This window comes from Lissotriton vulgaris, unplaced genomic scaffold (assembly GCF_964263255.1).
Source record: "Lissotriton vulgaris unplaced genomic scaffold, aLisVul1.2 SCAFFOLD_1121, whole genome shotgun sequence".
Classification (NCBI taxonomy): Eukaryota; Metazoa; Chordata; class Amphibia; order Caudata; family Salamandridae; genus Lissotriton; species Lissotriton vulgaris.
The window spans coordinates 6,690-150,868 of NW_028252719.1; the positions used below are offsets into that span (position 1 = coordinate 6,690).

At 43.6% G+C, this 144,179-nt stretch overlaps 1 long non-coding RNA gene across 1 annotated transcript; it reads right to left on the reverse strand.

Moving 5' to 3' along the window:
• Window positions 1–3,798: 3,798 nt before the first annotated feature.
• On the reverse strand, window positions 3,799–111,000 carry LOC147662062 (uncharacterized). Its single transcript, XR_015305988.1, has 4 exons — window positions 110,908–111,000; window positions 26,333–26,389; window positions 10,327–10,383; window positions 3,799–3,828 (listed from the first exon to the last, which is right to left on the reverse strand). It is a non-coding gene; the product is annotated as an uncharacterized LOC147662062 (long non-coding RNA).
• Window positions 111,001–144,179: the final 33,179 nt, after the last annotated feature.

Here is a 144,179-nt window from a genome sequence, read left to right on the forward strand (position 1 = left end):
CAAACTAAGGAGAAGGCTGGCGCAGAGTGCTCTTTTGGTATGGGGAGTGAATAATTGCACTCTCCACTGCATGGGCTGGAGGTCACAGGAGCCTTAACCACTTCCATGCTTGAGGTTATGTGGATCCTCCAAAAAAACCTGCAAGGTTTATTGGAGGTATCGGTAGTAAATAATGAAATTTTAAAAACATAAGGGGAGCAGTTTAAAGCTATGTTTGGGAGAGTTGACACAAATTAAAGGATTAATGCCAGCATTAGTTAGACCGGTTGGTGAAGATCAAGACGGAGTAGGTGGCATAGAGGAAGAGGAAGTTGTATCTAGGGCTCCCATCCTACAGAAAGTGGAACCAAGTGTTTATATATCTCGACAACCTATGATTGTGAGAAAATGGGGCGAAAGAAGATATAATACAAGAAGCTTCCCGAGACCCAGGGGGGAGGTGGTCGCCCCTAGAAAGAGATGGAAGTTAAAACAACTAGGAAGGAAGGAGAGAAGAGGGAAAGTAGAAAGGAATAGAAAAGGAGATCAAGAGAGACAAGCGACGTAAAGAGCAAAGGAGAATAAGGCAAAGCCCCTAGGCAACCAAAAAGAATACTGGAATCCGCTAGAAAGAAAAAAGAATAGTAAAAGTAACTTGGTATCAACTTCGAATGGAAAGGAGGGGAAGGACATAGAAAACTGCCCAGTTGGGAGCTGGAGGCCCTAGGTGTAATAAGGCCCTTATGGAAAAAGATAAAGGAGACGTCCTATCAAGGAGAAGAGAAGCTGGATTATCGGGGGCACCAATGGTGCAAGGCAAGAATGTAAATGGAGTAGAGTGGGGTTGGGTAGAGTGATGTAGAGTAGAGTAGCCTAGAGAGGAGTGGCATAGAATAGAGTGGCATGAATTAGAGTAATGTATAGGGGTGTAGAGTGGAGTGAGTGGCGTAGAGTAGAGGAGGGGCGAGCCAATACATTTGCATTGTTAGCCAAACCCGAGCATAGGCAAGGTTCTGGCTCTGGTTTTAAAACCTGTGCACAAGCCAAGACCTGAAAATGTTTTCTATGTAAATCATACACAAACCAAGTAACATTTGATAAAGTCTTTTCAAAATTCCAAAAAGTTGTTTTCTTTAACATGTTGAAACTATGACATTAATATGTCACATCATAGCACTGAACAGAGAGGTACCTACTATAAGTGATAGTTTTTAAACATGGTCTAGAAATTAACTATGAGGCCAGATAGTTGTCAGGTAAGCCTTGTAAGTGGCCCAGATTATTATAGAGCAGCATTATAGTGTATTGAATCAATCCCATAGTTTTTTTTTACAACCAGTATACTGCACTCACATATTTGCAAGTGCTGTCATACGCAATGATGATTAGAACATTTGGGTGGAATTAAATATTTGCTTAACATCACACAATTTACATTACAGAAGCCCACAATTATGGCATATAGGCGTGTGAGGATATGGTGATTTGCTCAAAATCAAAGTATGTTGAGTCATCATAGAATTTCAAACCTGGTTCCCCAGTTCCAAAGTCGGCAGGTCTGACCGTAAAAAGCCACATTTTGGGTAGAAGGAGGGTGGCATGCTGTGGCCACATGACAGCTTGGTTTGTTTTGGACTAGATTTTCTAATGGTACCTCAAGCTGAGCCAGTCTTTAAGTTCGAGTCTGACTAGTGCTTTCAGTGGGAGACTCGTCCATCTCTAGCGCAGAGTAGAGGGGAGTGGCATAGAGTGGAGTTGCATGTGGTGGGGTAGAGTATAGTGTCAAGGAGTAGAGTGGCAGAGAGTAGACTGGAGTGACAGATTAGAGCAGCATAGAGTACAGTGGCACAGAGTGTAGTGGCATGGAGTAAAGTTTGGTTGGCAATAACCAAATGATCAATAGAGACGGCAGATAGGGTGAAAGCAGCATAAATTAAAGCTGTATGCCTGTGTTAAAAGTAGAAATGCACATTGCACGTCCAGGAATGATACTGAAATGCTTATAAAATAAAAAGAAATGGTGTGTTTTAAAAAGACAAGGAAGGACAAAGATGAGGAAGAACACATGAACTTGGTGCATTCTCTACCAAGGAGCTAACACAAGAAAGGAAGGAAAGCCTATGGTAGCTAAATAATCAAAAGATTCACTTCCGGAGATCTACACGCCAAAGACAGAGGAGCGCCATTACCAGTCAGAGAGGCCCAGAATGGAAAACATGGGACCAGTTCTTAATTAATAAAAGAACAGCATTTATCGCAATTTAACGCCCTTTTTTAACGCCTCCTGCTGCTTTTGAGGGCACCGGAAGTCATTATTACGTTGTTATCACAAACAAGTAAGTATAAGGAAATTTGGATAATAGCAAGGCAATTAAGGGACATTTTGTTCATCCCAGGAATAAAAGAATTTACCATATCGAGCTCTCATCTGTATTTTTAAGATATTGTGATAAAGAAACATTTTGGTCCCGAAGAAGGTGCAATTATCAACTGTACACCGAAACGCTGCATCAACTATTTTTAAATTGCTTCTTAATGACTGTTTTCAAAATTTGTCTCCTAAAAGGGAAATACGCTGAATAGGAATTAGATTGTAACCCTCAGGGAGGTGCATACATGCTCTTTTTATGTAAAGAATAAAATTGTTTTAATTTAATATCCTTACCTACATATCATTATTCTTGATAAATTTTGCAACATTTATGTGCTTTCTAGACTGCAACAGTGTGTGTCCCCCTAAACTTGAGACCTCTCATAACTAGTGTCTTTCCTTGGAACTGTTTAGCAACAGTAAATTTTGATGGATTTGTCATTAACTAATAAAGACAATATAACAGGGTTAGTCTTTTTCCTTGCCTATTGAACCCCTCCCTGCATAATAAATAGGGGTACCTTCCTACATTTTTTCTGCAAATGAGAGTGACCACAAAAACAGCTAATGGTGTTGTAAAAGTAGCACACCCACTAAATAGTAAACAATAGTCTTGCAGCACAGTGCATGCCTCTGTGTTGGCAAGACCTAAATATGAGCGGCAAATGAATCATTCCGATTCACAAACCAGTGCAGTTTGCATTCTGACAGATTTTCAAATGGTAATTGAACTTATGATGCGATCCATGTAATAATAGGTTGCATTGCAAATTGCCTATTTACTGGGAGCTGCAAATGCCATGCCTAATGAATATTATTGAGGGAAGTTACAATTTGGTACATCCTGCGATTGGATGCCAGTGCATCGATGAATTCCTGTGAGGCAATGCAGACATATGTCTTTATATGTGCCTTCTAAAATGTTTTTTTTTTTTAAGCAGACAGTGATCTCTAAAGTAACTAGTGTTGTTATGAAAAAGAAAAGGTTTTCCATTTTGGAAAATTCTGGGGAGAGCAGGCAGTGATCTACAGGGTTGTGCAGTTGGAATATCCCAGTGGATAACGACCCTGTGGAGTTGACCGCTTGGACTTTTGTGATGCGAATTTTTTTTTTTTTAAATGGATTTCACACATACCAATAGCTATTTTGTCATTGCAACCCTGCAAATTTGCTCAGCATAGAGTTTGCAAATCGCAAAATTTCTTTTTACCTCTAACCCTAGATTCTAAAGTGCTTTTGAAACCAGCACACATCCTTTTATGGAATAGCAATTTGTTAAGCAGATACAAAGACATGCACACAGATATTATCAAACTTTGTCAAAGAAACTAATATAATGTAACTAGGAAGATTGTTCTGTCCACCTACTCAAATTTACACTGCCACCCCCGCACACAGAATTACTAACTCATGCGATTAATCGAAAGTAACCCAAAAGAGCACTTACATTCAGTACTTTCGGGCAAGGTCTGAAAAACTACACAAAAAATAGAAATAAAACAGCATGTTAAAAGTAAGACTTTCAGAAATCCTTACGTTTGCTACAATTAACAGTTAAAGAGCAACAATTATTTCCACTCAGACATTAGCATTGAGGAGAACATGAAAACGAGTAGCATTAATCATTGAAAGACAATACAATTTACCCCCATTGGCAGGAGGCCTCACAACTCTCTTGCAGGAACCCCCTATCCATAGTCCTGCTAGCCCATCACAGTTGTCCTCTTAGCTCAGTGAGGCATTTAGATTGAAGCTGTGCCCCGTAGCTGCTTTTGACCTCCAATTCTCTGTTGTCTTCACAAATGAAAACCTCTTCTACTCTTTCAAGAGACTCTGGAACAATGAGGCCTTCAAACAGGATAGGGTTGGCCGGTAGTTTAGCTTAAACCATTATTGCAATCAATGCTTGACAACAACTCCTGAGAGTAGACAATCTAGCACCTAACTTTAACAGACACCACCGAAGCCCAGTCAAATGTTTTAGTTGTAAAGGAACGTTATGCAAGGAAATTATTGGAACCTTTTTTGAACTTTTCAGGAAAGCTCATGCTTCCAGAGCATAAAATAAGTGCATAAAATAAAAAAAAAATAGGGCCCACAAAACTCAAGGAGTAGAACACTGTACCTACTATTCCAGGCCCCCATATGTTAATCTAGAATATCATGCGCTCAAGGCCAGGCTTCGAATCTTGCTTTATGAGTTCACAAACACTAATCCTTCTCCGCAGCTTGGATTCTAGAGTGTTTATGGTTGCATATTATTCTTATTAGATAACACACATGCAAATGCAGCTCCACCGCATAGGCATTTTATACATATCATTTTAAAATATTCCCTGGCTTTAAAAAAGGAAATGTTCACATATATCTCTGTTTACTAAATCACTTACAAAATCTTTTGTGCGTCTTCCATGATGGGTCCTAAGTCCCAGTCCCCATTTATTTTAGATTGGTGAGTGGTTTGTAGGAAAGTGTTATAAAGATTTCAATGCTGGTGCTTTGTTACAGGTATGTGACAATTTCATCTCAAACTTTGGATCATTTAGAGGTCAAATTGTCCTAGAAAGCCGATTTTCAGTTTTATTGATGTATATACCTAAAACACATTAGTGTACATTCAATAGATCAAAAGGAAATGATACAATAAACAGTGGGGTGTAGTACTGGAGTGGCAGCACTTTATTAATAAAAGCCAGAAATCTAAAAAAATGTTGAGTGAAGAGACATAACTTGCTGAATTGTGATCCACTCATGTGCACATGGAACAGATGTGTTTTTAGCAGTTTCCTCAAGGAATGGTGGTTTTGTTGGGCTGTTGGGGAGAAAGACAGTCCAGAGCGTGGTTCTAGCAATCCTGAAGGATTTGTTTCAGTGCAGGAGATGTTTTCTAATTCGGTGTTTCCAGCCGGACAGTGTCTTCACTCCTGCATCCTCAGTGTCTACCATCGGCAGAGGGTTAACCAGGGAAGCTAGATCTCTCAGGATAGAGCAAGGGTAAAAGCCGTGGCAAGCTGTGTTTCACAGGATGTATGGCAGTGATGCTGTCTCTTCATCTGAATGGATTGTTTACAACTGCTTCTATAACGAGTGGTTCAGGTATATCAATATCTGTACGGCATGGTCTGCAAAAACAAACTTCCCGAGCCCCACTGTGGGACCACCTTCTCTCGATTCATGGTGCACCCTGTGCACTCTTAATACTACACATATTTGCACTATAACTTTCTCTGATTCAATCATTTAACTGTTGAAAGCTTAAAATATCACTTTCAATGAACTGCAATCCCCCCCCCATGAATTCAAAGTCCTCAGAAAACCCTGTTCAAGAACAACCAAAAGAATATATTCTTCACCCAACTCTGTTAGATCCAATTAACTTTACAATAACCAATCTGCTCCCGCATTTTACCATGGCAACGCCTTGAATCCAACCCTTGTATCTACTTCACCGACACCACATTCCCCTCGCAGCATTGATCGCTTGTTTTCTGATAGCAACTTCACCCACATCACTCTTGAGGTTTCTTCCACTGCAACAAAAACTACTATGTCTATATGTTAATATATGTTCGCAACTGACCTAATCCTTATCACCATAGTCAAATCCTCAAAAAGGATCTAATTTTTTACTTCTAAAACAACAGTTTTAATGTTCACTTTCTTCTCCACAGTTTCTCCTCTACAGCTTCTTGCCGTCTTTCCTATGAAGCTTCCATCAACCCCTTTCTGATGTTGAACCACATGGGAAGGAAAGTCCAAGACCCAAGGACCTCAATAACTACAAACAGTGCCTCACAAGAATCTTAATAGTATGTGACACAGCAAATCAAATTACTACCAAGACATCAACGCCTCTGCAGTTGCACGGCCATTAGTTATTCTAAACGATTAACACTGTTCTCTGCTCAATAAAAGTCTATCCTTTCCACTAGTTAACTTTCATGTTCAATTCTGTACCCCTCATTGGCAGCACTCTAAAATATGCCTCACAACCAAGTCACTTAAACACACCAAAATTCGTCCCCAGGCTGCATACACATGTTCCTATGCTCGGGTTTCCTATCTACTCCTGTGCTGTATCCAACCCTTCCAGACCCCAAGTCATCAGGCTGTAGCGTTCCATTATTTAGAATCCTGCCTTGCATCACCACACTTTTAATTCTTTTTGTTGTATCACTGCTCACAAAAGTCATGGCTGATACTCCCGCTCCAATTGCTACTTATTTCGCAGAAACTCTTCCTTTCCAAAATACAGCAACTCCTAATGTTCTGTAGACTCTCCCACTTTTTTGCCTCCCACAGTTCACAGAGTCCTTAATATCTTGTGTTGATGCATTGTGACTAATGCATCTACTTTCACACATGTATTGAAATGTATCATCTCTACCAACCACAATCAATTTTCAAGTACTCGTTGTCTCCTCAACCTTCCAACATTGTTCGACAATTGTCACCATCATCACTATGCTCGCAATCCCTTGCATTGGCATCACTAGTGCAGGATTGGTTTGTCTCCTGACATTGCTACGCAGAGGAATCCCCAAGGCTCACCCCTCAACCTTCTACTCTTTCCACAACACATCACCTCTGTCTAGGAGGTTGTCTCCATCCTTCAATCTTCTAACAGCGCTAAGCTGACAATACGCAAATACCCAATTTTCCTCTCTTTTCCATTATGTGCCACCGACCCGAATACAAATACATGGCAGACTGATGGCTAGTCCTCATTAGATTCCTCATCACTCATGTTAAATACCTACAAACAAGATCTCATCAAATTCCTTGTGCACTCTGTGACCTTTCTGTTTTGAAAACTAGGTAAGAGTCCACATTGGAAATGAAGGAGGGCAGGGAGTTCCAAAGCTTGGCAGCCGCTACAGAGAAAGAGCGACCACCACATCTAGTCCTGCGATATCTGGGAGTCACAATTTCTTTCTGTGAGGAAGATCTCATGAGCCTCCCAGGGGTGTGCCATTGAAAGAGAGTTTTCAGGTGTTGCGCACCCTTACTACGCATTGCCTTGAATACCATGCTCAAAGCATTATAGCAAATATGCTTCCTGATCTGGAGCCAATGCAAGGAGTGAATCCCATTCCTGATAGATTGACACCGGGGACTTTTAAGAATCATCAGCACTGATACGTTCTCTACCACCTGGAGCTTGTTAAGGGAGACGGCATTGATGTTCAGGTACAGAGCGTTGCAATAGTTCATCCGAGAGGAACTAGAGCGATGATGATAGACTGATGCAGTTTGGCTGGAAGGCAAGGTAAAACCTTTCTCAGAGTCCTCAGTATATAAAAACAATTGTTCACTGTGTGGCTGGCCTGTTCGTCAAAGCTCAGACCATCATAAAAAAGGCCCCCAGGTTTTATTGCTGTCTTGACCAGGACAGGAAGAGAACCACAGACCGCTAGCCACCAGGATCCCGCCAGATGGAGTTTTGCAAACTAACTACCAGCACTTCAGTCGTGTTTGCGTTGATCCTCAGTTAGTTGTCCTTTATCCAACAGATAATGCTGGACATACACTGATTGAACCTCTCCACTACCAAATGCAGGTCATTAGAGATGGAGATGACAATTTGTGTATCATCCGCATATGAGAGATCCTGAAAGCCAAAAATTCGCACCAGATTGGCCAATAGGGTTACATAGAGATTGAAAAGAGTGTGACTCAAAGAAGAAACATGAGGCACTCCCCGAGGAAGGCTGAAAACCTCGGTTCTAACGTCTCCATAGCTGACAATCTGGGCCCTGTTTGAAATGAAAGAGTTGAGAAGCTGAATGGCAGTCCCTGCGATTCACACTTGACGCAGGCGCTGAGTTATACGCACCTGGGAAATGGTGTCAAAAGCTGCCAATAGATCTAGCATTACAAGAACTGCCACATTACCCGATTCGACCTGTGCCCGGACACAGTCAGTAGCCACAATGAGGGCAGACTCAGTGCTGTAACTAGTGCGTAATTCGTTCTGAGAGGGATCCAAGATCTCCTGTGATTCAACGTAGTTCATAATTTTTTTATTGATGAATTTCTCCAGGATCTTGACAGGGGCGGGGAGAAGATAGATTGGACAAAAATACTTCAGATCTTGGGGGTCAGCATTGGGTTTTTTGAGAAGCAGTGAAACAATGGCTTCCTTTCAGATGGCCGGGTAAAAGCCAGATTGCAGTGTGGCAATAAACACTTTGTGTAGGAAATTGGCAACTGGGGCCAATTTAACTAAGGAAGGCATGCACGTGTCGAATGGAGCGCTCAATTTCAGTTCCAGCAAAAGTTCCTTCTTTTGTTGAAATGTAATCTGTAAAAAGTGGTAAAGAGATTCTTCCCAGAGTCCTGAGTAAGGTCCCTAGACAGGTCCTTAGACAGTTTGAAGTCAAACTCAGGGGAAGGGGAGGAACTGGCCAGAACGAAATTTGGGAGAAGGCCAGATAATCTCCCACACAAAGGCTGGCACAAGGTATAAATGTGGCATCTTCAGAACCTCTTGTCAAAACACTCCTGGACCTGTGGAAGATAGAAGATTCAGAAAAAGGGCTGCCCTGCCTTCAAACAAAGGAAAATTGGACTTGCTTTACTTGAAACTTGGCTCTAAAGAGTGATAATAATTACAGTTCTTGACCTCTCATTTGAGCTACAGGTACTCAACAAGCTTACAGAGGCCTTCCTGCAACTGCCCAACTGACAGCACCATCTGGTCTCACCTGGACCTGCCTAAGCCCTGCTGTTGGCCTCTACTGGAGAGAATCCTGATCCCCAAGAGGTGCCCTCCAGGTCCTTGATTCTTGGCTGGCATCAGAGTATGCTCCTTCTGAAGAAAAGCTGAAGTTGCAGAAGGTTTTGGCTCCTAGCAGCCGCAAAGTGACCTCTTTGCACCAAGAATCGTCAGTATGAGACTCTCGTCAAAGTGAAACTCCAGCAGGGCCTGCTATTTGCGGTGACTGTGACCATCTACAACTGCCACTGCAAAACCTGCCCTTCACGTTGACAATGACAGCTCGGGTTGACCACCACCGCAAACTCTAGCAACTACCAGATCTTTGTGCTACAACAGCGACCGTACGCTGCTCCAGACCGGGTCCTTGCACTGGCAAAGACCTCCTTGCAGCCCCTGCCAATGTGAATGGAACTCTTCGCATTGATTTGAGAAGGTAATTCTTAACAGGATGAACCCGATGCCTTTATCCGACCTCCAGTCCATTGCAGCCTGCTTTCAATTCTCACTTTTCCACGTCCTGCACGAGCAGATAACCCGAGTGGTGATTTGTGTTTTTTTAAGCTATTTTCACCTGAAATTTTACAAAACTCAATCTACTGTTTAGCATTTTGTCATTTTAGTGTCATTTTATTTATTAAAATGTACTCTATTTTTCAAAATTGGTTTGGGATGTTTCTTTTTGTTGTCTTTTCTCTTTTTTACTTTTTGAGTGCTACATAAATACTTTACACATTGCCTCTAAGTTACACCTCGCTGGTTTGGGTCAAGCTACCAGAGGGATAACCACAGGTTTATATATTGACTTTTATGGTTCACCCTGAACAGAAATTAGTTTATTATTTGAGTGTAGCTTCCACCCCTCTAAACAAATAACCCAATTTCTTACAGGAACTGATTCCTGTAACAGGAGCCCAACTGGACAACAGTATGACTTCCTCTTGAACAAAAAATGCATTTAAAAAATGTAATTAATTTATTTTTTGTTGAGTCAAAAGTAAGCATGTAAACAAGCAATGCTTTATATAGCAACACCACCTTGGTACATAATTTCATACAAGGGTTTGTGGGTAACATACTGATTATTGCATGCCAGATTCACAACCGCTTTTTATTGAGTGATATATACAGGCTTGATAAACATTTAGCAATTAACAAATTAGACGATAAGTATGAATTAATATATACATATTTCCATCATTCTTAAAAAATAATACATTTGTAAAAATAAAGGAAAACTGAAATTGTTTACAGTACCAGTGCCAGTTGTTTCAGCAGAGAAGACTATTGTTAGACTTGAGGTGGATTCTGTTTCTAGAAGCAAATCAGAAATGCACCAAATTAGCTTACCCTTATGGTTGTGTAACTTTACTTGCTACAAATAAGCAGCTAATGATTTTACTACCAAGTCTAACTTTTCAAACTGTAGCCCCCTTCCCATTCTTAACACTGCAGGATGTGTGTCCCACTCTTTTTCCACCACACCGCGTGCTTTGCTCTCACTACTTGCACCACCATGCACCATTTGTCCTCATAAAAGAGCACTGCTTAGACCTTTGAGTGACTTACAGCACTACATAAACAGCAAGAGGATTACAAGTGAATGGAAACTTTGGAGAGGAATGGACAATCCTTCATGGCTTTCCTCAAATATGGGAAATAGTTTTTGCTATGCTCGCTAGGGAAGAGGCATGTCATTCGAAGATTCACAATCATGAATGTGAAATTTCGGGGAGCAGATCAGACATAAATGAAAGGTGAAAAAGCTATGATGATTTCATCACTTTAGGCCCTGTGTCAATGCTGCACCCTTGTTGTCCCCACAATGTGCAGCGCTGAAGCCACTGCTGCATCTGCTGCCTTCTGCAGTTGCACAGCTGTATTGCTGTCAGTCTCCAATCCCTGTGCTTGCCTCACCAGACCCCTGCCTTTGAAGCACAGAAATTGTGACAAAATGAAAACAAAATGTAAAGGCATCTTTACTGCTTAGTCAACTTCTGAACTCCTGCATGGGTAGTTGGGGGTGCTACATCGCTTCCAGCCAGGGTTGTAGCTTCAGGGGGCTGTTTGGGGTGTTACACCCCCATAAAAAATGCATTTTCAGATGAATAGTTGGGTATAGGTGCTTTCAGTTGGGTATGGTAAGGTGTCTGTAGGATCTCACCAGGGATTTTTGGATGCATACACTTACAAAGACATACTCACTCTCTCACTAATCTATGTTTTGAAAGACCTAGTGTGTATTTTACAAAAGATTGTGTTTCTCTCAATTAGTTCTCCTATTAATACGTATTCCTCTCCCTTCCCACTGCCTCTTAACCCGCACTCATGCACCCTGCTGCTGCGATATGTATTTTAACATTATATGCCAGCATGATAGTCGGATAATCTGATGCTCACTCCCCCCAATGTTTCTGACAGAGCTTCGCACCTGCCCCCAGCCCCCCTACTTCCAGCACCTTTGCTTTCCATCCTTTTCCGTAAGGACTGAAAACAGGTCCTTTCGCTGTTAAAAGTACATTTTACTGCTTGAATCTGTGAGGGAGCAAGGAGCCGGGACTAACAGCGGCAATGTGATGTAAAGGGGCGCCTCTTTGTACCCGTTAACAAGTTCTTCTCCCAAACACTGGCTCATGGGGTAACAGAGTCACCTGGATCAGCACAGCAATGAAACACTAATGTCTGTACTGACCATCCTTCTTCTATAACTTGCCCGCTGTCCCCACCATTATTAACCTAATCTTATAACTTAAAACTACCTGATCTATGCATCCTTTTTCCATTCCTCACTTGAAATTGCAAATCTTGTCAGTTTATCTCATGTTCCTTTTTGGTTTTAAGTGCATTTTCTTCAATTATGTCCATTAATTAAAACATACATGAACAATTAAATAATTAAATACACAAATAAATAAATACTCAGACAAAAGAACAGAAAAAGGATCTTGGGATTCTACTGGAACACACACCCCATCTAAAACATTCATTTTTGAGCGTAGCTAAAAATGCTATTGAGGAGATTTCAACAGCTTTAATGGAAGAGGGTTTTCTAGTACTGCATGGCAGTCATGTCTGGCCTCTTACTAATCTGAATCAAATCCTAAAAATACGCCTGTGGCAACAAGTTAGCAACCTGATGGATCCTGGATGTATTCATGGAGGAGAAAGCTGGGCTTTGCTGCTTGCCAAAGTGTATTGTTTGAAACCACATTTAACAACGAGGTTGAGTCTCCGAGGTGGAATAAGAATGAGGTGTTGCCGAATTCCCAAATAGAGTGCTCACACGTTTGCAAGATAATGCAGGGAAATTAAAAACACTACACCCTGATGTGAGAGAAAGGCTGCAGCTTGGAATGGAAGAATGAGAGCACATTTTAGCCATTGTTGAGTTGGTGAAAAAGGTTATCAATCAGTGAAAGCCAACTATTTCAGGAGGGAATAGCTGCCACGTGTGAAGGCCCCAGCCCCTGGCGCTACAGAGACCTCAGCATCTTTTACAACCATATCTCATGGATACAGCAGCATTAGAGATTTAATGACCACCAATTACACTGCAGTACTCTAAGTCAAAGGAGTAGGTATACGGCCCAAGAGAAGGTCACAGCCCTCCTTCTAGTGATTCCAGCAACAACCATCACACCCCACCCGCAATCTCCCGTGTATCTCTCAGCTTTGCAGCCTCCACAAATGGAGACAAAACATCCTACATTATTCCTGCATCTGAGGGAGGATTCCACTAAGGGAGATATCATATGTCTCCACTTCAGGAAAGAAACAAGGAAGGAATGGAAAACGAAAATGGCTGAAGACGTTATTAAATTGGTCTGTCAGGAGAGGTAAAGGGGCCATGACAGCTATGAGTATAAGCCTATGTTAGGAATTTCTTGAAAGCCCTAGATACAGATTAGGGAATTCCAAAACTAAAGAATGGATTGGTAAATTCCCTTGCTATGAATTGCAATGGAAACCAGGCTAGTAATTCCTGGGGCACCAAAGCGCAAGGGGGCTAGGCACACACCAGTTAGATTCAGAGGGTCACATCATAATCAATATTAGCCGAATCAGCTTAAAGTCACATTGCCTAGCAACATCTTACTATAATGTTGCTGCTTTCCCTTGGGCAAAATTCAGCCTTTGGGGTCCTGCATGTTTCTTTTATTTTCCCTTCTTTGGTTTCTCTCGCAGAGTCTCCCTTTATTCTTTCTAGTTGTGTGTTTGCTCTTATCTCTGTTTGTACTTCTCCCATTAATTAGGGTATTTCCTTGTTACTCCAGTGCTCCTCAATGTCATTATGAAGAAGATGACAAGTATGCACATGTGTATACATCATGATTATTACCTTATAATTATGGGGGATAGGATTTACCTTGCATACCTGACAATGCCTCAGCTGGCTCTGTCACATCACGTTGGTCTTAACTACTTGCCATAGCCTTCCTTGCTGGTTTGGTCCATTGTACAGCCGGCCATGAGGCAATGAGGCCCTGATGTAGTGCCTATTCTATGCTCTATGTAGCTGATGTGCCTTATTTCAATTTCTCTTCATAAGGTATAACCCCAGTAATGTATGTCACTGGATTCTTGCGTGATATTGCTGTGGAGTTTTGGGATGCACATTTGAGTTCTACCACTATCCACTCAAAACCCAACAGTCTACGATATATAGAGAATAATGTTGATTACTCTTAAGAATAGAAGGGAAGAGAATGACTACACAAAGTAAGTTTCAAAGGAGAGGAAAATATTTAAAATGAATAAAAGGGCTATGAAGATTTCAGGAAGAGTTCAGAACCAGGAGAGGGACCTACATTAGCCAATACTGCCCTTCCCGCTATAGAGGTAAGAGAAAGTCCTATAAACCAAAGGCAGGATGTAAATACATCACAAGAAAGGGCTCAGAAAGCAAAAGACTAACAAGAAGGTGCTACCTGTTTTGCCCTCTCTACTTTTCGTAGTTCTGTTTGAGGAAGCTATTGTTGACAACACTGGTTGATTTGAGAAGTCCTGGAACAGCAAAATATGCACATCGACAGAGGCTCCCTACTGTTGTATTGACTGGAGTGGGAATAGTAAATATTACTCCTCTGCAAACCAACACTTTCCCTACTGTTGCGCTCATTTAAGTGGGAATATAAAAAATGTTCTCTCCGCAATCCAACACTTTCCCTATTGTAGTACTGAGTGGAGTGGGAATAATACATTTCACCCCTCCGACATCCAACACTTTCTGTACTGTTGCATTGACTGGAGTGGGATTTGTAGATTTTACCCCTCATGAGAGCGTCATTTGGGTCCCAATTACGATTTTTTGGTGGAGCGGTTGTGCAGAGGTGAAAACCGCCATTCTGCTGCTCTGCCGAAGATCACTGGTGCCAGCCTGCCAAATTATGACTTTTAAGTAGTCCGGCAGGTGGGTGCAGCAGTGCCTTTGAAAGATGCACTGCAACGGCGCCACACTACAAGGTTTCTGCACGCCATGGACTCAAAAGTCCATGCTGTGCAGGAACCTATATTCATGCACACAGGAGAGCACATGGTATGACCCTCTGTGTGCATCCATGTGTGGTTGAGGCAAAGGGGGGCCCTGTAGGGCCCACTTTGTTTTCTCTCTTCTAAGGTTTACATGGAGTAAGAACCTCCATGCAAACCCTGGAGGAGAGGAAATTCGTAATATGTTTGGCAGGACTGAGGTGGTCCAGCCAAGCATATTGCAGCCTCTGACCTTTGCTGCAATGCCAGGGAATGGCGGTTCCCTGGCAGAACCAGCGGTCTCAGGACGGTCCGACCGGCCAACTCCTAGTGGGGAGGTCGAACCACGGGTGCGGAAGTGGCTGGATCCACCACACCTCTGCCATCACAAGTCTGCCAGTTCTTGGACCTTCAGACTCGTAATCGGGTCATTTGTTTACTATTTATAAGTTGTGGTGGGAATAGTATATGTATTGATTGATTTTTTTTGTAGTTTACCTCATACTGTTTAAAGTTATATTAATATGTTTTAGGTTATTTAAAATTATAATATGCATAATTATTAATGGATTTAATATTTTATTTATTTTTTGTAAATTCTAAATTTATATTTTGTTTGAGTTTTTTATTTGTAATTACAATGGTATTTTTTTTAGTATTTTATGTTACTGGATATATGTATATATATCATATTATTACATAAAAAAGGTATTAAAAATAATATAAATTACAAATATTAAGTTAGTAATATTTTTAAATTATATATATATAAATAAAATATGTATATTAATATATATGTTTGTTTTAATTTTTGAAAATAATAATTGTTATATTAAAAATATATGTTATATTTTATTTTGATTATATTAGTATTATCATTTATTCTCATCAATGTTTATTATTTAAATGTATATATGTTTAAAAAATGATATGTTAGACAAATATGTATTCTACCTTTGTTGCTGGAAGAGAATTGGCCAATTGTTTCTATTGTGGATGTAAAGCTTTTGTGTTTGGAACGCTGGCGTTTGTGACAGCTTCTAAGGCTTGGACTGGAAGCACGACATTAATGTGTTTTTCTCTGAGCCAAAGATCTTTCTCTCACTACAGCAGTCTGTACCGTCCTCAGAATTGTTTCTGTCGGTGAAAAAATGCATCTCTGTATAGTTGTACAAATGTGATTTATATGCGATAAGTACCTTGTCTCCTTTATTGAATGTGACATAGGTGCACCCTGATGCAACTGCAATTATACGGATCACCAGGCTGATGGTGTTATCGCATGTGTGTAAGTGTTTAGAAGTTAGCATGTCAGCTTGTACTGAGCCTAGGATTTATGTGTGGTCAATTGTCCAATGTGCGCTTGAAAAGACTGGATGAATCAAGTCATAGAATGGTTTTACCCATTCTACATAGTCTGGAACTTATGTTCAACCAAAATGTAGGAAACCCAGTACTGATTACAGTTCCTTCAATATGTTTGGTGTTTGTAGAAGTGCACACTTCTTGAGGACATATGTTTTGAGGCTTCTGCCTTCACTTCACAACTCGCACCATAGGAACAGGACACTGAGGCAGGTTATTTTTGATTTTCTTGAAATTAAATTTGTAGCCCATGTGAGCAACTCCCAATATTATGTGATCCGCTCTAGTCAAGGGAGGTCATTATCCATTAAAGATATGTCATTGACATAGGACAATGCCTGGTCATCAAACTCTTGTAAAGGTTCTGTAACCTGGGCTGAAAACAACTCTGGGCTGTTCCTATACCCCTGGGCAATTGATAGAACTGCTTAAGAACCTAGAGCGCTGAATGCAGTCAAGTGCCTGTTTTTAGACTTTAGACAGAAAATCATTTGAAATGTCTAAGGTAGTTTTGTATATTTTCTGCACTATGTTGTTCATTTGTGCAGCGCTGTGAGGTTTTGTACAACAAAAACGCGAAGTGGTGTTCAAGTGCCTGCAGTCTAACACTGAACAGTATGAGTAGTCTGGTTTCATTACTGGAAACAAATGATTACCCATAAGGGAGATGCAACTCTCAAATATACCTTGGTAATCAATTTGAGGATTCCTCTAACTTGATTTTTAGCCTCATGTATAATGGGGTATTGTCATTGAAGATGTCCACTTGACCTCACTGGTATGATGGTATAAGGGGAACTTTCACCCCTCCCCACATGGTTGCATTATGCGACTAAGGTCCACTCCTTGCTGTATGAATGTTTAACTGTATCTGGGAATAGTTTGGAAAAAGCAGGTACAACTATAATTTCTCCTTTAGGCAGTCCCTAACAAACTCTTGTGGCCAATCCTTTTCAGCCAAGAGAATCTCATAGCCAAATCGCAAGTTCTCCCAAAAGAGAACATTAATGGTGTATTGCATATACCCCTACATTTGGAGTTGCATTTCATATAATTAATATAGGAAACTTGGTCTCCTATCTGGTGTTTCCACCTGGATATAGTCACTTGTTGCTACTGCCACCAGACACTCAACTAGATTCTGTCAAACTGGTGTGACTTCTGCTGCGCTGTTTAGCATGGTTAGAGCCCACTTTCCACTCGGAAACAGTGTCCTCAATATTTAGGGCAGGCTTGACTTTGATGCCAGCTATCTTCTTCTTTTTGAATTGAGGATTGGACTGTTTAGGTTTGTCTTCCTGATTTATTATGTACTCAGTAGAGGATTGTGAGTCCTGCTTCAGTTTCACTGACTCTTCTGATCTGCACTGTGACCGTCCTCATCTTTCCAAGCATTTTTCAAATGAATCCTGAAAGGTTTGAGAGGAACGTGCATCAGGACCCTGAAACCTATCAGGTGTTTCAATATTATCACGGGCACGTAGGTTGTAGCATTTTTTAGTGGACTACTGTTGAGGAGATCTGTCCCGTGATTTAAAGCCTGAATATGATTTTGGTGGTCCATCGGACTACCAAACTCGTGGTGGCATGCAGGAATTGATGCACTGGCAGTCTGACCACCACATTCCATGCACGGCGGTCCCATACCGCAGAACCACTGGGAATCCATGATCTCTGCTTTGGCATGGAGGTCTGGCCCAGCAATATGCTGGTGGCGCCTTTGCAGCACCACCAAGCATATTATCAGATTCCTAACAGCCACAGTTTTCATGGCAGTGAGCCCACCATGAAAAATGTGGCTGTGAGGAAACTAAGGGGGCCCCCTGTTGCCTCAGGACCAGGAGATGCATGCAGGGGGCACATGATGTCTCCCCTGTCTGTACTCACCCCCAGTTCCTGGATGGCTTGGACTTCATAGTCCATGTCCAGCAGGAATGTGCTTGGCGTTCCCATTGTGGTGCCTTTCTAACAGGCACTGCCGTATGACAACCAATGCACCGCCCGCCAGACCACGAATTAACTAGTAACCTGGCTGGCAGTATGTGGATGTGTTTGGCAGCCTGAGAGCAGGGCAATGGTGTGGTGTGGGAGTCTGCTCTCACACAGCCAAACTTAATCAGCCCTTAGTCTTTCCTTTATTTTTCTTATCATCCCACTTCTTCTTAGTAGAAGAGTCTGATGCCTGCTTCGAGGTACCCTTCCAGAAATACTCTTAATTTGTGGTTTACTAGGTCTAGCTCCCAAATTATCTATAATTATCTCTTTTTGAATAGGTTTCTTTCTAGGCTCCTGGAGCCAAATTTATGAGTTGTTGGTGTACTGCCAATTCTGCTGCTTCCCCTTTAATGTTACTTAACATTATGGCCGATAATGCGGCAAAGTTGTTCATCAATTTCATCAATTTCATCCCCAAATCCAAGCAAGGGCTGCCCGTACTCATTTTGGATCTGTTTAAGCACCTCTGTCAAAACAGCTAATGAGAGTGTACCATGTGTTGTGGTCAAAATGCAGCAAATACTGTGCCCCAAGTGGCACAGTCTTCCACCGGGAAAGCCATCCCCATTGGCAGGCATATTGTGAGTATTCTGTTTTCTGAGGTCCCATAAGGAGAAATGCTGGTTCAAGCTGATTTGTTTTTTTGTGCAGTCCAGAGCAGCATTTCCACCTGCCTGATGGGAAGTTCACCAATGACTGCATTGATAGTCAATACACTAATTCCAGGCGTACCCAATTGTAGTTGCACATCTTGAGCAGCCTTTGCAGGATTTTTATTGCCATTGTTCTTATGATAAATTGTGTCAAACATTTAAATTTTCTAACCAAAGGGGGTTGCAACTGAGAAATTTGGAAGGACCCATCAACAAGGTATAAATGTGGCATCTTCAGAACCTTTCGTCAAAACACTCCTGGGCCTGCGGAAGATACAAGATTCAGAAAAAGGGCTGCCCTGCCTTCAAACAAAGGAAAATTGGACTTGCTTTACTTGAACCTTGGCTCTAAAGAGTGATAATAATTACATTTTCCTGACCTTTCATTTGAGCTACAGGTACTCAACAAGCTTTCAGAGGCCTTTCTGCAACTGCCCAACTGACAGCACCATCTGGTCTCACCTGGACCTGCCCAAACCCTGCTGTTAGCCTCTACTCCTAGCAGCTGCAAAGTGACCTCTTTGCACCAAGAATCGTCAGTCTGAGACTCCCGCCAAAGTGAAACTCCAGCAGGACCTGTTGTTTGCGTTGACAGTGACCATCTACAACAACTGTCAATGCAAAACCTGCACTTCACGCTGACAATGACAGCTCGGGTTGACCACCAACGCAAACTCTAGCGACTACCAGATCTTTCTACTACAACAGTGACCATACGCTACTCCAGACCTGGTCCTTGCACTGGCAAAGACCTCCTTGCAGCCCCTGCCAATGTGAATGCAACTCTTCGCATTGACTTGAGAAGGTAACTCTTCAACAGGATGAACCTGATGCCTTTATCTGACCTCCCGTCCATTGCAGCCTGCTTCCAATTCTCACTTTTCCAAGTCCTGCGCGAGCAGATAACCCGAGTGGTGCTTTGTGGTTTTTTGCGCTATTTTCACCTGAAACTTTAAAAGCTCAATCTACTGTTTAGCATTTTGTCATTTTAGTGTCATTTTATTTATTAAAATGTACTCTATTTTTCAAAATTGGTTTGGGATGTTTCTTTTTGTTGTCTTTTCTCTTTTTTACTTTTTGAGTGCTACATAAATACTTTACACATTGCCTCTAAGTTACACCTCGCTGGTTTTGAGTCAAGCTACCAGAGGGATAACCACAGGTTTATTTCCATTTCCAATCTTTATTTCGACCATTCGGTCATAAAAGATGCACATAATACATAAAATCACATGAAACTTGTCATCACAAATAAAACATCAGTACATGAATTAAAAAAGCTCAGACATAGCAACAATTTTAAGAGAAATGGAGCATTTCTAGAACCTACCCAGCATTTTTTAAAAAGCGATTACGCGTGTACCACACATTTGTAAAGAATTTGGAAAGTGCAAAAACAGTTGGGCCGGAAACATCGGATTTTAAAATCCTATACATAGGTGCATATTCCCTGCCACCCAAATTCTTAATCAAAGGAAGGAGCCAGTATTTTCTGGCTGCCTTATAGGCTGGGCAGAAAAAGATCACGTGCAAATCATTTTCCTCTTTGTCATCACAAATAGGGCAGTGCTTAGTAGAGGGGACCGGTGACCAGGAGCTTGTGAAGGACCGAAAGGGCAATGAACCATATCTCCATTGGAGGAACAGCTTCCTAGCAAGTGTGGAATATATAGGGTCCAGTGCCCTCTCAAATCTATAGAGATCCTTGTTTTGGAGGAACACAGATGATAAGGACCCCTCTATCTGAGTAGCTTGGGCCCTTGCCCTTTTGTGTTCATAATACAAGTTCGCCAGGGATCTCTTGGAGATACTAGGTGCTACATTTGCCGGATCGGTCCACAGTTCAAGAAGTCCCAGATCAGTACAGATGGCTTGGATGTTTTTAACCCAGGGGATGCTAAGCGCCTTAGGATGATTTAGAAATTCGACCAGTTCTGCCCTATAGTCGGCCAGATCATTGCTGCTCCATAGCCTTCGCCAAAAGGCAATGGGTCTCAAGCTTATCTCTTCAGCAAGTGGTCTTAGCCCTAGATCAAGCCTCAGGGGGAAGAGTGGGGTGCTGGGGGGAAGTGCGGCTATCTGTCTTATAAACTTATTTTCTGTTATTGACAGGTTCCGGCATGGCGTGTGGCCCCACAGTTCTGCCCCATACATAGTTGCCCCCCTAGCCTGGGCCTTGTATATCTGGATTAGAGCTCCCAATGGGCGATAGGTCGAACCGGTCATCATCCGGGCAATACCTCCAGTGGTTTGTATTAGTTTGAGATTTGCCCTACTCTGATGGGACCCCCAGGTCATGGTTTCGTTGAGTGTCACTCCCAAATATTCGAAAGTGGCTACTCTCTCCAGCCGCACGGCTCCCAATTGTGGATTCGGGCGCTGTTTCGGGCTGGGGTTCAAAACCATGAATTTAGTTTTTGTGGCATTGATTTCCAGCCCTCTATCCTGACAGAAAGCCATAAAGGAATCAAGTATCCTTTGTATGCCCATGGGTGTTTTAGATAGCAACAGAGTGTCGTCCGCAAACATTATTGCGGGCACCCTGCTGCCATTTAGTTTGGGGGCGTCAGTGTAGTCGGTGGCGTTGAGGTGGGCGATTACCCCGTTGACGAAGAGGCAGAACAGGGTCGGCGCCAGCACACAGCCCTGTCTTACCCCTCTGCCAACGGGGAATCTCTCAGTCAATTCCCCCGCCCTCCCACACCTCACACGGGCATAGTTATTGTGGTGCAGCCTCTGCAGGATCAGTAGGATATCTGGGGGCACGCCCATCTCTGCTAGGACACTCCACAGTTTCCCCCTAGGCACCAGGTCGAAGGCGGCCCGAAGGTCCACAAAAATTGTGTACAGACTGCCGCCCTCGAACTTCGCTGTCTTCCAGTAGATCAAAGTTAGTCTAAAAACCTGGTCCAGTGTGGATACCCCCTTCCTAAATCCTGCCTGATAGGGACTGAGGGCACCCACCTCCTCCATCCAATCCTGTAGCCTGTTCAGCAGGACCCTGCCGAACAGCTTCTGTGCTACGTCTATCAGACTAATCGGTCTGTAATTGGCCGGGAGGAGGGGCGATCCCTTTTTGCATATAGGGACCACCTCAGCCCCCAGCCAAGTAATAGGGATTTCCATGCCACCGAGGACACTGTTGAAAAGAGCCGCAAGGTAAGGCGCCCAGACGGTGGGCTCCTGTTTAAACAAGTCCCCAGGAAGCCCATCCAGTCCCAGTGCCTTCCCCGAGGCTAGACCTGAAATGGCAGCAGTGACCTCACCCACTGTTATTGGAACCCCTCTAGGACCCGTCCTCTCCTTTTCAATGGGAGCAGAGAGTTCTCCCGGCTCGGAGCTATACAGAGACTGGAAATGGGCCTGCCACACTCCAGGAGCTAAAGAGTGATAATAATTACATTTTCCTGACCTTTCATTTGAGCTACAGGTACTCAACAAGCTTTCAGAGGCCTTTCTGCAACTGCCCAACTGACAGCACCATCTGGTCTCACCTGGACCTGCCCAAACCCTGCTGTTAGCCTCTACTCCTAGCAGCTGCAAAGTGACCTCTTTGCACCAAGAATCGTCAGTCTGAGACTCCCGCCAAAGTGAAACTCCAGCAGGACCTGTTGTTTGCGTTGACAGTGACCATCTACAACAACTGTCAATGCAAAACCTGCACTTCACGCTGACAATGACAGCTCGGGTTGACCACCAACGCAAACTCTAGCGACTACCAGATCTTTCTACTACAACAGTGACCGTACGCTACTCCAGACCTGGTCCTTGCACTGGCAAAGACCTCCTTGCAGCCCCTGCCAATGTGAATGCAACTCTTCGCATTGACTTGAGAAGGTAACTCTTCAACAGGATGAACCTGATGCCTTTATCTGACCTCCCGTCCATTGCAGCCTGCTTCCAATTCTCACTTTTCCAAGTCCTGCGCGAGCAGATAACCCGAGTGGTGCTTTGTGGTTTTTTGCGCTATTTTCACCTGAAACTTTAAAAACTCAATCTACTGTTTAGCATTTTGTCATTTTAGTGTCATTTTATTTATTAAAATGTACTCTATTTTTCAAAATTGGTTTGGGATGTTTCTTTTTGTTGTCTTTTCTCTTTTTTACTTTTTGAGTGCTACATAAATACTTTACACATTGCCTCTAAGTTACACCTCGCTGGTTTTGGGTCAAGCTACCAGAGGGATAACCACAGGTTTATTTCCATTTCCAATCTTTATTTCGACCATTCGGTCATAAAAGATGCACATAATACATAAAATCACATGAAACTTGTCATCACAAATAAAACATCAGTACATGAATTAAAAAAGCTCAGACATAGCAACAATTTTAAGAGAAATGGAGCATTTCTAGAACCTACCCAGCATTTTTTAAAAAGCGATTACGCGTGTACCACACATTTGTAAAGAATTTGGAAAGTGCAAAAACAGTTGGGCCGGAAACATCGGATTTTAAAATCCTATACATAGGTGCATATTCCCTGCCACCCAAATTCTTAATCAAAGGAAGGAGCCAGTATTTTCTGGCTGCCTTATAGGCTGGGCAGAAAAAGATCACGTGCAAATCATTTTCCTCTTTGTCATCACAAATAGGGCAGTGCTTAGTAGAGGGGACCGGTGACCAGGAGCTTGTGAAGGACCGAAAGGGCAATGAACCATATCTCCATTGGAGGAACAGCTTCCTAGCAAGTGTGGAATATATAGGGTCCAGTGCCCTCTCAAATCTATAGAGATCCTTGTTTTGGAGGAACACAGATGATAAGGACCCCTCTATCTGAGTAGCTTGGGCCCTTGCCCTTTTGTGTTCATAATACAAGTTCGCCAGGGATCTCTTGGAGATACTAGGTGCTACATTTGCCGGATCAGTCCACAGTTCAAGAAGTCCCAGATCAGTACAGATGGCTTGGATGTTTTTAACCCAGGGGATGCTAAGCGCCTTAGGATGATTTAGAAATTCGACCAGTTCTGCCCTATAGTCGGCCAGATCATTGCTGCTCCATAGCCTTCGCCTAAAGGCAATGGGTCTCAAGCTTATCTCTTCAGCAAGTGGTCTTAGCCCTAGATCAAGCCTCAGGGGGAAGAGTGGGGTGCTGGGGGGAAGTGCGGCTATCTGTCTTATAAACTTATTTTCTGTTATTGACAGGTCCCGGCATGGCGTGTGGCCCCACAGTTCTGCCCCATACATAGTTGCCCCCCTAGCCTGGGCCTTGTATATCTGGATTAGAGCTCCCAATGGGCGATAGGTCGAACCGGTCATCATCCGGGCAATACCTCCAGTGGTTTGTATTAGTTTGAGGTTTGCCCTACTCTGATGGGACCCCCAGGTCATGGTTTCGTTGAGTGTCACTCCCAAATATTCGAAAGTGGCTACTCTCTCCAGCCGCACGGCTCCCAATTGTGGATTCGGGCGCTGTTTCGGGCTGGGGTTCAAAACCATGAATTTAGTTTTTGTGGCATTGATTTCCAGCCCTCTATCCTGACAGAAAGCCATAAAGGAATCAAGTATCCTTTGTATGCCCATGGGTGTTTTAGATAGCAACAGAGTGTCGTCCGCAAACATTATTACGGGCACCCTGCTGCCATTTAGTTTGGGGGCATCAGTGTAGTCGGTGGCGTTGAGGTGGGCGATTACCCCGTTGACGAAGAGGCAGAACAGGGTCGGCGCCAGCACACAGCCCTGTCTTACCCCTCTGCCAACGGGGAATCTCTTAGTCAATTCCCCCGCCCTCCCACACCTCACACGGGCATAGTTATTGTGGTGCAGCCTCTGCAGGATCAGTAGGATATCTGGGGGCACGCCCATCTCTGCTAGGACACTCCACAGTTTCCCCCTAGGCACCAGGTCGAAGGCGGCCCGAAGGTCCACAAAAATTGTGTACAGACTGCCGCCCTCGAACTTCGCTGTCTTCCAGTAGATCAAAGTTAGTCTAAAAACCTGGTCCACTATGGATACCCCCTTCCTAAATCCTGCCTGATAGGGACTGAGGGCACCCACCTCCTCCATCCAATCCTGTAGCCTGTTCAGCAGGACCCTGCCGAACAGCTTCTGTGCCACGTCTATCAGACTAATCGGTCTGTAATTGGCCGGGAGGAGGGGCGATCCCTTTTTGAATATAGGGACCACCTCAGCCCCCAGCCAAGTAATAGGGATTTCCATGCCACCGAGGACACTGTTGAAAAGAGCCGCAAGGTAAGGCGCCCTGACGGTGGGCTCCTGTTTAAACAAGTCCCCAGGAAGCCCATCCAGTCCCGGTGCCTTCCCCGAGGCTAGACCTGAAATGGCAGCAGTGACCTCACCCACTGTTATTGGAACCCCTCTAGGACCCGTCCTCTCCTTTTCAATGGGAGCAGAGAGTTCTCCCGGCTCGGAGCTATACAGAGACTGGAAATGGGCCTGCCACACTCCAGGAGCTATATTAGGCTCCAATGCCGAGTGTAGACTCCCCGATCCCCCATTGACAGTCCTCCAGAACAGGCGTTGGTCTTGGATCGCCAGTGCCTTGGTGAGTTCTTCCCACTTAGACTCCTCCCATTCTACTTTAGCCTGGACAAGCAACTTCTTATAGGATTGCCTGCTATATTTAAGACGTTCCCCTCCTAAGCCTTCCTTAATTACTCGAAGGAGTTCTGTTTTAGCCCGCCTACAAGCTATGTTATACCACAGATTTTTGCCATGGCACCTCTCCCTGGGCTTCCGCGCACTGCAAGTGAAATGGGGGGGCGCAACTTTTATGAGTTCCTCATGTGCTTCAAACAGTCTGCTCTGTGAATCTCTATTGTTTTCCTCTATGCCAAGGCTCCCCGTGATTTCCAAGATGGGAATAATCTCTGCATAGAGCAGAGGGAGTTTGTCCTTATTTGTAACCATATGCTCCCACCTAATTCTTCTCCTGCTATTATCCAGGAGAAGCGTGGGGTTGCTCCCTTCCTCATAAGACACTGGCGCTTGAGGGCCTGGGTGAACAAGGTCAAGCTCCAGGGCATTATGGTCACTGTCGGTCCTGTCTTTCACCCTAAAGTCCTGTATTACCGACCACCTCACTATTTGGACCAAAACATAGTCCAAATGAGATTCTCTCCCCCGTCTATTGTAGGTGTTTTTGCTAGGTATGTCGGATTTCATTCGCCCATTACAGGCTCTGAGTCCGAACCTTAGCGTGAGGGCAGTAATTTGGAGTGCTAAAGGGGTCCAGGCTTTCGGGGGTGGAGCTTCCACCAGTGGTACTGCCCACCTGGCCTCTTCTTCCGATGAGAAACCCTCAAGAAGGCCGGGGAGTGGCTCAAAGTGAGAATTAAAATCCCCACAGGTTTATATAATGACTTTTATGGTTCACCCTGAACAGAAATTAGTTTATTTTTTGAGTGTAGCTTCCACCCCTCTAAACTAATAACCCAATTTCTTACAGGAACTGAAACAGAAGCCCAACTGGACAACAGTATTACTTCCTCTTGCACAAAACGTTCATTTAAAAACATTTTATTAAATTATTCTTTGTTGAGTCAAAAGTAAGCATGTAAACAAGCAATGCTGTATATAGCAACACCACCTTTGTACATAATTTCATACAAGGGTTTGTGGGTAACATACTGATTATTGCATGCCAGATTCACAACAGCTTTTTATTGAGGCTTGATATACATATATATATATACAGGCTTGATAAACATTTAGCAATTAACAAATTAGACGATAAGTATGAATTAATATCTACATATTTTCATCATTCTTAAACAATAATGGATTTGTAAAAATAAAGGACACTGAAATTGTTTACAGTACCAGGGCCAGTTGTTTCAGCAGTGAAGCTTATTGGTAGACTTGAGGTGGATTTTGTTTCTAGAAGCAAATCAGAAATGCACCAAATTAGCTTACCTTTATGGTTGTGTAACTTTACTTGCTACAAATAAGCAGCTAGTGATTTCACTACCAAGTCCAACTTTTCAAACTGTAGCCCCCTTCCCATTCTTAACACGGCAGGATGTGTGTCCCACTCTTTTTCCACCACACCGCATGCTTTGCTCTCACTACTTGCACCACCATGCACCATTTGTCCTCATAAAAGAGCACTGCTTAGACCTTTGAGTGACTTACAGCACTACAGAAACAGCTAGAGGATTACAAGTGAATGGAAACTTTGGGGAGGAACGGACAATCCTTCTTGGCTTCCCTCAAACATGGTAAATAGTTTGTGCTATGCTCGCTAGGGAAGAGGCATGTCATTCGAAGATTCACAATCATGAAAGTGAAATTTCAGGGAGCAGATCAGACATAAATGAAAGGTGAAAAAGCTATGATGATTTCATCACTTTAGGCCCTGTGTCCATGCTGCACCTTTGTTGTCCCCACAATGTGCAGCGCTGATGCCACTGCTGCATCTGCTGCCTTCTGCAGTTGCACAGCTGTATTACTGTCAGAGTCTCCAATCCCTGTGCTTGCCTCACCAGACCCCTGCCTTTGAAGCACAGAAATTGTGACAAAATGAAAACAAAATGTAGAGGCATCTTTATTGCTTAGTCAACTTCTGAACTCCTGCATGGGTATTTGGGGGTGCTACATCGCTTCCAGCCAGGGTTGTAGCTTCAGGGGGCTGTTTGGGGTGTTACACCCCCATAAAAAATGCATTTTCAGATGAATAGTTAGGTACAGGTGCTTTCAGTCGGGTTTGGTAAGGTGTCTGTAGGATCTCACCTGGGATTTTTGGATGCATACACTTACAAAGACACACTCACTCTCTCACTAATCTATGTTTTGAAAGACCTAATGTGTATTTTACAAAATATTGTGTTTCGCTCATTTAGTTCTCCTATTAATACGTATTCCTCTCCCTTCCCACTGCCTCTTAACCCGCACTCATGCACCCTGCTGCTGCGATATGTATTTTAACATTATATGCCAGCATGATAGTCGGATAGTCTGATGCTCACGCCCCCCAATGTTACTGACAGAGCTTCGCCCCTGCCCCCAGAACCCCTACTTCCAGCACCTTTGCTTTCCATCCTTTTCGTAAGGACTGAAAACAGGTCCTTTCGCTGTTAAAAGTACATTTTACTGCTTGAATCTGTGAGGGAGCAAGGAGCCGGGACTAACAGCGGCAATGTGATGTAAAGGGGCGCCTATTTGTACCCGTTAACAAGTTCTTCTCCCAAACACTGGCTCATGGGGTAACAGAGTCACCTGGATCAGCACAGCAATGAAACACTAATGTCTGTACTGACCATCCTTCTTCTATAACTTGCCCGCTGTCCCCACCATTATTAACCTAATCTTATAACTTAAAACTACCTGATCTATGCATCCTTTTTCCATTCCTCACTTGAAATTGCAAATCTTGTCAGTTTATCTCATGTTCCTTTTTGGTTTTAAGTGCATTTTCTTCAATTATGTCCATTAATTAAAACATACATGAACAATTAAATAATTAAATACACAAATAAATAAATACTCAGACAAAAGAACAGAAAAAGGATCTTGGGATTCTAGTGGAACACACACCCCATCTAAAACATACATTTTTGAGCGTAGCTAAAAATGCTATTGAGGAGATTTCAACAGCATTAATGGAAGAGGGGTTTCTAGTTCTGCATGGCAGTCATGCCTGACCTTTTATTAATCTGAATCAAATCCTAAAAATACGCCTGTGGCAACAAGTTAGCAACCTGATGGATCCTGGATGAATTCATGGAGGAGAAAGCTGGGCTTTGCTGCTTGCCAAAGTGTATTGTTTGAAACCACATTTGACAACGAGGTTGAGTCTCCGAGGTGGAATAAGTATGAGGTGTTGCCGGATTCCCAAATAGAGTACTCACACTTTTGCAAGATAATGCAGGAAAATTAAAAACACTACACCCTGATGTGAGAGAAAGGCTGCAGCTTGGAATGGAAGAATGAGAGCACATTTTAGCCATTGTTGAGTTGGTGAAAGAGCACTGGCGTAACGAAAAGTGAGGGGGCCTCCCTGCACGATACTTAGGGGGCCCCCTCTGGGCTCAATCAGGAGCTCTCCCAGCCACAGTTCAGTGCCGAGGGGGCCCCTTGGAGCAAGAGGCCCCCCCGCACTGCGTGGGCTGCGGGCGTTGTCAATCAGAGAAAGCCAACTATTTCAGGAGGGAATAGCTGCCACGTGTGAAGGCCCTAGCCCCTGGCGCTACAGAGACCTCAGCATCTTTTACAACCATATCTCATGGATACAGCAGCCTTAGAGATTTAATGACCACCACTTACACTGCAGTACTCTAAGTCAAAGGAGCAGGTATACTGCCCAAGAGAAGGCCACAGCCCTCCTTCTAGTGATTCCAGCAACAACCATCACACCTCACCCCGCAATCTCCCGTGTATCTCTCAGCTTTGCAGCCTCCGCAAATGGAGACAAAACATCCTACATTATTCCGGCATCTGAGGGAGGATTCCACTAAGGGAGATATCATATGTCTCCACTTCAGGAAAGAAACAAGGAAGGAATGGAAAACGAAAATGGCTGAAGACGTTATTAAATTGGTCAGTCAGGAGAGGTAAAGGGGCCATGACAGCTATGAGTATGAGCCTATGTTAGGAATTTATTGAAAGCCCTAGATACAGATTAGGGAATTCCAAAACCGAAGAATGGATTGGTAAATTCCCTTGCTATGAATTGCAATGGAAACCAGGATAGTAATTCCTGGGGCACCAAAGCGCAAGGGGGCTCGGCACACACCAGTTAGATTCAGAGGGTCACGTCATAATCAATATTAGTTGACTCAGCTTAAAGTCACATTGCCTAGCAACATCTTACTATAATGTTGCTGCTTTCACTTCAGCAACATTCAGCCTTTGGGGTCCTGCATGTTTCTTTTATTTTCCCTTCTTTGGTTTCTCTCGCAGAGTCTCCCTTTATTCTATCTAGCTGTGTGGTTGCTCTTATCTCTGTTTGTACTTCTCCCATGAATTAGGGTATTTCCTTGTTACTCCAGTGCTCCTCAATGTCATTATGAAGAAGATGACAAGTATGCACATGTGTATACATCATGATTATTACCTTATAATTATGGGGGATAGGATTTACCTTGCATACCTGACAATGCCTCAGCTGGCTCTGTCACATCACGTTGACATAGCCTTCCTTGCTGGTTTGGTCCATTGTACAGCCGGCCATGAGGCCATGATGCCCTGGTGTAGTGCCTATTCTATGCTCTATGTAGCTGATGTGCCTTATTTCAATTTCTCTTCATAAGGTATAACCCCAGTAATGTATGTCACTGGATTCTTGCGTGATATTGCTGTGGAGTTTAGGGATGCTCATTTGAGTTCTACCACTATCCACTCAAAACCAAACAGTCTACGATATATAGAGAATAATGTCGATTACTCTTAGGAACAGAAGGGAAGAGAATGACTACACAAAGTAAGTTTCAAAGGAGAGGAAAATATATAAAATGAATAAAAGGGCTATGAAGATTTCAGGAAGAGTTCAGAACCAGGAGAGGTACCTACATTAGCCAATACTGCCCTTCTCGCTATAAGAGGAAGTCCTATAAACCAAAGGCAGGATGTAAATACATCACAAGAAAGGGCTCAGAAAGCAAAAGACTAACAAGTTTTGCCCTCTCTACTTTTCGTAGTTCTGTTTGAGGAAGCTATTGTTGACAACACTGGTTGATTTGAGAAGTCCTGGAACAGCAAAATATGCACATTGACAGAGGCTCCCTACTGTTGTATTGACTGGAGTGGGAATAGTAAATGTTACTCCTCTGCAAACCAACACTTTTCCTACTGTTGCATTCATTTAAGTGGGAATATAAAAAATGTTCTCTCCGCAATCTAACACTTTCCCTATTGTAGCACTGAGTGGAGTGGGAATAATACATTTCACCCCTCGGACATACAAAACTCTTTCTGTACTGTTGCATTGACTGGAGTGGGATTTGTAGATTTTACACCTCATGAGATCATCATTTGGACCCCGATTACGACTTTTTGGTGGAGCGGTTGTGCAGAGGTGAAAACCGCCATTCTGCTGCTCTGCCGAAGATCACTGGTGCCAGCCCACCAAATTATGACTTTCTTTTTTTTTTTTGGAAAACCTTTATTGAAAAATCAAGGCACACAGCTATTTAGCCTTACATCCCGGAGGCTAGGCAGCATTATTAGGAGACGGATGATCAGTGCACACAGTACATATTATAAAATCGTATCAGGTTTAGTTTTATGTTATAATAACGACAAACCTATGAGTTAAAGAACCTAAAGAGACATCAAAACCAATGTGAAAAGGCAAGGAATAAGTACATAAATGCGACAATACCCAACGCAGGAGAAGGCAGGGCCTTATGCCCGCAGAGTGCAACTGAGCAGTACAAAGTGGACGATATTGGGAGGAAAGGAAGCCAGGATGGCAATGGAATGATGAGTAGGTTGGAAATGAAGGCTAGGGAGAAAGCCGTATGTCCAGTGGGGCAGTATCGGGAGGGAGACAGATATCACCCCTGTACTCGTTCCAGGCCCCCCAGATCATAATCCACTTCTTGGGCTTGCCCCGGGCCACGTACACCGTTTTCTCGCGAACCATACACCAATCCATGTTGGTCTTCCACAGTTCCACAGAGGGAGGTGACAGGGCGCCCCACTTCTGAGCGATGTCACGCTTCGCCACCATGTTTCCCAAGGTGACCCATTGGGTTTGCGCATTATTGTAGTCCGTGGGGCCCCACACATTCAGCAAGCAGCGCCGGGCCTCCGCCGGCAAATCAACACCAGTCACCTCACGCATCACCGCATGGACACGCCTCCAGTAAGAGGCGATGGCGTGGCACTCCCAGATAATGTGCATGAATGTGGCCAGTTCACCACAACCACGCCTACAAAGACCGTCCACCGAGTGGCCCATATGAATCAACCGGGGGCCGGTCACATACATTCTATGCAAAATTTTTAATTGGACCAAGCGTAATCTAGCCGGGATTGCCACTTCCTTGGGAGAAGACACCGCATACTGCCAATCCTCATCATCCAGTTCAACACCATCACGCACCCACTGGTCCCTCACACTCAAAAGGAGGTCCGTTCAGACGTTGATCAATTTTTTGTAGACCAATGAGATGGCACTGTCCGGCATATGACCATCCAACACCCTGTCTTCTAGCGGGGACGACTCAGGGACCTTCTCACCCTCCGGCAGTACCGCCACATGTCGCAGTTGGGCATATCTAAAGAATTCCGTCGCTCCCAGCTGAAACTCCGCTTGTAAAGCGGCAAAAGACTTTATCTCGCCTTTAGCCATCATGTCGTCGACCCTAGAGATACCAATAAGGTCCCACTGATCAAACCCCTTTGTGTGCCACAATTTACCCAATAGGTCTGAGTCGTAAAGCGGGGTGGCCAACGTAAGCCTCCCCTTCCATCCCTGTGCCTTTGTGATAGCCCTCCATATGTGCACAGCTGTCCTAGTGGGGCCCGTCATTCCTCCATCCAGAGATCTCAAATACAACTCCCTGTAGTACTTCCCACCATCAAGGAGCCACCGGTCCATGGCGTACCCCGGATTATCGGCCAGCCCGTAGAAACCATGGTTAAGGGCGGCCAATTGGGAGGCCCAATAGTACCGTCGGATATCAGGCAAAGCGATGCCGCCATCATACCACGGAAGCGTCAGTTTGGTTATAGCAATCCGTGGTCTACCATCCCAGAGAAGGGTCCGCTGCAAACCTTAGACCTCTCTAAAATACCCGGAGGGGACTGGGTCCTGAGTATTCTGGAGCGCTTACAAGAATCTGGGCAGAGACATCATTTTGAACAACGCCGCACGTCCAAGCAGGGAAAGCGGTAGCTTACGCCACCCCTCTACGTCGCGCCGAAGGCGTGCAAGAGGGGGAAGCAAGTTGTTCGCATAACGTGTCCGGGCATCGGTTGAAATATAGATGCCCAGGTATTTAAACCTCTGCCTCGCGATCTGTATGGCACAGCCCCTGGGAAGTCGCGGAGTCTCACCACTCAAAACATATAAGTGAGATTTTGACCAGTTAATAACCAGGCCTGAATATCTGCCAAAGGTATGCAGCACGTCACAAACCAAAATCAGGGATCTGCAAGAAGAGGTGAGGTAGAGCAGAATGTCGTCCGCGTAGAAAGACACGCGGTCCTCGAAGCCAGAAGACCACCGTATCCCATTGATATCAGGGTGAACCCTTAACCAAGCAGCCAGGGGTTCCAGCGCCAATGCAAATAGCAAGGGCGACAAGGGGCAACCTTGCCTGGTGCCCCTTCGAAGGGCAAAAGATGCAGACACTCGGCCATTGACCGTAACATTGGCAAGTGGATTAGCGTACAGAAGCTTGACCCATCTAATAAATTTAGGGCCAAACCCAAACTTCGCCAGCACCGCCCACAGGTAATTCCATTCAAGGGAATTAAAAGCCATCGTCGCATCCAGGGACGCCAAGACGGTCGGCTCCCGGAGCGTGCTGATCCTTGACATAACCGCGTGAAGCCTCCTAAGATTAAGGGCGGTATTGCGGTGAGGAATAAAGCCCGATTGGTCCGGATGGACCAAATCGCTAATCGGACCCACCAGCCGATTGGCCAATAGTTTAGCCAGGATCTTAGGCTCGGTGTTCAACAAAGAGATAGGGCGATACGACCGGCAGAGGACTCTGGGCTTCCCTTCCTTGTGAATGACCACTATGGTGGCCAGTCTTTGGTCCGGGGGGAGCTCACCCATCTCGCACGCCTCAAAGAAACATATCCGTAGGGGAGGAGCAATGGCGTCAGCCTTTATTTTATAAAGCTCCACCGGGAGGCCATTAGGGCCGGGTGCCTTGCCGGACCTTAAAGAGCGTATCGCAAGTGCGACCTCGTCCGCCGTTATACCCCTATCCATGTCGTCGCGTTCGGTGTCCGACAGACACAGAAGGTCCACCTCTTCAAGAAGGGTGGCAGAGTCCACCTCGGACATGACAGAGGCCGAGGTATACACGGACTCAAAGTAATTGGCGAAGACCGTGACTATAGCGCTGGGGTCGGTGACGGCCATGCCGTCCTCCCCCAGTCCTCAGGGACCACCCTGGAGGCCATCTCCTTCTTGTCAAGCCACGCAATAAGCTTGCCTGCCTTGTCCCCGACATCGTAAATCCTCCCTTGCTGTTCTCTGCCCATTGCCTTGGCAGCGTAAGTAGCAGTGGCCCGATACTCCGACTGCTTAAGTGAGAGAGCGTGGAGCAGGGCAGGCGTCGGATCAGTCTCCAATTGGGAGTCAAGGTCCTCAATCTCCGATTCCAACCGCACCACATCCTCATCTCTGCGTCTGCGAACCTCGGCCATTGAGGAGAAGGCTTCACCTCTCAAGACAGCTTTAAAGGCCTCCCATAGGGATATGGCCGACGCTACCGAGCCCGTATTTTCAGGAAAGTAGAGCTCAATGGCTTTAGCCAGGAGGTCACGAGTCTTAGGGTTACGGAAGTACCACGGATTGACTGGCACCACCCTCTTAGCCACCACGATGTCAAAGTCAAAGGACACCCAGACCGGGGAATGGTCCGAAATGCCCCTGGCCAACAAATGGGCCTCAGAGACGGCCTACGTGTGGGCAGCCAATGCCAGGACATAGTCAATCCTGGAGAGGCTACCATGCGCTCCGGAGTCAAAGGAGTACTGACGCTGAGCAGGATGAAGCAGTCTCCAGCAATCAATAAGTCCCATGGTATCCAAGAAGTCAGGAAGCCAGGACTGCGCGCTCCGAAGATCTCTGGATGGATGACGGTCTAAAGTCCCAGATCCAACTGCATTAAAGTGACCACCAACTATAAGCAACCCTTCCGGCAGACTCAAAATGGCGCCCCCAAGATCCTGAAACGTAGTCGTTTGCAAACCAGGGGGGACGTAAACAGAGACCAAGACCAGGGTACGCCCCTCCCACCTACCCGTGACGGCGACTTAGCGTCCCCTCTCATCGATCACGCTGGATTCCACCTCAAACGGGAGTGACATGCGCACCATAATCCCCGTCCCACGGGACCCCGAAGAGAACACCGATTGTGCCACCATTTTCAAACCTTTTCTATTGAGTGCGTGGCACGTATTCCCAATCAGATGAGTTTCTTGTAACAGGATGACATCAGGCATGCATCTCTTAAACATTTGCAGCACCATCCCTCGCTTAATACGATCACCCAGCCCATTAACATTCCAACTCAGAACATTTAACTTCTTACCCCCCATCGTCAATGTGGAGGCCCATGCCAGCCCTGCAGGGTGGCGTCGCTATAACAGAATCAACAGCAGAATAATTGCTTTGCCAAGAAATAGAAAAAAGAGAGAAAAAGAGAACACATAGAGAACAAACAACCCATCCACCCCCCACCCTGCACCCCTGCATTAGACTAAAGAGCCCCCCAACTAGCAGTGTGCCTGTCGCCCCAAAAACTACTCTACGAAAAGCCCCTAGAGGAGAAAGGAGGCTGACCTATCCCCCCCCGTTTCCCCCGTTCATAGATCAAGGATATCAGCAAAAAATACAATATTGTGTAACTAACTGCTGGGCAGACTCATTGTCCGAACATGGTCCAAAGGGACCTTCTACTCCTGAGGATCGGGGCCACCAGCTGCCCCCTCCGACTGTTCCTCGGGTTCCTCCCGGCGCTGAGGCAAAGTGTCCAGCCAGTCCCCGGCCACTTCAGGCATGTCGAAGAACAATGCACGGCCATCATGTTCAATGCGTAATTTCGCGGGGAACAGCATGGAGTACTTCATCCCCAGCTCGCGCAGTCTACTTTTCACGCCCGTGAAACTTTGCCTTCGCTTCTGCACCGCTTGGGTGAAGTCCGGGAAAAAGTTAACGTCAGCATTTTGAAACTTCAGCGGCCCACCTCTCCTCGATGCCTGCCGGATAGCGTCCCTGTCCCTAAAGTTGAACACCCGGGCGATGATAGGACGCGGAGGGGCCCCTAGCTTCGGGCGGCCTTTGGGCAGTCTATAAGCTCGCTCCACCGAGAAAAACCTACTGAGGCCACCGGGGGCCAGGTGGTTCTGGACCAAGTTCTCAACAAAGAGATCGGTGGCGTCCTCCTCGGCTCCCTCCGGGACACCTACAATTCGGACATTCTGGCGCCTGGCCCGTCCTTCAGAATCATCAAGCCTGCGGGCAAACAGCGAGTTCGAAGCTTTTAGGTCACGGATCTCCGATTGCAGGCCCGTTACGTCCGAGGTCAGGCTCGACGATTTTATATCGAGTGACTTGACCCGGTCATTAGTCTTGCCCAGATCGGCCCTGATCAAGTTGATCTCAATAGCCAGCGTGTCGACCTTGTGCGTCAGTACCTCATGTTGCTTGTGCATCTCTGCTTTGATGCCCGCAATAGCGCCCATGATGTCCCGGAGGGTTGGGGCCGAGTCGTCCGGCGACACATCCCGATGCATGTCCTTAGGCCTTGCGGTGACTCCGGGCAAACCCTTTGGGTGGGCATAGCGGTCTGTGTTGGTGGACTGGGAGAAAGATGATTTTCTGCTGACCCGGAGCTTCCCTCTGTCAGAATCACCTCTGCCAGCCATGTTAGGCAAGAAACCACTTCGGTCGGGAAGACCCCCTGGCCCTTGCCGGATCACCAAATCGGCAAGCGGTAGCAGTCGTGCGCACCGTTCGATCAGCTCCAACAGTCTCCAGAGTAACACGGGTGACACTTCGAGGTGGGACAGTCTCTCACTCCCCAGACCACCTCCGTGCAGCAGCTCCGCAGTCACCCATACAAGCTCGGGCACTGATGGCGTCGTCGTCCCCAAACTTCCACACGGTGTAACTCCACCTAGGGACCTCGGATCTTCAATTGGAAAACGAGTCCCGTGTCAGCAGCAGTCCAACAACATGTTCCCACTTCCGTGGGGCAGGATAGGCGACAGGATTAATTCGGAGGATCGGAGGGTCTTCGGAGCTCCGAGCTCACGCGGCCATCTTGGTTGCCCGCCCAAATTATGACTTTTAAGTAGTCCGGCAGGTGGGCGCAGCAGTGCCTTTGAAAGATGCACTGCAACGGCGCCACACTACAAGGTTCCTGCACGCCATGGACTTGAAAGTCCATGCTGTGCAGGAACCTATGTTCATGCACACAGGAGAGCACATGGTATGCCCCTCTGTGTGCATTCATGTGTGGTTGAGGCACAGGGGGGCCCTGTAGGGTCCACTTTGTTTTCTCTCTCCTAAGGTTTACATGGAGTAAGAACCTCCATGCAAACCCTGGAGGAGAGGAAATTCGTAATATGTTTGGCAGGACTGAGGTGGTCCAGCCAAGCATATTGCAGCCTCTGACCTTTGCTGTAATGCAAGGGAATGGCGGTTCCCTGGCAGAACCAGCTGTCTCAGGATGGTCCAACCGGCCAACTCCTAGTGGGGAGGTCGAACCACGGGTGTGGAAATGGCTGGATCCACCACACCTGTGCCATCACAAGTCTGGCAGTTCTTGGACCTTCAGACTCGTAATCGGGTCATTTGTTTACTATTTATAAGTTGTGGTGGGAAAAGTATATGTATTAATTTTTTTGTAGTTTACCTTATACTGTTGAAAGCTATATTAATATGTTTTAGGTTATTTAAAATTATAATATGCATAATTATTAATGAATTTAATATTTTATTTATTTTTTGTAAATTCTAAATTCTAAATTTATATTTTTTTTGAGTTTTTTATTTGTAATTACAATGGTATTTTTTTAGTATTTTATGTTATTGGATATATGTATATATATTATATTATTACATAAAAAGGTATTAAAAAAATATAGATTACAAATATTAAGTTAGTAATATTTTTAAATTAAATATATATGTAAATACAATATGTATATTAATATATATGTTTGTTTTAATTTTTGAAAATAATAATTGTTATATTAAAAAAAATGTTATATTTTATTTTGATTTTATTAGTATTATCATTTATTCTCATCAATGTTTATTATTTAAATGTATATATGTTTAAAAAATGATATTTTAGACAAATATGTATTCTACCTTTGTTGCTGGAAGAGAATTGGCCTATTGTTTCTGTTGTGGATGTAAAGCTTTTGTGTTTGGAACACTGGCGTTTGTGACAGCTTCTAAGGCTTGGACTGGAGGCACGACATTAATGTGTTTTTCTCTGAACCAAAGATCTTTCTCTCACTACAGCACTCTGTACCGTCGTCAGAATTGTTTCTGTCGGTGCAAAATGCATCTCTGTATAGGTGTACAAAAGTGATTTATATGCAATAAGTACCTTGTCTCCTTTATTGAATGTGACATAGGTGCACCCTGATGCACCTGCAATTATACGGATCACCAGGCTGATGATGTTATCTCATGTGTGTAAGTGTTTAGAAGTTAGCATGTCAGCTTGTACTGAGTCTAGGATTTATGTGTGGTCAATTGTCCAATGTGCGCTTGAAAAGACTGGATGAATCAAGTCATAAAATGGTTTTACCCACTCTACATAGTCTGGAACTTATGTTCAGCCAAAATGTCGGAAACCCAGTACTGATTAGAGTTCCTTCAATATGTTTGGTGGTTGTAGAAGTGCACACTTCTTGAGGACATATGTTTTGAGGCTTCTGCCTTCACTTCACAACTGGTATCATAGGAACAGGACACTGAGGCAGGTTATTTTTGATTTTCTTGAAATTAAAAGTGTAGCCCATGTGAGCAACTCCCAAAATTATGTGATCCACTCTAGTCAAGGGAGGTCATTATCCATTAAAGATATGTCATTGACATAGGACAATGCCTGGTCATCAAACTCTTGTAAAGGTTCTGCAACCTGGGCTGAAAACAACTCTGGGCTGTTCCTATACCCCTGGGCAATTGACAGAACTGCTTAAGAACCTAGAGCACTGAATGCAGTCAAGTGCCTGTTTTTAGACTTTAGGCAGAAAATCATTTGAAATGTCTAAGGTGGTTTTGTATATTTTCTGCACTATGTTGTTCATTTGTGCTGCGCTGTGAGGTTTTGTACAACAAAAACGTGAAGTGGTGTTCAAGTGCCTGCAGGCCCCCTGTTGCCTCAGGACCAGGAGATGCATGCAGGGGGCACATGATGTCTCCCCTGTCTGTACTCACCCCTAGTTCCTGGATGGCATGGACTTCATAGTCCATGTCGAGCAGGAATGTGCTTTGGCGTTCCCATTGTGGTGCCTTTCTAACAGGCACTGTGTGGGACAACCAATGCACAGCCCGCCAGACCACAAATCAACTGGTAACCTGGCTGGCAGTATGTGGATGTGTTTGGCAGCCTGAGAGCAGGGCAGTGGTTGGGAGTCTGCTCTCACACTGCCAAACTTAATCAGACCTTAGTCTTTCCTTTATTTTTCTTATCATCCCACTTCTTCTTAGTAGAAGAGTCTGATGCCTGCTTCGAGGTACCCTTCCAGAAATACTATTAATTTGTGGTTTACTAGGTCTAGCTCCCAAATTATCTATATCTCTTGTTCAATAGGTTTCTTTCTGGGCTCCTGGAGCCAAATTTATGAGTTGTTGGTGTACTGCCAATTCTGCTGCTTCCCCTTTAATGTTACTTAACATTATGGCCGATAATGCAGCAAAGTTGTTCATCAATTTCATCCCCAAATCCAAGCAAGGGCAGCCCGTACTCATTTTAGATCTGTTTAAGCACCTCTGTCAAAACAGCTAATGAGAGTGTACCATGTGTTGTGGTCGAAATGCAGCATACACTGTGCCCCAAGTGGCACAGTCTTCCACAGGGAAAGCCACCCCCATTGGCAGGCATATTGTGAGTATTCTGTCTTCTGTGGTCCCATAAGGAGAAATGCTGGTTCAAGCTGATTTGGTTTTTTGTGCAGTCCAGAGCAGCATTTCCACCTGCCTGATGGGAAGTTCACCAATGACTGCATTGATAGTCTCTACACTAATTCCAGGAGTACCCAATTGTAGTTGCACATCTTGAGCAGCCTTTGCAGGATTTTTATTGCCATTGTTCTTATGATAAATTGTGTCAAACATTTAAATGTTCTAACCAGATCTGTATTTATTATTCATAGGTCTGGAGCTGTCAGATTTTCTATATCTGGGTAGAGTGAGTAAACAGCTAGGACAAGCCATGTTGCTCCTTCATTGCTAAAGGGACATAGTCTAACATTGTTGTGCGTATATGGTAGGGTGCCTTCAAACCAATTTTGATTTTCTTGGTTTGGTAATGGTATTTCTAGTGCTTCATAAACCGTGCAGTCGGTAGGAATTGCAGCCTCAGTGCATGTCTGAAACTTCAACCTTCTGCTGCTGGGAATGTAACCCATGAGTAGAATACCTCTGTCCTATATGCTCCGTGAGACTCAACCACAAAAGTAATATCTTCATCTACAAGTGTCAGTCCACGTTCTTGCAGCATATGTGTAAACCCATGTCTGCAGTTTACTGGTAAGTTATCAGCTGCGTCTTCATCAACCATATGAATATGCAGAATTCAGAAAGGGTACCTCCACAGGGGTGATCCTTTGAAAGGTTCAAGCTTGAATAACCTATAGCCAATAAATAGGATTTACCTACTCAGCAGATGAGGACTCTTTTTTAACACCACAGACATCCCTGGTTGGTAGGTGAGTAGGGGTCTTTGGGTACACAAATGAAACCTATTCAGGTAATCCATTAAATAAGAACCCAAATGAGAACATTGTCAGCGACATGTCGTAGGGCTTACACTTTCCCAAGTATAACTGTGCGTTTTTTGGACAACATAAACATCAGAACAGTTAGAGACTGATTCTGAGCCCATATCAGGATATATGATGACCTTAGTCCCCCTAGCTCATAGTGCGCCATCTGTACCCCAAACCTGACAAGGTAATATGTGGATTGTGCAACGTCATAACATGACAGCCCTGACTCTCCAAGGAAATCATGGTAATAAATCTGGAAATATTTTGATTGGTTACTCATGTATACCCAAAGATACACCAACAATACACAACATGCAGTTTCAATATTTATTGAAGCATTATGATTCTAGAGTGCTATGCACTGCCCCAGTGTTAAACGAAACAGCTGTTAGATGTAAAGCACATTTCTATAGCGCTCCTATCACTCCAGGGAGTATCTTGGCGCTTAACCAACCCAGGTGGACGGGTAGGGGGCAAGATGATGAGTGACCTATTACATCACACTACTAGATCAAGGCTCTGCAGGCGACATCAGTTAAAGAAAAGACCCAAGTTTTTAATGCTTTCCTGAAGTGGGTCTCCTGGGATAATGCTCTTAGGGAGGGTGGTAACTGATTCCAGGCCTTAGCGCCCAGAAAGAAGAGGGATCTGCCACCTCTTGTAGTCAGCTTAAAGCGAGGGATAGTAAGCAAGTTCTGGCTAGCAGATCTCAGACAGCGGGTGGGGTGATATTTCTTAAACCCGTTGCAGAGGTATTTAGGTCCTTGCTGTTGGAACGCCCTGAATGTGATGACAAGTATCTTAAATAAGATCCTTTTACTAATAGGCAGCCAATGTAGCGCCTTCAGGGCCGCTGAGGCTGAGGATCTACGTGGCCAGCGTAGTACTAGGCGCGCAGCGGCATGTTGGACCATCTGCAATCGGTGCAGGACTGATTTGTTAGCTCCAGCATACAGGCCGTTGCAGTAGTCCAACCTGGAGTTAATTAAAGCCACAGCCACCGTTTTTCTGGCTGGCAGCGGGAGGAGATCGAAGAATTTCCTCAGTGCCTTTATAATCTGAAAGCAGGTCCCAGCTATAGTTACTGCTTGATTTTTAAAAGACAGTTGGTCGTCGAACTTGATACCCAAGTTCCGAGCCGATGTGATGGTGTTGGGAGGTGCTTCTGCTTCAGCAGGCCAACACCTCTTTGGGGAGAACAGATTGTGTTTCCCAAACGGCATGATCTCTGTCTTCCCGGCATTACATTTCAAATGGTTGTTGGTCATCCAGTTGAATGTTGCTGTTAGGCATTCCTTTAGATTTTCTTCAGCGCCTGGCCTGTCCCTGTCCAGCACCAGGATTAGCTGGGTGTCGTCAGCATAAGAAATTGTACTGATCTTAAAAGATGCGATCAGTTCCATAAGTGGGACCATGTACAGATTAAAAAGTACAGGGCTTAAACTAGAGCCCTGTGGTACCCCAGAGCTGACGACCTTTGCTTCCGACTGGAAAGGGCCCAGCACAGTGACCTGACGTCTGTTGCTGAGGAAATTCCTAAGCCATACCAGGGCTTGTCCCCCTACCCCTGCGGCAGCCAGCCGGTTCACTAAGATATGGTGTGAAACCGTATCGAAGGCTGCCGACAGGTCAAGTAGGATTAGGACGGCCTCTTTTCCCTGGTCCATGGCTGCTCTTAGGGTCTCTGCTGTGAACAGTAGGGCTGACTCAGTAGAGTGATATGATCGAAACCCTGACTGGTTGGGGTGTAGAATGTTATTCCCCTCCAGGAAGTTCGTTAGTTGAATGTTGGCGAATTTTTCCGCCAGTTTGAACAGCACTGGGAGCAGGGAGATAGGACGCAGATTGGAGAGGGTGGTAGGGTCAGCCAGTGCCTTCTTCTGTAAAGGCTTAACCGCTGCCAGCTTCCAATCGCTAGGTATATCTCCTGTGGCCAAGGAGGTGTTGATAATCCTGTTAATGATGGGATTGACCACTTCTACTAAGGTGTGCATACTAAAAAAGTGCATACTAGAAGCCAAATAACTAAAGATCCACAAGGGGGCAGCCTCTTACCTCAGCCAAGAAACGGAAATGGCCGGGTCCTGGCAAACAAACATACCCATTATCTAAAAGAGGGCGTAGAGGCATAGTGAGAGAGGCTGTCCAGGATGTTGAGGACATATCTGACAACATAATGGTTAATACTGCCTCGGCTTCACCATTTTTATCTTCTTTGTCACCTATTGATAGCGAAGAGTTTTGGTCCAAATTGGGTAATGCTGTATCTGTCTTATTGAACCCACTGATGCAAAAGTTGTCTAAACTGGAAAAGGCTATCGATAAACTTGTAAGCGCTGCTTCTTTAGACCCACAGAAGCAGCTATGCCCTAAAAATGCTCACTCCTCTCAGCGTCCCCTGGTCAGAGCCTCCAGCGCTATATTTGCTCAGCTTTCTGGGACCAACTGTAGTTGTAACGGGGAATCAATTAACTCTGGTATGGGCTCTTTACCAGTTCTTAATCCCATTCCTTCTAATAGCCAAGACACTAATTGCATGGGGACAACCCTATCGAGAGCCATGGACCCACCCGATATCCCAAGTACACAAGAACTGTGCCTTAATACTCAAATAACAACCCCCTATAATAAGTTTAAACACACAGGCACTGAGGAAACACAGACCCAAAGGATTAACGGTCCTTATAACAAACCAGGGAGTGACTCGAAAGCTAATGACGTGCTCCATTTGCCTCCTTAGGCAACGCCCTACACAATAGTGCTAGCCAATGTTCCTAAACTGCCTCCGGTAGCGCTGGAACACGGTCCAGTTTGAAAAATACATCCTTATTTGAGCTAAATAGGAGGACAAGGATAGGTAGCCCGCTTTATTCAAATTTCAAAATGGAGAGACGGGTTGGCTGGGTAGGGAATTCGAACAAGCCTGGAGAAGGTGACTGTATAGTAATCTCTTTCGGATCACCCGACCTAGTTCACACAATCTTAGAAAGGGCGGGTAATTGGTCGATAGCACGTACAGGGATTAGTATTTTACCTCTTAGTCACTTTTATAAACATCACCGTATGATACATGTACCATTTGGGGAGCTTTTAACGAAGGGGCAGAGGCAGGCCAGATATGCGATCCCAGTTAATAACCAGTTTGATGTTTTTAACCCCTAAGATGAGAATGATTGACTGCCCTCATTGAATTTACCGGGCAGAGGAAATTCTGAATATATAGCCCTGGCTAGAGGTAGCTCCCCCAAAGTTCATCCTTATACCTGTGAGGAAGATCTGTGGACTTTTGATTTGAGAAAGGTGGACGGGGTCTCTCTTGTGAAATTTACTATTGGTAGTCAGCATAAAGAGAATGGGCATACTCCTAACTTACACACAAATGTGTTGCCCATGGCTACTTTGAAATCGAACCAATAGATGGAGATTTTCCAAGTATAGCTAATGAAGAGATTATCGTAAATACAACCGAGGGAGTAGCCGGTGTACGTAGGAGTGCCACTGACAGCAGACTCAGGGTAAACAATAGCTTAAGTATATTATCCTGGAACCCAGAAGGAATACAGTCTAAACTCCAAGTTCCCGAATGGTTTACAGTTATGAGTAACATTGATATCTGTGCATTTCAAGAAACCTGGGCCGTAGATAAGGTGTATATCAATGGCTATACCTCATATTGTGTGGATGCTCTCCCTCCAAAAATGACTGGTAGGCGGATTGCTAATATTGGTTAAAAACGCCATAGCTTGTAGTTACAAGCAACTCTCAATAAACTCACCTGATATATTGGATATTCGGCTCACTTTCTCGTCTGGTCTAATCCTGACCTTGCTAAATGTGTACGCCAGGTCAGAATCTTTTAATAGCGAATCTGCAGTAGTTTCAATATTAGATGATTAAGTGGGAGGATATCAGGTGAATTCAAAAATCATAGTTACAGGGGACTTTAATGCAGCGTCTGAACCCTCCGCTTTATTAAGTGCTTCCCTTGAAGAGGAGGACGAGATTTGGGGTATCCCCAATTTGGTAGCTGGTAAACCTGGCCAGCGTCAGCCTAATGTCTCTTTACAGATTGCTTCCCTAACTGCTGGCAGGGGCTTGAGGGCATGTAATGGGAGAACCCCTTCAGATTTAGGAAGGAAGGTTACCTTCAAGAGGGGTATCTATACAAGTATTATAGACTATATCTTCGTTGATGTTAGAATATGGTCTTTAGTGGAAGATATGCCAATTGAACCAAGGACAGATAGTGATCATAACTCTTTGCTTTTAAAATTAAAGGGCAAGGACCTGTATAGGTGTGCTCATTGTTATATTTCTCAACTAATAGAGCCAAGTCCAATTAATAATCGTAGGAGAGTTAGATGGCCAAAAATTCAAGCTGATCAAGATCTCTATGCTAAAATATACAAGTCTGTAGCGGCCACCTTAACCAATATGTTCAGCTACAAGGATAGCACTGTTTTGTCCAATGCTTTATATGTCACTTCCGCACACAAAAGAACTTTTTGAAGTTTTGCAGCTAGTCTTCTTAAAATCTAGTCGAGCTGGAAAAATTGTCAATGTAAGAGCTCACAACTGGTTTAATGATGACTGCAAGAGAGCAAAGAAGGCACTACAAATAGAGTTAGAGGGCGATCTAGATCAGACTTAATTTCTGCTCGCAATACTTATAGAGCTGCACTTAGCAAAGCCAAACGTGAATACGCTGACACCAATTGAAATTACCTAGTTTTAGCAGCCAAAGCAAGAGATTGCTGTAAGTTTTGGTTGATTGTGTCTAAGGGTACTGCAGAGGATTCCACTTCAAATTGCCATCACATCCAGCCGGAGGTTTGGGTGGATCATTTTTCTGGTTTATATTCTGATGACAGGGTTACCACAGATCCCCACACCGACAATGCAGTTCTGTTCCCAGATATTTTTGCTTCTGATGGGCCCATACATAAGTCTTTGCTAGTTTTTTGCCTAGAGGATACTTTGTCAGCAATCCGTAAATTAAAAACAGGTAAAGCCCCTGGACCCGATTTTATTCCAGGGGACTTGCACAAGTCTGAACCCGCGATATGACACCATATATAAACCTTCTGTCTAACTGTATATTAGCGGGTGGTGATGTTCCGGAAACATGGAGGGGGCCAGAGGTAATAACCATCTTCAGAAAGGGCAATCCTGCTATCCCCTCTAGTTATAGACCCATCAGTCTAATAGACAACCTACAGAAGGTTTTTGCTAGGCAAGTTGTAGATAAACTCCAAGAATAGATGGCTTTCAATATGGTATTGTCTCCAGGTTAGGCGGGAACTCGTGCAAAAATTTGCATGTGCGACAAAGCTTTTAGATTTTCCCTGCTAGAATGGAAATACGTGCTACTTAGGAACCAGCAGCTTTATGTGGTTTTGTGGACCTGCGAGTTGCATTTGATTTGGTACCGCGTAACCTGCTGTGGAAGTCTATGCATGACCAAGGTGCCCCGGTAGACTTGGTGACTGTGATTGCCATATTGCATAAGGATAATTATGCCCAGGTCAGGTGGGGGGTAAATGGGGAACTGACAGAGATGATTCTGATTGAATGTGGGGTGCGCCAAGGGTGTGTTCTCGCCCCACATTGTTCTCTCTGTATATTAATGATGTGGTAAGTTGTTTAATGGGTTGCAAAAATTACGCCCCTTCGTTGAACAATGCAAAAATACCCATCTTGCTCTTTGCCGACCATTCTTTACTAATATTTACTACCCATATGGGCTTTCAAGTTTTATTGAACAAATTCCTGAGCTTTTGTAAGGAGAGGAAATTGGAACTGAACACCCTGAAAACAAAATTTATGGTGCTTGGTAAAATAAGGGGTAGTATACGAGAGTTCAAGATCATACATGAACCATTGGAACGAGTAAAACATTTCAAATACTTGTGCATAGGCTTAAATGAGACGCTTAGTTGGGAATATCACCTGAGGAAGAGCTTCCTAACTTTATGCCAAAGATCTAAATCAGTAACAAGATTTTTTAAACAACCCTATACCCAACCTCTCTCCGGCACTTGACATTTACAGTGCAAAAGCCCAAAATGGAGCTTTGTATGGAGCAGAGAACTGGGGATTTACTCATGTAAATCAACTAACGATTTGTAAGAATAACTTTGCAAGGGCTCTGATCTCGCTACCTGTCACAACACCACTCACCCCACTTTTTTGTGACCTAGGGCTAAACCGAATTAGTGATCTGGCCACCCTGAAATCCGTAACCTATTGGTTGCGTCTGTGGACTACTCCCCAATTAACTGAATATCGTAACTCTTTACGGGAGGTCCTGGCGCTGAACGGGGCAAAACAACTTCCTTGGTTCAAGCATATGGATAAATGGTGCAAGCTATTGAACCTAATGGGCTTATGGCAGTACCCAGAAAGGGCCACTAGACGTGACATTTTGTCCCTTAAAGCTATTTACTGGAAGGTAGTGGGGGAGCACTACATCAATAATCAAACAAGCGGCCAGCTAACAACAAATTTTTTAATCATAAAGTCATGTCCCCTATTTGAACCTTTCCTTGACCTGATTTCGCCTCCTTTTGCCAAAAGTCTGTATATTAGGTTTAGGTATGGTAATCTGTTAATGAAATTTCCGGGGATAGAGGAGAGGGCCTACTTATGGACATCTGTCTGGCATGCTGCGAAGTTGATGAAACCGAAGAACATATATTGTTTGTTTACCCCAAGTACAGGCAGTTACGTAGGAGATGGATTAGACCTATTTGCCTTAACATGGGTGTTAGGCAGTACCAGATTGCATTCAGAATCTTAAAAACAGATACTTCCGGGCCAATTGTCTTTTCCCTCAGTCATTTTCTGTTATCCTTCTGGTTGATTTGCAAAAAAAATATTTTTTAGTTGTGATACCATTTTAATTCCTCTGATTTTTTTTCATGATATATATGTATTTTATATTTTTAGTTTGATTTATATGGTTTACTTCTCATATGTTTGGTGGTCGTAATGCTCCCCTTTTAAGCATGATTAGAGTGATGGTATATGTATTCATGTTCTTAAACTGATTCGAGATGTCATTGGTATTTGTGATTGCAATGGTTTAATCCTATTTTAATTGTAGCTATATTTATGTTTGATACCTTGTATACTTTGATGGTTTGTCTACAAATGACCGAATAAAGTTATATATGATGATGATGATGATTCTAGAGTGAAATACGTGTGCTGCAATGATCAATAGAAGGAAACAGAATAACAAGAAGTTTGAAAAAAATAAACAGTTCAACCATTTTGCCATTTGCAGAAAATATATGCTTGCATATAAGTATTATCTGGAGTTCCTGGACTGACGGGACTACCAGCTGCCCAGATGTAAACTTATGGGCTGATGACCTCTTGGGTTCCCCCCCGCCCTCCTCTGGTGGCGACCCGTGGACTGCCTAAGCAAGGGTCAGCCTCATAAGGTCAGCCTTGTTGTTTACACACAGGGCTGTTCACTGACTGACCCCTGCCCCTCCTCATGATCTACCAGCACCATGAATGGGATATCCCCCATGGTACTGGGGCTCAGATTCTAAAGTATGTACTCCCTCTTCCTGACGTCCTGCAACTCTCGGCGATCCCTGACTGTGCCCCAGAGTAGCAATTTATCCGTATTAATGCTTGAACCTCTCCTACAGCCTATCAAAGTTCTCCCTCCTGGCCTCACCGATCCCTTTCTCTCTCCAGTATGGCAGGCTTTTGCCTGAATGCAACAGGGGGCAACTCCTACATCATAGTATACCCTCCTAACCTCACCAGGACCGCTGCTAAAACCTTCAATCATACTCTACCGAGAAGACATCCTGAGACTCTGATCTCCAACCTTTACTTTAATGCCGACAATGGCACAATTATCAATGGCCGTATTTGCTACTCAAGAAAAACAGCACTATTGAGCACAGCCACATCTAACCTAGTAAACGTAAATGAGCCCAGGGACATTCTGTATAGCTCCAAAATCACAATTGTTCCCTCCATAATCTAAGAGCTGCCCTTACCATTACTCTATACAAAAATGGCACTGTTCTGATCCAACCATCTAACACCTTCCTTAAAAAACATGTGCATGGCTCCAATCCCTCTACGCTCCCCAAATGCCTGCTGTTGCCATCTGAATCTTCTCATAGCTCCGGTCAATGCAGTTCTAAGGACAAGGCTAAGGGCTTCCTGATAATTCCCACCAAAGCTACAGCCACTCCCCCTTGCACCTCCTCCCCTAAGATTCAGACTGCCCCAACACTACCCATGGTATTCCCCACGCTTAACAACATGCTGGGCAGCATCTCCCTTATATGTACTAGTTAATCTCCCTTGAGTTCCTTATGTCCTACTTCAGCTATAAGACTAGAAATCCTGTGGTCTATACCTACTACAGATCTAATTATAATATATGTGACATGCAAACATTCAGTTAATTCAGACTTCCATGGAACCACAAAAAGCACTTACAGTCTAAGATCATATATACTACGTAGCCGGTAGGTTATGTGTTATGACAACAGATTTTTATTATTTATAAAAACAATACCATGTATAAAAAAATTTCAGTTAAAAACATACACATATATGTATTCCTTTTGGCAAGTATTTCATGTATATATCCACAAATTCTTATTTTTATCCATGCATATTGTATTCAAAGCACTTTGACAAACCAAAAGTTCTATTCTTTAAAAAAGGAATTACAATGAACAGTACATTCAAAATTCAAAATTCAAGTCGACGCGTTTCGGTGGATCTTTGCTGTGCGCACCACCTTCCTCAGGACAATATTAAAACAGTTCTGTGAAAGCAATTATTAAAAAATAAAGTCAAATTTTGTACTCGGCATACGTTTACAGAAATACTAAGACCATACGTGTTATCAATTTATGCACTGGTTGTCTGCATACTATTAAATATTATTATCCTATCGCATACAGAAATTGATTGTAAATACAACACCACTCATTTTCTATCTTGTACATTTGTATAGTTTTATTCCCAGGTTACATTATCTTCTGTAGGTCTTACATTCGAACCTTTCCCTGTGCTAATTTTGTGTTCCCATTGTCTTGCATGCATTCCCTCATTCATACATATTGTTGCCTATTTCAGGCAACTATTAATCTATCATAGTTGTCACTCGAGTCAACATCATTCATCCATAGGTTAAGCACTTACCTTCTAGGTTGTCTTTCATCAGCGTAAGTCATGAACCTCGTAATAAATTAAGGCGCTGATTCCAGATGGTTGTTATGCTCCTGTATTGATTACAGACAGATGCATTATAATTATGAAGACTTATTCCCTTCAAGTTCACTGTGTTTCTATTCTCAATACTTACTAGTAGAGATAAGATGAATCTCGGATAAACGATAATTCTTATGTATACTAGAAGTCTCAAATCCGCATGTTCGGTGTATTTATTCTTAAAAATACAAGTGGGCACCTATTTGTGAAAAACATAAGATCTTTTTAAGGTACTATTCTTATATTATAATATTCATACTATACTCCTGCTTGATTGTAGCAGTGTTTTTCCTTACCAGAATTAAAAATGATTTTCAATATGGCATCTCCTGATGAGTTTAAGGTTATTGCATTCCTTTCACGTGTGTTCTTGCCGGGGACTACTTCAATCTTCCCACTTTCAGTGTGCAACTACATCAAATAAGATATTGAATTAGGAACATGCTACTTTCTCCTCTTTAACCAACTTAGTTCTGTTTTATCTCTAAGTGGCTAGGCGGTATTAATACTACTGTTTTACAGAAATCCTATGATTACACACCAGAATCAGGAGTGTTAATAATCAACCTGACATATTGACTGAATTGCCTCTATTGTTACTCCGTCTTGCTAATAATTTTATTAAGGTTATTATTTATACTAAGCCTATTCCTTATTGCTGTTGTGTTCAAATACACTGACTTAACGTAAACATTGTGGTAGATTTGTTTATCGTGGGCTTGCGTTTCTTATTTCATACTCCCACCTCATTCCGTAAATAAAAACGATTTGTTTACGGAATGACGTGGGAGTATGAAATAAGAAACGCAAGCCCACGATAAACAAATCTACCACAATGTTTACGTTAAGTCAGTGTATTTGAACACAACAGCAATAAGGAATAGGCTTAGTATAAATAATAACCTTAACAAAATTATTAGCAAGACGGAGTAACAATAGAGGCAATTCAGTCAATATGTCAGGTTGATTAATAACACTCCTGATTCTGGTGTGTAATCATAGGATTTCTGTAAAACAGTAGTATTAATACTGCCTAGCCACTTAGAGATAAAACAGAACTAAGTTGGTTAAAGAGGAGAAAGTAGCATGTTCCTAATTCAATATCTTATTTGATGTAGTTGCACACTGAAAGTGGGAAGATTGAAGTAGTCCCCGGCAAGAACACACGTGAAAGGAATGCAATAACCTTAAACTCATCAGGAGATGCTATATTGAAAATCATTTTTAATTCTGGTAAGGAAAAACACTGCTACAATCAAGCAGGAGTATAGTATGAATATTATAATATAAGAATAGTACCTTAAAAAGATCTTATGTTTTTCACAAATCGGTGCCCACTTGTATTTTTAAGAATAAATACACCGAACATGCGGATTTGAGACTTCTAGTATACATAAGAATTATCGTTTATCCGAGATTCATCATATCTGTACTAGTAAGTATTGAGAATAGAAACACAGTGAACTTGAAGGGAATAAGTCTTCATAATTATAATGCATCTGTCTGTAATCAATACAGGAGCATAACAACCATCTGGAATCAGCGCCTTAATTTATTACGAGGTTCATGACTTACGCTGATGAAAGACAACCTAGAAGGTAAGTGCTTAACCTATGGATGAATGATGTTGACTCGAGTGACAACTATGATAGATTAATAGTTGCCTGAAATAGGCAACAATATGTATGAATGAGGGAATGCATGCAAGACAATGGGAAAACAAAATTAGCACAGGGAAAGGTTCTAATGTAAGACCTACAGAAGATAATGTAACCTGGGAATAAAAGTATACAAATGTACAAGACAGAAAATGAGTGGTTTTGTATTTACAATCAATTTCTGTATGCGATAGGATAATAATATTTAATAGTATGCAGACAACCAGTGCATAAATTGATAACACGTATGGTCTTATTATTTCTGTAAACGTATGCCGAGCACAAAATATGACTTTATTTTTTAATAATTGCTTTCACAGAACTGTTTTAATATTGTCCTGAGGAAGGTGGTGCGCACAGCAAAGATCCACCGAAACGCGTCGACTTGAATTTTGAATTTTGAATGTACTGTTCGTTGTAATTCCTTTTTTAAAGAATAGAACTTTTGGTTTGTCAAAGTGCTTTGAATACAATAATGCACGGATACAAATAAGAATATGTGGATATATACATGAAATACTTGCCAAAAGGAATACATGTATGTGTATGTTTTTAACTGAAATTTTTTTATACATGGTATTGTTTTTATAAATAATAAAAATCTGTTGTCATAACACATAACTTACCGGCTACGTAGTATATATGATCTTAGACTGTAAGTGCTTTTTGTGGTTCCATGGAAGTCTGAATTAACTGAATGTTTGCATGTCACATATATTATAATTAGATCTGTAGTAGGTATAGACCACAGGATTTCTAGGTAGGACATAAGGAACTCAAGGGAACTTTCTTTATTTGTTTGTCTCTACATACCCTGTTCCCTTGACACGTAAGGGTTACTCTCTTTTTGATTTACACTAGTTAATCTCCCTCCACTCCCCTCAACCTCCATCATCTCACAATAAGACAACGGTGCTGCCCTCTTCCAACCCTCACTCCTCTCCTACACTCATAGTGACTGACACACTAGTCACTCACAGCGCAGTGGACACCTACCCCAATATCCCTCTGACCACCCTGCTGAGCACGCCTAGATCTTTGCACACCCCTTCTCTCAGAAACCTGGACGCAGGGTGGTCGAGCTCCACTCCCAGGTTACCTGGCCATGCGACCAGAACAAGTCCTGACCCACTGGTCGCCTTCCCGCAAGTTCAACCTTCACTTATGGACCTTGAAACTCTGAACCTCAGAGCCGCCATCATAGCTCAGAGCATCCATAACACCAGTCTTGAACTGAAAAGCATCCTTGACCTCATGGAACAATCTATATCAAATATCAAGCTCTCCCAGAACTCAGTTCTTCCCCCACTCACCAAAAACTTCCTTTAACCCTTGCCCAGAGCCTTTAGACACCTTCACCCTTCCAAGCATCCCAACTACTTATCCGAGGACCAAGTTCAAGCCCTCCTCTTATCCTATAAGTCCTCTCCTGTGGTCCCCAGTCCTCCATACAAGAAAGATGAATTCTTCATTTACACGATTTGCAATCAACTCTAATAGACCACCAACTCTACTTAACTGAGGTGTAAACATGAAAAACTTAGTGCAAGTACCCTTATCCTCCCTAACTCACAAGACATGCACCGACCCTCCTCTCTCCGGCCTCCTAATTTACTGCCAATCAGCACTAAGCATGCCTCCAACATCGCTGCTGTTATCCTTAGCCACAAATCTGACGTAGCAATCCTTACTGAATCATGGCTCACCTTACCTAGATTTATTGGTCCCTTCATATTATGGCATTGTAAGGCTTGACAGGCAAATAAAAAATGGGGGATGCATTGCTTGCATTTGCCACTCAGATCTCTCCTTCACTGAACTTCACGCTGACCCCTCCGAATTCCTGCGAATATCTCGCACTCTCCATATGTAACGACACTAACCAGTTATGCAAACTGCACATCTTCTACCACCCCCCCAGGCACAACGACACCTTCATCGACCACCTAATGAAAATCATTACAGCTAAGGTTTTCCCCCACTCCAATGACATTTTGTCTGAGACTTTAATCAGCACTGGAATGACCTCAATGACCCTCAGATTAATGCCCTCTAAGACCTCCTTGTTGACCAATCACATACTCAAGCCTGCACATTACCAACTCACACAAAATGCGCCACGCTAGATTGGAGAATTGCTAAGGCAACGGCAGTCAGGCTTAACTCAATAGATCTATGCAACTGGTCTGACCACCATGCTATTACCTTCCTATTGCTTGGCACCCACAAGGCCAGCATAACCTGTGAAAAAGAAACTTGGGCTCAGGGAAAGAAAGAGCTTAGATCTTGAGACGCTGTCTGCACATTGCGAGAATGACCTCTTGCCACGCAAATCTCTCAAAGGTCAACGACCTTACAGAACACTACAACTCGACTATCTCTAACATAATTGATGATCTTGCCCTGCTTAAGCTAAAAAGATCCTGCATCCAAGAAAAAAACACCTGGTTCAATGGATCCCTCAACAATGAAAGTAGAACCCTCCAGCTAACAGAAAGAATCAGGAGTCATCACCCCTCAGCCTACCAACTAAAACTTCTCCAACAGACCAGAAATGCTTACAACAGGAACATCCTCAAATCTAAAAAAGAGTTCTTTTGATCTGAACTCGAAAACACTAAGAACAGACCTCGCAAGCTCTTTCAAATGGTGGAACACCAATCTAACAAACTGGCTAAAACTTCCAAAGAAACCTCAAAATCCCTAATAACCTATGAGGAGTTTTCCTCTTTCTTTACAGCCAAAATTACTTCCCAAGGAAACAAACTTAATTCTGCCACCAACATCCGACCTCTTCCTGCCGGGTCCCATCTCTCCTTTCTTTCCCCCCAGACAACACCCAAGAACAGAGTGCACTGGTCCAACTTGACGACCATTCCATCTCGAAAATTCTATCCTCCTTAAACCTGAATAACCACTTTAATGACCTACTCCTCTCCAGGTGCTTGGCGGCGACGTCCCAATTTATCATTACCATTTGGACTACAATAATCAATGTTTCCCTCTTGCAAGGGTCCATACCTGACTCTCTAAAAGCTGGTCAAGTTGTCCCCATCTTAAAAAAACCCACCTTGAATCCTGCTACTCCTAACAATTTCAGACCAATATCCAATATCCTACTTCTAGCTAAAGCTCTGGAGAAACGTGCACAACTTCAACTGAGCCAACATATCACCAACTTCAATCTGCTAGATGAATTCCAATCTGTGGTCAGGCTTGAGCACAGCATGGATACTACTATTCTCAATATTGTGGATGATGCTCTTCAAGCCCTTAACCAAGGCAAAACATGTGTCCTAATTCTATTGGATTTATCCTCGGCATTTGACACAGTAAACCACGAGAAACTACTTGAACACCTCCAATTCAGGATGGGACTAAGGGGAACCGTTCTCGAATGGTTTAGATCCTTCCTCCAGAACCGCTCCCATAGCATCTCAGTCAACAGTAATAAATCTGCTTCTTCCCCTATAGCGATCAGAGTCCCCCAATGATCAACTCTTTCGCCAACCCTCTTAAATCTCTTCCTTGAACCGTTAGCTGAATTACTACGTACTGCCAATATCTCTTTCCACACGTGCCGATGATACTCAGATCTACATCAAAATCTCATCTCTAGAGGAGATCTTCTCTTTGTGAATGCTGTCATCTTTCATCAGAGGAATTCCCTCTCTGTCAATATTTGGGCAAGTTTCTCCCACCGCCACTCAGGGGCTTTGCCTATTTTTGTTGCCCCTGCATTATGATCTGAAGATTGTATACACCCTGTTATTCCCCAAATGTTTCACTTCCTTCTACCCCTACTTATGTTTTTTTTTGACTATTTCATACCTGTATACAACATGTTATCCCTGTAAAGCGCTCTGATACCCAGAGGGCAGAGTGTGGGTTTGTATCAAATCAACCCCATGAGGATAGAAAGTCCACTAGATGTCATGCCCCAAACTTACCCCTAATGCCTCAATAGTCCTCCTGTTCCCCGGTCTACCAAACCATCACAATGGCAAGCAAAAGGACATTTTACTCTTTTGGGTTTTGTTTTTACATAGGGACCAGGAGAGTGGGACTAAATCTCAATATCGTCCCACTTGCCATGCGGAATACCTACACTTTTAAAGCTTGGCTAGGCTCCCACCTAAGGTAGCCTGCCAGTCACATACATATCGGAAAACTAGAGATCAAGGGGAGTCCATGGTACTATGCCTTGCATGGATGCCATGACGTTTTCTTACTCACAATGCTTTGCATACCTCAAACTCTGCTGAGAATCATGCACTTTCCTTGCATTTCTGTGATGTATTCTTACACAGGGATCCACAAAATGTCTTCTGTTCAGCTTCCACAACTTCTTCCAATAAAAATACTTCCCTTCTTGTATGGATGGCCTTGGCGCCTGTCACAGGAAAACTCTTTTTGCAGGAGCTAGGCCGTGTGGGACTCACTTTGACCCTGGTTTGATCTATTCCTGTTATGGGCACACGGCCCAGACACACAAGGGTGATGCCACTTGTTATATTTGAAAACCCTCATTCTTATTATATACTTATACCATGCCATAGTAGGTTAGCAGTGTGTGGCTAAATGACGTTCCATTTGCATTCATATTATGTAACCCACTGAGTTATCCTAGTAATGCACAAGCCTCAATTAGCAAGTGTGACCTCATTTTGTATTTCGCAATCCTATTAGGCTGTGTCTGAACTAGGCCTCATTATTCGTATTGCTTGCCTCAGCAGAATTCTGTATTCAGCTATTATTTCCTTCCCTGCTCAAGGTTGGATTCTGACTTACTAATGAATAGGCCATTCAGCCCTCGCATTCTTATCCTTGTGTGTAACTTTGCTCCCACATTAGGAGAAGCTGAGAATCAGCGCAGTAAACTTGAGTTGCAGATAGCATGTACCCATCTGGCAGGTGGTAGCCCATCCTTCGGTGCCTCGTTTGTTCATGTTCATCCCAGCCTGATAACATTCCACTGTGGGTGTGGTTGGAGGCTTCTGGGAGGAATGATTATGTGTTGTGGGCTTTTGGGAGGCCAGTCCCTCTGCAGACATCTTAAAGTGCAGGTCAGATTGGACTCCTCTGCAGAGTATTGCTAATAAAACATGTTTGTATTCTCTACTGTCTGACTGACTCTTCATTCTTGGAAGGCATAGCAGGTGATTGTAAGTAATCCGGGTGGCCCCTAAGGACCACTTCCTTCACATTTTAATCAGGTCAAGTGTGGGAATGCTGGGTGGTAGGAATTTTCTGAATCCCTTGTGGATTCCTGAAGTTTAGGTCACATAAATACAAGGCAAGGTTTGAGGTTCTCAAGGCATTGTAGGTAGGACTACACCCTGGGATCCATGTAAGACACACTACCCTGGACTCCCCCCCGAGTGTTTGGTTGTCAGAAATATCTGGGTTTGCTATGTTTCCCTCGATGGCGACGAGCCTGGACCCAGTTAATGCAGCTTCTCCTTTGCCAAATTAGGTAATTTGTTTGACAGGAAAGTTGAGATCTCCAAATTGTGCTTTGAGCATTTTCCTGTCAGAGGCACTTGGCCCACCTGCACAAGTGAGGTACCATTTTTATTGGGACACTGCTGACTCGTAGGAAATCTGTGGATCCCCGTTTACAAGGGCTTCTGGGTAAGAATACCTGGTGGGATCCACACAGGTCACACCACCCTGTACTCTTTGGGGGAATAGTGTTCAGAAAAGTGCAGGTTTGGTAGGTTTCCCAGCGTGCTGTCTCGGTTAGGGCCTAAATACACTACTATCCAAATTGCAAAAAAAAGGTAGTTTTTAGTGGAAAAAAATTGATCTGTCCATGCTACGTCTAGGGCCCTTTACTATTGTGGGTGCTAGGTCAACGTAAGCAGCGCACCATTAATATTGGGAAATGTCTGGGACGCTGGTTGGTAGGAAATTTGTGGAACCCCACAGATTCAGAATTTTCCCTTACAGATATTTGAGGAAAATATGCATTTTTAGCCAAAGTTTGAGGTTTACAAGGGCTTCTGGGTAAGAAAGCCTGGTGAGAGCCACAAAAATCACACCACCCTGGACGACCCCAGGTGTCTAGTTTTGAAAAAATGTCCGGGTGTGGTAGATTTTCCATGCTGTCAGTTGAACAAAGGTACAAAATCTGCAGCTACTCACATTGTAGAAAAGTGTGGATTCTGATGGGTAAAATATGATGTCTCCAGGTCGGGTTCAGGGGCATATTGTGTCATAGATGCTAAACCCAAAAATACAAGTGAGGTATCAATTTTATCTGCAGACATTTGGGAACTGAGTTGAGCTTTCTTTCCTGTTTCTACAGCGCCGGGATGCCCCTGGGTGACTGAGCGCGGTATAAGTTTTATATAATAATAATAATAATAATATTAACACAGAATACTAGAAAATGTGTTATTACCAATCAGCTTCCTCTGCACTTGTGGCTTTCAAATGTAAGCCTGTATTTGCAAAATGCCCTCTGAATCACATGATAATATGGGTAATCTCACTTTCAGATGTGAACAAATAACCACTGTTCCATAATTCAGTATCTTGTGTACGTATCAGAAACACATATACTTCCTTCATACCCATTTTACATTCTTTATACTTTACCATAGAATTTCTGAATAGTCTGTAGACGATAAAAAAAATCATTGTAAGGTCCAGCCCAGTTTTTGGCTTTGGGTGGCATGTGTTCTTGGTAAACCTACTAACCCTATATATTGCAGAGACTACAAAGGTCTGTCAGACATAATGGTGTATTGCTTTTGTAAATTGGCCATTGACAAAAGAAATTACAGATGAAAACTATGTCACAAATGGCTGTTTTTTTAAACTAATTTTCAATATTTCTGTTTTATTTCAACATTTTCTTGAGGAAAAACTTGAGGGATCTGCACAAATTACCCCGTGCTGAAATCAAAATGTTGTCTACTTTTTAGAAATGTTTACCTTTCTGAGATCCCTCAAGAATTTCACAACTGTTTCCATCACAAACTTGAAGCAGGTTGATAGCAAAGAAATTAGGACCAATGGGCTACCTCTTAGAAAAATTCCAACACAGTTTTGGTTCAGCTCTGCTTGTTTTCTGAAATCGGGGGAAATGGTAATTTTACCATAGCAAACTTTTTTTGATGGAATTTATACGAGATACAGCAGCCACTTTTTCTCATTTCCCCTAAAAAGCACTTCATGGTAAATTACAAAGCTTGGGTATCTTTAGAATTCCCTTGATGTTGTGGAAGAAAGCCATAACTTACATTGAAAAAATGTTCTGGCGGCCTCATTGCAAAGTACCACAAACAACCAAACAAGGGTTGGAAAATTGTCAGCAGTTAAGGGGTTAAATCACTAAGACTTTTTAAATACACCCCTTAGAATGATAGACTTGTTAAAATAATCCAACAAACATTACGTAAAACCACCCAAGCAGATGCCAAAATTAGCATTCCCTTCTTTATAGTTTTGTTTGCATTAACGCTAAAAAACTGCAAGTATCAACTGGCTACTGCCCATTCTTGCTGATTTATGGGGGATCTCGTGAAGATCTGTTGAACATACTAAAGGATTAATAGGTATTTGTCAAAAAAGGGACATATAGAAGTAGCCTAGTTGAAACAGTGCATATTCTATTGAAAACCCCCATAATCTATCAAAAAGTGCCTCTGATACCTTCAAACACAACCTACTCAGAAAAAAGCCTAATACCCTTTTCCTGGATCCCTCGTTCAATGCCAAAAAAGGCATTATAATCACTACCCTTATATTTTTCACAAGAAAAATAGCCAAATGGCAATCGGCCTTTCACAAGCTACTAACCATACAGGCCCATAAAAATATTCCCTACAGAACCAGGATCCCAATGACACCAACGCAGAGCCTCAGAGCCTCACTGTATATTACGTCCTACAAAAATGGCACTATTCTTATTCAAGCAGCTTACAAGGACCTAGAACGATTCGACAAATACTTCAGCACCCTAAAACCCCACACCATCACTTCACGCAGTGCCTCATAGGACCTTACTACCCCCATCACCCCTTCTGCTCCTGAAGATCAGCACCCCCCTCCTTCACCCAGACCCAATTAAAGAAATTTCACCAACTCTCCCTCCTTTTCACGCATTACACTGACATCTTCATTCTCCTCACGCAGCGCCTCTCAGAAAACCCCTCCTTCTCCCAGATCCGATGAAAGAAGCATCACCAACCCTCCCTCCATAGCACGCTTCGCACTGACACCCTCATCTACCTCTCATTACGCATCTCGGAACCTTACTACTACCCCCAACACCCCACCTTCTCCTGAAGAACATTGACCCCTTCCCTCACCCATAACCGATGAAAGAAGGGTCAACAACTCTCCTTCTTTAGCACGCATTGCATTAACACCCACATCTAAAACTACCATCAGAACCACCAACAATATGACTCCCTCAACACACAATATCAGTACTCCCTCTCCACATCAGCAGATTGAACAAGACTCACTCAAACCCCAGTCTTTCCTCACCTCCAAGAACCTACAAAAAGTTATCTTAGAAATCAGAGCCATTCTTCAACTTGCTGAAAAATCGTTAGCATCTTCAAAACTCTCTAGAGACAGAGGACACCATGACTAAAACAATCCCCCTGCCAGTAACTAAGCGACACTTGCGTACACGCATACTTTCCAACCACATAACAGACCAGGAAATACAAACACTGCTACTGCCATACGAAACTCCTTCCAGCCCTATCATAGACAAAGAGGAACACGCTATTCTCCCAGTCCACATCAACCCTGGTCGAACTTCCCATCCAATCCATAGAGGAATAAACCATAATAACCTTCACTTTATAACCCCTAACCACGAGAATCAGGAGCCTACTGTAAAGCATTCCTCAAACCAGATCTCTTGCCTTCTACTAAACTGCTGTTCAGCCCCTAAACACACCTCTGACATTGCCGACCACGTTCTTAACATGAAAATGGATATAATCATCCTCACAGAAACTTGGCTCAAGGAATCATCCTCACCATGCCTTGACCTTCTAGTTCCCCCAGACTACAACATCATTAGATTAGACAGACCACACAAAACAGACGGAGGCTTAGCCTGCATACATCGTTCTTACATCACCACCTCAAAGTTTGACTCAGAACCCCCGGACTCATATGAATGTGGGATTTCTGTGAAATCATCAAACAACCACTCCCTCAAACTACATATACTCTTCCATCCTCCAGGATTGAACACAATTTTCACAGAATAACTTATGAAAATCATTACTGCAAACTCCTCCCCACATTCCTTGGAGATTTCAATCTCCACTGGGAGAACCCACAGGGCAAGCAGGTTAACGCCCTCAAAACCTTCCTTGTAGACCATTCCCTGATCCAAGATATCTCAAGCCTACACACACAAAGGGTGCTACTCTTGAATGGCTCATCTCTAAACAAAATACAATTAATTCAATCACGATTACCCCTTGTGACTGGTCAGACCATCACATTATCACCTTCCAAATCCCATTCGCTATCAAGAAAACTTTCTCGCAACAAATCAAGCTGAAACAATTGATAAGAGACCCAAAGGGTAACTAGTCAAAATATCGAGTTTTTAATTTCGACTAGACATAATATTGATTCAAAAATATAGAATGGACATAATATCGACTAGACAGAATATAGACAACAAAAATATCGAATTTAAGGTAAGTTAATATTAATATTTAATTCTTGTGTAATATAATTCTGTAGCGGGTTGTGGGTTTATTGGGGAATAGCGTGGGAAGTAATTTAATTATAATTAATTAAATATGTTATTTTATTTATTGGTATTTATTTACAATTAATTGTTAAATTATTATTAATTGGTAATTACTTAAAATATAATTGCTAATTAATTTTAATTGATTAAATGATAAATATTTTATTTTTAGTAATTTATTTTTGCAGCGGGTTGTGGGTTTATAGGGGAATAGGGTGGGAAGTAATTTAATTACATTTAATTAAATATGAAATTTAATTTGTGGGTATTTATTTAGACTTAATTGATAATTAATAATTGATTGGCAAATAATTAAAAAACAATCAGTAATTAAATTTAATTGAATAACTGATAAATATGTTAATTTAGTAATTTATTTTCTGTAGCGGGTTGTGGGTTTATAGGGGAATAGGGTGGGAAGTAATTTCATTATAATTAATCAAATATGTTATTTTGATTATTGGTATTTATTTAGAATTAACTGTAAATTAATTATTAATTTTTAATAATTAAAATGTATTTTGTAATTTATTGTAATTGTTTAATTGATAATTATGTTACTTGCAATAAATTAATTTCTGTAGTGGGTTGTGTGTTTTTAGGGGAATAGCTTCTGAAGTGATGTAATTGTAAGTAATTAAATGTTTTAATAAAAAATGTATTGAGTTAATTCTTCAAAATACTTTTAAATTGTTAATTATTTTATTATTAATAGGTAAATAATTAGTATTAGTAGGTACTTTTTGTTGTTAAATAATTTTTATTTTTATTTTAAATTAATTATTTAATATATTTAACACAATTGTAAAATATTTTAATTAGTTTGTAATTGGTGTTACTATTTATAATATTTATATTTAAATAAGAATTATTTACTTGCCCTACTATTGCACTCACTGTAGTTGGAATAGTATTTTTACCCCGACGCTATTCAACGGTTTCCCTACTGTTGCACTCACTTGAGTTGGAATAGTAATTTTTACCCCTACACTATCCAACGCTTTCCCTACTGTTGCACTCACTGGATTGGGAATAGTAATTGTTACACCTACGCTATCCAACGCTTTCCCTACTGTTGCACTCACTGGAGTTGGAATAGTAATTTAAACCCATACACTATCCAACGCTTTCCCTACTGTTGCACTCACTGGAGTGGGAATAGTAATTTTTACCCCTACACTATCCAACGCTTTCCCTACTGTTGCACTCACTGGAGTTGGAATAGTAATTTTTACCCCTACGCTATCAAACGCTTTCCCTACTGTTCCACTCTCTGGAGTGGGAATAGTAATTTTTACCCCTACGCTATCCAACCCTTACCCTGCGGTTAAACTCACTGGAGTTGGAATAGTAATTTAAACCCCTACGCTATCCAACGCTTTCCCTACTGTTGCACTCGCTGGAGTGGGAATAGTAATTTTTACCCCTACGCTATCCAACTCTTTCCCTACTGTTGCACTCTCTGGAGTGGTAATAGTAATTTTTATCCCTACGCTATCCAACGCTTACCCTAATGTTACACTCACTGGAGTTGGAATAGTAATTTAAACTCCTAAGCTATCCAACGCTTTCCCTACTGTTGCACTCACTGGAGTGGGAATAGTAATTTTTACCCCTACGCTATCCAACGTTTTTCCTACTGTTGCACTCTCTGGAGTTGGAATAGTAATTTTTACCCCTACGCTATCCAAAGCTTTCCCTACTGTTGCACTCACTGTAGTTGGAATAGTAATTTTTATCCCTACGCTAACAAACCCTTTCCCTACTGTTGCACTCTTTGGAGTAGGAATAGTAATTTTTACCCCAACGCTATCCAATGCTTTCCCTACTGTTGACTCTCTGGAGTGGGAATAGTCATTTTTACCCCTACGCTATCCAACGCTTTCCCTACTGTTGCACACACTGTAGTTGGAATAGTAATTTTTATCCCTACGCTATCCAACGCTTTTCCTACTTTTGCACTCTTGGGAGTAGGAATAGTAATTTTACCCTAACGCTATCCAATGCTTTCTCTACTGTTGCACTCTCTGGAGTAAGAATAGTAATTTTTACACCTACGCTATCCAACACTTTCCCTACTGTTGCACTCTCTGGAGTGGGAATAGTAATTTTTACCCCTACGCTATGCAACGCTTTCCCTACAGTTGCAGTCTCTGGAGTGGGAATAGTAATTTTTACCCCTACGCTATCCAACTCTTTCCCTACTGTTGCACTCGCTGGAGTGGGAATAGTACATTTTTACCCCTACGCTATCCAATGCTTTCCATACTGTTGCACTCACTGGCGTCGTTACAGTAAATTTAACGCTTTCGCTATCCTACGGTAAAAATATTGTATGTTTTGTAAATAATATGTATATATATATATATATATATATATATATATATATATATATATGTATTTAAAATATATATTTTTTTGTTATATTATTTCTCAAGTTTACGTTTATTTAAGTATTTTAAATATGTTTAAATTAATTTAATTTAATATTATATTACTTTTAATCTACTTTTAAGACATTTAAAAAAATCGATATTTTGACAGCCTATATTTTTTACACTCGATATTTTGAAGTCGATATTTTTGTTCTTACCTGTTTGAAGATAGGTAGTCGATATTTTTGCAGTCGATATTTTTACTTTGATATTTTGTCCTCTCGATATTTTGACTGCCGATGTGGTGTCAGTGATCCACATAAAGAATATCAACTGGGATAACCTTGCCTCCCATTGTGAAAAGGCTCTTACCCCCCCCCCCAATAACATGGTAGACGTCAATGCTATCACTGCTCACTATAACTCCACAATGACCGAAGTTTTCGACCAAGCCTCTCTGCCAAAACTCAAAAGAATTCCGGACAAAGATAAAAACCCATGGTTCAGCGGAGCTCTGAATGATGAGAGATGCAAACTCAAATCAACGGAACAGAATTGGAGGCAACGTCCCTTCCCCCCCATCCTATACTACTCCGGAAAGCCAGAAAATCATTCAATAGTATTCTACAATCAAAAAAAGACTTCTTCAATTCAGAACTTGAAAAGGCCAAAAATAGACCCAAAAAATTCTTCGAAATCCTAAAACAACAATCGAACAAATTGGCCAAATCCTCACTCCTAACAACAACTTTGCAGCTGAGTAGTGAAGAACTTTCCTCATTCTTCGCAGAAAAAACAAATTCCCTACAACTCAAACTTAGTACTGCGGCACTCAACTCAGCCACCTCAAAGGTTATTCAAGCCTCTAACCCAGTACAACATAAGCTAACTCTGCCCAAAAACAACTCTCACTAGTATACTATCAAACTCTATGATCTCAATGACATCACCAAAATTCTAGCGACTACCAACCTCAACAGCCACTTCAATGACCCCGTCCCATCTAATTGCCTACCCCACATCTACCATATCAACACCCCACTCTGGACCAAACTCATCAATGCCTCGCTAACAAAAGGTCACATCCAGGACTGCCTAAAACCTGGCCAAGTCACCCCTATCCTAAAAAAAACGACAGCTAACTCCTCTGACCCCAACAACTTCCGACCTATAACCAACATTCCCATGCTAGCAAAGGTCTTGGAAAAATATGTTCAGCAACAACTGAAACAACACATCACTAACTTCAATCTACTGAACACCCACCAATCTGGTTTCATACCTGGCCATAGCACAGAAACAGCCATCCTGCATATAGTTGACGATGCCCTCCTAGCTCTTGACTGCAATTAAACCTGCCTCCTAGTCCTGCTTGACCTCTCACCAGCCTTTGATACGGTCAATCACACAAACTTCTAAGAAGACTAGAAAACAGGATGGGTGTATCTGGCACAGTCCTTCTATGGTTCAAATCCTTTCTGGGGAACAGAACGCAATCGTTCATGACCGACAAGATTCTTTCTGTTTCCTCACCTAACCTACTACGAATACCACAAGGCTCTACCCTTTCCCCCACTCTATTCAACTTATATGTCGAACCACTTACCGATCTACTACAGAAGGTGAACATCTTCCACATGTACGCGGACGACACTCAACTTTACATCAAGATCACCTCCATAGAAGAGATAAAGACAATGAAAAAAATGTCCAATGGTTAGCAACCAACTTCCTCAAACTAAACTCACAAAAAACTGAATTTCTTTTAATCTACCTCCAATAACTCCCAGGAAACTAAGGAATGGACCTAAATGACCACTGCTCTGAACTGCATGCCATCGTTGGCGGACTCCACAATATCACTTGGAATCACACTGGATAATAGCCTTAACATCCAAGCTCACATCAACGGTATGGCTTAAAATTCCCACTTTCACCTCAGCTATCTCAGAAAAATGAAGCCATTCATCGAGAACCGGGACCCGAAAACTGCAGTTCAGTCCTTAGTCATATCGAGATTGGAGTACGGTTGTTCTACCCTCTCAGGGCTTCCCAAAATATCTACCGCCCCTCTAAAAGTCTGTCTTAATGCCGCAGCAAGACTCAATTCAATTAAATTAGTTAATTTTGGTTTGGAACTCCTACGGAGGTCCACAAAAACATATGAATACATATAAAAAAGAAACAAACTTTACATATAGTACAAAATTCTTTCCTATACATCGCTACATCCCAAAGGTAATTCTAATATCGGACGTACTGTATAATGTGCAAATAGTACAATAAATACATAAGACAATCAATAATCCGACCAGCTCACAAAATATACCATTGGAATTAACCATGGGCGTAGTGGGCATAGTGGGGCTACGCGAAGCACCACGAAGTGGAAGGAAACTACGCGCACCACCCCACTTCGCGTAGCCCCACTACGCGCCGCCTGCATCCCTCCCGCCCTCCTCTAATGCCCTTAAAATATTAAAAAGCATTGTAAAAGTAAAGAAATAAACTTACCAGCGATGCGGCGTCCCGGGGCTCTATCTTGCTGGTATCTCTGCCGACTTCTAATTCACAAATGCGCATGCGCTGGCTCCAGCGCATGCGCATTTCTTGCGAGAAATGCGCATGCACGAGCGTCCACGCATGCCCATTTGTAAAGAAGTTGGCAGAGATACCAGCAAGATGGAGCCACTGGACGCCGCATCGCTGGTAAGTTTATTTCTTTACTTTTACAATGCTTTTTAATATTTTAAGGGCATTAGAATAGGGCCGGAGGGAGGCGGGTGGCAGGCAAATTTGCTCCGACCACGGAGTGGGCGTAGTGTTGCCTACTACGCCTACTTCGTGTAGAGCGAAGTAGGCAACACTGCGCCCACTCCATGGGCGGAGCGAAGTGCTACCCCCACCGTTAATTGGAATAAAACTACTACAAAAAACTCTTTTTCCTAATAAATAGACAAACATGTTTTAAAAAATTGATATATCTTATGGCGAACCATTTCATTTGGGGAAGACGTGCTTCCTGGGCAGAGTGAATATTGAATTTGATAAAAAATGGCTTTAAGAACACTCGCCAGCTCTTTGCAATTTTGTACATTCAAATAAAACAAGATTTAGATCTTGAATTTTTGAATGGCACATTTCATAGATTCTTTTCTCTCTTGGTATTTTTTCCCAGATACCGATTACTTCTCTTAGAAGCATCAAATTAAGTCTCAGTATGAGTATCAGCCTTCGAGTCCCATGAGGCATATTCCAAGATCGATAGGGTTGTGGTTTATTCCCTAAGGCACTCCCACTGACCACCTCATTACTGGGCCTGGACAGACTTAAAGCAACATCTCTAGCCAAACTGATAAAGGGAATAGACTTCTTTAAAAGCTGTTTCAAAACAGACCTGAGCATAGGAGAAGCAGGGTTCAAACCAACCAAATGTTTCATTTGCAACAACAAAAGATCTAAAAAAACGTTGATTGATCTTTTAATGTGTCAAAAATCTCTGTTCTCAGTGCAGCCCTAAGTGTACCCTCCTCCCCCCAGAAGAGGGAATTTCCCCACTGCAGAGTCCCTGCCAAGGATAAAGCAAAAGACGAAACAAAACCAAATTCGAGACGTAGTACATGTGAAGCAGCCAAAGAATTTAAATTACAAATTTGATGCAAGATTCGTCCTTCTGCCTTATCAAAGAAGAGCCAGTAATTCATATCTAATACCTCAGCAGCATATATTAGTGAGGGGGGATTTTTACCTTAAAAACTGATAAAACATGGCCGAAATGGCGTCTCTCGCAAGTTTTGTAAAATCTATTTAATGCACTCGCCTGGGAGACAGCCTTACTAACACAGTGTTTAATGTGCTCCAAGTCTCTGCCTGTTTTTGAAAAAACTTTCCCCAAATATAAGTACGAGTCGACTAATTCCAATTTTTCTCTTTTTTTTTTTTTTAAACTTGCAAATCTTTTTTTTTTTTTAACAATTTTTATTCAGGTTTTTACAACATATTATTTATAACCCCTGACTCACCCACCCCCCACCCTCCATGAGGACAGGTACTTCTATTGTTACATACATAGGTATTGCAATACACGAATACGAATTCCTTAAGGAGGGAATAAAGGAGAAAAGAAAGAAAACATATTAGCATCAAAACTCAATGCACTCTTAATCATACATTTCCTTCTGTAAAGATTTAATGAGACACAATTTAGTATTATCAAAAAAGTTGGATTGCGTTATTTGATGATTAAAGAATTTAGCATTTATCAAAGGCTTTTCCAATTCCTGTATTCAGTGCGCCTGAATCCAATCTAGCAGAGGTGCCCATATTTTCATGCCTCTCTTCCGAATATTACGCCCCTTTTGTTTATAAATGGCGACCTCGAGACTGCATGTTGCGAGTAATCTAGCCTTCCATTGAGGAAAGGATGGTGGAGTGGGATCTAGCCAGGCTGATGCGACACACAGTCGAAAGATAGCCATTGCCACGAAAATCAGCCCTTGAACCTGTCTAGGATGTTCTTTACTAGAAATGCCCAGCATAACCTCTTCAGTTGTTATGTTAACCTTAGCATGGGTAATGTCCAAAAGAAACCCAGATATTTCATTTATAACATTTGTTAGGATATTACATGTGGCAAACATAAACACACTGTCTGCAGCGGGGAGCGCACATTGTGGGCAAGTAGTGCCTTTACCAGTCCCCCATTTAGCAATTTTATACGGTGTATAATATAATGAAAAATATGTTTTGTAAAACTGCGCCTGTAGTTTTATGGAAAGTTAGTAAGTGACAAATCATATGCAATAAGGGGGATACTGGGTGGAACTTCAAGTTTAATTTGCCATGCCGTCCCATGTTTGTCCATATCATCTGGGAGTAAGGCGTTAAAACTTTCATAGATCTCACCAATTCTTTGGGGCGTGTTGCTGCGTATATTTTCTATGATTTGGCATATTTGAAATTTAATACGACCACCCCCCTTTTTTAGTAGGAAAACTCTCACCTGAAGATATTAAAAAAAATCCCTGTTGGGGATGTTATAGTCTTTTTTTAATTCATCAAATGATTTAATTCCCTGAGTAGAAAAAAAGCAACCGAGTTGCCCTATCCCTAATGCACACCAGCTCCATACATAGGAGTCATGAAATATTTCTGGGAGATCTGTATTCTGAAACACCGGTGTGTAATGTGAAAATCGGCCAAGACCAAGTAGTTTTTAACCTTTCCCCAGACTTTGAAAACACTAGTGATGGTTTTGAATTTCACTTTTTTAAGGTGATCATCATTAACGTGTCGCCAGAGACAGCCTGTGCTCCCATTCCCCAGGATGAGTTCTTGAGGTGTGGGAATACTCAGATCGTCCCAGTAATAAAGCATGAAGTTAGGTAAAGCCCACCCCCACGCTCTCTAGGTAATGTAATCCATTTGAGTACTCTCCGTGGCTTACTATAACCCCATAAAAACCGTGAAAACATTGAATCTATATTCCTAAATACATGTGGTGGGAATTCTAAACATATCGCCCTAAAAAAATACAAAAACTTAGGGAAAAAAAACATCTTCACTAAATTAGTTCTACCTCCAATAGATAGGTGCAAGTTATCTAAACGTGACAATTCTCTCTTAGTGTGCAACATAAGTGGCTCCTGATTATTATTTACAATGTTCCCAACATCAGCACTAATGCTGACACCCAGGTATGTCGCCTTATCAGTTACTCTCGGATCTCTCATCACAATCTTAGTATTAAGCACGATCTTTGTCTTACTGGAGTTAAGCTTGTACCCCGAAACTCTACCGAAGTTCTGTGCTTCGGTTTCAATCCAATTCATAGCATTTGTAGGATCCCCTGTGACAATGGCGATATCGTCAGCGTACACTAAGCATTTTGTTTCTAGACCACGCACACATATAGGGGAAATTAACACTTTTTTTCGAGCCTGTGTATGAACCCGTCATTATAAATGGCAAAAAGGAGGGGCGAGCAGGGGCACCCCTGCCGTGTCCCCCTGTTGATGTTAAAATTGTCGGATAAATCCCCATTCATCAGTACCCTAGCACTGGGATTAACATATAGCTGTTGGATCGCTGTAATATATTTCTTACCTATGCCACAGTTTAGCATGGCGGCCCACAGGAACTTCCAGGAGACCCTATCAAACGCCTTCTCTGCGTCAAGCAGTATAAGCGCCATAGGGTCTCCTGTCGTCAAAAAGGGATGTAGCTCTTTGCAAATGGTCAGTCGTAGATCTACCTGGTATAAACCCGTGTTGTCTTTCAGAGACTATATTATGGATCCGAGGTGCTAGCCGTGCTGCTAATAATTTAGAATATACTTTGGAATCCCCATTAATCAATGTAATTGGTCGGTACGACCCCATTTCCTGGGGATCTTTGTTTTTCTTAGGGAAAACTATTATTTTGGCAAGTGACCAGGATTTCGGTGGATTCCCACCTTGAAAGATGTATTGAAAAAGTTCAGTCATGATAGACCTGAGCTGTGGTGCAAATTTGATATAGAATTCAGTTGGAATCCCATCCAGGCCTGCATCTTTTCCAATGGTTAAGGAGTTCATAGATAGTAGAATTTCCTCCCAACATAGTGCGCTATCTAAGATCTCCTGGTCTTCTAATCCCAAACCCTCTGTAACTGATGGATCTATATAACTCATGGGATCCTCGCATTCATTCTCATCCTCATGGTACAACTTCTGATAAAATACTTGGAAGGCTTTTCTAATATCTGCCGGATCCGCCTTCAAGCCAAGCGCAGGATCATTAATTGCTTTAATTAGAGTACTGGATGTCTCTTCCCACTTTCTCACTCAATTCATATATAGACTCCCTACGGGTAGTTGCTCTGACAACTGCTTTCTCAATTAAAATTTCTGACATATAGTTTTTAGCAATTGCCACCTTGGTCACCTCCCTGTCTGTCACCTCGCCATCCTGTACTGCCTTGATGAGACCTTCTTCCGCTCTCCGCAAATTTTGTTCCAAGGACATCATTTGTTGTCTTTCTATATTGTTACGTCGGAATGAAAATCGCATAGTTTCACCCCTGACACATGCCTTCATAGTATCCCAAACAGTTTCTATTGAGGTGGACCCCAGATTATCCTCCAGAAAGGCCTGAATCCAGTTCCTCATATGCATGCAATATTCTTCGTTATTCAATAACGCTCTTTCAAACATCCAACTAGTAACTGTGGGTCTATCAGCCCCCACTGTGATGGTAAGTTCAAGTGGGTTGTGATCCGAGAGAATTCTCGGGAAATATTTTATTTGGCAAATAGATTTTAGAGTACAGGACATGAGCATGTAGTCCAGTCTTAAATGCCTAGAGTGAGGGTGCGAATAATAAGTATATCCAGGATCTCCCGGGTATATCTCTGACCAATCAAGGTATATGACTCGCACCGCGATATATAGCAAACAAAGTGTTCTGTGTGTGAAGTTGTAGCGTGCAAGGCTGGGGCTTCGCTTTCTGGGCAATCCAGCGTCAACTAGTCATCAATAAGCAACCCTCATTAAGGGTTGTCCCCCTGCGCACCGCTTCAATGTTACCAGTTAGGTATTTCAATCAATAAACAAATGAGCTCAAATAAAGTTTGTTGAAGTTTTTCTTTATAGATTTGAACAAGTTCTGTATTTCTTCATGGAATTGCAAATTTTATTCCAATGAACATTATATTTTATTCCAATCCAAACATTTATCATTCCACATGATCAGTCCCAATGCATTTCGGACTGTGGTAGTCCTTCGTCAGGGGAATAATCTTTTGATAGTGCAATGGATTGTCAATGGCGTAGGACGTCGCGGCCTTTCCCCTCCCCGCTTCTTTCAGCGGGGAGGGGAAAGGCTGCGACATGGGCGCGCAACCTCCGGCGCCATTTTGTAGGCAAACAAGCAAAAAACCGAAAGAGTGAGCCTCGCGAGGGGACAGGGGAGCTGCCCGAGGTGCCATGTTTCTATACAGAAAACTACATTTGCGAAACTACGGATGTAATTGAATAACTAAATGATCAGCCTACATGATAACTTCAAAAAGAAAACCTTAACCTATCTCTGAAGTGACTAAAGGGGAATAATGGTGATTTTGCGCCGGGCCCGGCCGCCTGTTTCTGCCCCAATCAGCAATGAATCTTGACTCGCTTTCGCTGGCCTTGTCTCAAATCAGCTACCTAGTGGACAATTTAACAAAGAAAAACTATTGAGCAAGCCAACAAGAAATACAGCATATTGTGACACAGCACGGCCCTGAGGCAGACAGGCATTTACTACGCTGTCTATTCTCACATGTGGACTTCAGTGGCGATGGTAAAAGCAGTGGCAAAGATTTTCATCATACACAATTTCTAATTCAGGAGTGTACATCATTAATTACAAAGCCAAACTTTATTTCAACACTGTCCTACGCCATTGACAATCCATTGCACTATCAAAAGATTATTCCCCTAACGAAGGACTACCACAGTCCGAAATGCATTGGGACTGATCATGTGGAATGATAAATGTTTGGATTGGAATAAAATATAATGTTCATTGGAATGAAATTTGCAATTCCATGAAGAAATACGGAACTTGTTCAAATCTATAAAGAAAAACTTCAACAAACTTTTTTTGAGCTCATTTGTTTATTGATTGAAATACCTAACTGGTAACATTGAAGCGGTGCGCAGGGGGACAACCCTTAATGAGGGTTGCTTATTTATATCTCTGACCACCCATCTATTAATCCATGGAGCACACACAAATCTTTCAGAGATTGATATACTTTTCGTTTCCTACCATGATATCCAAAGCCTGGGTCAGATAGCCAATCGCCAGGTAAATGCATGTTAAGATTTCCACAGGCAATAACAGGGAGGGGCCAATGCACCAGTTCGTTGGATATCTTGTTCAACACTTCCAGATCATCACTAATATTGCCATAAACAGTGCATAATGTCAATTTGCTTTTCCCTTTATTATAACAGCACTCAGTTATCACATACCGCCCGAATTTATCCGCGATTGAACGCGAGAACTGGATCCCCCCTCCTTTTGCCAAAATGGCTACCCCTTTTGTACATGACCCCTGAGATGTAGCAGAGATAAGTCTATATCCAAGTGTTTTCAATAGGTATTGCTGTGACCCCTCAATGTGAGTCTCCTGGAGACATATAATATCTGCAGCAGATAGCTTAAACCCTTCTGCCACTTTCTGCCTTTTCTTAATATCGTTCAGGCCGCATATATTCAATGAAAGTATTTTTAATTTAGTCATCCATATCTTTCAGAGTTACCAGATAGATCAAATGCGAGCCCTGAACACAGCCTTTCCTCCTTAGCCTCCATTCCCATCTCCCCCTGTATACACCTTGTGCCCCTTGTGAAAGTTCCGGTCCCTGTCCCCCCCTCCCCTCTCCCCCTAAAACCCCTCTGGATCCCCCCCCCTGTCCCTGCACCCCCGCCCCTCCACCATCTAGTGAGACTACCTGGTTCCCTTGGAACCAGGTTGTGGGCATCGAGTGATTCGTTGGCAGCTGGTGTCTCCGCGTCCTAACCCCTGTTGCTATGGGAGTGGGGGGAAGTGTGTTCTTAAGTCGTTATATTTTCTTAGATTCATTGTACACAAACATAACATCTGTCTATGTAACATAAGATACCCCCCTCCCTCTCGCTTTCTCAAAGTGTCTTATTCCTTATGCCACGAGTGCCTTGTTGATAGGTATTTAGTTACGACCTATTTTTTGAGATTTTTCCCCTCCTTTTTTAGGTTTTTCTTTGCCATCTCTGTTTTTTGTAATCTCTTCGAGATAGGTTTGCGCTTGAAGTTCGCTGGTGAAACTTCTGATGACTCCGTTATAGATAATTTTCAGTCTGGCCGGATTCTGTAGAAATAGAGTGGCTCCCAGCTGTTCAAAAGGAGCAAAGAGTTGCCGCAGTCGCCATCTTCTTTCCACAGTCGCGTGGGCAAAATCGGGTCTACTAAAAAACGTATACCCTCTGTGTTCTCTTTTATGGGTTGGGCGTGCCAGGTCAAAAATGGCTTCACGTAGGAGAAAGTTTCCAAAATAGTCCAACATTGCTCTTGGGTATTTCTCTGATGAATGCGACCGTTTGTTGAGGGTTAGCGGAAAGCGATGGGCCCGCTGGATTTCTTTGTCCCAGTCCCAAGTGGTGAGTTCCGGAAAAGATTCTTTAAAGAGGGATATCGTATAGCCCCTGGAGTCGTTCCCCTCGACTCCCTCCAGTATTCCCAAGAGACATAAGTTATTTCTCCGGGCCCTGTTTTCCTGATCCTCCACTTTCATCAACAGGTCTCACACAATTCCTCCGTGTTCTTTTCCCTGTTTCTGGAGAACGGATACATCCTTTTCGAGGTTCTCTGTCCGTAGCTCGACCGATGCCATTCTATCTGATATTTCTAGACAGGTTTGCCCCACCTTTTTGATTGCTCCTTGAAGTTTCTTGTTATCAAGTTTTACGACTTCTTGGAATTTCATAATTGAATTAAATACATCACCCAGGGAAGGTTCAATTTGGCCTCCCATCTCATGGGATGTTTTATGTTCAGTTATATTTGCATCTCTTAGCGAGTTGTATTTTGGATCGCACGTTGATGTACCTTGTGTAGATGGATTCCTATGGCGATGATCAATCCGATCGGTGTTACTGCCTTTATCAGTGGCATCTTCATCAATACATTTATTATGTCTCCTTAGTCTTCTTTTCTTTTTATCTTGCTTTTTCTTTGCCCTATTGTCTTTAGGAGAGTCATCCATCTTTTTGGAGTTGGGGTAGGAATTGGAGTCAGAAGTTTCTAAGTTTTCAGATTGTATCTGTTCGTGGCTCAATCTATGTGGCTCGCTTGATGTAGACATCCCCGTCTCATATACTTCAGACTCCGAAGGTGACTCTGACTGAATTTCAGATCCAGCCCTGTCTGGGAATAGAGCTATATTGCTGGGGTTTTCATCAAGGCTGCGAGAAGGATCAGTCTTTTCCAACTATGCACAACTCGAGCTAAGAGGCATTGGTAAGAAGGCAGTTGGAGCAGTGAGGTTCTTTGTCTGTACACATTCTTCAGATGGTGGTGCTATCAAATCTGCTGTTGGTCCTTTAGGTTCGACTGATGTAACACTGTACATCTCTGTCGCTAGTCCAGTCATGGTTCTCCCACTAGTGGCCGCCGGGATCTTGCTCCGATTACCGGGTATTTTGGACAGTTCGCTTGAGTTGCTGTCAATTTCTGGTAGTTTCTCTTGCGCGGATTGCCCTTTAATTACTCGGATAAAGATGGTTGAGATCCGCGGTTGAGCATCGTTGGCCCGACCGCTAGTTTTGGCCGCAGACTTCAGGTTTTTAATAGTTTGTAGCCGCTTGGCTTTTCTTGACAATAGTTCCAGCTTAGCTGCTGTCTGCAGATTGTCTGGACCCACTTCTATATCATACTCCTTGGCCGTGTCTTTTTCTTTGTTTTTATCTTTTGTTTTGTCTTTCTCCTTGTCTTTCTGCTCCTTCTGTTCCTTCTGCTTCTCTTTATCTTTGTCTTTATCTTTATCAATGTTTTTGGATTTTTCGTCTTTGTTTTTGGCCCCCCTTGTCTCGGGTCGCCGTATTAGATTAGCCGGGCCTTGTATGTTTGCATCCTCGAGCCGGTTTCCTGCCCCCCGTGTGCTTGTCACGGTTAACTCACTCTGAGCACTCCCCCTGGACTGTTCGCATGGTTCATACCCCTCCACTTCAGCCATGATGGCCACTTTCTCCACCGTTGGTCTCTGGCACCGCTGAGGCTTCTCTTGGGCCTTCGCACACCAGTTCATGTAAGAGTAGACTGCTCTCCCAGCAGTTCTTGATTTCTGGCTGTATTCTTTTGTTCTCTTCTTTGATGAATTCCAGCACAAAGACCAGCAAGAGAGCCGTTTCATAGAGCAACCAATCCCCGGACGGGACATGTACCTCAGGAGTGCTATTTCCTGGCAACCAAAACCACTGGGGGAGCAACCTGCATGGAGATACACTAGGACCGAGCCTAGACTTGCTCGAGAGTTCCGTGTGTGTATGCACTGCATCGAGTGCTGGCAGCGTCTTGTAGTGTTTTCCCTGGCGTCTCCCTGGCAACGTAGACCAGGAGAGCGGTGGAGCGCCGAGTATGTAAAAAAGATAGATCTGCCTCGAGGTTAGACCGAGTGTAGCCAGGGCTAAGTCAGCGGCTCCCCGACAGTCTTTTTTTTCCGGTGTATCCTGACGGCGGATTTTCCTTTCGCAGACTTTTACCAGGAGCTCCTGAATCGAGCCCCTGAGCACCCAGACCCAGCGGCAGTAGAAGACGATGATGAGCCAACCACTATATCACAGTGAGTAGAGAGCTGAAAGCTGCTATAGAACCATTAGAGCCGTAGGTTAACCCGGCACTCTCGCTCTCACAGACCCTGCTTAGATCCGGACTGCCGCAGCATCTTTCAAATGATAACATATGCCCAATACCTTTCCCTGACGGCACACGGCACCTGGGACGCCACGTATATGTCAGTTGCAAGGTAGGCAAGGTGCAGGCAACTGTACGGGCATGGTGTGGGTTCGTGTGCGATAAGGATTATATGATCCCACTTTGTCACGCTCTACTTCTGCAGCTGTCTGTACACCCCTTTTGCTAGGGTTATTGCTAGGGTTATTGCCTGGGGTTCTATTTATCTTGTCAGTACGCTTATAAGTCTACTGGCCCATTCAGTTTGTCGGAGCTTACTTGTTTAAGCTGTCCGTCTCCGGCAGGGTCCCTCTACTAAGGCACATCGTCGTCGTCGTCGTTTTCCAGTGATCTCGGGGTGTTCTTTTGTTGTTGGAGATTTTTCACAGACAGTTCTCGAGAAGATTGTTGAACTGAGCACTGTTGAGACCCATTGCATCAATTATTAACAACGGCGATGAGCAGCAATATTCCGTGTCCGTATCAGCATCCAAATCATCCGGGGGTCAGGACCTCGCAGAGCTCAGCTTGCAGCACCGATCACACTGACGCCATCTTGTCTCTCAGAATAATTCCAATTTTTCAAAGCCAATTATCCATTTTAGACATCTCTTTATTCTAAGACCCTTCTTACGAAAGACCAGAATCTTGCTCTTTGTAATATTAATTTTCAGGAAATGGGCCTCTGCATATTTACTTAGGGCATCCAGACGATGTTTCAAGCCAATAGGCGTTAAATCAAATATTGCTACATCATCTGCGTATAATAGAGAGCCAACAGACACTGCGCAGATTCTAGGGGCATCTCCCCTTACTGAGTTCAGGACACCGGGGAGAGCGGCAATATTCAGCGAGAACAAGAGAGGTGCTAATAAGAAACCCTGCTTAAGACCATTGTGCGTTCTAATTTTGCATGATAACCCCTGTGAACCTCCCATCAGAACCTGGCACCAGGTGTCTGTGTGTAATTCCATAATAAGGCCCAGAAGATGATATGGTATGCCAAGAAGAAGCAGCTTTCTCAACAGCATTTGGCGGTCCACTTTGTCAAATGCTGTGGAGAAATCAATAAAAGCTGAATACACGGACATACCTCGTGAAAAAAACATAGGGGCATATATATCCAAGCAATAGCGATAATTATCGCTATTGCTTGGTTAGAGACAAAAATGTACAGCTGAGCTGCGGCGATTTTTATCGCAGATAAACCTTGGTATTACCAAGGTTTATCGCAAATGCGATAAAAATCGGCTGCAATGCATGAATATCGCTGGAAAATCAGCGATATTCATGCATTACCGAGCTAATGCTCTTAGCCATGTTATCCACCTCCCATTGGATAACATGGCTAAGAACTGCTCAGGGCAGGTGTTAGCTTTTGGAGATGTTCGCGCTTAGCGCGAATATCTCCAAAAGTTGGTAATAGGAGATAACGATTTTAGCGACTGTTTCCAGTCGCTAACATCTTGGCACGCCCACTTTGCATGTCATTAGTGATAAATATCACTGACATGCAAAGTGGGGCCCAAGATGGTCGCTATCTCCTACTAGCTGTCGCTAACTGGTGTTAGCAACAGCTAGCTAATAGGGAGATAATCTTATCTCCGCTTTCTTGGCTTTTAAAGCCAAAAAAGCGGAGATAAACCCCCTTGATAATATGCCCCATATTTCTCCACAATAGCCTGTACGACCGCTATATTGTCCAGGGTGCCATGATTCTTTTTAAAACCAGCTTGTTCCGGAGGTAGAATATTCTGATCATATGTCCATTGTTGAAGATGACTTAATATACTTTTTGCGAATAGTTTACCCGAGGCGTGTAACAGGGTAATATGTCTTAAACTGGCCTGCAGCGTTTTCGGTCCCCTTTTATACAAAGGGACTATAATACTCCCCTTCCAAGAATTGTATTCCTAATAAAACAATAGTTAAACAATGGCTCTAAAAATTCACCCCATGCATCTGGCTTCTTTTTGATTAATACAATTGGAATTCCATCTGGCCCTTGAGCGCCGGAGATTTGAGCATTCCTTATGTATCTTACCACTTCCTTTGCTGATGGGGGGCCAAATTCACCAAATTCAATAAAAGTTTATTTGACCCCGTCAATCATCAAGGGAGAACCTGGGCTGTTTTTTTATATAATAGGGAAATATAGTCCACCCATTCCCTCTCTGGGATTGCTATGGGTTGAGCCCTTTCCCTAGAATTGCAATATTCTGCGATCAGGTGCCACTATTTTCTTGAATTTTTTGCCCTTGCAGCTACCCTCAGCCCAATCCACTTAACATCATACTCCCTCCTTTTTCCACTAAGCATACTGTGTCTTCTTGTTTGCTTAAGGCGATTGATTTCCTGCTGCCAGTCTAGTAGGAAATATATGTACTGTTTCCTGACAAGATGGTTAATGGCTTGGTTTAAAGGCATTAAAAGGGACATACCCCTTTTGAGCAAATGAGGTCCGGATGATATAGAGCTTAAATTACATATCTTCTCCGTCTGGGCCTCAAAGAGGTGAATAATATTGGCATGAGCAAGACACTGTTTTTCTACATAAACCTTCTTCACAATCAAACCTACTTTAAGGGTGTTTTTTTGCGTCCAAAAGGACCGACCATTTGCTTTATTAAGAGTAGCCATGCCCTGTTAAAAATTCGCCGAGTCCAGTTTGGCTAAATTAAAAGTCACTTGCATACCCAATATCCTTTGATCACTCCCTATCGACGGGGTAACAAAAAAATGATCACAAGCCCCAAACATTTGATAGGACACAATCACGTCATCTAAAGGGCTCTGGGTGACAAGTAAAATGTGTTATTTTGTCAGCAGGTATTCTCCCATTTAAAATAATCAAATCCAAACTTCTAATGCAATGCAGCTGTAGGAACCCCCGTGTGTCTGTTTTTATTTTATTTGGTAGTAAAATATCGGGAATGTGCCAGATTTCCTATTTATCAGAATTGGCATAAATCCCCAAAGCAGAACTCACAATTTTGGCATTTAGGTCCCCTACTATTGTCATTAGGGGCATTCTTTCATAAAGGCTATATCTTGAATAAAAGAAAAAAATATGGTCAAGAAATGATCACAATTTCTACCAGGAGGGATGTACAAATTTGCCACCAGGAAGGATGTGGACCTGCCAGAATCTCCCAAACAAGCTAGCTTCACACATATACAAAGGTTTGAGGGGTGACAGAAAATCTTCTGGTGTCCCCTTTCAGCCGTTTAGCATGGCAAGAATAAACAAAATAGCCATCGCATTCAAACTCTTTGCAGGACCACATTTCTTGTAAGCATATAATTAAGGGATTCATATTTTTCAGTGAGTTCAGTTTATTTCTATTGGGTCCCAAACCGGCCATATTCCAGGAAAGAAGTAGCCCACCCAGGCTACCTCAATGGAGCGTTCCTTAGTACTTCCGGATGTAAATTTTTCAAAGCTCTTGCCATCCAGCTCCATTGCGCATATTCATCCTCTAAATCCAGAGACTGAGGGGCAACTACCACATCAGACATCCAATTTATTGAGCGTCCCCTCCTGTCCACGGAGACCACTATATCTTTGGTATTACCCACAGAGTACTCAGTGTCAGGGCCCCGCGCATCAAGCCCCACTGAGTTAATAGCCCTAGGGGATTTCAAATGATGAGTTTTGGAGCCCACAGTTTGGTATTCAACATGTTCACTAACAGGTGTTATGTCGAGCCTTCGTTTAAAAAAATGCTCACAATTCAGCAAAACAAAATTGCCCACAATCAGGGAACCAAAGATGGTGACCCCAGAATAAGGAGTAATATTGTGTACATTGATCGTCACATTTAAAATATCCTTACTTGCTATCAATTTTAATGCTTCCAGTTCTGAGACTAAACTGAGGATAAGTCCTCTGTTTACCGGAGTGGATTCATTATCAAATAGCCATGTAAAATCCACAATTGAAGACAAACCAGTCAGTACCCCACTAATTTTCTTTGAGGCGTCCCTCAAGGGGACTCTATCAATGGAGCCGACAGTTTGTGTAACACCATGTGGTTGAATATTCAAATGTGAGACAATATTGGAAGTTGATGCTTTAATGTTTCTGATGAATGTAGATGTGGTCTCTGAGGGGGTTCTTTTCAGCCCAGCCTGTGTAAAATACTTGGAAATTGGGGCCCTCCCTCAGCGTTACCATCCACCCTGGAATCTGTGACCTCTAACCCGGTCTGTGACGAGGGGCCGGTGTCCAAATCGTGTCTCCCCTCCCGATAGATCAGCAATCCCATTAATCAAGTGGGAGTGGTTTGGCTGTAAGGGCTGCGACAACCAGGAACATGGAGGAACTACCAATCCGGGGTCCCCTAATCTACCTGCTGGTACCATGAACGCACTGGGGGGTTCTCTTGGGTTACCCTCTGCTAATGGAGACATTGGGATCTTCTTTCTCCGTTATTAAATTATTATTACTCGGGCCTTCCAGAATCTGGGAAAAATGCAGTTTTGACGCTTTTCGTTTAGAAAATCGTCTTATTTTTTTATATTTCTTCTTCACATTTTCCCCTATTGATTTATTGCTGGACTATCCCTTCCCTGGCAGTAAAGGGGAATGTTCCTGGGAGGAGGGGGAGATTAAGTGCTCCCCCTCCCCTCTTACCCTCCCTACCTGGTCGATTTGCTCTGTATGGCCCTTAGTGTTCTTAACACCTCCTGTGCCCCCCTTTCTGTCCTTCTTGAACAGAGGAAAGATTTTCAAGGAAGACTTCTCCGTAGGGAGGCTCAGGTCGACCTCCTAGAATAGTGTGCTTAAACAAAGCTCTTCCTCTTTGAGGTTACACAGAGAAACTATTGGGGGTACCAGGAAAAAAGGAATTCCTGCCTGTACAGATGCATATGTCGACTCTCCCAGAGGGGCGTATGATGCTGGCCTCGCTATTGGCCGTTCTCCCATCAGGGAAATAGCCTTGGAGATAGGTGTAGTAACGGACTTATTTACCTTTTGCACTTCAAATAGCATTACAGATATAATTTCCAATATGTGATCAGAGCTCAGTACGGATTTCTCTACTATATGGAATTTAGGATTTTTTTCGATACAAACAAGATATTCTGAAGGTACACACTCCCTCTCATTTCCCCATTTCACTTGAGAGCCAGGCAAGAATACATCATGGGCAGACTCCATAAAAGTACCTAACAGATGGCTTGTGCTACACTATAACAAAGGCATAGAAAGAAGCCTAGGAGAGGAGCTTACAACTAGAGTGTCTGTTTCCTTGAGTCCGCTCGTTAGCCCATCATCCTTATTCGTTAGGTCAGGATGATCTCTCCAGTTCTTTGTTTGTGCTTCTATATCAATATCCAGGAGTGTAAAGTCTTCCCCTGGCATTGGTTCTTCACAGAACTTTACTCTATCTACCATGGAGATATCACCCGGGCAATCAACCGAGCCATCATCCCCATACAAACCCTTATAGTTGTCCCCCTGAGCTGGTGATTGATAAAGGGGGGGGTTTTACCCAAGAAAATCCACACGGGACCTGGGTGTTATATAGTGTACAAAATGAGGGTCCCTGTGAATTGTATAAACATTATTCACATTTATTTAAAGCAATAGTAACAAAAACAATGGACACATTGCAAATTAATCACAATGAGCAAATGCTACAATTTATAAGTTATAATTATAGTGCCCCAAAGGAAAGAAAGTGAGGTAGCGTGATGCTGTGAGAAGAGAAAGGAATAGATAAAGAATAATAGTAATCGTGACAAATAAATATGTCAAATTCTTGAAATTTATGCACAATAAATCGGCTTCAGGTCCCTGAGCCAAAGACAGGATTCATGAAATATCCCATTGTTTCTCAACAAATGTCTATATTGACACTGGTATATAAAATATCCAAGGAATACGGGCGGTGTCAACTGAGGAAGGGAGGAGGTAGCCGTCAATGTTTCGACCCCACGCTACAACAGTAGGCGTACTTGAGGCCTTACAACGGGATCTTCATCAGGACAAGAGTGTAAACGGGGTGCACTACAATTTCTGTAAGAGTGTAAATAATATAATATAAGTAAAAAAGTAAAAACCCCACATAAATTGAGAGGAATTGCGATAGTAAATATCAGAACCGTTGTGAACGGTAGAATAATTAATAGAATAATTACCATGGTACGTAGAAGTATTTTCATAGGATAAGTTGAGGAAATCCACTTGTTAATTCATTAGATTCTAAATAATTTGAAAAAATATATATGCTAAAGCTACTATATCATGCCCCTTAATTGGAGGACAAAATTCAATTTATAAATTATGCATTTCTCAATCAATTAATGATACATAGTCACTAATCTGTCTATCAAACCTTCTTAAAAAACACACTCCTAAATGGACCATGGAAAACCAAATTCCATCCCAACCAGTACTTATAGCTGTAAATGTCATTCTTAGGGCATAATTGTGTAGACGATAATAATCGTGTAGACGAGTAAGAACAATTATAAACACTGTGAATCACTATCATCAAACTCTATTGCGATAGATTTTAGAAGTGTTCAACTCCCTGATGGTGTTTAATAGTGGTTGACTCTATCCCAACTAGTAGTCATGACAAACTCTAGGCCCGGTTAATTATAATAGGTCGGGACACGTATGATACCTGAACCTCCTATCACTAATAATCACAAACATATGTCTCGATGAGTTTAGATAGTTAAAACTCATCTCATATGGAATTTATCAGAGGATCGAAAATCGTACCTGAAGGTAGATCACAAATGTCGTTTAGTGAGTGGGAACCGTAGCGTATTTATGAAGAATGAATCAAAAAGCCCAGACCTACGGGAACCGAAAAGAAAATGTTGCTCGTATCGTTTCATCCAAATCACTATCAATCACCGACATTCGGCACCCAAAAGTTAACAAACACGTACCTAATCAGGGCGGGTGGATGCGTCGGATTTAAGTCAGTTCGCTCGCATCAAAGGTTCCTTTAAAGACAGATTAACATTCATACTGGTTTCTTACCTAATGTTGGCGTTTGGTAATCCTAAAGTGCTCTCTATGACGGGAGGAGGAAACTCTACGTGCTCGCGCCAGAGCCGAGTTGGAATACTGCAGATATAGACAAAGGACTAGCACTAAGTTAGTTCCGGGTCGTTTCTAGGGGCAACAGTGAAAACCGTGTATACGAGTCTAGGTAGAGCGGACTTTGGTAGGGTCTAGAGTTCCATTCTAAACAACGTGACCACAGGCAGTTGTGGTTAGCACGACCGATAATGTCAACCATTATTTCTACGTCATAAATGTAACTGTTCAAAGGGAGCAATCACCATGCACCTCTCACGCAGGAGGGTGAAGTAGCAGTACAAGTAGGATTGATAGAATTTTTTAAACAAGGAGTTTAGGGAGCCATAATTGGAAAAGTAAAATGCACATTACAGCAATATCACGATATACACAACAGACCATTTCAGTCAGGGAGGAGGGTGATCCATTCAGTGTATCAAAGGAAACATTCCTTAAGTTTGTTTTATCAATAGTTATAAGACTGATTTTGGAAACCCTTACCAACAATGCAATTACACAATTATAGGACTGATTTTGAAAAATGCAATTACACAATTATAGAAGATGCACCTCTCAGACATGAGGGTGAAGATCTTATGGTTGTATATTCAACGGTCAAATCTGGCCAGCTGTGCATGACTACTTTCAGCCTCATTATGTCCATTGTGGATAGTATCTAAAGTGGTCACCCATTTGGATTCTCTAAGAGTGAGAATGTGTGTTATATCACCTCCTCTAGGCCCAAGGTTAATCTTCTCTAGAACTAGCCATTGTAAAGTATCTGGAGTGTGGCCTTGTCTAGTGCAATGATCTACCAAGGGTGCCCCCTGTACTCTGCATCTAATCCGACTGCCATGCTGTAATATGCAGGCCTTAACTTTTAGTTGAGTTTGGCCTACATATGCCAAATCACATGCGCATTTGATCCAATAAATTACGTTGGACGTATTGCAGTTGGTATGAGATTTGAGTGGGTAAGTCCTGCCTTTATAGGTCAATTCTTTTGTCTGGATTGTTGTATCACATGCTGCACATGATCCACATTTAGTATGACCCACAATTGGTGGAAGGTGCCATAATGATTGGATTGTGGGATTTTTTGGTGTGGGTAGAAACGATTGCACCACTTGATCCTCGATATTACGTGCTCTCTTAAATGAGTGTAAGGGTAGGTATTCTGTCCAATATCATCTGCCACTAGATTCCAGTGGTGATTGATGATTTTCTTAATGTCGTTACTGCGGGTAGAGAATGTAGTTACACATATAATGCGTTCCATGTCTGTGTTTTCTTTAGGTTCAGTAGTTAAAAGACTTTCTCGAGGGCTATACCACGCCCTTTTGCGTGCACGTTTTACTAAGCGTGCAGGATAACCGTGTGCTAATAGGCGGCTTGAGAGATCTTGTGACTCAGTCATATAATTCTCTTTACAGGAGCAATTGCGACGGATTCTGAAAAATTGGCCAACAGGGAGGTTGTCGCGTAATCCCCTCGGGTGATGGCTATTGTACTCTAATAAAGAGTTACGTTCTGATGATTTGCGAAACAGGGTTGTTTCCAAAAGGTTAGTATCGGGATTGACATAGATAGTAATATCCAAAAAGGGAATCTTCTCATTCTTGGCTTCCAGTGTGAACTGAATGTCTGTCCTGTTATTATTAAGCCAAGTGTGGAATAATGTAAGATCTTCTTTGGTGACATCCCAAATGCTTGATTCCGTTCTGGGAAGGACATGGCTTTTGTAGTTCGGACTGGACTGTTCCCATGGGGCACAGGGTCAGAGCTGATTTGCATATCGCCATTGTCTAACCCAGGGTGGTGTGGAGTGCAAAAAAACGATGGATTTGGGCCCAGATCTTTGGACTGGGTTGAATGTGTGACATTGATCCACATTCTGTCCATCACCTGTTTTGTTTGCAATTGCCGCCATAAGTGCGCTGGGGATGCTCAGACGTGGGTCCCAGGCACTCCACACCACTGGAGTCAAGCTAGCCGGGCTGATGAGAGGTGTTACCTCGAAACCGGTCCGGTCCTCGGATGCTTGATTCCGTTCTGGGAAGGACATGGCTTTTGTAGTTCGGACTGGACTGTTCTCATGGGGCACAGGGTCAGAGCTGATTTGCATATCGCCATTGTCTAACCCAGGGTGGTGTGGAGTGCAAAAAAACGATGGATTTGGGCCCAGATCTTTGGACTGGGTTGAATGTGTGACATTGATCCACATTCTGTCCATCACCTGTTTTGTTTGCAATTGCCGCCATAAGTGCGCTGGGGATGCTCAGACGTGGGTCCCAGGCACTCCACACCACTGGAGTCAAGCTAGCCGGGCTGATGAGAGGTGTTACCTCGAAACCGGTCCGGTCCTCGGATGCTTGATTCCGTTCTGGGAAGGACATGGCTTTTGTAGTTCGGACTGGACTGTTCCCATGGGGCACAGGGTCAGAGCTGATTTGCATATCGCCATTGTCTAACCCAGGGTGGTGTGGAGTGCAAAAAAACGATTGATTTGGGCCCAGATCTTTGGACTGGGTTGAATGTGTGACATTGATCCACATTCTGTCCATCACCTGTTTTGTTTGCAATTGCCGCCATAAGTGCGCTGGGGATGCTCAGACGTGGGTCCCAGGCACTCCACACCACTGGAGTCAAGCTAGCCGGGCTGATGAGAGGTGTTACCTCGAAACCGGTCCGGTCCTCGGATGCTTGATTCCGTTCTGGGAAGGACATGGCTTTTGTAGTTCGGACTGGACTGTTCCCATGGGGCACAGGGTCAGAGCTGATTTGCATATCGCCATAGTCTAACCCAGGGTGGTGTGGAGTGCAAAAAAACGATGGATTTGGGCCCAGATCTTTGGACTGGGTTGAATGTGTGACATTGATCCACATTCTGTCCATCACCTGTTTTGTTTGCAATCCCAAATGCACAGCACGTCATCTATGTAGCGGACCCACATAGCCATGTGGTGTCCGAATGGGTTGGTATTGTTGAAGATGAATTTGTTCTCATAATCATCCATATATAGGACTGCCAGATTGGGGGCAAATGTAGCTCCCATCGCTACTCCTTTCGTTTGGAGGAAGAAATCCTGTTGGAACATGAAGAAGTTACTCACCATTGCAATTTTTAAAAGTTCCAAGATGAAGTGGGTCGGGACTGGAACAGGTGCAGTCCTGGTGTCTAAGGCCTTTTCCATTACCATAATTGCATCCATTTGAGGAATGCTAGTATACAACAACACAATGTCGCATGTTACTAATAGCTGGGTGTTTGAATTAAAAGGTCTTTGATCTATGAGATTTTTGACTTGTGTGGTATCGCAGAGATACGCCCTGGTTTTCGTGGCAAGTGGTTTTAAAAAGAAATCGATATACTGGCAGAGAGGTTCCAGCATGGATCCACACCCAGACACAATTGGGTGTCCGGGAGGGTTATCCAGGCCTTTATGCACCTTGGGCAAGGTGTAGATTGTGGCAAGGCGAGGGTGACTCTGATTGAGGAATTTAAATTCCTGTTCAGACAAAAAACCTTCATCAAGGCCTTTTTGTGTTGTTTGTAAGATCACTGAGGACAGGTCCTTTGAGGGATCGCTATTGATTTGCTTATAGCTGATTCCATCTCTTAGTTGCCTATAGATTTTGTTTTTATAGGCGGTAGTATCCTGGATCACAATCGCCCCGCCCTTATCAGCGGGCTTGATGACAATTTCAGCATTCTCCTTCAGACATTTTAAGGCCAACTTATGATTTTTACTCAAATTAAACCTGATGTATTTTGGTTTGTTAACAGCATTCTCCACATCTTGGATAACCAAATCCTCGAAAGCAAGGATTTTGTTGCTCATAGCGTAAGATGGTGGGAAGAAGGTGGATGGTTCTCTTAATCCAGTTACAGATGATCTTTGTTGGGCCGTTGAATGTCTGAAGAAATATCTCAAACGGATCTTTCTGAAGAAGTTATATAGTTCAGTTTTAAGTTGGAACCTGTTAGGGGGAGTAGTTGGAACATAAGAGAGTCCCTTGCTCAGCACCTTTTGTTCTTCTTCAGATAGCTTGTATTTGGAGATATTCACTATCGGATTAGCGACAGTTGGAATCGCTAGTGCAGGTGCAGTAGTCACCACCGATAGGTATTCCTCCTTGTGGAAATTTCCCCATGGGTTTCTGGGCAGAATGTTACTTGTTTCTGTGCCCGTCCTCTGCCTCCATTCGGGTTCCCTGTGTTCGATTGTTGTCCGCGCTGTTGTGCACCGGACCAGTTCCCGCGACCCCGTGGTGGTCTCCATTGCATTTGGCCTCTTCCTAAAAAATGAGGAGGTGGTGGTGGATACTGGGGGTAGCTGAAATCTGGATATTGATAGTTGTATGATGGTCCTGGCGATGGTGGTTCTGATTCACTACCAGAGCTATATGAAGAGTCAGAAAAGGTAGTGTATGTTCTTCTACCTCTGAAGCCGCCCCTGCCTCGATTTGAAAAACGACCCTGTTTTTCCTGTTTATCGTAATCTGGTTGGAGGTATGGGTAGACATTCTTCTTATCAAATGCTCTCAGGTCTTTGGCCAATTTCTGCAATTTCTTAGTTTGGGTGGTCACATCAAAATCTTTCAGTGCGGCATCTAGAGTCTCCAATGCAGATTTGGCGTTTGTTAAAGTGTTATCGCCAAGTATCTCAGCTCTCAGTGCAGCGATCTCTTTGGTGAGGGATTGGACTTGCTCAGCTGCTGTTTCCACCCCCAGCACCATCCAGTGCCGGGAGCAATTATTTGCAACGTAGCTGAAACCCTCCCTGAACTTTGGCACGTCAACAAATATGGCAGGTTCTATTTTGATTTGTAAACCTATGGGAATTATATTTTCTTGTAAATATTTTGTTAGTAAGTACCCATGTAGGCGTGTCCTAATGAGTTTTTTCTCAAGTCTTTCTAGTCTACTGACCTTGTCACTCAGAGTGACATCCACATCTAGACTTGTACTAGATAGGAACTGGTTAGACTGGTCCTGTAGGTATTGTATTAATGTAATCTTCAGTATAAGAAAGCAGTTCGCTTTCAACCATGGTCTCAGCAGAGAAATCTTAAACAAATTAAATTGAAACAAAAACAAAAAACCTCGCAGGTGTGCACCTGCGCAGATGGATTGATAAAGGGGGGGTTTTACCCAAGAAAATCCACACAGGACATGGGTGCTATATAGTGTACAAAATGAGGGCCCCTGTGAATTGTATAAACATTATTCACATTTATTTAAAGCAATAGTAACAAAAACAATGGACACATTGCAAATTAATCACAATGAGCAAATGCTACAATTTATAAGTTATAATAACAGTGCCCCAAAGGAAAGAAAGTGAGGTAGCGTGATGCTGTGAGAAGAGAAAGGAATAGATAGAGAATAATAGTAATCGTGACAAATAAATATGTCAAATTCTTGAAATTTATGCACAATAAATCGGCTTCAGGTCCCTGAGCCAAAGACAGGATTCATGAAATATCCCATTGTTTCTCAACAAATGTCTATATTGACACTGGTATATAAAATATCCAAGGAATGCGGGCGGTGTCAACTGGGGAAGGGAGGAGGTAGCCGTCGACGTTTCGACCCCACGGTACAACAGTAGGCGTACTTGAGGCCTTACAACGGGGTCTTCATCAGGACAAGAGTGTAAACGGGGTGCACTACAATTTCTGTAAGAGTGTAAATAATATAATATAAGTAAAAAAGTAAAAACCCCACATAAATTGAGAGCTGGTGAAGCAGCCGGTGAAACCTCAGACAAACAGACTTTTCTTGACTGGATTGGCTGCTTTGTCCTATTTGATAAAGTGACTAGCTGACTCTGCTGGAATTCAAGAGGATCAGAGTCCTCAAGTGCACAAGGTGATACGTCAAGTAACTGCTCTCTGGGACCATCCTCTACTCTTTCAGAGATTTGAGCCCAAGCCCGGGTCCCTTTGCAAGACTGCACCTGTGAATTCGCAGGAGGCAACAAAGAGGACGATGCAGGCAGGAAATTAAAAGACTGGCCCTCTTGGACCGCTGCTACCACCTCAGGAGTGGTCCGGGTATCTTTCTGAAAAAGGCAGTTATATCAGGGTGGGATTTATAACAGAGATGCTGTAATTGTCTAGTGCCACTGAATGATCTTCTTAATTTGTGAGGATGGCTTGGAGACAAGGATAGCACGCGCCCTGAGCACAATTTTCTGGTGTTCATTTTGCTCCAATCTCTCTTTAATGTGCGAGCTTGAGTGCCTACTTTGCTCCTTCCTCTTCTCGCTTTATCACTTAAACTATATACATCAAATTACGTTTGCCGATATAAGGCTGTGCAAAGGTTAAATGCAGCTTCCAAGCAGATCTATGTGTCTAAGTGTCAGTGTCCGAAGGCCAATGACAGATAGTCAAAGTATATGAGTGCAGTTCAGATCACACAACTCCACACACTTCTGCGCAAGTTCTGCCTTTCTGAGCTTACTCTTGCAGGCTTTCCTTGCAGGTTTCCCGCATCACGTTGCTGCCTATTCACCGCCACTCTCTGCCTCACTCAACCCTCACTCGACCCTCCGCAGCAACTTACGAGTGGCAGACTTGCGGGGGGAGCAGGGGAGAGAGTAAGAGCCTGGAGATGGTTTTGGCTGTGGTAGTGGTTTACGGGCTGCAAAAGCAGCGCACACCACACACCTGGGCTCACTCTCCTCGCGGTTCTACCGTCACTACTTCCACTCGCAATCCCACCTTGCAGCAATACAATGTCCGCAGCTGCAGCCGCTCCGTTCTGAGCCGCTCTCAGATATAGCTCCAGCACCAACGAAAACACGAACTGGAATCAATAACACATATGTCAATTCCACTGTTAGCTTACTTGTTTGCTTGCTCTTTCTCTGCCGTTTTTCTACTCTTCTTGCTTCTCTTGCAGCAGCACTATGCCAGTAGTTCTTGAAGCCCCTTCTCTGCTTGTTCCTGGGGCTGACAAGGGTGACCAATCAGTGGGTTACGCAGTGGGTTATACAGCAGGCCACCTCCTCAGTCCTTCGAGGCTCCTTTGAGCTGACCTTCCATTGAAGCTTTCCTTCTTGCTGCCTTTCCGCTGTTTAACCCCGCACTCCAATGCCCGCAAAACCTGCGAGGTTCAGGATGCAGAACGGGTGCAGGCAATGGGTGGATGGGTGTGGGCAGTCTATTTCTGTGAGTCCGCTCGTTAGCCCATCATCCTTATTCGTAAGGTCAGGATGGTCTCTCCAGTTCTTTGTTTGTGCTTCTATATCAATATCCGGGAGTGTAAAGTCTTCCCCTGGCATTGGTTCTTCACAGAACTTTACTATATCTACATGGAGATATCGCCTGGGCAATCAACCGAGCCATCATCCCCGCAAAAACCCTTATAGATGTCCCCCTGAGCTGGTGAAGCAGCCAGTGAAACCTCGGACATACAGACTTTTCTTGACTGCATTGGCTGCGTTGTCCTATTTGATAAAGTGATTGGCTGACTCTGCTGGATGACAAGAGGATGACAAGCTTTCCTGCTCGCCGCCTTTCCGCTGTTTTACCTCGCACTCCGAGGCCCCACAAAACCTGCTAGATTCAGGATGCAGAACGGGTGCAGGCAGGTGGGCGGATAGGTGTGGGCAGGCTGGCTGAAAACTATACCCGCTGAGGCCTGCTGAGGCCTCCCGGTGATGGCCTCCAAGAGATGCAGCAAACAAAAAACCAGGACCGGAACCGGCTCCCTTGAGGTATCTACACTGTCTCCTCTATCCCCTCTGTCTCGTACTTGTTGCCGCAGCATAAGCTCGGTAGCTTAAGCTAGACACAGGCTTTTGCAGGGGCTCGAGGGGCCGGGACCCGGGGGCCCAGATTTTGCAGGGTTTCTGGGGCCCTGGGGCCCGGCAGTGTCTAAAAACTCGGTGTCTAAAAGCTCGGAGCTCAGAGCTCGGTGCTGCTGCTACTGCTGCTCAAATATTTACAACAAGGGGTGGTGAGGGACAGAGTCTCTGAATTAAACAGAATACTCTCACCCAGTCAAGAGATCAGGGCTAGATCCAACACCGTTTTTTAGCTCACTGCACCATCCCAGTTTCAGAACCTGACTGTATGCAAATTAGTCTGTTCCTGTCCCAGTGCATGATGGGAACAGGGCAAACCTAACTACAAAAGCCAATTCTTACACTGGGAAGGAAACAAGCTACCGGGGACCGGTTTCTGGCATTTCAGCCTCTTCGGCCCGGCTTGCTTGAATCCTGATGGTGCAATGAGCAAGGGACTCACATCTGAGTATACCCTTCCACGCTTAGGGTGGACAAAAATATTTACAACAAGGGGTGGTGAGGGACAGAGTCTCTGAATTAAACAGAATACTCTCACCCAGTCAAGAGATCAGGGCTAGATCCAACACCGTTTTTTAGCTCACTGCACCATCCCAGTTTCAGAACCTGACTGTATGCAAATTAGTCTGTTCCTGTCCCAGTGCATGATGGGAACAGGGCAAACCAAACTACAAAAGCCAATTCTTACACTGGGAAGGAAACAAGCTACCGGGGACCGGTTTCTGGCATTTCAGCCTCTTCGGCCCGGCTTGCTTGAATCCTGATGGTGCAATGAGCAAGGGACTCACATCTGAGTATACCCTTCCACGCTTAGGGTGGACAAAAATATTTACAACAAGGGGTGGTGAGGGACAGAGTCTCTGAATTAAACAGAATACTCTCACCCAGTCAAGAGATCAGGGCTAGATCCAACACCGTTTTTTAGCTCACTGCACCATCCCAGTTTCAGAACCTGACTGTATGCAAATTAGTCTGTTCCTGTCCCAGTGCATGATGGGAACAGGGCAAACCAAACTACAAAAGCCAATTCTTACACTGGGAAGGAAACAAGCTACCGGGGACCGGTTTCTGGCATTTCAGCCTCTTCGGCCCGGCTTGCTTGAATCCTGATGGTGCAATGAGCAAGGGACTCACATCTGAGTATACCCTTCCACGCTTAGGGTGGACAAAAATATTTACAACAAGGGGTGGTGAGGGACAGAGTCTCTGAATTAAACAGAATACTCTCACCCAGTCAAGAGATCAGGGCTAGATCCAACACCGTTTTTTAGCTCACTGCACCATCCCAGTTTCAGAACCTGACTGTATGCAAATTAGTCTGTTCCTGTCCCAGTGCATGATGGGAACAGGGCAAACCAAACTACAAAAGCCAATTCTTACACTGGGAAGGAAACAAGCTACCGGGGACCGGTTTCTGGCATTTCAGCCTCTTCGGCCCGGCTTGCTTGAATCCTGATGGTGCAATGAGCAAGGGACTCACATCTGAGTATACCCTTCCACGCTTAGGGTGGACAAAAATATTTACAACAAGGGGTGGTGAGGGACAGAGTCTCTGAATTAAACAGAATACTCTCACCCAGTCAAGAGATCAGGGCTAGATCCAACACCGTTTTTTAGCTCACTGCACCATCCCAGTTTCAGAACCTGACTGTATGCAAATTAGTCTGTTCCTGTCCCAGTGCATGATGGGAACAGGGCAAACCAAACTACAAAAGCCAATTCTTACACTGGGAAGGAAACAAGCTACCGGGGACCGGTTTCTGGCATTTCAGCCTCTTCGGCCCGGCTTGCTTGAATCCTGATGGTGCAATGAGCAAGGGACTCACATCTGAGTATACCCTTCCACGCTTAGGGTGGACAAAAATATTTACAACAAGGGGTGGTGAGGGACAGAGTCTCTGAATTAAACAGAATACTCTCACCCAGTCAAGAGATCAGGGCTAGATCCAACACCGTTTTTTAGCTCACTGCACCATCCCAGTTTCAGAACCTGACTGTATGCAAATTAGTCTGTTCCTGTCCCAGTGCATGATGGGAACAGGGCAAACCAAACTACAAAAGCCAATTCTTACACTGGGAAGGAAACAAGCTACCGGGGACCGGTTTCTGGCATTTCAGCCTCTTCGGCCCGGCTTGCTTGAATCCTGATGGTGCAATGAGCAAGGGACTCACATCTGAGTATACCCTTCCACGCTTAGGGTGGACAAAAATATTTACAACAAGGGGTGGTGAGGGACAGAGTCTCTGAATTAAACAGAATACTCTCACCCAGTCAAGAGATCAGGGCTAGATCCAACACCGTTTTTTAGCTCACTGCACCATCCCAGTTTCAGAACCTGACTGTATGCAAATTAGTCTGTTCCTGTCCCAGTGCATGATGGGAACAGGGCAAACCAAACTACAAAAGCCAATTCTTACACTGGGAAGGAAACAAGCTACCGGGGACCGGTTTCTGGCATTTCAGCCTCTTCGGCCCGGCTTGCTTGAATCCTGATGGTGCAATGAGCAAGGGACTCACATCTGAGTATACCCTTCCACGCTTAGGGTGGACAAAAATATTTACAACAAGGGGTGGTGAGGGACAGAGTCTCTGAATTAAACAGAATACTCTCACCCAGTCAAGAGATCAGGGCTAGATCCAACACCGTTTTTTAGCTCACTGCACCATCCCAGTTTCAGAACCTGACTGTATGCAAATTAGTCTGTTCCTGTCCCAGTGCATGATGGGAACAGGGCAAACCAAACTACAAAAGCCAATTCTTACACTGGGAAGGAAACAAGCTACCGGGGACCGGTTTCTGGCATTTCAGCCTCTTCGGCCCGGCTTGCTTGAATCCTGATGGTGCAATGAGCAAGGGACTCACATCTGAGTATACCCTTCCACGCTTAGGGTGGACAAAAATATTTACAACAAGGGGTGGTGAGGGACAGAGTCTCTGAATTAAACAGAATACTCTCACCCAGTCAAGAGATCAGGGCTAGATCCAACACCGTTTTTTAGCTCACTGCACCATCCCAGTTTCAGAACCTGACTGTATGCAAATTAGTCTGTTCCTGTCCCAGTGCATGATGGGAACAGGGCAAACCAAACTACAAAAGCCAATTCTTACACTGGGAAGGAAACAAGCTACCGGGGACCGGTTTCTGGCATTTCAGCCTCTTCGGCCCGGCTTGCTTGAATCCTGATGGTGCAATGAGCAAGGGACTCACATCTGAGTATACCCTTCCACGCTTAGGGTGGACAAAAATATTTACAACAAGGGGTGGTGAGGGACAGAGTCTCTGAATTAAACAGAATACTCTCACCCAGTCAAGAGATCAGGGCTAGATCCAACACCGTTTTTTAGCTCACTGCACCATCCCAGTTTCAGAACCTGACTGTATGCAAATTAGTCTGTTCCTGTCCCAGTGCATGATGGGAACAGGGCAAACCAAACTACAAAAGCCAATTCTTACACTGGGAAGGAAACAAGCTACCGGGGACCGGTTTCTGGCATTTCAGCCTCTTCGGCCCGGCTTGCTTGAATCCTGATGGTGCAATGAGCAAGGGACTCACATCTGAGTATACCCTTCCACGCTTAGGGTGGACAAAAATATTTACAACAAGGGGTGGTGAGGGACAGAGTCTCTGAATTAAACAGAATACTCTCACCCAGTCAAGAGATCAGGGCTAGATCCAACACCGTTTTTTAGCTCACTGCACCATCCCAGTTTCAGAACCTGACTGTATGCAAATTAGTCTGTTCCTGTCCCAGTGCATGATGGGAACAGGGCAAACCAAACTACAAAAGCCAATTCTTACACTGGGAAGGAAACAAGCTACCGGGGACCGGTTTCTGGCATTTCAGCCTCTTCGGCCCGGCTTGCTTGAATCCTGATGGTGCAATGAGCAAGGGACTCACATCTGAGTATACCCTTCCACGCTTAGGGTGGACAAAAATATTTACAACAAGGGGTGGTGAGGGACAGAGTCTCTGAATTAAACAGAATACTCTCACCCAGTCAAGAGATCAGGGCTAGATCCAACACCGTTTTTTAGCTCACTGCACCATCCCAGTTTCAGAACCTGACTGTATGCAAATTAGTCTGTTCCTGTCCCAGTGCATGATGGGAACAGGGCAAACCAAACTACAAAAGCCAATTCTTACACTGGGAAGGAAACAAGCTACCGGGGACCGGTTTCTGGCATTTCAGCCTCTTCGGCCCGGCTTGCTTGAATCCTGATGGTGCAATGAGCAAGGGACTCACATCTGAGTATACCCTTCCACGCTTAGGGTGGACAAAAATATTTACAACAAGGGGTGGTGAGGGACAGAGTCTCTGAATTAAACAGAATACTCTCACCCAGTCAAGAGATCAGGGCTAGATCCAACACCGTTTTTTAGCTCACTGCACCATCCCAGTTTCAGAACCTGACTGTATGCAAATTAGTCTGTTCCTGTCCCAGTGCATGATGGGAACAGGGCAAACCAAACTACAAAAGCCAATTCTTACACTGGGAAGGAAACAAGCTACCGGGGACCGGTTTCTGGCATTTCAGCCTCTTCGGCCCGGCTTGCTTGAATCCTGATGGTGCAATGAGCAAGGGACTCACATCTGAGTATACCCTTCCACGCTTAGGGTGGACAAAAATATTTACAACAAGGGGTGGTGAGGGACAGAGTCTCTGAATTAAACAGAATACTCTCACCCAGTCAAGAGATCAGGGCTAGATCCAACACCGTTTTTTAGCTCACTGCACCATCCCAGTTTCAGAACCTGACTGTATGCAAATTAGTCTGTTCCTGTCCCAGTGCATGATGGGAACAGGGCAAACCAAACTACAAAAGCCAATTCTTACACTGGGAAGGAAACAAGCTACCGGGGACCGGTTTCTGGCATTTCAGCCTCTTCGGCCCGGCTTGCTTGAATCCTGATGGTGCAATGAGCAAGGGACTCACATCTGAGTATACCCTTCCACGCTTAGGGTGGACAAAAATATTTACAACAAGGGGTGGTGAGGGACAGAGTCTCTGAATTAAACAGAATACTCTCACCCAGTCAAGAGATCAGGGCTAGATCCAACACCGTTTTTTAGCTCACTGCACCATCCCAGTTTCAGAACCTGACTGTATGCAAATTAGTCTGTTCCTGTCCCAGTGCATGATGGGAACAGGGCAAACCAAACTACAAAAGCCAATTCTTACACTGGGAAGGAAACAAGCTACCGGGGACCGGTTTCTGGCATTTCAGCCTCTTCGGCCCGGCTTGCTTGAATCCTGATGGTGCAATGAGCAAGGGACTCACATCTGAGTATACCCTTCCACGCTTAGGGTGGACAAAAATATTTACAACAAGGGGTGGTGAGGGACAGAGTCTCTGAATTAAACAGAATACTCTCACCCAGTCAAGAGATCAGGGCTAGATCCAACACCGTTTTTTAGCTCACTGCACCATCCCAGTTTCAGAACCTGACTGTATGCAAATTAGTCTGTTCCTGTCCCAGTGCATGATGGGAACAGGGCAAACCAAACTACAAAAGCCAATTCTTACACTGGGAAGGAAACAAGCTACCGGGGACCGGTTTCTGGCATTTCAGCCTCTTCGGCCCGGCTTGCTTGAATCCTGATGGTGCAATGAGCAAGGGACTCACATCTGAGTATACCCTTCCACGCTTAGGGTGGACAAAAATATTTACAACAAGGGGTGGTGAGGGACAGAGTCTCTGAATTAAACAGAATACTCTCACCCAGTCAAGAGATCAGGGCTAGATCCAACACCGTTTTTTAGCTCACTGCACCATCCCAGTTTCAGAACCTGACTGTATGCAAATTAGTCTGTTCCTGTCCCAGTGCATGATGGGAACAGGGCAAACCAAACTACAAAAGCCAATTCTTACACTGGGAAGGAAACAAGCTACCGGGGACCGGTTTCTGGCATTTCAGCCTCTTCGGCCCGGCTTGGTAGTTTAGTCTGCCCTGTTCCCATGATGCACTGGGCCAGGGACAGACTGATTTGCATATAGCCAGGTTCTGAGCTGGGATGGGGCAGTGAGATAAATAACGGTGATGGATCAAGCCCTGATCTTTGGACTGGGTAAGAGTGGTCTGCTCAATTCAGACACTCTGTTCATCACCACCCCCTTTTGTAAATCGCTACTGCTGCTCAAAGCACACTGCTGCTCGCTCTCTCTCTCGCTTCTTTGGCTCTCTGCTGCTCTCTCTCAGCAAGACTCATAACAGGATCTAGGAAATTTGACCACATATCGACACACTTGAAGGCACTCAACTGGCTACCCTATGAAGCTCGTATTCACTTAAAGATGGCTTGCATCACTCACAAGCCGTTACACCACAACACCCCCCTGTGCCTAGCCCAAAAACTTACCTAATCTGGAGAAAACAGACACTCTAGGAGCACAGATAATCTACTCCTGAAACCATCATGGTTCAACAAAACAAAAACCTCCACAGAGCATTCTCTGGAGCGCTGCCAAAAAATGTGGAACTCGCTTCCGCCATTCATCAGAAAAATCACCTTGATACCTCTCTTCAAAAAGGAAGCAAAATTATTCTTGATAAGCAAATTCCTCCCTTAAAATCCACACAAACGCCACGCCAGCTTCAACCTCAAACTTGCCTATACTCTACGTACACTGATAATTTGAAGCTCACATGCACAATCTCGAACAGATTCGTACTGCTCAGAACAATTCTCTATTCTGCTTTTATCCCCCGATCTCCGTTATGCTATAGTGTTACTGTCTATATGTTTTTTTTATATGTCATGTGTTTACTATTATGCTATTTAAATCGTGCTCACTATGTAAAGCGCTCTGATACCCTAACTAGGGTCTGGTTCGCGCTATAGAAAACTCTACGTAAAATAATAAATCAGGGACTAATTTATAGAGACCCTTTTCAAGACCCACTACTGTAACAGTGGCCTTGCTACTGGTGGTAGGTGCATACTTACTCCCACAAATAAACCACCTTCCAATAGATATCGTTTGTCGAGGAGACCCTAATCTTATCAGGTTGTTGAATATGCACATGGACACTAGAATTATCCAGCATAGGAGAGCCAATGTATGTGGTACAGTTGCCTACATTATGCTGCAAGAAAGGCAACGTATTACTTCATTATTTTGTCATTCCTTCACTTGGTAACAATGTCAGGGAAAACATTTCTTCTTATAGCACCAGTATAAGACCCAAATACAGTAATAAGTGTTGAAAGCTGACCAGTCAACCTTTTGCGAATGGCTTTGCATTGCGCAGAGACGTGTCACCATGCTGTTATTAACTTTTGATCCCTTTGACCTAGAAACTAAGGGGCATATTATCACGGGGGTTTATCTTCGCTTTTTTGGCTTTAAAAGCCAAGAAAGCGGAGATAAAATGATCTCCCTATTACCTAGCTGTCGCTAACACCAGTTAGTGACACCTAGTAGGAGATAGCGACCATCTTGGGCCCCACTTTGCATGTCAGAGAAATTTATCACTAATGACATGCAAAGTGGGCGGGCCAAGATGTTAGCGACTGGAAACAGTTGCTAACATCGCTATCTCCTATTGCCAACCTTTGGAGATATTCGCGCTAAGCGCGAATATCTCCAAAAGCTAACACCTGCCCTGAGCAGTTCTTAGCCATGTTATCCAATGGGAGGTGGATAACATGGTTAAGAGCATTAGCTCGGTAATGCATGAATAGCGCTGACTTTTCAGCGATATTCATGCATTGCGGCCGATGTTTATCGCATTTGCGATAAACCTAGGTAATACCATGGTTTATCTGCGATAAAAATCGCCGCAGGTCGGCGATAAATTTTTGTCTCTAACCAAGCAATAGCGATAATTATCGCTATTGCTTGGTAATATGCCATTACATTTTTTTTTTAATTTGCAGATTATGCAGCAAATGATAGTTATGTGGAAAACGTGGCAAATCCATAATTATGCGTAAAACATCAAGGCTGGAGAATCACATAGTTCCAGTGACCCTGATTACACACGTCTTTAGGCAATCAGGAAGAGTTAGAGTTAAATAACGGGAACACCTTTAAGCTTTGTGGTGAGTGAACGCAATCTCGTTAGGTCTGGCTACAGACATACTTTGCGTTATTAATTTATAAATAAATGAGTTGGGCTGGAAATACCATCTGTGAGCCTATTGATGTTTTTTGCTGAAAATCTCAAATTATCATAGCTGTAAAGTTCTGTAAAGACTTGTGGACACATAGGCTTTATTAAACATGCAACAAAAGAACTTGCCATGTGCCAATAGTACCTGCTCTCAAAATTAATTTGTGTGTGCTTTTAAGCTCTTTGTATACAACACAAACTACATCTTCTGACGCTTTTTTCACAAACCCCTTCATTAATTGTACGGCTTAAATTGGCTATTGCATTTATTCCGCAGAGGGGACACTACTCCGGAAGATGACATGATTTATTATGGGTTTTACTTTTTAGGATATCGGGGGAAACACACAAAGTCCTCCAAATGTATCCAAACACTTCCACTCCCAACACAAGAGTTCTATTGGCTTTGTCAATTTGTGTTTATATATTTGCAGTTTTACATAGCTCAAGCCAGATCCAATGGATAACAGAGCACTTCGCATAACAGAGTTTGAGGCAACTGATATAAAATATACATAGCATTTCACTGGGCCATGCAGCAACTATTATACATATTGCTACGTGAAGAGGTAGCATGCAGGGAGAGAAAGTCTTTATATGAATGTTGGAAATATTCAGTGTGGTTGGGGGTGGAGTTGGAGTAGAATCATGTACACAGTCGGCAACCGCCATCTACAGATGTTATAGAGCATGATATGCAAGAGGTAAGTCTAGGAGTGCAGTGACATATGTTCGCTTTCCAACTCAACTCTGCATATTTTTTTAAAGTATAAATTGTTGTTTCTTTTGGGCTCGGAATGCCATCTGATTGCATCGTCTTCATTGCTAGAAGGTAACATTCGTCCCCTGCTGTTGCTTCGCCTATAATTCTCTCAGGCATGCTTTCACCCTTCTCGATAGAATCGGAGACAATATTTCAATAAATATGTTTTCAGTTATTTGACCAACGATCAACCAGTATGTTTAATAGTTTTGTTGGACTGGTGCTTGTTTTGTCGAAAACCAACATTCCCTTTGTTCTCCTCTTTCCTGGCGGGTATCTGTTTGTCATAGCTATGCCATGCTATCTGAACTTTTTGCTTCGAGTTCATAAGCATTTTAATGTCAAGTCGTAAGGCTCTTTTACTTTGCACGTCACAAGTCACAACTTGTTTTGCGTGTCCAACAATACTAATTTCTTTCTTTACTTTTTTAAGCGGGAAGCGAATATGTGCTATGTGTATCGCTTTAAGAAGCTTTCTTAGTGGTCCATGTTTAGCAGTTGTTATTTCTTTTTTCGGATTTTATTCCACACTCTAGAATCTATCATTTTGATATTACTATAATTATGGGCATTTCGGGAAAATCTAATCTCTACCGAGGGCAGTACATGATCGCTTTTCATATTGTCTTCTAGCAGCCTCATAGCAGTAGCCCACAGGATCATACCATGGCACGTACAAATCGAGTCAATTTTTGACTTGAATATACTTCTAGGTTTGGTTTTCAGTGATCATATCTTCCAATCAACATTTGCTATAGAGAGGTTCAAGTGGCGCAACAGGGAGCCTTTTAGGTCCCTTGATAAATTAAAAATGATCTAGTGGGCAAATCATATTAAGTATTCATTATCATAAGATTAGATTCGCCAAAATTTGTGGCTGAAAACCAGCATGTACGTCATCCATCAACATAAAATGACAATCAGGGTGGGTCAACAGTATGGTCTTCAATTCTCTCAAGAGTTATTTGATGCCATTTTTATTTTATTGTGCCTGGGGTGTGCAAATATTGTGTGGTAGCACTTAATCTTAAAGAGTGAGAACTGAACTTTAATAACAATCTTCTTAATAAGCAGACCAGCAATGAGGTTGTCTAAGACTTTCCTCAAACACTTTGTGTGGTCTTTTTTCCCTAAAGATATCACTGATTTCAAAACACAAAAAGTAATTTTCTAATAGTTTGTTTTGGAGCTGGGTTTCTTGAAAACAATAACGGGGCATCTTTAAAAATATCTTTAATACTTGTATAGCGCACTACTCAACCGCAAGGGTCTCAAGGCACTTGTATGAATACCGCTGTGGAACCCATCCTGGCTTTCCCTGTGAGGCTTCCACTCCTGGGCACCCCCAAGTTGGAGGCCAGGCATCCTTGGCGTTGTGGGGGCTGTTGTGGAGATTAAGCAAGCTATTGCCCAGAGTTGCAGAGTGGGACTCCATGATTGGAATAGGCACCGAGGCGAGAATTATCAGGTCCGTGGAATTTTGAGCCCAAGACCCGCCGAGGCAGGGAATTGAACCTTGGTTCCGGGCTAGACCTCTGCATCAGGGTTTGCCGCTCCAACCATTGAGCCACACTTCTCTATAGTGCTTAATCTTGACTAGCCTCAGCCCGCTGAATTACAGCCAAGATCTGGTGGTTACATGGGAATGCCTGTCGAGGACTCAGAATGCCTCACAACCGCGTTTCGTTGATCATAGTCTAGTAGGGATCTTTGCTCCTGGGGTGCTGTCAAGGAGCAACCTGTCTGGTCATTACTGGAGCTCTCCAGTCTACGGGCTGACAGCTTGGTTACTTCTGTTGGTACAACAAGAGTCATTGGGCATATGTGGTTATTTCACTTTAAGGTTCCATCCATATCCTGTAAAGCAGGTCTCGGGTTAAATGGGTGCATCTAAGATTGGTTTTCTATTGTGATAATCATTCAAAATCATTTGTCTGCCTATTCACAAGCTCTTTCCGGGGCTATATGTGAAAGGGGAAATTGTGTTCCGTAAAATATACAGACCAGTGATGTTTCCTTAAAGTATGTGCTGAGTTGATAAAATCCAAGTTCATATGGTCACTGTACCCACCTCCTGAAATGTGTGATTGTCAAATTACTTCTGCTAGCATTAAGTTGAAAGGTCTCAATTTTGGAGACTATTACATATTACAATGTTTTAGCGAGCTGTGCAGCATGGCATAAGACGGAAATCAAAAGAAACAAGCATTTGCAATGCAATAGGTCTCGCATTAGGAAAGTTTGAGCTATTGGTATTGTAAATGACAATTGTTTTATTTATGTCTTGGTTTTGAAAATAGCGAAATTAATAGCTTTGTCATTTACAATGCCAATAGTTTTAACTTTCGCAAATGTGATACCTATAGCATTTGTACTGCAATATGTGTTGTATTTACGTGACTTAGATGTATTGATATTACAAATAACAATGGCTTTTAATTTTTTAAAATAATTAATACTTAAATGAAAGTTATTGTAATTTATAATGGCAATAGCTTAAACTTTTGTAAATGACTTTTGTGAAGATTATGTTCAGTGTATTTTATTGTGACGAAAATCCAAGAACAGAAGTGAAATATTAACATTTTTTTGTGACATTTGTAATAAAGCTTGAAACATTGAGAGAACATATTTGAACCAGTTGTTGTTGAAGGGTTGCACAGATTGATGCTGTGGTGGTGCGGAATGATGCTGTGGTGATGCGATAGAGGGAGGGGGATAGAAAGATCGAGGGAGGCAGATAGATAGATAGATAGATAGATAGATAGATAGATAGATAGATAGATAGATAGATAGATAGATAGATAGATAGATAGATAGATAGATAGATAGATAGATAGATAGATAGATAGAGTGAGGGTGATAGATAGATAGTGGGAGGGCGATAGATAGATAGAGTGAGGGCGATAGATAGATAGAGTGAGGGCGATAGATAGATAGAGTGAGGCCGATAGATAGATAGAGTGAGGGCGATAGATAGATAGAGTGAGGGCCAACATATAGATAGAGTGAGGGCGATAGATATATATATAGAGTGAGGGCGATAGATATATAGATAGAGTGAGGGCAATAGATATATAGATAGAGTGAGGGCAATAGATATATAGATAGAGGGAGGGCGATAGATAGAGTGAGGGCGATAGATAGATAGACATAGGCAGAGACAGATATACAGACAGACAGATAAAACAGATAAGATAGATAGATAAGATAGATAGAGTGAGGGCGATAGATAGATAGAGTGAAGGCGATAGATAAATAGAGTGAGTGCGATGGATAAATAGAGTGAGGGCGATAGATAGAGTGAGGGCGATAGATAGAGTGAGGCCCATAGATAGATAGAGTGAGGGCGATAGATAGATAGATGGTTGTGTGTGTGGGGGGTGTTGTGTTTGTGGGGGGGTTGTGTGTGGGGGGTTGCGTGTGTGGGGGGTTGCATGTGTGTGTGGAGGGTAGTTGTGTTTGTGGGGGGGGTGGTTGTGTGTGGGGGGTGTTGTGTGTGGGGGGTTGTGTGTGGGGGGTTGTGTGTGGAGGTGGGGGTGGGGGGGTGGGGCTGTGTGTGTGGGGGTATGTGTGTGGAGGTTGGGGTGTGGGGGGATTGTGCGTCAAGGGGGTGTGGGGTGTGTGTGTTTGTGTGTGTGTGTGTGGGGGGGTTGTGTGTGTGTGGTGTGTGTGTGTGTGGGGTTGTGAGTGTGTGGGGTTGTGTGTGTGTTGGGTGTGTGTGGGGGGGTTTGTGTGTGGGGAGGGGTGTGGGTGTGTCTAGGGGGTTGTGTGTGGGGTTGTGTGTGGGGTTGTGTGCATGTGGGGTTGTGTGTTGGGGGTTGTGTGCGTGTGGGGTTTGTATGTGTGTGTGTGGGGGGTTGTGTGTGTGTGGGGTTGTGTGTGTGGGGGTGTGGGGTTGTGTGTGTGGGGTTGTGTGGGGGTGGGGGTGTGGGGTGGGGGGGTGTGTGTGTGTGAGGGGTCTGGGTCTGAGTGGTCTGGTGTGTGTGCGTGTGTGTGGTGTTGTGTGGTTGTGTGTGTGGGGGGTTGTGTGTGGGGTTGTGAGTGGGATGGGTTTAGTCAAACAATTCCTGCTGTTAACAAACATCTATTTTATTTATTGCTTTGCACTTTTATGTAGGGCTTCATGTATTGTTTTGCACTTTTATGTAGCACTTTCAAATCTGCAGGTGTTTTACAGAGGTCGGTTTCTAGCTACATGCAGGAAGTTTACACTCGATCACGGACACTGACTTTAGCCAGCAGCTGCTACTGGTATCTCGCACTTCTACCAACACACTCTACAGTGGTCTGGAACCTACAGATTGTTAATGTGTGCCATATTGTAATAGCTGTCACTCGAACGACACTGTCTTTCTAATAGGTTGTGCAAAATTTTAAAAACTTTAATAGAAAAAGTTTAATAAATAAATAAAAAAACGAAAACACCACACCACCAGGCTACAGTATCCAGTATCCTGCATGGGGAAAGCCCTACAGGGCCGAGTGCGAGCTCCACATACCCTTTTCTGCAAGGCGCACAAAGTGACTGTTGTATTCAATCAATCAATCAATCAGGAGTATTTGTAAAGTGCGCTACTCACCGCTAGGGTCTCAAGGCGCTGGGGGGGGGGGGGGGGGTGGGGCTGCTACTGCTCGAAAAGCCAGGTCTTGAGTTGCTTCCTGAAGGAGAGATGGTCCTGGGTGAGTCATAGGTGGGTGGGGAGGGTGTTCCAGGTCTTGGCCGCCAGGAAGATGAAGGATCTTCCTCCGGTGGTGGTTCTGACGATCCGTGGGACGGTGGCAAGGGCGAGGCTGGCGGAGCGGAGCTGGCGGGTTGGCATGTAGAACGTGAGGCGGTTGTTGAGGTATTCGGGGCCCAAGTCGTGGAGAGCCTTGTGTGCATGGTTGAGGAGTCTGAACGTGATCCTTTTGCTGACGGGGAGCCAGTGCAGGTCCCTCAGGTGGGCGGAGATGTGGCTGTGTCGGGGGATGTTCAAGACGAGTCGTGCTGAGGCGTTCTGGATGCGCTGGAGTCTTTTCTGTAGTTTGGTAGTGGTCCCAGCGTAGTGGGCGTTCCCCTAGTCCAGACGGCTAGTGACGAGGGCCTGGGTGACCGTTTTCCTGGTCCGAGTGGGGATCCAGCGGAAGATCTTACAGAGCATGCGTAGTGTGTTGAAGCAGGCGGAGGTAACGGCGTTAACTTGACTGGCCATCGTGAGGGAGGAGTCAAGGATGAAGCCCAGCTTGCGTGCGTGGTCCGTGGGCTTGGGTGGGGGGCCCAGAGCAGGGGGCCACCAGGAGTCGTCCCAGGCGGAGATGGATGGGCCGAGGATGAGGACTTCCGTCTTGTCTGAGTTCAGTTTCAGGCAGCTGAGCTTCATCCAGTCTGCGATGTTTTTCATTCCGTCCTGGAAGCTGGCTCTGGCGGAGGTGGGGTCGTTGGTGAGGGAGAGGATCAGTTGGGTATCGTCGGCGTAGGAGATGATGTTGAGGTTGTGCTTGCGTGCGATGGCTGCGAGGGGGCTCATGTAGACATTGAAGAGGGTGAGGCTGAACGAGGAGCCTTGAGGTATGCTGCAGATGATCTTGGTGGCTTCTGCGAGGAAGGGCGAGAGACAGACTCTTTGGGTTCTGTCGGAGAGGAAGGAGGTGATCCATTCTAGGGCCTTTCCTTGGATCCCGGCGTGGCGGAGGCGGGTTGTCAGGGTGCGGTGGCATGCCTTGACGAACGCAGCCGAAAGGTCAAGCAGGATGTGGGCGGCGGTTTCTTCGTTGTCCAGCAGGGTCCGGATGTCGGTGGTGGCCGCGATGAGGGCAGTCTCGGTGCTGTGGTTCGCTCGGAATCCGGACTGCGATGGGCCGAGGGAGCCGTTCGTCTCCAGGAAGGCTGTCAGCTGTTTGTTGATGGTTTTCTCGATTACTTTTGCAGGGAAGGGGAGGAGCGAGATGGGGCGGAAGTTCTTGAGGTCTGAGGGGTCTGCGGTGGGTTTCTTCAGGAGGGCGCTGATCTCTGCGTGCTTCCAGCTCTCCGGGAAGGTGGTGGATATGAAGGAGTTGTTGATGATGTCCCGAAGTATGGGTGCGATGATGGAGTCGGCTTTGTTGAAGAGGTGGTTTGGGCAGGGATCGGCTGGGGAGCCCGAGTGGATGGTGTTCATCGTGTGGGTGGTATCTTCCATGCTGACCTGAGTCCAGGCGCACATGGTGGTGGTGGGGGGTGTAGGTTTGGTGGTGGGGTACGTGTTCTGAGCGCCGAAGCTGTCGTGTATGTCGACGATCTTACGGTGAAAAAAGGTGGCCAGAGAGTTGCAGAGGTCTTGAGAAGGCGTGATGTTGTTGTCGCTGGCGTTGGGGTTGAAGAGCTCTTTCAAGACGTTGAAGAGTTCCTTGCTGTTGTGGGTGTTGTTGTCCAGTCGTTCTCTGAAGGATGACCTTTTGGTGGTGCGGATCAGCTGGTGGTGTTTGCGGGTGGCGTTCTTGAAGACTGTCATGTTATCCGTTGACTGGTTGTGGCGCCAGGCTTTCTCGAGGTCACGGCAGGATTTCTTGGAGTCTTTGAGATCGTTGGTGAACCACAAGGCTTTCTTGCTGTTGAGATTGTTGGGAGGGTTATTCAGTGGAGCAAGGGTGTCGGCGCAGTCGGTGATCCACTGTGTGAGGTTGCGGGCTCCTTCGTTGGGGTCTGTGGTGTTGGTGGGAGGGTTTAGGTGCAAGGAGGTGGTGAGTTGGTCGGTGGTGATCTTGCTCCAGCATCTTCGGGGGGTTTGTTGAGGGCGGTGGTGGGTCGTTGTTTTCCTGAAGTTGAAGTGTACGCAGCTGTGGTTGGTCCAGTGGAGCTTGGTGGTGTGGCTGAAGGAGGTGTGGTTGCTGGAGGAGAAGACAGGGTCAAGCGGGTGGCCGGCGTAATGGGTGGGGGTGTTTACCAGTTGCTTGAATCCGAGGTTGGCGAGGTTGTCTAGTAGGGCAGTGGTGTTGTTGTCCTGGTCGTTCTCCAGGTGGAAGTTGAGGTCTCCTAGGAGGATGTAGTCGGGGGAGGCGAGGCCGATGGGCTAATGAAGTCTGCGATGGCCACGCTGAAGTGTGAGTGTGGTCCCGGGGGTCTGAAGATGAGGGTTCCTCTGAGGGTGGTCTTGGGGTCGGTGTGAATCTGGAAGTGCAGGTGCTCTGCAGTGGCGAGGTTGTCGTCGGTGTTGGTCGTGATGCGGATAGTGCTTCTGTGGGCAATGGCGATGCCTCCTCCGGTCTGGTTGACGTGGTCCCTCCGGATGATCTTGTAACCGTCCGGGATGGCAATGGCGATGTCGGGGCTGAAGAGGCATTCATCCAGGTTTCCGTGAAGAATGCGACGTCTGGTGCCGTTTTGTCCAGGAGGTCCCATAGTTCGACTGCATGCCTGTGGATGGAGCGGGTGTTGAGCAGGATGCACTTGAGGGGGTTGTTGTTGGCGGCTGCTTTGGCTGGCGCGGTGCAGGACCGAGTGCAGGTGAAGTAGCAGGCGTGGCAGGTGAAGGCTCCGTGGGTGCGTTTCGGGGTGGCTTGGTAGCAGGCTGGATGTCGGCCGGTGTTGAGTGCGTGGAGGGTGGCGGCGTCACTGGTAGTTGGGGTGTAGTGATGGTAGGGTGGTGGCAGTTAGGGTAAGGTAGAGATAGTGAATGGGGTGGTGGTTATGTTGGTGGTTATAGGGCAGTGGTGGTCTTAGCAGTGGGATGATGGTGGTGGTCAGGTGGTGGTGTTCAGAGTGGTGGTGGTTAGGGTGGTGGTGGTGATAGGGTGGTGGTAGTCGAAGGTGGTGGTGATAGAATCGTATGTGGTGGTGGTAGGGTGTTGGTCAGTACGGTGGTAATGTTAGGGGTGTTTGGATGTGATGGTAGTTAGGGTGGTGGTAGGTTGTTGGTCGGGGTGGTAGGGTATTGGCAGTAGGGTGGTGATGTTAGAGGGTGCTTGGGTATGGTGGTAGCTATATGCTGATGTGGTAGGGGGAAGGGGGAACAAGCAACAAAAGGATGACAGGGAAGAAGGAAGAAGGAAGAAGGAAGAAGGAAAAAAAATCCTCAATCCCAGCATGAGCAGGGGAGGGATTCTAATCAAAAAGAAGCAATCAGTACTTATCCTTGCTTCATTGAAGGGAGGAGCAAACAAAACTGGCATGCACTGATTAATCAAGAGCCAGCAAATAACAGTAATTATGAAGTCAACAAATGGTGATCAATGGCCAGGGCCAAGCCCTTTAGTTTGCAAATTGTCTCTCAAGTGACAGCACATGTGCAGGTCTCAAGTGAGACCTAAAAAGCCTACCTGAACTCAAGCATGATCTGAAGTTTCCACTTCCGCATAGAAACGTACTTATGGCAGTGCATGAGGTTGAATTTGTGCTATGGTATAGGGTGTTTAAGGAACAGCAACCAGTGAGATGTTTACAAGCTCTTACTGTTGAAAATCCATTCAATCCTCCAAATCTGGGGGTCCTTGTATTGACACAACAGCGTGTAATATGCATTGAATTTCATATTGAGGACATGGAGATCAGGTCAGGATTACAATGTCGCCAGAATTCAGCACTTTCTTTTCCCCCTATGCAGTCACTGATACCGGGGGCATTGGTAACTCAATGGCGAAAAACATGCAATATTTCATGTTTTCAATGAAAAGAGTGTCTAAGTAAACCTTAATAGTTGTAATTGTGAAAGGATTGATAGCTCTAATAGACATCCCTATTGAGATCTCTGGGTACACTCAGGAAGTGACTCGGACCCTTGTCAGGACATTTTACATGCAAGATGGCGATTCCTTTCATGGGAGAAGACCATTTTATCAACCCAGCCCTTGAAGTAGACAAAAGGTTGTGTCTCAGAGCTCTAGTATTTTTTTTTACCCTCCTCTAGTTTGTCGTTGCGTTATATATTCAGTCGGAGCATTGCCTGACTGCAAAAGACTGCCCTACATTGGTTCTACTCCCTGGTAGCACAGTTTGCAATTTCTCCCGCAGGTCAGAGTGTCTAACTTGTGAGGCCCAACTCATATCCTGTTGTATTTTGGGGATAGTCTTTTGTGCTCTGCCAAGGTTAACTTAAGCACTACTTTCTTGCCTGACTCTCTCCTCTTTTGGAAAGGTCAGGTAAGCCTTCACAGTGTTTCTCTAATTTGCTGGTTCAGGATATGACTTTAGGTGGCTGAACCAGGGCTTTCATCCATCCCATCTGTATTAGAAAAAACATTGTATAACTCAAAACACCAGGACACAGGGATACTAGAATCAATGCAACTTAATTTTCTCCACAAGGCTGAGATCAACTCTAGAAGATGCATTGATTCTTTGACCTGCCTTATGAGAAGGAAAAACTGTTCTACCTGGTGCGTACAGAGAAGGTTTTCTTTATCTAGAAGACAAAGAAGATTGCCTGGGTGACGGAAGCCTGCATGGAGATGGTTGTGAGGAAGTAGGTTTCCCAGCTGCCATGACGTTTTTCCAGTTCAGGAGTCCTGGCCCAAATTAAGACATCTGCTTTTCGAGTACCATGATTCCAGTACTATTCGAATCTTAGAACATTTAAAGTTCTAGTAACAGCACCATTTAAAGATGCATAAGGGCCCTTTCCCATCATCACAGACATTTGGTTGCTACTGGGAACGTGTGAGTCCAGAGGGCCTTGCATCTCCGCCGGGTGCCCCTGAAATTTGAAAGGTTTTTATCAGGACCAGCTATCTACAGGACACTGCTCCAGCAGAAACGTGTAGCCTTCCAGCACCTATTGTAGGGGCAATACATTTTTTATAAATAGTGCCTTTCAGTTATGAGCGACTTCTGATTTCAATATTGTGACCATTTGGAGAAATTTCTTACCTCGTATTGAAATGTGTACAGTGAGCCCTGGCCAGTCCTTCTCAAAGCCCGCTTACCTGGACACTGGACCTTTGGACCAGTTGCAAACTCTTTTTACAGGTGGGAATAGTCTTTCACTCTTTGATAGTGGATTTTGGGCACTTCAAACATGTTTACATTCCTATTTGCCTTTCTTCTCACTCACTGAGATGCCCCCCTTTGACGCAGAAGCACACAGAAATGATGGCAAAGGGCAGACATGATGTAGAATACTCAATACAATTTACAATTCTGTCAGACATTTTAGGTTGGTATAGCTAAAACAATATAGAGTTGAGCTAAGGCGAGGCAAGTAGTAAGTCCTTATGGCCTTATTTATGAAGGCCTTGCGCCCCCGGTGCGTCACTTTTTCGCACCAGTGGCGCAAGGCCTTCATAAATAAGGCCCTTAGTGCTCCCACCGCGTTGTGTGCTTCCTCCCCTCTTTTACGAGCCAGGTAAAACATTGGGCTTATTCCAGATTCTAGCAGAGTTCCGCTGGCTCCGTTGGCATGAACTTTGATCTAGCAGAATGTTGGCCATTCAGTTGCCAGGTCATGGCGACAATTACCCTGCCGGGCAACCATTACTCATTTCCTATCTGTAACAGCAATACAAACATGGGGTTCTGGGAGGAGAAAATGCATAGTGGCCCCAACATGCAGAAAAACCTCCGTGCGTGTTAGGGCAATTATTTCTTTTTCTGAGAGCATACTTCCATTTTGACCATGCACTGCTGTCTTTTAGCAAGGTTTGCATTGCAGAAATAACGCATACTTTAATACATACATACTCTTCTTGCTTATTCATAGATAAGAGTTGAAATGCCATGCACAGACTGACGATACATGGCCATGGGTGAGACAGATGGCTTTGCATGGTTCCACAACAAAGCAAGTGGCTGCCTAAATGGGCATCAAATCGTAGATGAATGTTCGTAAGTGGAAACTAAATTGAGGAAACCCAAATTATAATTTTTGACTCAAGACAGTGCCGAATAATCAGTCTCTTGTAATCAATCCCCATTAATTTGTTTTTTTGGGGGGCCAATGTTATGTCTATTTCACATTTTAGACAAACGAGTCACCATGATAGAAAGGTTAATCAATTTACTAGAAACGTAAATTGCCATGTTGATCCTGTCCATGTCAGAGAGTTTGTTTTTGCACCTATGATAAACTCCATACTGTGCAAATGGCCTATAATTGAATTTTTCTACAATACCGATCCAAACATTTCAATTATCCAAAATGCAGGCATAAGCTTAACAGATGTGCTTTGGTTTCGAGATCATGTCTTGGAGACCCAAAATAATATTATTTAACTAAAAGTAAAACAATTGAACAGTTCCTTAGGTATTCTGCCTCCTCTAAATCTATAGAATATATATCTAAGCATTGTGGTACCATCTCAATTGCCACTGGAAAGCCTGGTGGTAAGGTTTTCTGCTGTAGATTCCGTAAATGGGACCTGATCTTTTAGTTTCAGTTTAGAAAGAACTCTCTCCTCAAAATCACTGTTGCCATTCAAGGCATACTTATCGCTGTGAGCTGCCGTTTATCTCCTCAAAAGAGAATATGTCTACAGACATTTTCTGCATAAAGGGTGCAGGGCACACGTTCTTAAACTAGCAAACAATCACAAATTCACAATGAAAAGGTTCACTTTTTACCTTGGGCCTGCAGTGTGGTTAAACTGCAGAGCAGAAGAAGGAATAAAGTGGCTGCAGTGGTTCCCATCCTGATAGCTGGCTGAACTCCTGCTCCCAACACCCCACCTGTATTTAAAGACTTATGCTGCCATGGGCGTGCTCAGGTGAGCATATATCAGCAGTCGCTTTGAGGAAATCAGAGCATTTATTACAGCTCTTTCCACCCTCTGAAGTTTGCTCCCACCTCATTGGAACCTGAAAAGGAGGGAGAGGTGGAGGAAGTTTTTACTTCTGCTATGTTTACTGTTTGGCCTCCTATCATGAGGTGGATAAGACCATAAGCAACCCTTGAAGGGCACACAAAGGGAAACTGATATCTTATTTCAACAACACAAGTTAATGTGGAAGTCTTGAACACGTAAACGGAAACTCCATTATTATTTTAGTTTTGTAACTACATAAGGGGCAGACCTTTACAGTGTCCCTTAGTGCCTTTCCTTTTGCCAAAGTTTTTTTATTGTGATATCTTCCGCGTGTGTCTTGCGACCCATTGGGAATGGGCTGTAATCACTGGGATGGTGGCCTGCTGGGCAAAGCAGACCACCATCTCTGTGTATGATTTTTAAATAAAGCAACTTTGTTTTCAAATGCAGCCTGTTTTTCCTAAAGGAAAATGGGATGAGTTTAAAAAAAAAGAAAAACTTTCTTTTCATTTTTTAAGGACAGGCAGTGGTTTGTGGGACTTCTGCCTGCTCTTAAAAACATATTTTCAAATACATTAACAAAGGGTGCCCTGGGGACCCATTCCCATTTGTGACTGACTTACCACTTACTTGAAGTAGGTGGTAACTGTGATTGTTTTGCAACCCCATTTGTGATCTCAAAACAATCATACATACCAGTGCAACTCACTATTAGGAAGGGACACCCTTGGCACATCCCTTCCTAATGGTGACTTGCAAACCCTATTTTGCGAGTCAGTAATAGGTTACTGACTGACATAATAGGGTTTTTTACATACTACAACCCTTTTTAGCAGTCAGAAACGGCCCGATTTTCCATTTGCAACTGCTAAAAACAGTCGTACATCTGGCCCCAGTTGCTGCAGTCTGAACGAGACTACCAAAATCATTAAAAACTATCTAGCTCAGTCCCCATTTCATCCACTGATAGTCATGTCTTTTACTCTGTTTCAGAGGCATTTTATTTGAGCCCAAAGATGGAGAGAGATGCAGATCTGATGTGTTGGGGATGATGTAATAAAACTGGGAATCTGTGTGAGTGTGCTGAGGGGGAGTGGATGCGTTATGAGGAAGTGTATGCCACTGTGAGTGTAGTGTTAGCGTTTGTGGTGCAACATTGGAGTAAATTGAGTCCAATTTGGGAGTCATCTGAGTCAGTTTGGGTGCAGCAGAACACAATGTGAGTTCCATAAGGTGTAATATGTGTGCTGTGAGTTGTAATCTGGGTACAGTGGCATTTACTGAATGATAACGCTTTAGAATCCAGCTTGTCAATTATGCTACTCATATTGCTATATGAATGAACGATTCTCAACAATCCTAGTTGTCTGATTTTGAACCACAAGTTACATCTGTAGTCACCCTTGCAATTTCTATGAATCTCAATTGAGCACATGGGAACGTTTCTCCAAACTCCATTCATTTTACGTTTTAATTGATAGATTATCAGTCACAAGAGTCATAGGGACTCATCATTATGAGTTTGGCTGTGCGGGTGCAGAGCAGTTCACCACCGCCCGCACCGCCAAACCCAAACGCTGCCTGCCTGCCTGCCCGCCATATTACAATACAAATCATTGTCACGTGGAAGGGCAGTGTGGCGGTTCCACCGCAATGCAGTAAAAAGGATCAATGAGCCTTTAATACTTTGTCTCTACGGGGCCGCCGCAGTACATTCCAGTCCATGCTTTGCTGGAACTGGGGAGGGGGTGTCCCCTTAGTTTCTCCACCAACAGCTTTTATACAATGTTGGTGATCAGGAAACTCAGAATATGCATGGCAGCTTTGCAGCAGCACCATCAGCATATTTTGAGCCTGTCACACGGTGCAGGGATGTTCACAAACTCCCATTTCTCAGTGGGAGCTTGTGCTGTGGGTGGTTTCCGCTCATTGCACACGCTCCCATTGAGAATGGGAGTGCGGTTGGATCGTAATTAGATATGTGGAACCGCAGACCTATGGTTCAGCGGTTCCCTCACTGAAACTGTGTCGGTCGGTGGCAACTCAAACCAACATCGTAATGAGAGCCTTAGGAGTAAAGGAAAACTTAGGGATGAGAATTGGCAGAGATGCTGGTCACACTTAGCTTATATGAGTTATCACTAAACGTGGTGACCTGTAGGTCAGTTCCTTTCATATCTTGCACGAGAATCCATATTGGCACTTGTAACTCCTTTCAACATGCTGTTCTAGTGTCAGACACAGGCCCAAATTCTGAAAACTGTCATGGAACTCAGCGCAGTCCCCAAAGAGGCTGCACTGCATTGCATGAATAGGCGAGAGCAGGGGAGTGCCATATTCACAGAGATATGGCACTCTCCTCCCCTCTCCCTAGTGCCAGTGCTGCCAGGCACACACCTTAGCGCTATAGTGCTAGGATGTGTGCCTGAGTCTGGCATAGGTTTTGTACAGGAAGGTTACCCTTCCTGTAAAAAAAGCCATGCCTAGATACACCTACAAAGCTTTTCCTACTTTTTATGTGTGCTGCAAGGTGCAGCACGCATACAAACTCAGAAAATGTAGGCGAAATTAAAACATTTCTTCTTTTAATGCCTGCTTTACAGCAGCAATAACTTTTTGCGCTAAACTCTGTCTACTAATGTTGGTAGATGGGATTTAGAGTAAAAAAGAATGGGTGGTTGCATGGAAAAGTCCATGTGCCACCCATATAACTCTCCCTTGAGGCAAAGTAATGCAAAGCAGCGTTACATTTCCATACAAACCAACACTAATACCAATGAGGATTGGTTTGTTAATCCCCAGAAAGGTTTAGCTTTGTGGTAGTGTTAAAAAAGTAACGCTAACCCGACGCTAAACCTTTGTGAATGTGGGCCACAGTCTCTTAACATGACCTTATTTTTAACTGTCTGTAAGAACGAAGCTCAGTGCTGATGATGTTGGAGTCCCCCTTTTGCAGTCACATGGGCAGCCTCTCTGCTCAGCAAGGGAAGGATCATAGAGGAGGCATCCCTTTTAAATATTGTTGCTGAACCAGCAGCACAGGAGGCCCCATCACCAGTCACCCTTTGTAAGAGGTAGCGGCCTCCAGGCTGTTCGATGGGTCCCCTGTTACAATGGTGATGGTGTCTTTGTTCACAGCACATCAGCAGTGGCAGAACAGGCCCCTCAGGTCATAGCAGAGATAGTTGGTAGTATGTTGGTACTCAGGCGGTTGTTATTTCTTCACACAGTTTGTTACATTAACCAACAGGTAGGCCAGGTGACCCCTAAACTCAGCACCAGTGACACTCCAGAGCACAAGTTGACTTCATCTATGTGCTATACACACTGGTTGCATGGCTGAGTTTCTCCTTCTTGACAGCATCTTCCCCTGTGACACCAGACTTCAGGCATTATTCCCTCATATCTGGGAGCCTGGCTATGAGACTAGCAATAGCCCTGGATCACAGCAGCACTTTAAGTCCTCTGCGGAACCTTCTTATCCATGATCAAGAAGAACTTGGAGCTGGAACAAATACAATGGTTTCGGTCCCATCCTTACACTTGATGGGATGCTGATCAACAGTCTAAAGTCCTGAAGCTGGTTTGGGGTGGTTCCCTTTTGTTGTAATTTAGCAGCAATTAGATTACGCATTAGCAGAAGACATCTTGTATTTAGAGACTATCTTGTCCATTTTGCCGAATCCATTTTGTATTTGTGACAAACTTTTTGTTTGCCATGTGCTCACCATGTGCTCTGTCCTACCTTCCTGTGAATTGCTCTTGAAATCTGCCTAGAGACAAGATATATTTATCCTCTTCTGCTTTGCACATGTCCAGTAGAGCTTACAGCTGTCCCTAACTTGTAACTGTCAGGATGTGTCCACCAGAATTAGATTACTGTCAGCCCTTCCCACTTGTTGCTAGCACACTCTCTGTATGACCTTGTATGTATTTGAACCAGCATTCTGTACCTTGTACCGCCTTCTTTTGAGCCCCTGTGTGGGTATAAAAGGATCAAGCTCCTTCTAGTCAGTGTGCTACCTCATACACTACCGAAGGGTGTTGTGTGAATGTAGTTCCACCTCATGAGCTTTAATAAACTCTGTCTTTTCTATTCCAGTTTCTGTGCCAACTTATTTTTATTGCTCTAAGGACTCTGAGCAGAGAAGGGAAAATCTCTTGGACTGGTAGGCCTGGCTGAGGCTTGCTACTACACTTTCAAATGTAATTCTTTGGCTGCAGTGCAGACACAGCCTTTGTGTAAGGTGATAGCTATCACAGTAGATATTAATGATGATAGCTCCAAGCAGGAGTATCAAAAATAGGAGCACAATGAAGTGTGAAGTCCTTGCATCAAGCTGTCATCAGCTTTCCTGAAATAACAATCAGAGAAAGACAAAAGACCAGGTCCTGTCCAAAATACTTCCTCACCATTATTAAAAAATGTGCTCACTCATCCTCTCTACTACTATACAAAATGGCAGTGCTAAGGAAGGCTAATCAGCAATTCCCTGCTAAAGGTCCTCATACAGTATCTAAGGATAGCAGAGTCTCCAATCTCCCCCATTTCAGTGGCTGGATCCACTCTCTTCGACTTCATTAATGCAGGCAATGCCTTCCATATAATTCTCCAATCATGTACAGTCTCAAATCTGGGGTTATATAAAATGGATCCCACTAACCCAGCAATCATGCATTCACAACCAGAGTCCTGTTACTTCCACACCTTAAATACACACATAGTATGTGTGTGAAAGAGTCTGGGAATCATATGTAAGCAGAACTAAGATTCTTAGAATCCGGTAGGCAGTACTCCTCCTGAAACAAAAAAAGTCTGCTTAGTATTATCCATCCACAAAATTATTGCTTTGCTGCACCACCATTTCATGCCAGCAATCCAGGCCATGGGCACTAGTCCCATATCAGTAAAAAGGGTATGTTTCATGCGTCCCTTCATGTCAAAGATATGGTTCTATACTAAAGATCTGGGCTTTAGCATGGCAATGGTTAGGCCTAGGTCTCTAGTCCACAGCTGAATAAGTGTGTCAACTGGGCCAGCAAAAAGTCGGGATATCAGTTTGACAGCAAATTGAGCAGGGGTACAGGCCTGTTTGCCATGCAGGGGACATTCCCACCCCCAAACCCTTTCATTATCCCATTTTTCTAATTAGTGGGTCGCTATCCTATAAATGGGGAAACAGTCTAGGATTGGTGAGGATCAGTGGGGTTCTTAACACTCCTGCACAGATTAAAGTTATGCGCTGTCAGTCACATGAGGTCATCATGGCTATATCCTACACCAGTAAGTTGAGTGATGCTCACATTGAGAAACGTCCTCTCTAGTGTCATCTGAAAATGTGTAAAACATTATCTGTCACCTGCAGCTAGGGTTTGAACCTGACAATTTGCCTGTGAAAGAGACGAAGAAAAAGAGTGAAAAATGTTGGCTACTTCTCACCTTCCCCTCCCCTGTCTTCCACAGCTTATATCCTCTCAAAGTGGCAAAATTATACTATTGCTATTGGGCGTAAGACACTCTGCCCAAGGTGTTAACAACTATCAAGCTGCTATAAATTGGCAGTATGTGTCACCCTTCGTGATGAAATGAGATAAACCTAGCAGTTCCCTTTTAAGGGCATTCCTTCCAATTAGGCAAAACCTACCACAAAAAGCGGAGGCTTAGCTTAGAACTTGTCCCCACACCATGAACTCCCTTCAAACCTATGTTAAAAATGCCACAACATAGGAACTCATTCAAAAAAACAGCCCCTGGCGTCTGACCGCCTTCTATGAAAGCTCTAGATTGCTAGTGGAAACTCTATCAAATAGGAACTATATCAAAAGAAACATCTATTTTCCGTGTGAAAGTTAAAGCCACTCCATGAAGGCGCCCACCATTTCAAATAGTGTAAGGATCTCAATTACAGCTGAGGACACAAAGGCTCATGCAGAGTTTTAAATGTTGATAAAAAGACGGCAACTTTCTACGACTGATTTACTAGGTACTACAACCCTCCGGAAGCCCTTACAGTGCTCTTGGTGGAATGTGTGTAATTCTCACCTCTTTCCAACCCTATTTGAGGTGGTTGTATTTTGGTTGATGATTTCAATGGAAAGGGCAGGAGAAGTATTTGCAGGTGGTAATTGTCATTAGCGGCACCAAAGAACTAAATGATGTTAAGGAGAAAATGTCACCTTCTTGTCTTAGAAGACAGGAAATGCTGCAAGCTGGTCTGGCTGAGATTAAAAGAGATGACGAGAGTGAGCAGGGCACTACCAGACACCTGGCCAGGGCACTACCAGACTACTGATCTGTGTTTCACTACCAACATCCTTCAAAGAAACAAAAGTTATAACGCTAGGTGCCAACAAGGCACAGTGTGGATGTTGACACCAGACCGGCCTTTAAAAAACATTGATGTACAAAATCCTCTACCAGAGAAGTGTTTCTAAAAATGTTGCGGTGCCTGTGACTATAAAAACATTTTTGTTCAACATCCTTATTCTAGCCTTTAACGTACAGGATGAAATAAGGGTAACGTCTAAACAAAGGAAAGGAGAGCACAGATAAACTGGAGACTGGGAGAAAAATAAACGACATCTAAACAATCACTCTAACAAGATTCCTGTCAAAATGGACAGAGACGCTCTGAGAACAAAGCAAAGCAGGCATGGGACATTGTCATCTTGCAGCTGTGTTTGATTCTGGTGTGCAGTATACTGAGTCTGTGAGATTTGGACACATTTTTGGATGAATTATGTAGGGCAGGAAAATTTAACATGGAAAGGGATACTCATTTAAAGACAAACCATACTCCTGCCCGACTCCCTGCTGGCAAGAGAAAATTCGAAGATATCACTCCTCTTCTCTCCTCAGTCGACTATCTGCCTAGAGGCTAGAAGTACTTACAGTGTCGCCTGCACTGCTTAGAAGGCCATTCACTTAAAAACCACCTCATATCTCACCTTCACACTTTCTATGTCTATTGGAGCAAAAACCTTAAAAGTTACAACATCTCTAATCCTTAATCTACCTAAATTCAAGAAATCATTCACCCTGAAATGTCTCAGGAAATCGTCTCAAAATATGGATTCCCTTCCCATCAGCATGAGGAAAACTCCATCCTTTGCTTAGTTTGAAACTGGTTTGCAATAACTGCTGTTAAAAAGCAGGAACTATCTGGCAATATGAATTATTCAGACCACATTTTTAAAACGCGCATTTGAATTTGCCTCTGTTCTGCATATCCTGCTCATATGCTGCTTTTGTCTAGTACATGATGATCTACTTTTCTGTACTTATTTCATAAAATGTGCTCTGACACATAATCTGAATTGAGAAGCACTATAGAAGGAATCATAAATAAATAATCGATATAAGGGCATCAGAGAAAGGGTCATGCTAAACATATACTTACAAAAGCTAAACATTCTCATGCTGACAAATGGTTATGGGCTCTATTATGGGATCTGAAATCGGATGACATAAATTCCTAGAAGAAAGTAATTAGTCAATACATGAATATGTATAATGAGAATTGAATAAATAAATAACATCTGTAGTCGTGGGGTATGCAAGTCTCCAATGATCGATAAATTTAGCATTAGCTAAAATGCTTTATGTAGAGCATGTAACTTTGTAGAATACAATTTTACTGTAGAAATTATATCCAACAGTAGGTCTGAAATCAAGTTAAAAATGTATGCCCATAATGAGATGTTTGTTTCCAATGTTTAGTACTTGTGAAGCAATTAACTTCCAAAAAATAAGATAATCTTGGGTATTAGCATAAATATTGAACAAGTGAAGAAAACATTTAAGAAATTTTTCTTTGAAAATAACATAATGTCCTTCAGTCATTTTTGTGATTAAAATAGTGAACTGTAATTTATGAAAAAAAAAGTATAGCCACAACATTTGTGTCCCTGGGAGGAAAAGATTGTCCTAACCCTAAGGTTTGTTACATCCCTTATCGTATGTTATCATCTATTTGTGCTTCTTGTAGATAGCATCTATCCTATTACAATATAAATGTACTTGAATATTGTATTTCTTTTCACTGGGTGACATAAACCTTCAACATTGAGGGAAGCAATGTTTAAATGATATTCATTAGCCATATTTATGGTGTGTTACGTCAGTATAGGGAATTTCACACAATAGTGTATTGTAAATTGAAGCAACAAATAGATGGCCCACATAAAAGAACAAGCAGAACATACAAGACATACAAGACATATATAACACTTAAGAGAAAAATATGGCAACTGAAACGTTGAGACAATGGAGGTAAATCTAAAAGAAAAGTTTGGCTCCATGGTACCTCCATAAAATAAGGAAAAAAATGATAGTTACATGGCAAGAGAGCATCATGTATTGTTTATAGAAGCTTGAGAATCCATAACGATCAAGGAATCAAGATTCAAATAAATATAAATGATAGTGATATTTGTAGGGGGCAAACAGCTACCTCAAACAGAGGTGTCCCGGCGCTGTGCGGAAGTCCGGTATATAGACTGGGACCTAGGAGCTAGCCTTGACAGAAGAGCCAAGTTTTCATGATCTTTCTAAACTCGGGTTCGGTGTCCACCATGCGCAGGGGCGTGGCAGGGAATTCCATAGCATGGCTGTCCTTACTGTGAAGGACCTTCTTCCACTTCAGGCTTTTGCAAAGCGAGGGAAGCAGAGTAGCGGCTTGGAATTAGATCTCAGCTTTCAAATAGGTTGGTATGGGCGAAGCCTATGTCTGAGGTATCTCCGTCCTTTGTTTCAAATGGCGCCAAAAAGCTAAGGTCAGGGACTTGAATTCTATTCATTTTGCTACTGGGAGCCAATGAAGGAGCCTGATATGTGGGGAGATGTGATGGCGGAACAGCACCCTTCGAATGAGTCTTGCTGCCGCATTTTGAATCATCTGCAGTCTGTGAATCAGGTACATTGGTAGTCCCAGGTACAGACTGTTGGCATAGTCCAGCTGGGATGTCACAGTAGCATGAACTACTACCCTGCAGCTATCCTCCGGCAAGAGGTGCGAGAATTTCTTTAAGGTTTTCAGTTTTCCAAAACAGACCGATGAGACATGGTGGATATGAGTTTCAAAGGATAAGTCTGAGTCCCACTTGATGCCCAGATTCCTAGCCATCTTTGCTGGAATTGGCGGTTAACCCAGCTCATCAGGCCACCAAAGTACTGTAGGCAGGGGAGAGGTCTGGTCAAAGAACAGGGCCTCAGTCTTGTCTGCATTTAGTTTCAGTTTGTTATTATTCATCCAGCTGGTTATGTCCTTGAGGCAAACTGGCAAATGAGTGTTTCGAATGATCCTTAAAAGAGAACATCAGCTGGGTGATGTCTGCATACGAGACAGCCTTCACTTCCTAGGTGGCAATGAGATTGAAGAGTGACACCAGGTAGGTGTTAAGCAGTAGGGGGCTTAGTTTCGAGCCCTGTGGTACACCACACCTCAAAGGCTTGGGCGAGGATTGATGCAGTAGGAGAAACACTCTTTGGGAGCAGTTAGTGAGGTAGGACTGGATCCAATCAAGGACTGCACCCCGTAATCCAAGTTGTTTGAGTCTGTTAAGCAGAATAGAGTGCGCAACCCTGTCGAAGGCCACTGACAGATCCACCAGGATCAGCATAGCAGATGCTCCAGCATCCGTCGACATTCTTACAGAGTCCGCCACCTCCACCAAGGCAGTTTCCATACTATATCCAGCCCGGAAGCCTGACTGAGTGTCATGTAGGATGTCTTGTGTGTCGATATAATTGACGAGTTGTGTCCCAATTTTACTAGCATCTTTGCTGGTGCCGGTAACAGTGAAATTGGTTGGTAATTACCGAGCTTCATGGGATCTGCATTCGATTTTTTCAGCAGAGGCAGTAGGAACGCTTGTTTCCAGATATCTGGGAAGATGCCTGAGGACAGGGAGGAATTCCAAGTATGATTTAACCCTGCAGATGAAGTGAAATATTTAGATATATCTTTTGTTCTTATCCTCATGACTGATAGATCAAAAAGTACTTATTTGTAACCAGCTTCTTTGAGACTGGAACAATGATCAGAACATTTATTTAACAATGTTAACATTTCCTTTGCAATGCCTTAGAGAATCTCTCTGACTGCTTTAAGTATTAGTATGAGTTGATGGTGATGTAGCACTTTAAATATGACTTATCGTGCCTTAGATTGGGTTTGGGATTTGAGGGCACACAGTGCAGTGAGCTTTATCAATTTAACATTTCTCACAAAAAAAATATCTGGAGATATTACAATAGTTTTTTACAGGAAAGCTCTACAATTTGAACCTTTGATGTTTTCTGGCAAATTGAATATACATGAGTTAAGTTGCTGGTTTCCTATTTTCCAAATCCAATAGCATCTTCTTCCTAGACCCTATGTGACTAACTTGAGGAGTCAGATGTTCATTTGCCACTTTAATGTCTTATTTTGATCTCATTATCACCCAGCCAAGTCTATTTGAATGCAGCCTTAAACGGTTAATTAATCACCTTTTAGAAAAACCACCCCTCTACACAAACTGTCACATGACAGGAATGAGCATGACCAGAATCAGCTTGCAGGAGCTGTATTTGAACAAAATATCAAAGAAAATATATTGTGATGCAAACATATTGTGTCAAGAATATCGACATCTCAAAAATATAATCAACAGGAATGTCGAAGGCAAGAATATCGTTCAGAAAATATATGATATTGTTTGTTAGTGTAAGTGAAAGTGAAAAAGTTTTTTATTGTTTCAGTTAATTAAAACCATAACAATACATTTTGTAAAATCTACTACTCATTTTAAATTTCCTTTTGTATGGATAAAGTCTCTTATAATTCATTCTAAAACATTCTGAGTCTAGTGCAAGAATTTGTTGTTTAAAAACAATTAAGCAATCCATGTAGTTTATAGTTCCAAGAGTTCTGATATTTATACGTTATTAAGTTCAAAAGAGACCTCTCACAGAACTACCGCAGTAATGGTGTCCTTATGTGGACAGGGTGCCTGGTTATGTTTGTAAGTGTTATGTTGATTGTAATACATTGCTTGACTATATATGTGTAAAACATTTTTTATTTGTATGCTTCATAAGATTCTTTTTAAATTAATAAATTGTTGGCATTTGTATTTTTAATTGTAGTTTTTTAGTAGCAGGATATTGGATCTTTGAGGATTAAGGATGGGGAAATTCTAAAAAAATTAATATATCAATTTTAATTTAATGTTCATTATTTTGATGGTGTACAAATTAGTACTGTAAAATGTATAAATGTAGTTTGCTATATTATACATTTTTATAAAAAAACTGTTTTTTTATGTATATAATGATTTGTATACATTAATTATATTATATTACAACCTATTATATTGTAAATAATCAAATTAATATTTAAATTATAAAACTTTTAGTACAATGTAAAACATATCACAAATTATTCAAATAATGTAAAATGTTTTTTTCACTTTTAAAAATAAAAAATGTTTGTAAGGTTTTTTCAAATGTTGAAAATCATAGTGTCATTGTGAATAGTTTGCTAAATGTTTTATTTTTATATTTACATATATTTGAAATGGTTTCTGATTAAATTATGAAAATATAATAAAACTTAATATTTATGATGTATACATTTATATTTTGTTGAAGTTTACATCCTCCGCATAGCCGCCAGGACACCGAGACAGCGGTGCATCGCAGGGGCCGAGGTAACCCTGTAGCTAGATTCAGGTTCACAATGCGTAGCCACAGCTAAGCAGATGCACTCTGCTCCGGTAGATAACAGACCACTCCAATCGTCATTTGCGCATTTCCCAAGGTGTTTATTAATTTACTTGCTGCATGTGAAATATGGGCAAAGGAACAAACCCCAACGTGTTTCGGCGAAGCACTCGCCTTGGTCACGGGTTTTTTGTGTGAAAGTGCTCAAACAATAAATAAAGTTTCTCGTGAAAAAATAGTGAAAATCAACAAGGGACTCACACCCGCAATCTCGCGGCCATCTTGGAGTGGTTAATCTATACACATTATAATAACAGATTTGCTCTCCTCATGTTACAAGTGTAAACAAATTAATTCATCCGTCTATTATCTACCGGAGGAGAGTGCATCTGCGTAGCGGTGGCTACGCATTGTGAACCTAAATTTATATTTTGTTGTATACTTATATGTTATTGGTTTCATTATGAAAAAATGTAAACACAATTTCAATAATGAAAGTTTTATTATGTTTAATATTGCAATGAGTTATGTTGTTGGGAATATGCATCAGTTTAAATTATTGCCTAAATAGTTTTTTATATTTTATTTAAAAAATGTTTTTTTATGTTTTTTAAATGTTATGAGTTTTATTATGATTTTATCCGTATACTTTATGTTTTAAAGTTTAGGAATGGTAGTAAATATTTACAAAAAAATATGAATTATTATTAGTGATAAACATGATATTTAATATGTTAATATTTAATTTTTAATATATCGATTTTTAGTTTCGGCTTGTGTGTTTTTAAGTACTTCGTAGTTTATTTGATAGATCAAAAAGGATCTGTAAGTATGAAGCATTGATTTTGTATTTATTCATTTTAGTGTGCAGTACACATTGTAGGGAAAACAGTAAATGTGTCCAATTCATTCCACAAAATGGATTAGATTGCAGTGGGAATAGGAATATCACGTTATAGTGTTCAACACCTTCCCAAAAATTGGTATAGATAAGAATGGGAATAGTAAATGACTTCTCTTTAGAGCCCAACACCTTTCCGAAATTGTTATAGATAGGAGTGGGAATAGTAAATGTCTTACATTGGGATCATTTATTGAGCCTGGAAAATACAGTATTGTGCCCCTAGTGCAATACTTTTTGTTCCAAATCCAGAGTGGAAATTATTCATTTTTGTTTGTGGCAATAAACACCAATTGAAATGGTATGGGCTTCATCTTTTAACCACGTCAACAAGCAGATGGCCGCCTTCCTCGAGACGAACGGATCCCTCGACCCCTCACAGTCCGGCTTACGAGCCAATCACAGCACCGAGACCGTCCTCATCGCCGCCACCGATGACATCCGAGCCCTGATGGACAATGGAGAAACAGCGGCCCTCATCCTCCTAGACCTCTCCGCGGCATTCGACACGGTCTGCCACCGCACCCTAGTACGGCGCCTCAGCAACATCGGAATCCAGGACAAGGCGCTGGAATGGATCATCTCCTTCCTCGACGGAAGAACACAGAGAGTCCGCCTACCACCGTACAAGTCAGAGGCCTCCGAAGTCATCTGCGGCGTCCCTCAAGGATCATCTCTGAGCCCCACCCTCTTCAACGTCTACATGAGCCCCCTCGCGGCCATCGTACGCAAACACAACCTCAGCATAATCTCCTACGCCGACGACACCCAGCTGATCCTCTCCCTGACCAACGACCCCACCGCCGCCAGAGCCAACCTGCACGAAGGGATGAAAGAGGTAGCCGAGTGGATGACGACCAGCCGCCTGAAACTGAACTCGGACAAGACAGAGGTCCTCATCCTGGGCCCCTCACCCTCCGCCTGGGACGACTCCTGGTGGCCTCCCGCCCTGGGCACCGCACCCAAACCGACAGACCATGCACGCAACCTGGGCTTCATCCTGGACTGCTCCCTCTCCATGACCAGGCAAGTCAACAACGTCTCCTCGGCGTGCTTCAACATCCTACGCATGCTACGGAAGATCTTCTGGTGGATCCCCACCGAGACCAGGAAGACCGTCACCCAGGCCCTCGTCACCAGCCGACTGGACTACGGCAACGCCCTCTACGCCGGTACCACCGCCAAGCTCCAGAAGAGACTCCAGCGGATCCAGAACGCCTCAGCCAGACTCATCCACGACATCCCACGAACCAGCCACATCTCCGGACATCTGAGAGACCTTCACTGGCTCCCCGTCAACAAAAGAATCACCTTCCACCTCCTCACCCACGCACACAAAGCCCTACACGACCAAGGCCCGAGCTACCTCAACAGCCGAGTCAACTTCTACGCTCCCAAACGCCACCTCCGATCAGCCAACCACGCCCTCGCCGCCGTCCCCCGCATCCGAAGAGCGACTACAGGAGGAAGGTCCTTCTCCTACCTGGCCGCCAAGACCTGGAACTCCCTCCCTCCCGACCTGCGCCTGACCCAAGACCACCTCTCCTTCAGGAAGAAGCTGAAGACCTGGCTGTTCGAGCAGTAGCGCCCCCCCCCCAGCGCCTTGAGACCCTACGGGTATGTAGCGCGCTTTATAAGTGTCATTGATTGATTGATTGATTGACTCTTGTTGATTAATTTTCTCACAAACCATTCTTAATTTGTGTTGGAATTCTACTGTTGAGGAAGGAGCAATTATTTTACTTCTGCATATTATCTAAGGTGGTGCCTCCTCTGCTTTTGATTTAGAGGGGTTACCTATTCAGAAAAGGCTGTCACATTTCAACTGGTTGATACCTGGTCTACAAGTAATCTCAAAATCAAATTCACTAAAGAATAACAACCAGTGCATTTGTCTCGGTGTCACTGTCTTACCCTAGCAAACAAATGTAGATTTTTGTGCTCAATATAGATGGTAACGGAGTATCTGCCCCCTAAGAGGTAATGCCTCGACTCTGGTTTTTAGTGCCAACCGTTCCCGTTCTCTGATTGTATAGTTTTACTCTGCTAGTCATTTTTTTGGAAAATAATACTATGGGATCAAGCTGACCAGTCCTTTGGGGGCGAATTCCCCCTAAAGCAACTTGAAAGGCATCTGCCTCAACACCAAATGGTTGTGTAACACAGGTGCAGAGCTAACTTTTTCTTTTAGTGACTCAAAGGCTGTTTGTGCTTCCTCAAACCACATAAAGGGAGTGTTTTTTTCTCAACTGCCTAGTGATTGGCGTGGCAAGGTCTAAGAAGTGCATTATGAATCGCCTGTAAATGTTGCTCTGCACCTCCATCACGGAGGTCAGGGATAGGCATGGGCGGAAAATCCGTTCCGCTCGCGGATTTTGCGGATTTTCGGGAAATCCGCAATCCGCGAGATTTGCGAATTTCCTGAAAAATCCGCAAATCCGCGAGCAGCGGATTTTGCTCGCACTGCTCGCACTGTTCGCGTGAGTTCGCGCCCCGCGAATAAGTGCGAAATTGCAGAAATACGATTTTAGCAAAACTGAAAGTAACTACTTACCAGGTTCAAAAGTTCAGGCTCATCATTAGTAGCCATTTCCTGTAGTGCTTCCTGAGGGGCCCCTCCAGAGTTCAGTTGCCAGTTGCAACTATTATGTGACCCTGCTCTGAACCTCAGAATAGTTACACATATGCCACAAAGGTCCTGAATTACAGCTAAGGGAGACAAGCAGGAGCCAGGCTGGAAGTTAAAATCCATTAATCAGCCCCTAATTCATTATTGTCAGTTGGGGCAGGGCAGGTGTTGTAACTAAATTTGCAACAATGAAAGCACTTAGCAAGTGCAAAAGATCACTAATCAGGGCGCACTAAGGAAGCAGGTGCCAGCTAAAAAAATATTCTGTGACACATTAATCAGCCCCAAATTAATTCAGGTCACTTGAGGCAGGGAAGGTGTGCTTTGCTTTGCCAAAAATAATGTACACTGGACAACCAGAGGGTGTGGTGATGAAACAGAGGGTGGCATGGGTGGGCCAGAGGGTGGCATGAGTAGTCAGAGAGTGGCAGTGGTGACAGAGAGTGGCAGTGATGAAGAAGAGTGTCCCAAACAGGTTGGACACGTAGAAACAACAAGTTCGCAAAACTTGCGACCCGACAGGTAAGTTCGCAAATTGCGAAATTGTAAAAACCCTCGCGAACTGGCAGAAACACGGGCGAACACAAAAAAAAAAAAAAATCCGCAAATTCGCGGGAATTCGCGGATTTTGCGGATTGCGAGTTTGCAAATCCGCAAATTCGCGGATTGCCAATCCGCAAAATCCGCTCATGCTTAGTCAGGGAAGGCCTTTGAACTTTCTTTATGTATATTGTGATTCCTCCAGGTGACAACATATATCCTAGACACTCTATGGTAGAAACATGAAATATTTTTTTTACTTATCTTAGAACTTATGTTTTCATAGGTGTAGCAAAACAGTTCGTACATGAGTCACATGTTCTTCTAGGTCCTGAGAAGAATATCTTAGATACTTTGATGTAGACAATAGCTGTTATGTCAAGCTGGTGTTGGAGTACCTCTTTCTAACAGAATTGAAATGCTTTTGGGGCATTACAGAGTTCAAAGGGCCTGATGGTGTATTCAAACAGACTGAACTTGGTTCAAAATGCAGTCTCCCACTCATCACCCTCCTGGACTCTGATCAAGTGGTAAGCTCCTTGGATATCTACGTTTGGTGCACATAATGGATGGACGTACTTGGTCTAAAAGTACTGGGATCAAAGGAAGTGGATACTTGTTTTTGATGGTGGCCCTATTTAACACACAATAGTCAATGCAAGCCCGTACTTCCCCATTCTTTTTTAGGACAAAAATAGTGGTGAGGATGCGGGCATGATACAATATCGAGTTAAAATACTGACAAAGATGTTTATGCTCGGATTCTGTCCGAGCATTAACATTAATGTTGGGTAAGGAAGCTTCGGGAATCCAGTGAAGGTGACCGTCATACACCCTGTGATGTTTTTTCTTCTTTGAAAACATCTTCAAAATCCTTGTAACACTCAGGTAACGAAAGTCACAAATTAATGTGATTCAGTTTACAGAGGAAGGGGGAGTTAGTTCTTGGGCTTCTTGATAACTGTTGTGGATGCAGTAACTAACTGGAAATCAATCTAACCTTGACCAGGGCCCAATCAATTTTGGGGTTGTGCTGCTGTAGTCATGAAACCCCTAATATCCCCCTAAGACAGGTGTATTAGTTAGGTAAAATGTTATGTTCTTGTTATGACAATTAGCACAGACAATAGTTAAGGGCTTTGTTTAAGGGCTCTGTTTGGAACATGATGTGTCCCATCTGCTGCTCATACTGGTTCGGCATTGGTTTTTATGTTTTGTGAATTGCCCACTCAGCTGCTAAGGAGGGGTCTAAAAACGTCTTGTGACCATGGAGTAATATTAAAAAGTTATTTTGTTTTGAGCACTCATGATTACTGTCACATTAATGGTCGGGTATTTGGGATTTCTGGCCACAGTGTTTGCTAGGTATTGTGAAATCGCTGGCTATGGGCTCTCTCTCGAGTCTACATTTTCCCCAAAAGAGATGATCAGTTTTCCACCAACGCTGAGCCTTTGTTGGGTGCCTTTGGTCTTGCTAGTCAATCTTTAGTGAATGTCCTGATTTTTCTCAGTAGAGACACATATTTAGTTTGCTTTTCCTGTCTTTCTCAGATTGGGTAAACCAAGGTCTTAGGCACCTGAGTTGCATTCATTCTGGGTTCTCTAGTTTGCCTGAGGTTTCTGTCCTCTCTGGTGTTCAGACAATGACTTTGGGATCCTCTCACAGGCACTCTCATTTAATTTTCTCTAAACCATGGTCAATCTTGACTGCTAAATCGAGAAACTCAGAGCACTCTTCCAGGGGATCTACAATCTGGGTCAAAACATTTTTAAGTCAACCCACAAACCTCTGTAAAATAGGTAGGTTCTATTTTACCTGGGGTGGATTAGGGCTGTGGGGCTGCGCCCCTCTGAGATTCCTTCAGGTTTCGATGCCATTATTAAATGCATCGATTGTTTTAGAGCCTGAGATAAGATCTTATCTCTAAACAAATCAATATATTAAGTCTGGGCTCTGTGTCTCTGGCTGGCTGCCTGCCCCGCCTCACTACTCTGAAGCAGGAGATGGAAGCCAGGCAGTAAATTAACATAATTGTAATGCACAACGCACAACACACAATGCAGGGCTTGCTGCTCTGAAGCCCTTCATAATTAAATGAAATGAAATGAATGAAACTTATATAGCGCACGACTTACCCTGTGGCATCTCAGCGCTTGCTTAGGGAACCCGTCCTGGTATTCCCCTGTGAGATAACCCTGGCAGGGTATCCAAGAGGTGAAAGCCAGGCATCCCACCGCGAGGGGCCGTTGTGGAGATTAAGCAAGCTATTGCCCAGAGTCGCAGAGTGTGAACCCGTGAGTCGAGAAGGCACCGGAGCGAGAATTAACGAGTCCGTGGAATTTTGAGCCCAAGACCCGCCGAGGCGGGGAATTGAACCCTGGTCCTGGGCCGAACTCAAGCTCCAGGTCTGCCGCCTCTAACCCCTGAGCCACACTTCTCCACTTAATTGCATTTGAAGTCTATGGCAGTGTTCTCTTTAGACCAGTGATGCTGTCCACGTCATGGTTTGGGGCATTCGAATATCCCTCCCTGTGTGAGAGCAGCCATTCGATCCATAATCCACAAGCATAGATCCTCCCGCCCTTTTCAATTCATCACAAGTAGGCCTGTATGCAAGCACATGTTTTGGTGCCTTCTCCTCGGAAATGAGCAGTGGAGCGGACACCCTCGCATCACCAGGAGACACAACCCCGTTGGCAGCTAGTATTCGTAAGTCTCAGCATCCCACTTTCTTGTTAAAGCAGCACTTGAATGGAAACCATAACTTTTTCTGTCTGTCGTCAAGTGCATTGTGAAATACATTAGTAAAGGAAAAACAATGTGTTTTTCAAATGCAAAAAATCAGTGAGCACGTGCAGAGGGCCTGTGGCGTAAGTCAGGATATCAGATGTGTAACCACTTTCTGTGCTGTACTACTTACTCATCTCAACTAACCACATGCATAAAGGCCCTGGGAGGTGATGGGGCATGGATGTGTTAGAGGCCACTTTAAGTTGTTTTACCGGTACAGAACCGCAGGCATGTGTCCACTATAATAAACAGTGATGTTTAAAGTGAACAGCAAATTTTACATCCAGCCAAAAAGGAGCCTAAAATGAATGTTCATCAGAGGCTTTGCAAGTTGGTGGCCCTCTGTCAAACAAGCTTAAGCGTGTGGGACACACAAAACATTAATTTAAGAGGTTATCTCAAAGAAACTGCGGAGAAATGCTGATTGACAGACTCGAGCAATGGTGGAAAAACATTGAAGCATTTTTCATAAATACTAAATACGATTTTATGTAATTGCATGTATACCTTTTTCTGTTTATTGTCGCTTTTATGGTTGTACTATGCAAACCGAATAAAGCTTTCTGAACCTGAAATACTAAATAATGACTGCAGTAACGAAAATATTTTACTAACATCGGCGTTTTCCCCATTGCCATCCTAATGGAGCAAGAAACCGGGAACAGAGGTGCTAAAGGTGGCCAATAAAATCAATAAGGTGAATGCTCTAGCTTGTGTCGTCACACATTTACAGCTACTGTGGGTGCTGAACAGCAACTGAATTGAAAGGTAATACTAACATGTGCAGTTTTAAGGGGTAGCTGCTGTTCCCCAGCTGCCTCTTATGAACAGGAGAGCAAATTTCAAGTCACGGGGTAAGCTCAACCATCCGTGACTCTGGGCAAGTCAATTATTGAAGCTGTGCATAAAAATAAATCAGACCTTTTTCAATGTAACGTGTTCTTTTAAAGTGCTCCAATACCTCCAGATCATGACTGCACAGTTTAGAACTGTAAATATATGTATATATACGTGCATGCAGATATGGTAGGTTAATAATGTAGGTGGGTAGTCCTGGGAATTTTCTGTTCCTGAAGATAAACCACAGCACAGAATTTCTCATGACGATACATGTGCAATGTGCACTTTGTAGAGAGATGTCACTGCAGAACTGCTCTGACAAGGTCAAAGAAAGCCTTTGCCAAATGTCTTTGTTGCTTGTGTTCCTGTTTAGAGGGGTTGTGATATGGTTAGTTTCGATGGAGTGCAAACAGGACAAGGCAAATAGAGTGGGGATAATACTAGCCTTGTTTGCGTTTAAAATAACCTGTCAGTTTTTATGTTAAATAAGAGATCAGTTCTTTCTAAACAAAAAGAGGCGTCTTCAAGATGTCCTGCATGAAACCAAGTTAATGAAGCAGAGAAAAAATCCAAACATGACAATTAAAAACCTTAGTTGTGTGGCACTGTACAGTTGCACACTAGAGTAACTGTTGAACATATTTAATGCACTGAGGTACGAGGCAGCCTTTAATGCTTTTAAGTAATGTAATAATTCAAGACTACAGGTTTAGAATTCTTTTATCAATCTTGTGGTCCCACAAAATTCTTTATTGTAAGCATGGGCGGAAAATCCGTTCCGCTTGCAAATTTTGCGGATTTTCGGTAAATTCGCAATCCGCGAGATTCGCGAATTTGCCGCAAAATCCGCGAGCGGAACGCATTGGGTCAAAAGTTCAAGCTGACTTTTGTAACTCTTTTAGAATGGTGCTGGCAAGCTGCCAGAGCCATTCTAAAATAGTTACAAAAGTCAGCTTCAACAGGAAGCTCTAATAGATAAAGTAAAGCAGGTGCTCGAGTTGAAGCTCAAATTCAGTTACACAATCATTAAGCGCCCCAAACTTGGGGTGATTAATGATTGTGTAACTTAATTTGACCTTCAACTCGAGCACCTGCTTTACTTTATCTATCAGAGCTTCCTGTTGAAGCTCTTTGTAGCTATTTTTGAATGGCGCTGGCAGCTTGCCGGTGCCATTCTAAGTAGGGCTGAGGGCAGAAGGGCACAAAAGTGGGACAGAGGGCAGAAGGGCATAAAAAATGAGTGGGGCAGAGGGCAGAAAGGCACAGAAACGAGTGGTACAGAGGGCAGAAGGGCATAAAAAACAAAAAAAGAACACGCAAAGCGCCCCGCGAACACCCACGAACATGCAAAGTGCCCCGCGAACACACAAAAATAAAAAAATCCGCAAATTCGCACGAATTCACAAATTATGCGGATTGCGAATTCGCAAATCCGCAAATTCGCAGATCGTGAATTCGCAAAATTCGCCCAAGCTTACTTTATTGAATTTAGCTTTAAAATGCTCCATTTGCAAAACATTTCTCACTGGGAGAAATCCACTAAATTCCCTCACTGTAGTCGATCTTGCTCGCTTCACTTGTTATGTAAAACTCATCCCTGACTTTACATCCCACTACTTTGAAAAGTCACCAGCCGCCACTGTCTTTTACACAGGCCAATTGGTCTCTGTCACTAACCGATTAAACATTGTAACATAGTTTAGGAGATATTTCTTCTCTTAACACAAATTTAGGAGCTCATTGTCACTAGACTTCACAAACACATGCTTAGGAATAACTTTTGTATAGCTTCCTTAAATTTACGAATGGTATATAGTACTGGGTTTATATTTTCAACCAAGAAAATAGACCAAAAAGCCACATTTCCCTCTAGCTATGAGATGTTAAAGGCTACCTTGGCTGCATCATTCAGGAATGTACTAGGTTTACATAAAAATTTAAGGTGACATTGATTCATACTTATTGGGATCCCCAAAGAACCGTTCTGGTGGTAACGGAACAGGGGTTGGTGCTGCAACTGTTATATTCAAAGGGTGGGCATTAGAGAGAGTAGGTGGGGGGAGACGTGCCTTTGAAAATCACCCAATTTGGGTGGTTTATTGAAAAGTGGAGAAGTGTGGTTCAGTGGAGAAGTGGAGAAGTGTGGCCCAATGATTAGAGCGGCAGACCCTGATGCAGAGGTCTAGCCCGGGACCAGGGTTCAATTTCCTGCCTCGGCGGGTCTTGTGCTAAAAAATTCCACAGACCTGATAATTCTCGCCTTGGTGCCTATTCCAATCATGGAGTCCCACTCTGCAACTCTGGGCAATAGCTTGCTTAATCTCCACAACAGCCCCCACAATGCTAAGGATGCCTGGCCTCCACCTTGGGGGTGCTCAGGAGTGGACGCCTCACAGGGAAAGCCAGGATGGGTTCCACAGCGGTATTCGTACAAGCGCCTTGAGACCCTTGCGGGTGAGTAGTGCGCTATACAAGTATCAATTTACATTTGACAACAAACCGGTTTCTCTAGGCACAGCCCCATCATCCCATGCAGCTTGGCTTTCTGTTGTGCTGAGCCATCCGCCTGTCTTCTCTTGGCCATTACCGGAGTGAAGAATGCTCGCCCGATCCCTACTTGGACAAGTGCCAACACATATTAATCACTAGGTGCTACCAGCTGTACCATAACAGAATGGGGATTGAGTCCTTTTAGGGATTTGCCACGCTCTGCTCCTCTTCAGCGCGCCTTAGTTGGTTCCCTGATTCTGGCGTGTGAAAGCAAACACATTATTTAAATCCTTTACATTAACTCTAGAATGCTCTTGGAATACTGACACAGTCTCTGGAAATGATGCTACACTGCTACTCCAGATTAATCACCAGTTCACTCAACATAGTATTCTCCTTGACACCTTGGGATAAAGAATATGGGGGCATATTATCAAGGGGGTTTATCTCCGCTTTTTTGGCTTTAAAATCCAAGAAAGCGGAGATAAAATTATCTCCCTATTACCTAGCTGTCGCTAACACCAGTTAGCAACAGCTAGTAGGAGATAGCGACCATCTTGGGCCCCACTTTGCATATCAGTGATAATTATCACTAATGACATGCAAAGTGGGCGTGCCAAGATGTTAGCGACTGTTTCCAGTCGCTAACATCGCTATCTTCTATTACCAACTTTTGGAGATATTCGCGCTAAGCGCGAATATCTCCAAAAGCTAACACCTGCCCTGAGCAGTTCTTAGCCATGTTATCCAATGGGAGGTGGATAACATGGCTAAGAGCATTAGCTCGGTAATGCATGAATATCGCTGACTTTTCAGCGATATTCATTCATTTGCTGCGATTTTTATCGCATTTGAGATAAACCTTGGTAATACCAAGGTTTATTTGCGGTAAAAATCGCCGCAGCTCAGCAGTAAATTTTTGTCTCTAACCAAGCAATAGCGATAATTATCGCTATTGCTTGGTAATATGCCCCATGAGTCGCTGAATATTTGAATGTTCACTTTCACAACCTTAGTCCCACACCCTTCCTTCTGAGAAGTATTTTATTGAGGGAATCCCAGTTTTCTGTCTTTTAAAGGTTGTTTGAGTCACAGCCAAAGTTCTGTGTCTTGTACCAAGGTGTAGTTGAAGGGATGCTAGGTTTAGTGCAATGATTGGCTGTGGAATGGTTCTAGTAATCTGTTGGAGCTGCCTGTTTGTTGAATCTTTTTTTCTTCTTTTGTTTTTCCAGGTTGCTCGTGGTAGCAGAAGTCAGGTCAAAATGTACCAGATTTCCAGAGACGTCCACTTGCAGGTAAATCCCAGCACGTGGGAGGTTTACAACTCGCAGCAACTGAAGCCAGGCGCCGACCTTGTGGATGGGCTTTGGTGTATATACATGCTCCAGCCAAGAAGGCAGCAGGTCACGTGACTCAAACGAAATCTCACATACTCCAGCAAGACTTTGCAGGATTTCCTTTTGACTGGGAAATGCTACTGGTGGCAAGGAAACAAGAAATCAGCATGGCAGTCCCTCCACTGGGATGCAATCATGCCAAGCTTGAGCAGCTGCTCTGATGTCTGATTCTAGAAGACATGCCTTTACTGTACGGATCAGGAACGTTTGATGTAAGGCACGGATGATAGGGTGCCCTTATCTTTTCTGCAATCTAGATTCAAAAGCTGAAGAAACTGTAGAAGCCCAGGAATTTAGCCCTGAACGCTCATCTCTGAGTGCTAGTTTTGCACTTTTCCTTCTTTGTTGTTGCAAATTCCAGCTTCAAAGGAGTGACCTTTTGGTAGGCCTTCAATAGTTACGCCTGTACGTGGGCAGAGCAGTCTTTTAAACAGTCTGTGTTATTCCCAAAAAACAAAGAATGAGTGTCGTACCATATCCATGCTGAAGTATCTTTATTTTTTTGGTAAAACTTTTTATTTATTTTTATTTTAACCAAATCGTTTCTACATTCATTACAGTTCTAAATGTTTTCCTTCTCACATTAATTTACACCATTCTTATAATAACTGCGGACGGAATATTATAATCAGCAGCAGCACGTAAAGATACTGATGAAAGCCCCAATGCCTTTATCTAGGGTCAATAGGCTGAAACATGTAGACAATTCTTTTCTGTCATCACCATCTCGCAGGTATAAATTATCCCTGCTAGTGCTCTGATTTTAACCCTGGCCCCAGGACGTGTGAATAAAGGCAGATTACGAACCTGTTACCCAGTTTTAACATTCACTTTCCTTGCGATTATTTTTTTTTTGCGCTGCTCCTTCTCACCCAACTGAGTTTAGTACTTCTCATTGCTGGATTTAGTATATCCTACTAGGAATAACACATCCCTGAGCTTCTCTCTCTCAGGGAGGGGGTTGTAACCCGTGGCTGGACTAGGCTTTCCAGTCACGAGGAGAATCCCAATAATGAAGCATGCCACCTTTGGTGAGTGAAGGATTTCGCCCTAATAAAGGGACCCCCCAGGGTTGTAAGAGACTCCACCTTGATGTGTTTATTCTTCGTTTTGTTACCTGCTTAGACCTGAGGGCTCTACGCTGTGTTCTTGTTATTTGATTGGAAAGTCAACGCTCGCAGGTCTTAAAATATTTTCTCCTCGGACCCTCCTTTCCTATTATTTTGTATGTACAGTAGATATTGCTCTGCCATGACAAAATATACAGAGAATGAAGATCACTGGCAATTGGATGGATCATCAAGGAATAATACATGTAGCTTAAGTAGTGTGGGGGTTTTTGTGAATTTATTCATTTGTGCATTTTTAACACTGTGCAAAATATGGATCCAAACTTAAATTGACATATGTACACTTATATTATGTCATTGCCTTTGCAACAGTTGTGTTATGACCTGGTAAAATGCCTTTTTGTGGCTTATGCTAAGTAGGCCTCAGTTAGGGCTCAATGCCATTTTGATCAAAATGGATGTCTCCCGGCACATTCTCTGTTTATTGTTGCTCCAGCACCCAGTCAAGCAAGGTCATGTTTTTTGTTTCGATTGAAGTTGTTCTCTCTGTTCGAAACCGTTTCCAGTATGGGCTCCTCAAAGTCTCTTCCAATGGCTTGCAGTATTACATTTTCATTCAGAGTACTGTTATTTTGTAACTAGTTTTACCTGCCCTTTTCCAGATTACATTAGCATAAAGGGACTGACTCAATATTCATTTAGTGGGATAGTGCTTAGATGGTAAGGCAATATGACCTTTATTAATTTCATGCTCTGATTTATGGAATTGTATGTCTTTTGTTCACATCATGATGAATTTCCAGTTTTAGTGAGAAGATAAATGTCCTATATAAATATTCAGATTTGGAGGTGAGTCAAAAGACTTTCCAATGCTACTATGGATGCTGCCTGATTTTCCAGATTTTTCTAATCATTGGGACTTAGAATAATTCTTGATTTTTCTTGTCATTCTGTAATGTTCTAAGCAGAGAGTCCTTGTGGCAATGATCTTTTTGCATCAGCACTTTAAAATGTCGGTATTGCACCTTTTCAAATTTTGTAATACATATTTTTTTGATTTCTAATTCCACCCTAGAACTCACTTATTGAGTCTGTCCTTACTTAATTGACTATTTTTTAAATGTTCTATTGTTCCTTATCTCAGGATACATTGCCTCACGAAATGGAAGTTTAACTTCTCCCCTGACCCATCCATCGTGGGCGTTGTATTGAGGTTTTTTATTGGGGTGTAAGAATATAACGGGTCCCTATGCCCACAGTAGGCTAGGGTGAGCTGGGATCTGCTGTTCAGGTAGGAAAGAGCCACTGCAGAATAATCCTGCTATGGCCCATTCTTTGGCAGAGCGTGTAGAGTATGGTTTGGTCATTGACAGTATAAAGATCTACTGAAAGATTGAGCAAAACGAAGAGACATCAGTTGCTGATATTGGTAATGTTGAGTACATAGCTGACAACTTAAATTGCAGCTGTCTCTGTGATGCTGTTCAAGCTGAAAGTAGATAAGTAGTCTGGGAGTATGCCATGTCATTAATATTGCCCAAGAATGGCATATGGTTGAATGGGTTGGTAGTTTGAGAGATTGTCAGTGTTTGGACAGAACTTCATCTGCAATGGAGAGATCTGTCAAAGTTTTGAGGGAGTACGGTATACTACCATGGGCTATGCATGCGTTGAGTTTATTGTGAAGCTTCCAGAGACTTTTGCTACAGATTCCCATGATTATTGACCCTGGGATAAAGTCATCTTCATAACAATTGTCATTTAGTGACTATGAAAGATCTCCCACCCGCTACCCTCACTTACGTTAGTATTCGGCATCAGCTCCTCCCGCTCCCCCTAAAGTACGCAGGCAACACCTAAAACATATTTTGTGAAGCAAACAAGGACCCCCTGATATGGATTAATTTCCTGAGTCAGTGCAAAACATTTTGTGAGAATATAGTACTCAGGCAAATCTATAATGAACACTAGCGCATGAATACTGGCATTTGCTGAACGAAACAATAAAAAGTAATCAAAACAAGTTTTTGCACATTTGATACATTTTAATTAATTAATAAAAAATTATTCACTTATAAAAATTGGATATATTCATATATATGCATGATAAAATGTTTCAACATTGTAACATATGTATAAGTTCAAATGTTTATCGCATACATATTACAATTCAGTTAAAAGATGGTTTCCTGTCTACGCGTTTCGACACAGGTGTGTCTTCCTCAGGACTCTACCATCGTATTCCTGTAAAAACATATTAAAAATATTTTAAAAATTCACAAATCTATGTATTACAGTGCAAAAAACCGTTTCTACTCCAAATTATATTGTATATGTAAGGCTAGTGTTTCTTGATTCACAAATTTGATGATACCGCTATGTACTGATACATGAGTTTGTCAAAGAAAAAACAGAGCAGAACATCATTTGTACATATATACATATATCTATATACAAGTCCTCAGACACCTATATACATAATTACAACATATCACTGAACACTTAATGTTACTCACTATAGTTTTTTTGTCTTCATGTCCTCCTATTGAGGAGTATATTGCTTTTGAAACAATGCTTACCATACAAAATGAAAACTTATAATAAAGGGTGAAAAGAACCACATAAGTGGGAGAAATAGGAAAAAACAAGAAATATAGTAAAGAATATTAAGTTCCTTCGCTAGACATGGTATGTCTTCCATTGACTGGTTCATATGGGTTATTTTGAGTATTGCAAAAAAACCACATCAGGTAGTTTGCAATAGGCTCGCCGTTTTAATTCAGTAACTGCTTACCTAGATGGGTTAGAAATGACAGCTAACGTCATATATTGATGTATAGGGTCAGCGGATTATAGTTCCTGAAAACGGATAAGGAATATTAAACTCTGTGCAAAAGGGTTCAAAAATTCTCACAGTCAACATAATTTCAACTATTTTCTTCTATTGCATATTTTCTCTATATATTGTTGAGTTTATTATACATAGTTTTGAGTCCAATAGGGTGGAAAAAATGACATGGTACATATTAAGTCGCTAGTTAGAGATTCCTCAGGTAAGTGATTGATATGGATCTAACATTTTTCATAGATAATTTTTATTTTTTTTTAATTTTATTTTTGCGGCGAAAGTATCAAATAGGGCACATAGCATACAGTCATCAAATCAGTTGACAGGATATGGACAGGTAGGCCAGGTCCATGATGAGTACACAGCCACGTACAGCCCACATCCCGGAGGCAGGGCGGCGACAAGGTGAACCCATAATCAAGCAGGAGGACGTGCACTTATGCATCAAATATCAGTTAGACAGTATCAATGACTACGCCATTTTTGATGTCACAATACCAAACTTTATAACTATAAACACTAACAAACCCCCCCCCCCCCATGAGTGGCAATTCTAGCGCTGATCCGAACACAGAAGGAGAGATATGCAAGGGCCAAGGAGGCCGCGGTCATAACAGTACACTGCGGTCAGCTGGGAATTACGGCTAAAGTCAAACATATCCAGCATGGAATGGAAGCATGGCCCAGGAGACAGTTACATCGCTTCCCGATCTCCCTCACCCAACCCCCCCCCCCCTCGTCAGACTCTGAGGAAGCGGAGGAAAACAACTCAGCGCTGGTGGCGTCCGAATCGTCCTACCCCATCCCCTCGATACACATGACTCTCCAGGCGAGCAGGTCTTCCTGGAGCTTCACGTCTCTGCGAGTGCGCTGCATATGCGTCTCCTCCGCCAAGGCCCATTCCCTGGCATCTCGCAACCATAGAGGTATTTCAGGGGCCCTCTGGCCCATCCAGGTAATGGCCACCCGTCTCCTCGCTAGAACCAAAAGCAGTTGAAGCAATTTGTAAGACAGTCCCTTCCTCCTGGGTTTGGGAACTAACGCCAGTAAACAATGAAGCGGGTCAAGTTGCAACCGAATATGTGTAATCCGGTTAATGCGACCCACCACCTCGTGCCAGAAATCATGAACCAAGGGGCATTCCCAGGCCAGATGAAGGAATCCCGCTCTTACTGCACCACATCTAGGGCAATTATGGCTTCTATCTGAGGAAATGCGGCGGAGGGAGACAGGTGTCATATAAGTGCGATGCACAAAGTTAAAATGAATTAGTTTGAAGCGCGCATTGCAGGAAACCTTGCGAGTCAACAATCCAATTCGCTTCCTCTGGGCCGGGTCCAATTCGATCCCCAGGTCCGCCTCCCAAGCCCCCCAAGCTGGCGCCACCGGGGGAGTTGAGTCCCTGCGCATTGCAGAGTATAGTAGGGAGACTAAACGTCTACCCCTACCACAGGATAATATAACGTCCAGGGTACTAGTGAGCTGGGGCGCCTCCGGGAACTGAGGCCACGTCGTTCTGGCCACATCTCTAAGGCATCCGTAATGCAAGTACTGGCCCTCCCTGAGTCCAAAGGAGTCCACTGCTCTCTCAAAGGACACAAAGGAGTCGTCCGGATAAAGATCTGCGAGGGTGTCGCAACCTCCCAGCCGCCACTCCCGGAAGGACATATTCGCCTCCATCTTGAGAATCGGGGCCAGGATCCAAATGGATAGCTCCCTGTGGAACGGCGCGCGCCGCAGAACCCTTTCAACGAAGAGCTGCCATATATTCGCCGTGTGCCTTACGACATAGGGCAGAGCACCAGGGGCGCCCCGGCCTTGCATGAAAGCCTCCTGCAAGTCTCTGTCCGAGGCCACACCCGCCAACAATGCCAACTCCCAATTCTCGTTGTCAGCAAACCACCTGGCCGCCGGGAGAAGCTGCGCCGCATAGTAATACAAGTCGAACCTCGGGGCCTCTAGGCCACCCTCCTCCCAGCCCTGTGTCACCGTGCGCAGCGCTACCCTACTACGACCACCCGCCCACAGGAGGGAGGTGAGCAGTGAGTTCAGCGTGCAAAAGATTCGGGGAGGCAACGGGCATAGGGTATTTTGTAGCACATAGAGTACCCTGGGGAGCATCACCATCTTGGTAACTGCCAGACGCCCCATGAGGGAGAGCGGGAGCGTATTCCAAAAATCAATGGACTTCCGGAGGCCAGCGAGTATTTTGTCTATATTATGAGTCAAGAGAGCGTCGTCGGAGGCGGCCACCTGAATACCCAGGTACCGGAACGCCATGCGTTCACACCGGAGGCCCAGGTAGCGAGAATCCGCGTCTAAATCGGGAACGGTAGGAGTCAGTGGGAACACCAGGGACTTATTGACATTCATGCGGAGCCCAGAGGCCGCGCCAAAGCGGTCCAAAAGCCGCAGTAAAGCGGGGAGAGCCTCCAGCGGGGAGGTCAGGTAGAATAGTGCATCATCGGCGTAGAGGGAGATGACATTAGTAGTGTCCCCCACCACAATACCCCAGTCATGCAGCTCCCTGCGGGCAGATACGGCCAGGGGCTCGATTGCGAGAGCGAATAGGAGGGGGGACAGGGGGCAACCCTGCCGAGTACCCCTCCCCAGTGGCCACTCCTCAGAGCGGGCCGACCCCAGGCGCACCCTGGCCCGGGGCGCTCCATAGAGCACCCGGATCCAGTCGCGAAAACTCGGACCAAATCCCATCTTCAATAGGACATGCATCAGATAACCCCAATGCACCGTATCAAAGGCTTTAGCCAGGTCAACGGAGACCAAGACATGCGGGACCTCACGTCCCCGGACCTCATGTAAAATGTGAGTTAGGCGACGCAAATTCATTGCCGTATTACGCCCCGGGACAAAACCACACTGGTCCTGGTGGACTAGTTGGGCGACGTGTGGGGCAAGGCGATTGGCCAGCAGCTTGGTGAGGATTTTAGCGTCTGAATTTATCAGGGTGATAGGGCGGTAGGCCGTGGGGTCTGTTTTATCACCGCCCGGCTTCAAAATCATGCATACCTCACCCTGGTTCAAGGTAGGTGGGAGGGCGCCCACACGCAAGGCCTCATTATAGACCTGCAGGAGGAGGGGGGCTAGGGTATGCCCGAACTCCTGATAAAACTCCGCAGGGAACCCATCCCCGCCAGGGGTCTTGGCCCGGGGAAGGGCGGCTATTGCCGCGGCGACCTCACTCAACGATATCTTGACGTCCAGTTCCTTCGCTGCTGCCTCCGGCAGGGTCTGCAGATCGAGGTCCTCAAGGTATGAGTGATAGCCATCCTCAGTAATGGATGGGTCAACCTCATACACCGAGCGCAAATGGTCCCGCAGGACCGCGAGTACACCCGCCTCCGAGTGTGCCATTCCTCCACTGGGTGTCCGCAGGGCCACTATACATTCGGCCGCAAACTCACGGCGAAGTATCCAGGCCAATAAGCGTCCAGACTTATCCCCCTCGCGGTGCAGTCTCTGCCTATATTGGCCCAGTGGGAATTTATCGAGCCGCGTGAGTATGTCGTGAATCGACGCCAAGGCAAGTCCCTCCGCCCGCAGGTCCGACACGTCTGGATCAGACCGGGTTTGAGTGTGCAGGAGCTCAGCTTCCGCAGCCTGCAAGTCAGCAAGCAGTTGTTTCCTGACCCCATTTTTCACAGATAACTTGTGCAGAAAGTTTCTTACCAAGTAAAGAAACAGATCTGTAGTGATATGTTCTGAGAGGTGCTGATGGAAAAGAACGTCCTTACTGGGTAATTTTATTCTAAGCATAAAAGGAGATAATTGGCACCCATTAGGTTATGTTCTATGAGTCTTAATCTCTATTAGTCCGCTTATACAACCTCTGCAGTTTTAGGACATAGTGTCACCTTCTTACCATATTAAAAAAACCAGTAGCTTAGTGGTCACGTTTCAATGGATAGATCATGGCGTCGCGGATATTAGCGTCTTATACCCTGGGTGTCAAAGAAGAGACGTACGTATTTGTTATTAACCTATATTGGTTATAGCATAAATTATCCCAGACATACTGCACCTCATGGGGGGACATTAGTTTTACCTGTATATTATCAGTGTAGATAAACCGGCTGCCAAAGGTTCCCGGCGTCTCTAATTCTACATAGAAAAGACGAAAACGGAAACGGCGTCATTAGCGGGAAGGTCTACTAAATAAAGACGACCTCTTGATACTAATAGTGGTCTTTACCTGTTTTAGTATCGAGCAAAGTGAACCGGCTGCAAATGGTACCCGGTGTCTTTGTTTCTATAGTGGAAAACACAGTTACGACTCGCTTTAGTAAAAAGGACAGTATATAACTAATCTTTTTAAGCGCGCTACTCTAGTACTGCAGCTTACCGTGATTAATCCTCAGAGGTGCGGACCGGTGGCACAGAGATCCCGGCGGTATCTAATTTTTCGGCAAGGATCTGAACCGCACGCACCCATTGGTTTAAATACCGACTGCACCCATTGGTTTAATTGCGATCACATGTATCTTAAAGGGAAAGTATTTCATTTTCACCTGGACTATATTATGGACCTATCAGTCTATCTGTAAAGCTTATGTATACATATTTTAAAGAGATTGAATATATATTTATTTTAAGTTTCTATTTATTTTTAGTGTGGAACATGGTTAAAGATAACATAATAAGCCTATTTAATTACTACAGTATCGCGTTTGCCCATGGCAAATCATTGTTTAAACCATGGGTAAATGTGTTCAAAGAAAAGATCCAGTACACCTCTCTCTTTTTTCTTATTTTATCTCCGCCATTGTTGTTGGGTGTATGGATCTTTTCTAAAATCCGCCACCGAATCTGAGATGGGGAATGGTGAAACTCAGAAAAATGCAAAGCCAAAGGAGCTGCCAGTTTTCGTGTTTTAATAGCAGATCTATGTTCAGTAAGCCGGAGTTTCATGGTTCTTGAAGTCTCTCCAGCATAACCTAAGTTACATGGACATAGTAATAGATAAACGATGTTACTAGTATTACATGTCCATAGTTCCTTGGCTTGTATTTTAATTTGATTGAATATAAAGGTTTCACCCGAAATAATGCCATCACATGATTGGCATGAACCACATCTGGAGGTTCCTTTGATCGCATTGCCGCCTTCAAATGATTTCTGTATGTATGGGATCTTATTATTGAGGCCTTCAAAACGTGATCTCACTACTAGATCTTTTAGGTTTTTATTGCGTCGATGCGCAAACATCGGTTTCGATAGTTTAGGTTGGGTGGGTTCTACATTTAACAGATGCCAAATAGAATTAATGATTTGTCTGACAGTGGCATTCAAAGGAGAGTGTTTAGTAATACATACAAGTTTATGCTCTTTTTGGTTTTTGTCAGAGTTGAGCAAGACATCACGATCAAAGTACCGTGCTCGTTTGTATGCCTCTCGTACTAGTCTGTGCGGATAACCTCGTGCAATAGATTTCTGTTTCATTTGTTCTGATTGGGCATCATAGTCCTTAATGTTGGTACAATTTCTACGTACCCTAAGAAACTGAGAGAAGGGTATGCCATCTTTCTGGTTCCTTGGGTGGTAGCTGCTGAAGTGGAGCAACGTGTTCCTTGCCGTTGGCTTAATATGTAAATCCACCTCAAGATGATTTGATACATGTTTTATATGTATATCCAAGAACTCCACCTTCGTAGAGTCTATGTGTGCAGTAAAGCGGAGATTACTGTCTGCCAGATTCAACCATTCTAAAAACTCATTCAGAGTCTGTTTCCCATTGGTCCAGATGAAAAAGATATCATCTATAAACCTGTACCAATGGGAAACAGACTCATAGAATGGTGCCATTTCATTGTGTATATTCTGGGATTCAAATTTTGCCATGTATATATTGGCTATTGATGG